The 122,596-nt window shown below is 38.5% G+C and overlaps 4 protein-coding genes across 5 annotated transcripts; 1 reads left to right on the forward strand and 3 right to left on the reverse strand.

The window, feature by feature from the left end:
• The first annotated feature begins 9,506 nt into the window (after positions 1 to 9,506).
• On the forward strand, positions 9,507 to 79,761 carry nfatc3a (nuclear factor of activated T cells 3a). Its single transcript, XM_030163447.1, has 10 exons — positions 9,507 to 10,000; positions 31,554 to 32,736; positions 37,238 to 37,400; positions 53,822 to 54,021; positions 54,527 to 54,699; positions 55,110 to 55,250; positions 59,908 to 59,963; positions 60,102 to 60,228; positions 62,411 to 63,508; positions 76,709 to 79,761. The coding sequence occupies exons 1-10, from the start codon at positions 9,910 to 9,912 to the stop codon at positions 76,783 to 76,785; spliced, it is 3,309 nt and encodes a 1,102-aa protein (XP_030019307.1). The 5' UTR covers positions 9,507 to 9,909; the 3' UTR covers positions 76,786 to 79,761.
• Positions 79,762 to 82,393: 2,632 nt separating this feature from the next.
• Positions 82,394 to 110,548, reverse strand: esrp2 (epithelial splicing regulatory protein 2). 2 transcript variants are annotated; one of them, XR_003935079.1, is made up of 17 exons: positions 110,119 to 110,433; positions 109,512 to 109,640; positions 101,670 to 101,783; positions 101,382 to 101,496; positions 100,489 to 100,581; positions 99,757 to 99,811; positions 99,120 to 99,230; positions 98,361 to 98,493; positions 98,009 to 98,051; positions 95,667 to 95,968; positions 94,624 to 94,857; positions 93,962 to 94,160; positions 92,336 to 92,540; positions 90,565 to 90,757; positions 89,261 to 89,305; positions 88,673 to 88,772; positions 82,394 to 83,767 (listed from the first exon to the last, which is right to left on the reverse strand). XR_003935079.1 is itself a non-coding variant. In XM_030130988.1 (17 exons), the coding sequence occupies exons 2-16, from the start codon at positions 110,248 to 110,250 to the stop codon at positions 88,686 to 88,688; spliced, it is 2,145 nt and encodes a 714-aa protein (XP_029986848.1). In that variant the 5' UTR covers positions 110,251 to 110,271; positions 110,440 to 110,548; the 3' UTR covers positions 82,394 to 83,767; positions 88,673 to 88,685. The 2 variants fall into 2 exon arrangements, 1 of the variants encoding a protein (XP_029986848.1); XM_030130988.1 differs by lacking the exon at positions 89,261 to 89,305 and adding an exon at positions 110,440 to 110,548 and having other exon boundaries at positions 110,119 to 110,271.
• A 5,681-nt stretch (positions 110,549 to 116,229) lies between these two features.
• On the reverse strand, positions 116,230 to 117,682 carry LOC115437421 (C3a anaphylatoxin chemotactic receptor). The gene has a single exon (XM_030160647.1). It carries the CDS (start codon positions 117,592 to 117,594, stop codon positions 116,509 to 116,511), a length of 1,086 nt encoding a protein of 361 aa, XP_030016507.1. The 5' UTR covers positions 117,595 to 117,682; the 3' UTR covers positions 116,230 to 116,508.
• A 683-nt stretch (positions 117,683 to 118,365) lies between these two features.
• On the reverse strand, positions 118,366 to 119,605 carry LOC115415529 (leukotriene B4 receptor 1-like). Its single transcript, XM_030129122.1, has one exon. The coding sequence runs from the start codon at positions 119,570 to 119,572 to the stop codon at positions 118,613 to 118,615; it is 960 nt and encodes a 319-aa protein (XP_029984982.1). The 5' UTR covers positions 119,573 to 119,605; the 3' UTR covers positions 118,366 to 118,612.
• Between the last annotated feature and the right edge of the window lie 2,991 nt (positions 119,606 to 122,596).

Below are 122,596 nucleotides of genomic sequence, written 5' to 3' on the forward strand. Positions count from 1 at the left end.
TGTTGTAAATTTTTAGTAAATTTGGTGTAACAAAGACATCAATTTACAGAAAATGTGAATGCCGTGTGGCTAAAGGTGTATTTATATTGAAATTTAAATAGAATTTGCAGTATATAAGGTGAAGAAAATTAAATGTATAATATATAGTATATATAATAATATATCAATCAGATAGGATGTTAACATTTCTTTCTTTCTTTCTTTCTTTCTTTCTTTCTTTCTTTCTTTCTTTCTTTCTTTCTTTCTTTCTTTCTTTCTTTCTTTCTTTCTTTCTTTCTTTCTTTCTTTCTTTCTTTCTCCCCTCCCTCCCTCTCTCTCTTTTTTTCTTTTTTTCTTTCTTTCTTTTCTGTACATGATCATGATAACAGCTTGGTCTATAAAAGACTGTTAATTGACATAGGTGTCTTACATTTTTTGAGTTCATCATGTTGACCTCTCAGTTCCTTTGTCATTGACCTGATTTGTAAAACGGTATAATCTCTCGCTAAGAATGCTGTCCTCAACATGAGCACTTTTTGCTTCAGTCTTTTGGACATGGTACGCTGGCTCTAACTGTAAATCGATCAGCTAATCAGTGGCACGGTGAATCAGCACTGCCTGCAGTACAGTAATGTCAGAGACTGTAATAGATTTGAGCATGTGGGAAAGAGCATTGTCATTGAACCAACAGTGACTGTCAATAACTGTCCACACAACATTTGGTCAGTCCTCTTATGCAAATGCCAGGCCCAAACTAAACTTATCAAATTGAAAATTGTTGTACTGAGAAACATAGATTGTGTGATGACTCTTCCATAGCTTACCCTGTGCCTACCCAATCAACACTTTGTAAGTTACAACAGGCCAAGCAGGTATTTTTTTACATGCATATCCTGGGGCTCTTATGGGAGATAATCCACTATTGTTGCTTTGCCACTGTGAGTATAAGCTTGTAAAAAGGAGACTAATCTCACCAGGCATGCATCCAAAGAGGGTCCAAAGGGGGAAACAAGCTCTGCTGTTTGACCCTTTCTCTATCCAGTGGCTCGCTGGGAATGTTTTGATTCATATATTTTGGGTTGCACATATTATCCTCCCATCTAATTCTTTTCTCTAAAGAGCAGCTGTGTTTATATACCACATAAAAAAAAACCTGCTGTGTGCTGTACTACTGTCACATCCACCATTGATTGTACACCAGTCACCCTTCCATGTGCTAAATGAATCGACTCACTGATTGATTTACTGTAGAACACACACTTTTAGTAATAGAATCTGTCACATGTTGGACAATCCAATATAGTTACTCTCTGAATCACCATTAACTGATGTGGAGAATTAATAACATTAGATTTTTTACAAAAAAAAAAGTCTGCATGAGAGAACAGAGCTGCAATTCAAGTCAGTATATTTGTATTTACATGTCCTTTATTTAATAGCAGTCACTGAAATAAGCCAGTTTCTGCTTTCTTGTCTTATCTCTTGACCTTGGGAACAACAGTTAGGAGCAAAATCATAATAAATACAACTTTTGGTTGATGGCATTTTCATACTCTGAACAAAAGAGGGCAGCATAAATCAAGATTTCAGGTAGACAGTGTTTCTTGCGCTGTCTTCCAAGTTTGCGATAAGTAGTTTGGCTTCAATACAAGGATAACATACAGTCTTAATTATTCTGAAAACGGCATTGCACACAGACATTTTTGTTTATTCCACATTATTTACTTTAATTATCGTTTGAGTAAAGTATGAGTAAAACACAAAAACTACATTTAAGCTTCACATTTTACACGTTAAAAAAATCATCCATCATTCATTATTATTATTATTATTATTGTTATTATTATTATTATTATTATTATTATTATTATTATTATTATTATTATTATTATCTTTGCAGCAGTTACTCCATTATCAGCTGATAGGGTTATATGCAATGTGATGTTTGTTGACATTTATTGACTATCATACATGTTGCTAAGGTGCTGCATTGCATTTCTGCAGTGTGTGCAAACCCCGATCCTTGAAAGACTAATGCGCCTTAAACAGGACCAGTGTGGGGGCAGATGTTCTGCTTTTTCGTTTTTTTATACTTTCATGACTTTCTTTACAAGAACATAATATCACAAACCACATCTTCAGCCTCCCACACAATTTGTTTTCTTTATCTTCTCCCTTCAAAGGTCATCTGCAAAGATAAGAGACACAGGTAACCTGAATTAGAGTCGGGTGGGTCTGGAGACACAGCTGCTGCACAGGAGAAAGTTCAGTCAAGTCATATTATATATTATCACTTAAGAAATAAATACATAGAAATATCTCTCTGTGAATATACAGTTACTTAAAGGATGGTGTGGATTAACAACAAACAAATTTTTATAATTGCTGAAACTCAATTTTATCAGCTAACACTGTCAAATTTATGTCTCTTTTTAGGATTTTCATGTTTGTTAGTACTTTCTTTACTTTCAGATTCAGGTAAAAGACAGAGTGTTGTACAGTACTAAGAAACAGCTAAGGGAGTAAATCCTGTCTTTTTTTCCTTGTAGCTAAATCTTTTGCCTTCATGTAAGGATTAAAATAGTATGCTCTTTAAATATATCACAGTGTAATAGTCTCTATTTCCATGTGTGTTCTGAACTTATTTTAAAAGGCATCAAATCATACTGATACAATATTGCTTTGTGCTAAAACAATCAATTAACCCTTTGCAAGTTGTAAAAACCACACACATTTTTTTTTTTACACCTATTTTAATATTAAATATTTTTCTTAATTTGGAAAAATGCAGTAATTGTAGTCGATACATCTGTACATTTTAATTATGATTCATTAATCTGTATAGGGTTACAATAACAAAAAAAAAAGAGTGACTTTGACTGATATCAACCCCTGTGTCAACTATAATAAGACTAATACATAATATCTTGAGAACAGTTGTAACACTTGCTGAGCTGAGCAATTAGGAAAATAATAAAAGATGGTTTTAAAGTCTAAAAACTATAAACCTTGTACTTTTGCTTGGAAATAAAGACCACAGGAAATGTGATATTGATGCTTTCAGATGCATTTGTGAGCTGAGCGCCTGTCTGTACGCCCACATGCATCGAGCATAGGTATAGGTTGTGTGTCTGTGTCAGAAAAACAGGAGGGTGTTGCAAGCAGTTTGTTATCAAAATGTGTTGTTTCTGTTGGTTACAAGTTCTGGAAATATTTCTGTTTTGTGTTCTGTTCAGACTGAATATAAAAAAAATTAAAAAAAACAGATATGCAATTTGAATCTGTATATGGTAAACACATATGCATATAAAAGGTTTATAACTCTGCTTATCTTTGTAACAAAAACCTCTGGTGAAACATTACAAACTTGACAGAGACAGATATTCTGGATCAGTTGTAAAAACTATGTGTGTGTGCAGATACATGAGCTCACTATAGTCAAATAATCAATGAATACTGCGCTGTTCAGAAAGGATTCATGTTACTCAAACAGAAAAATAACTCTGTCAGTTTAGATAATCCTACATTAAAGCTCTAGAGTTCATCAGCCTCTACTTACCCAATAAAGATTAAGAAGAGATTGATGGTTTGGACGCAGAAGCAGAGGTTAAAGGGAGTGGAACGGCTCATATAGACCTACCCACAGATTTACTATTACTTTATTCTTGCCGCACTTGTGTCTTACCCAGTAAAACAAAAAATGGAAAAGTGATTCAAATGAAAAGCAGTATCTCTATTTACAAGCTTCCTTCACAGCAGAAATATACAATAAATGAGCTAATATGGACTTTTGAAAAGTAAGTAGGCTGTGGAGAGTACAAGGATATGACAAATGACTGAGTCACACTTAACTTTGTCCAGATATGTAGAAAGCCCCACACAAAAAATAATAAATCACGATCCACACTGACTCAAAAATACCTCTTGTATAACCATTGAATCTGGACTAAAAGTAGAAACAGTGCAGATATTCAAACCGTGAAAACGTTGCACTATTATGAACCTATGAACCAGGAGTTATGATATCAGATGTTGAAATTAATGGCCCACTGTGCTGATAAGCTTGAAGGATGAAAAGGTAGAAAGTGCATCATGTTATTATAGGTACGTCCCAGTTCTGTTTTGGAAAGGAGTGAAACACAGAGCCACAGGGCTGAGGGCCAGACCAATCAGATGTGATCTAAAGACTGAAGGTGAATGGAGGATCCATTAAATAGAGCAAAGTGGATGTAAAGACAGAGTAACTACAAAGTCAGAATGTTTACAGAATCTTTTATTTTGCGTCTGTCCTACTTTCCAATAGGATTTTTATTATTCATTTGATCTTTGAGGTGCTTTTTTTGGCTAGATTTTGTGCCAAAGGTAAAAAAAAAAAAAAAAAAAAACCTAAACAAAATACTGTGCCTCACAGCCTTAAACACAGTTAAGAGAGTAAATCTACTCAATATGGTTACTTCCTTGAATAATATGTGGAAATGTTTACTTCTGTGTCTGTCTGGGAATTATTTTCATTTTCATCATACTGTATGTATTATTACCCCGCCCCCCGAAGGGGAGGCAAGGAATATTGTTTTTGATTTGGTTTATTTCTTTGTTTCTTTGTTTGTTAACACTCTAGCTGTAAAACTATTGGTTGAATTCATACCAAATTGGGTTTATAGATTGCCAGTGACCCAGAATAGATGTGTTTACATTTTCGGAAAAGTAGGTAAAGTTCACATTTTTTATGAATTTTTAAAAACATTTTTTCTTTCATTTATTTATAATGGGCGAAATTTCAAATCTCCATAAAAATATCAATTTTGTTTCAATTTACTTCAAACTTGGCACATAAAGATACAATTGATATGCTGACATCACCACACGCATAGACATGATGACATCAGCTGGATCGATGCCAAAAATAAGTTATAATATGTGCGAGGGGCGGGGTTTGTTGTGCCTGACACCACTTGTTTGTTTCTTTGTTTGTTAACACTTTAGCAGCAAAACCATTGGTTCAATTTGTACCAAACTGGGTTTATAGATTGTCAATGACCCAGAATAGATGTGTTTACATTTTGGGAAAGGTAGGTCACAGTTCAAATTTTTTTAATGATTTTTAAAAAATCTTCCTATTTACTTATAATGCAAAATACATGCAGGGGGCGGGGTTTGTTGTGCCTGGCACCACTTGTATTTATTCTGAATTGTCTTAAAATATTTTCCATTCATAGTCTAGTGACTTTTAATCTAGTTACTTTGCACTTTTTTCACCCTCATGTTCATGATTGTAGGTTTTGTTAAATATTGGGGGTCACACATTTAGTTAGAGTCTGGAACTCCTCTTCCTCTGTGTGGATAAAGTGTTGAACACTAATTCAGCAATGTCCTTATCGATGTTAAAACACCAAATAACAACTCAGAATATCATCCAGTACAACAGGATTTCAGACACTCTGTATTATTTTCAAACATTTATCTTTCTTTAGCTCAGGTTTTGTTATTTATCCCTCTCATCCCACACATATATGGCCTTATTTACTCTTTTTGCCTATTTTATAACTCTTTTTTTCGAGTACTGACGTAGACTGAAGACCTACAACACATTTTGCTCATAGCTGATTCAAACACAGCTACAATGATTAATTACTGATCAATCAGTTAATCAATGATTAACATTGTCTGCATCCATCTTATTAAATGTGAATATTTTCTGATTCCTTTCCTCTTCTGTGAGAGTAAATTGAATATCTGTGGACAAAACAAGATGTCTGTGGGATATCTTTGGATTTGAGGGAGAATTTTAACTATTTCCTGTAAGTTTTATAAACCGAACAACAGAATAATATATTCAACAGATTAATCGGTACTGAAAATAATTATAAGTAGTTAGATCTACATAAAAATATTCATAAAATGTAATAACATCGAGATGTGTTTCTAAACAGATATAGATACAGATTAACTTTATTGATGCAAAGGGGAAAATTGCTATTTTAATTAGCTCGTTAAAAAGTAAGGAAACCGAACAAAATACAGAATTAATGAACAAGTAATCAATAGGCCATATATTATTACATTGAGATGTTGTATGAAGGATCTTTTATACCTCACATGGATACCTCATGAATCCTGTTTTTAAAGAGCCACCAGTGAAAATAGGAAATATACGGTACATATATAATTTCAGTTCTCTAATTTAAACAGAAGATTTTTTTTTATAATGTTTGGGCTTTAGTTGATTTAGTTGCAAAAGACACAGCAAGACAAAATGGTGTAAGAATGACATAAAGGATTACAGTACAGGAGCCTGAAAATGAGGTGACACCATATCTGTTGGGTTTTTATGGGGGGGGGGGGTGACTCTGCCTACATGATTCTATATTAACATGTTTCCTAAAGGATTTGTGTATATGGAGGCTCACTGATAACATGTTTGCATACAGAACTGTGCTATAGTCTCAGGCAGCCTTTAGCTTTGTTGATTCTGCAGTGTTATGATGGGTGTATGTCTTTATTTTTAACAAGGAATACACATGAAATATGTACACCCCATACAGGCTCTACATTATTCAGATTTTTTTTCTAGTTTTGTTTGTTTATTTACATATTTGCAGTATATTCCAGTAGTATACACATTGCTACAAAGACGGAGAAATGCATATGTGTTGTCATGCCTTTCAGAAAAAACAACAATATTGTTCAAGCTTTATGGGATCATCTGGATAGAAAATGGGACAAAAGACCATGAAAGCATCTGAAACAGTCTGAAGGCCTTTATGTTTTGTTAGAAATAGCAACATCTATTGCACAGTTCTGTATGTAAACATGTTATCGCTGATCCTCTAAGGACACTAAACCTATAGGAAACATGTTAATCTACATGTACAGTCCTGTAAACAGTTAGCCTCCACTCATTAAAACAGTGTTTTTCAACCCTGGGGTCGGGACCCCACGTGGGGTCGCCTGAAATTTCTAGTAATTGATAAAAAAACAAAACAAAAAAAACTTACTAATAAAAAAATATATGGTAACTTGGCAGAGACAATCCCAATACATAAAAGACAAGACAAACTCTGAAGCTGAAACTGAAGCGCTGTGGTTCTGTTTATCTTTCAAATGTTCATTGTGGTCAGTTTCAGATGCTGCAGCTCTTTCATAATTCATACTTTGAGTTATTGTTTGTTCAGTATTAATTGTCAGCCTTGTAAATCCAAGCTGGACTGACTGTACATATCTTGACCAAGGAAAATAAAATTCTACCTTTGTGCAGTAATCTACACCTGGCTTTTCTGCCTCCATCCATAATCATATATATTATATAGCCTAAATGTTGTCTAAAATTAACATTTATATGCAACATAGTATGGCAAATTATCACATGATCAAAAACAAATAAGTTTTAGCAAAAAAAAAAAAAAAAAGTCTCTATTTTGAATGTCTGGGGTCACCAGAAATTAGCGATGTTAAAATGGGGTCACGAGCCAAAAAAGGTTGGGAACCACTGCATTAAAACATGAAATAAACAGTGGGAATCATTCTCTTTTCCAGTGGGTCCCAAATGTTTTCAGTCCCGATAGTCAGATATGGTCTCTCCTCATTAACTGTCAAAGATCTTTATTTTCACTGACTCACTGTCAAAATACTGTCTAAAAGTTTATTTTCATGTAATCTTTTGTCATTCGCACATCATTTTGTCTTGTGTCTTTTACGACTAAATCCCAAACATTTACAAACTCTTCTGTTTTAATTAGGACACTGAATTCACATATGTATTTGCCATTTTTACTGGTGGCCCTTTAAAACCAGGTCTGTGATTGATTTTGGGTCCTTAATTTTAGATGCAGGACTGAGAAATACAGAAGATCATTCATCCCAGCTACCATCAGACTCTATAGCACCTCAGTCTGTTAGACATAAAGACACACGTCCACTAAAATCCTACAAAAACAATAAAGAAAAAGATTGCCTGAGATTATTGCACAGGACTGTATCTACCATAATCATAAATACGTTTTATTCTAGTGTTCATAATGATGGACCATATATGGCAGAGGTGTCACACATATGGCCTGCAGGTCCAAACTGACCCATCAAAGCATCCAATCAAGCCTGTGGCATGAATTTGCAAAGTACAAAAATTACACTGAGGATATTAACGGTGACATACAGCCCAGTTTGATCTCAAATGGTAAAATAACAGCATAATGATCTATAAATAATGACAACTCCAAAGGTGTCTTCTTGTTTTAGTGTGAAAAAAGTAAAATTACACAATAAAAACAAATACATTTATAAAGTGTTTCACAACTTTCTCAAAAAATATGAATAACCTGAAAAAAGATTGAATAACCTGAAATGTCTCAAGAAAATAAAGTGCAAATTTTTTAGATATACAGTGGAAAAAAGTTTACGAGCACCTTTAAAATGTCACACAATCTCAAATATTATCATGAAATATTTGCGGAAAAATCTTTTTATATATTTCAAAAGGCGTTGCTGTATCAGGCAGACAGAAACCAATGCAAATTATTTTTTTTGTTCATTGTTAACAAGACAAAATAACAAAACTAAGTCTTGACAGTTTCAACACATTACATTATCTCAATGAAACATCCAGTTTTCACCTCAGTGGATCAGTGCATGTGCAGTAGGGAGTATATGGCTTTGGAGAATGGAGCAAAACTTGGCAGAGTTCAGAGTGATTCTTAAAGCAATATAACACAAATGCATGGGGTGTTCGAAAACTTTTTTCCCTCACTGTAATATGCCTCTTATTAACTGTTTTGTACCTTTGCAGATCTATTGCGCTCTGTAAATTTTAACACACATACGTATATAAAGAACTGCGGCATCATATTTTAATTGTACTTATTTATCTTGAGAATTTTTTTTGTTGTTGTTGTCGTTATTCAGATTATTTAGTGCAAAAACGTTATATTTTACTTTTTTGAACCAAAAGGCAGAGAAAAAATTTGGAGATTTCATTATTTATATATTCTTATGCTGTTAAGTTTGACACCCTTGACTGCTGATATCTTTAGTGTAATTTTTGATCTTTGCAAACTGCCACTTTCCTAAATTAAGTACATTTTTTTTGTCAAAATTTTTTTTTTTTTTTTTTTTTTTTTTTTTTTTTTGAATTATCAAATACTCCATTTCTGGTAAAGTTTTTGTGTTTATCCTAAAATCTGAAGGAAAAAAAAAAAGATTTAGACAGTTATTTTAGGGGGCCAGTTTGGACCCTTGGACTGGCCAGCTTTGGCCTGCGGACCATATGTTTGACATCCCTGCTATAAACGGTCAATCAGGATATTAAGATTACTGGATAACACCTATTTATGATTATTATTTATTTCATATTATATCTATTTTACTAGTCAAATTAGGGTGTATGTGACCCTTAAACTAAAATGACTTTGACACCTCTGCTTTATGGATTGTACAATGTGTGTGTATGCGCGTGTGTGTGTGTGGGTCCCGTGTTGTGTTGTGTCTGCTGACGTCACCCCTGGAACTGCCTTGTCACGCGGGGTTAGTAAAAGTTGGGATCGGATCTCCGGAGAGGGAGACAGAGGAACAGGCAGAAGCCGGGAGAGGATACTGACACAGAGGGACAACACAGCGGCTATTTTTACGGCCACTCCACCGCTTTATCCAGTAAACACCACCCGCCGGCGTCCACAGTGGAGCCAGAGACACAGAGGAAGAGGACACGCAGCCACGCAGCCGACTTTCTCTGAAGTTACACTCCGAAATTAGCGTCTTATTTTGGGTTTGTCAGACCGGGGGGACCATGGCCGAGAAGCTGATGTGTGAGACGAACTAAAAGTTGCCAGAGTTCGGTGTCGCGGCTGTCGTTAAATGTTGTGACATTTTGAGGAGAGCGTAAACTGCTCCAGCGGTCGACGGTCGAGTGGCGGGGTAAAACCCGAGCTGTCAAACCCGATGACTACTGCAAACTGCGCCGGGAATGAGGAGCTGGACTTCAGACTGATTTTCGGAGAGGACGGGCAGCAGCAGCCGTTAGGCCCCGCAGGTCAGTGCGTGTCCCTCCGCAGACGCCGCGGTTCGGACTCTATTATCCCTGTAGTAAACTTACAGCGTGTGAAGTTCCACACCGAGCTAATGTTACCACAGTGTCGACCCCGGCAGCGTTCGACCGGGAGTCTCTATAAAGTCTGTTAAAGAGGAAGCGACCCCTACAAAAGTGCTTTTTCGGAGAGAAATGGGAATATAAAAACATTAGGCGTCATTTGTGCCGTGGTCGGAGAGACAGTGACCATCACACCAGCTGTCATTAGCTTGACATGCTAGCAGGTTAGCACTACTACTGTCACCGTGGGCTGATTTATCTGCGAAAAACTTGGACGTGTTTATTTCCACAAGTATGTTATCAACTGTTAGTTATGTTAGTAGTGTAACAGTGAAGGAACAGATAGGAACCACGTTTGTGCCAAATTAATTGTCTAAACTCTGCTTTAAGTTAAAACTTGTAGTAGTAGTAATAATAATAATAATAATAATAATAATAATAATAATAATGATATCAATAAGAAACGCTCTTAATAAAACCGACACCGTTAACTGTCTATAAACACGTGGTTTTTCTGTGATTATTAATTGTTGTAACCATATAATGAATTGTGCGAATTCAACTTAATTCAGAAATTTGTTTTAATATTACTTATTAAAAGAAATTATGCACACTTGCCATTTAAGTTTACTTATTTTTACTGCTATATACAGTGAAAGCATGACAAGAGAAAATAAATAGCACCATCTTCTCCTTATTACCTGTACATTAAATAGTCACCTTTTTAAAACAATAGCAATAATCTCAGTTAAGTAAGGTTTATTTAGTGTGTTATTAGTTAAATAGGAAGCAGGTGCTCTGGGATATAAAAACTACACTGATCCTTCTTTACCACTAAAACATAATGTATAATTTCTGCGTAATGTGTCAGATTTGCTAAAAAGCAGTAGGGGACATTTGTCATTGACAGATGCATCTGTGTGTTTTCTTAGAGTAACCTACTTCAAAAACTTGGCAAATTATTGTCAATATACTTAACCTACTATATTCCCTCCACACTCACCCTCAGGATATGTTTTTTGTTATGTGATTGTTACGTCCAAGGCAAATAAATATATAATCAATAAGGGGTGTAAAGCACATATTAACATAACCCCATGTGTATTAGGCAATATATCAGTATACACAACTCATTGTGGATACTTTCACAAATATCAGTGATGGAGAAACAAGCCGATGCAGAATAGATATATGATGTTGTCCAACGGGTTTAAGCATGTTTTACATTGCTTGTTATTACTTTTTCCTTAATTCGTAACTCCAAGTAATGTTTCCAGTTGTAGGACTATAAAAGAGAACGATTTGCATTTGTAAATGCTACTGTTTCACCATAGATTCTCTTTTTTTGTCACAGTTGCGTTTATACAATTATTCAGCAGATTGCTGCAGACTTTAATTTGCTTGTAGGCATACAAGATTTATGTTACCAGCATCAGACTGATCAAAACTATCCCCTATGTCTAACAAGTATTGACGCATAGATGTTTAATTTTTTCTACATGTGTTAACTGTGATCTCATTTCACTATTTTTTGTCTATTTACATTGCACAAGACACCACACGAAGGATATTTAATATAACTGAGGATTTTGTAGATTGATGTATTGCTACATGAGGTAAAGGGAAGATTTCAAGGATGCACTGGCTGTAAAAGAACAAAGATATTCGCAAATATTACGCCAAAGTAAACACTGTGAGCCTGTCAGGGTGCATGTAGTGTTTACTAATAAATCAGGATATTGACTGATAAAGCACTGATTGGCAGTAGCTGGCATCTGCATCAAGCATTGTAGATAAAGAATAGCATGTCGAATTTCCAGTAGTGTTGCATGATTAATCTAATCACAAACGCAATGTCAGCTTGTGCGATTATATAACCACAAAAGGCTACGATTTAATTAAATAAAAAATGTGCGTGTGTGAATGTGATTACTTATTTGCTGATTGTGTGCAGTCTGGTCATTATCTGTGCTCATAATAAAGAGATGACCGATCAATCTGTGTTTGGCAACGGAGTATGCAGTGTGTGGTCACATGACTGTCCAATGAGTAGACCAGGTGAACACAGACGCCAACAAAAAGGCAGATGCTGAACTGGTGGAGGCAAAAATCACAACCTCTGTTTCATGGCAATAGTTTGCATAGACTAAGCCTCAGTGACAGTGAGCAGATAGAGGTACTTTGTTAAACATACAGTTGTAAAGGCACTATAGTACATGGAACATAACTTTTATTTATTTGTATTTTTTGAGAATTTGTCAACCAAGCATGTAGCCTCACAGTATCATTTGCTTCTAATAATGTATTAAAGATGCAAATGGCAGTGTTTTTACCATTAAGTCAAGCAACTCTAATTGAAAATGTGAAAGTCTCCTACAGTGACTGGAAAAGTTTTGTCATGTTATAGAAAGTCACAGTTCTTCCTTAGTTGCTGCTGTGTTCTTGTGCTTGGTCGTTAACTTGGCTAATATTTAGAAATGTGTGTGTTTAACATCATTTGGATTGCATACAGTGTATTTGACAGTGTGTTGAAAAAGAGTTATGAGCTAAATTTGAGCTCAGAAATATAAACTTGTGACATTTGTTGTGACCCATTCATCCATACTAAATTCAGCATTCGTCTTTGGGCCTAAACCATTGGTCCCAGTGAATGTGCAGCTTGTATCCTTTTCATGAATCTTTGGCAGCATAATGTCTCCATGAAGGTTTGGCTTGTGCAATCTTAAATCAATTTTTCCTTAGATTAAAAAGAAGTTTGATTTTGAGATGGGAGGAGGGGAAAAACTGCAGTTGGAATAAGTTTAGGAATAAAAGCACCACTGTGCTGTGGTTTTAATCTTGTCTGGACTGTATGACTTGGCCCAAAAGGGGGTGCCTGTCCAAATTAATAACTGGAGTGTAATACTGGATCACGCAGCCAGAGTAACAGGGAGTTGCACACTCTTGAGCTGGTCTCTTTCTCCAAGGCACAAGTCAGGACTTGTTTCATAACAACCTGGAGAACCTCTACTGTGGATATGTGACAGGTACTCCACAGAGCATAATAATGTTGAACTGTGCTGTGATTGTTATCCATTCATTATCCCAGTAGCCAGTTGTTCAAAGTTTTAATTGAAGCAAGAAGCAAGGGTTGCATCTCCCTAAAGAAAATGAAAGAACAGTGCTACATTATGTGATTTTCACAGATGCAACAAAAGTTACAGTATATTACTCAGCTGTCTTTCAGAGTTGCATTAGTCGTAGTGATTGAAAATCAGTTGAATGCCGTGCCGCTGTATAACATCCTGTCCTTTTTGTGTCTTTGCATGGGCGTCTTTCTCATCTTTTTTTTCCTGACTGTCGAAGTATTTTCTTGCAGCTCAAGAAGCAAACATTTCTTTGAGGTGATATTCCACTCTTCTGTTCAGAGACATTAGACCATCTTACTGTATGGGTTTTCCCCTGATTATACACCGTGCTGAGCAAGAGCAAGTCCTCCTTTCAGTTAGTTTAACATAAGATCAGGTCTGTCATATTCACTGGAAAAACTTATATGAAGGACACTAGCTTTCAAAATTGATGAGACAACAGCATTACGCAGTGTGCATCTTAAATGATGTTAAAATATTGCCACATTGTTCAACTTATGTCATTATGTTTGTTTTTCATGAATTATTGCCAAATTGCACTCAAAGGTTACGATCTATCTGTATTTATACATTAAGTAAGGCAAAGTTTTTTCAGCCCCTGTTCTTTATCCACAAAAGGTTACTGACCAAGTAAGCTGTCCAATGTTTAGTGTAACAACAAGTTGCACCTAGGGCTGAGCAATGCAACCAAAAATGTTTTCATGGTAAAAATGCTCATAGTTATAATAATGTAGATAATTATCGTGATAAATTTCAAATTCAAATTTTTGGTCCCGGGTGAAAGTTAAAGAAATTAGATGGTTATTTGTGGTTATAAACTGTTTCAATGTGGTCAGAACGTGACGAACACTTGCTGAACCGTGCAACGTTTCAGAAATCTACAAAGACTAATCAAACAAATGACCATTTAATCATAATTTTTTTGCAACATCAAAACAACAAAATATACCCCAGACAAAATCCAGCCATAGATGCAGATTTTTTTTTTTTTTTTTTTACAATTTCTGTCATTTTCTCTGACCATTTTTTTCTGATCCAGCCTCTGTACCAAAAGTGTGTAAACATACCTCTCCATTTACAAGATATTTTTATTCGTGTGTTTTATTTATTTTTATTTTTATTTTTTTTTTACCAGTTTTTGCTTTCTGCTTTGTTTTTTTAGGGCACTTATTTCTTCTTGAAGTCTTCATACACCAGAAGCATTGCAATCATTGTGCTATTCAAATATATCAAAACATTAACTGAAAATGGTAGAGAACAATAGCACACCACCATTGCCCCATTGGTTGTTGTTTTTATTTATTTAGTAGCTGTTGGCAATCAGAGGGCAACTGTAGACCTAAACACACAGGGAAAACCATTTGTTAATAGTTACAGTATTATGGTAATGCACCTGTTTTGACTAACACATTGTGGCTATTGGGCCCAGACCTTTTCATGTTATATCCTCCAAGCTACCAGTTACTTAGAAACAAAGTCTGTGCTAAGATGCTGGTGTGCAACATGTGTAATAGTTTCACTTGTTACAGAAGGTGGCCGCGGACTTACTTTTATCTTTTATATCAATTGGGTAAGCCTGGTTTTTCAGACTAATTATAGAACACATTTCCCCTTCATTGTTTGCACCTAGTTTTATGTAGACTTGCACCGATTAATTGGCCATGCTCGGAAATTGGCTGATTTTTTTTATGTGATCGGCCATGACCTGTGACTGGCCGGTCAGTCTAAAACGGACCGATTTTGAGCGCAGGTCAAATTCCTGCTGCGCTGCATAGCCAGACCCAGGGCCGGTTCCAGATAGTCTTGTATGAAGTGGCAATCAGGAATGTGAAGGGGGCACATGTCGCTGTGACCGGAGGGGGGTTACATGGGGCGGGTGTGTTCCGTGCCGTACGCACCTCACACTGAGTATGCACACACCGTATGACCGTACAAAGTGAAAGTGAAATGTAAGACGCTTTACTAATTCCCCTAAGTCTTCTGCTGTTGTGCACCTCATTTTCCTTTTCCCTACCTTCAGAAACTTTCATTTGAGGGGACAGGATGTTCGTTTAAGGGGGCATTGCCCACTCTTGCCCCCCCCTAGAACCGGGCCAGACCTACAATAATTATTGTACTTGTACAATAATTTTACCCTCTGTACGACGTATGATCAGTAATTCCAAAAATCCCATAATGTATGATAATTTGACCCCTTTTGTCACACAACTAAATTAATTAATTACCAAACACAAATAGGATACGGATCCTTTGCATAGTGCTGCACCTTTTTTTATTCATCTTGTCATGTGCCTCTCTACTTGTGAGGCAGGACCTAGATTCAGCCCAAAGCATGTAGAAGATGGGAATTTATAAATGGTGTTCTGGTCCAGGTTCTGTTAGATTATTTAAAAGTAAAACTGGGGTGCAGCGTGTAATATGTACGGTCTATGATAATGTGTTACTAAAGGAGATGGTCTTAGCCATGTCAGAATATAAATTGGGTGTGTGTGATAGTTTTCCTTCAAATATGATAATTTTCAGCTGCTGGTATGATACAGGACTCACTAAAAACCAGGCGTTTTTAATCAATGCACCTGTGTTCATACAGAAAACCTGGCACCTTTTTGCACACTTTTCTTCTATTTTTAAAACAAATGTTCTAATGGGAAAGTTGCATTGCAATGTTGTGTGTTGTGTTTGGAAAAAATCAGATCGGAATTGGCCAAAATTGGTATTGGCCGTCCAAGCGCCCTACAAATCGGACATTGGGATTGGCCCAAAAAATTGGAATTGGTGCAAGTCTAGTTTCATGCGGGAACATTACATTATCTGTCTTACGTTTCATCTTCTCCCTTAAAGTAGCAATTGTGCGGGGGTCTGTGCTGTGAAGTAGTTGTGCTAGTGGTAGGTGAGTTAGGGTTATACAGGTCACGAGCAATGGCCTCACTGCGCATTGGGCAATATGGGGTAGGGGGGCAGAAGTGGCCTTTATGGGTGGTGGAGTTGTAGATCCATAGCTGAAGTGTCTGGCTTGGTGCCCAGACGTGCCATGTGGGATTCAGATGGGAGAGTGGAATGAAAGGAGAGGGGGGCAAACTGCTGTCTAGCTTGTGGTTAGAGGGACACTGAAGTTTTTGTTCCCCTTCTCTACTTTGTACAGACCTTGTTTTTTTTTTTTTTTTGTTTTTTTTTTGTTTACACTTTTATTTGATTTTTCTTTTTTTTCTTTTATCATTAATTTAACAAGGCTCGTACACAAAAATGTACTTTGCTAGATACAGCCAAAAGCTCCTTTTCCTCTGGCGTCCATGGAGAGACTCAGTGCAGTTTTCTTACTTCACACATCGAACGAAGTGTTTGAGGTTTGCTGGTTGCTATCATACCAGCACAAAGTGTAGACCCAACACCAGGACAACTGAGTCCTGTTTTCCTCTGTCACTGTTTTCTCAGGATGTAAAAGAGACCACCAGTGACATCAGAGAGACTGATCTAAGCTAATGAAATCTCCAGATGCCTGCAGTCACCACAACCACTTTGTAACTAGTCAGCTTTATTAATGTGCAGTGACATTTGTTCTACCTGTGGGATTGTCACAACGATTAAAGGCAAACCTTGTTTGATAATGTAATTACTGAAAGAACTGCAAGAAGTAGGTAGAGAAAGCTGTTTTGCCCTTGTCGTTGTTGTTGTCATTGCTCCGCTGTCCTGAACCAAGAGCAAGATCCTCTCAGTCCTTGTCGTGGGAAAGACTGAAAGACTGAAATTACATCGCTCTCATGGTGGACTATTTTGAGCTCCCAAAGAGAGTGGCAGAGGGCAGACGGCAGGTTCTAGTGACTCGTTCGTACTTAGTGCAGGAGAACCCCTCTCGTCTCAGCACGTCTGCAGCAGCCCTCAGCCACTTTTAACTGCTCAAGCACTTTGCGTTCTTAACGAGGAGAGGAGTGGAAGAATGCTGTGCACCACATCGCCAGGTGAGTGTGTCAGCACTCCCAGACTGTAGCCAGGTGTGTTTTGTATGAATGTGCATGTGTGTTTGTCTAGACTTTTGGGTCGAGGGGTGGGAGCTGACACTCACACAAACAGCTGCCATTAGAGTACAAACTGTCCTAATGTCTGTAAGAAATGATATTAAACATTTCCTAAAATGAAAACCCAACACGAGTTATAGTGTAACATTTAGTGAGACATCTCCAAGGTTAATGTGTATCTAATGTTATATTTTGCAGATACTGTTTCCTATTTTGTGTGCTGGCTTTTGACTCATTTGGGAACTGTCCAGTAAGCATTGGTGTTTATTTTTCAAATAGAGTCTATTTTTGATACTAGACATGTAAATAGTTATTTTTTTGTAACAACTTCTACTACATATAACAGCAAAAAAAAGAAAAGGAAAAATAAGACCAGATTTCTGTCTTATGGAAGAAAAGTGACTGTGAAGTATCTGAAGACAGCAATACTTTGTAAATAGTTGAGTTTCACATAAAAGGCTGTTTGTTTGGGGGGAAAAAGTGACATCACAGACCAACAGGTTGCCAAGCTGAAAAGACAGTGAGGTCAGAGGTCAGACAGTCATGCATGAGGTCCACATGTGGGGCTAGATCACCATGTGGGTGCCCCCTAACCCTTCTGAACTTAAGGGGTCCCAGCCTCCAGTGTGATGAATGAGACGTTTGTTTCCCGGGGCGAGGCATGAGTAACTATGTGTGGCATCTGTCTAGTTTAAATTTAGTGTAACTAAAGCTACCGCTGGCTGCGCTGTATCAACATGTCAGAGGCTGCATTACACCAGAGAGAAAGCTGTTCAACTCCTGCATCTAGTTTCATTTTTTCTTTCTGTCTTTGGTTGGTCCCCTTTGAGGTGCAGCTTGCTACACATGGGATTAAGCTGGCATCAGTCCCATTTTATTTTAGGCTACCCGACAAAGCCTTATTTCAGTCGGGCAAACGCTAGCTATTGGCACCTCCATCTCATGAACTTTTTCTGGTTCTACTCCTGTTTTGTGTCTGGTGTGACATATTTAAATATGACCTACATGTTCAGTGTTGTATTGTTGATTTTGGAGATGAAGCAGATGTGGTCTTCACAGTGAGATTCAAGAAGATGTTGGACTTGAGAAAAAAAAAAGGCTAGACTCCATTTTTGGCTTTTAAACTTGTGATGTACTACAGTGAGGAGTGTTGAATAATTCCCTAATCTGTGGTGGTGCAAAGCAATTTTCCACCACAGCCTTCATAGTCCATGTGGTCTGCATTTCAGTTGGGGCCCATATACTTGAGTGGACACTACTACATAGGTCACAGTTAAAATGTGGACCATGTGGACTCTTCACAGTTGTTTAGTAAGGGCATTACAATGCACCATGGATGTAGGTTGACCGCTGCCCATTACCTGTGTCATCATCATTTAGAATTACACATCAGATAAACAATAATACTAAAGCAAATTAAATTAAAGTAAATGTATTCAGTCAATTAGGTACATTACATAAAGAAAGTCTGTTGTCTATGTTATTCACAGAAAGCGATGGGATGTAGAAAGGGTGAAAACATGTGACTGTTAACAGGTATGAACTTGTAGAGCTGTAAATTGACTTTACAGGAAAGGCTTTGGAGATTCAGGAGTTGTCCTTTTTCAGTCATATACCACTTCCACTTTTTTCTTTTTTTGGAGGGAGAGCTGTCTTCCTGTTCTCTAATTATTTCCGGCTGTATTTATTTTCCTGTTGTTGGTCAGTGTTGGTCTGATTATGACCATGATAGAGTGCACTATAAGGCTCTCCTCCACACAAGGCAGATGGAGTTTTTATTTGAGGACGCTGCATTTCTCATTACCACTTTACTATATCCTTAACATTCACTACCATTATTGCTCAAATTCAACAGAACATGTGAAGTGGTGGTAAAGGATGTGTGTTAAGATGGGCCTTGAGTGGACTGATGTGTTTCTTTCTGGGCTGATGCTTATTGCTGAGATCACAGACCTATTTGAAACCAGCGATTATTGCAGAGCAATGTTTAAAACTTTGTTGAAATGTAGACCATCAGAACAAGTAAGGAAAGTAAAATGCAATAATATTTCAACAGTATGCATCCTCTTGAGACCGAGCAATGCAGGAGTTTTACAGCTTTAATTAAAAAAACAAAAAAAACAAAACAACCTGCCCACTGCAAAGGGCTATCCAAAAAAAAGTATCTGTTTTATTATGCTATTTCCAAACAAGGCAATTATTTAGTGTAAAAAAAACTTTTACTTTCCTTCCTGGGTCTCAGGAGGATATTCTACAGAAGCAAGTAAATAAATATCTTGTCATTTGTGTTGATAGGCTGTTAGTCGCAACTTGTGGTGACTACAGGCTACATCTTATTGGATATTGCATTAGAAAATAATATCAATAAGTGTAAAAAATCTGATAAGTAGTCAAAGCAATAACTGATCCTTCATGGAGAGTTAAAATTTGTGCTGCATTTTTCTTTTTTCTATTTCTAGTTTTTATTTCCTGAAACTTCCTTTTGCTTGTTGTGAGGATGTGACTGTGAATTTAATAGTTCTGTCTAGCTTATGTAGATTAGATTGTATTCCTTTCATGTTTATCTTTATGTCTCTATATGCTCTATATGTCTTTCTGTTTTCCTGCCTGTCCCTGTCCTTTGCTGTCTCTCTGCCACTCTCTCTACCTGGCTGGCTTTTTCGAGCACATGCACAGTCAGCCCTGACAGATTGTTTAAATGTCACCCCCGCTAGCGGTATGCTTCTGATGTTATCTGCTCTGGGTTATTGCAGGCCATCAGGCTGCTTGTGTTCACCTTGCAGGCCAAAAATTTCTTCTACACCGCTCTGACACATTCCCCTTTCTCTAAAAACTCAGTTGACAAGTTTTGTGTTTATGCTAGAAAAGTTGGGGACTTTGCCAGTTGCTCAATTTCAGGATGTAATAGCAAAAATTAAATTATAAGTGAGAACATAAACAGCTCTAGTTTGGTTTTGCTTGTACCTGCCAAGTATGTGTGATATTTTCTGTCATGATATTGGGTCTGTTCCTTCTGAGACTCAGTTCTCCATCTCTTAGTAGTGCATTTTTGGTCTTTTGCGTTTTTTTATCAATACCTGTCCTGCATAGGCCTACATATTGTGCAGTTCATTAGTGCATTTTATTTTGACAACATGCAGCTGTAATTCCTGATAAATGTAATGTGACAGACTAAACACTGGGAGTTCCTTTTTTGCTTTTTTCTAAATAGCACTATTCCCGTTGTTTTTTGGGGGGTAGAAAAGGAAAAGAAAAGAACTGCAACGAAGGAATGTGACAGTGGTAATTGAATCGGTGACATTCGTTTGATGGCCTTAATCTCTCAATTACCGGGCCACCACAGTAGTAGTAGTGTTAACACCACTACTTTTATTAGCCTGTGACCTGAAATCCTGGTTTCCTGTTGGATCTTTACATGTTCGTCTTGAGCTAAATATGGCTCTGTCCATACAAAGATGGTTTTGGTCGTATCCGCAGAATTTCTGTATGGGATAGGCCTTTCGTCCACACGAAACCAGTGTTTTCAGTCACTGAAACTGCAACTTTTTGAAACTGGGTCCCAGAGTGCATAAAATTGAAAATGCCAGTCTTCATCTGTACGACCAAACCGCAATTTTTCTAAAAAAATGATTTCATATCCCCACCTCTGTATCCTTTCACCCTGGAAGCAAGATGCCATTTCATAATAACAACAACAACAACAACGACAACAACAACAACAACGGTGGATTACAGAGTAGTGTCCATGCTACAACAGCTATTGAGCTTATTAGAAACATTGAATCAAAAATCTTGGGCTACTCTTTCATTACAGTGAGCAAAAAAAACAGCCATAGCTAACAATATTCACTACATGCTCTTGGACCTACTACAGAGAAGGGCAACCAGAAGGGACCAGACCCTGTAGGACCAAGCTAACCTTATACGCATGCTCCACATGTTCTTCTCTGTTTTTTGCGAGAGCATTACAACACCACATACAGGCCTGGCATTTGTACTACATTGTTGTCAGTTGTTTTCAGTGGTTTCATGTGGACGCAGATATTTCCTGAACACTTTTTTGAAAATGACAAAGAAAAAGATTGGATAGGAAAAGATGGGGTTTTGTGTGGACATGGCTATGTGATCATTGTTTGGTCTTCACAGTCGATGTCTTGTTTTGTTCTCAAATGTCAATTTCTCAGCTATTTCCTCATTTATTTTCTTTTTTTTTCACTTCAGTTGAATTGAATAATGTTTGTTGCTGTATTTAATAACTACAAGTCAACGTCCTGCAGTATTTTTACAGGACTCCTTTTGTGTACCTTAAAGACAGTTAGTGTTGTGTTTGAAAAGGAACCTTGCATTGGTGTGTATTTAGTTCAGGTGGTTATTTTGTACTCTATGTTTATCCCATAATGTTATCTCGGCATGAGATTGTTAATTAGGAGCTTAATTTAGCTGCCGGCATATGTTAACATTGGCTTAGGCTGCCATGCTTAAGCCTCTGTTGGCTGGTGTGTATGCCGTGACGATACAGGAAGGCCTTTTGATGTAACCCTAACATAACATTACAGGATAAGACAATAACAAGACTCTGCAGGTGGCAGATTAGAATCAGCACTATACCTCTGTTTATTTGATCATTTGATTTGATCATCATTTTAGACCGCTCTACCCCACACTTCAATCTCTTTTATTGTACATTTGATTTCTGTCATCTTCACTGATGTTCAGATGTACACATACCCAACCACCGACACACAGGGATCACCAGCAGGTTTGGCAGCAACCCAGTGAGCAGGCTTTAGAGCCACAGGTGTAGGCTAACCCTTACAATACGTATGAGCGTGTGCGTCACTGGCTCTGTGTTTAGAAATGTAGGCAGCCAGCCAGCCACGGAGTTCTTGGAAAACCCAGGGGAAAGGATTTTATGTCTTTTTAGATCTCTGGTAGGAATCAGTACAAATATTAACATCAACCCAAATATAAAGAAAAGTTTGTTAAAGTTTGTTCAAACTTATTGAGACACCTTCATCTGTATATCTTTGCCAAATTAAAAGCAGTAGGTAAATAGTTCATTAATATTTGTGAATAATTGTAATAATAGTAGTTTTTTAGGTACACAACCAATTTCTGTCTACCAAAGAGCCAGTCCCACTGAAATACTACTGAAATTCTTGTCTGCTATCCCTCCTTCCACGGTAGAATTAGGGGTAAAACAAAAGGAAATAGAGTAAACATAAGTATAAAAAGAGACTAAGTGAATTAACTGTGACTGGGAAAAAGACTATGGACCGTAAAGTGTTATATAAGTCACATGTTAAATCACAATATTCAGTACCATATATACTGTGCACATACAGTAGGCACTTAGAATGAAAGTGCCCTGTGTGTATATTGTTGAACATGTAGGCTGTGTTCTAACTTAATTGTGGTGATTATAATACAAAGAATTGCAGCATAGAGATTATGTAAAAAAAAAGATGCAAAAAAGGTGGTACAGAAACAGACGGGGATACAGACTATACTTAAAAAAATATGATGTAAGGTCAGACAGATCAGGAAGCATTTGCACCATTTGAGCAAATTCTGTATTTCTTATTTCCAACTTCTACCAATATCGATTGTCTTTAAAATGCCTTATCAGTGCCACTTATCATGTTGTTGTTTTCAGCTCCTCTGCAATTTTTATGATTCAGATGGATTACATTTAAAGCAGCGCATGACTTTCATCACAAATTTTTCTTCAAATTTGTAAAACCCGAGTGATAGCCTCATAATCACTAATCCATTAGTCTTTCTGTGTTGTTGTCTTTAATATGGGGTGTGTGATCATGAAAAACAATACTTAGACATCAGTTTCATGGCACTTTCGGAATATGTCAATGTGTAGGCTTATCATACATGTACTGTAAGAAGCAAGTGAGCGGTGAGGGCCCAGCCATACCCTGTATGCTTGCAAGGCATGTATGATGAGCCTACACAATGACATAATCTGAAAATGCCATGAAACTGATGTCTAAGTATTGTTTTTCACGATCACACACCCCATATTATAAGACGACAATTGTCTAACAGTGATTCCTTCCATTTCTTCGGACCCAGTAGCGGACACGTTTTCATTGCTTGTTGTCTCCATGTTTGTTGCTACTGCGGCTGCGTGGAATTCCCATTCCCACAATGCACTTCATGACAAAATATCCAAAAAGGCCTGAATGACATATTGGTTTGGTGTGTAAACAAACAGACCTCTTGTGATGGAGTCATCTTTGAAGTTGTTCACTGAGAGGGAAGTGATTTAGGTGCATAAGCATGGAAAGACTAAAGGATTACTGATAATTAGGCTATCACTGGGGTTTTACAAATTTGAAGACAAATTTGTGATGAAAGTCATGCGCTGCTTTAGCACTATGTTAGGTACTTACCACTCAAATCTCACCTCAGAAGCAGCATCAACGGTGAGTAGGAGTAAGTGTTGGTGTGTTGAATGAACAAATGCAACTTTTAAGTACGCCACATGAGAAGTATACAGGAAGAACATTCGCATTATTTCTGTTTATTTTATTTACCATGTAGCCTGTGAATTTTTGTATCTTCATAACTTTGTGCTTGAACAATCATAGAGATAGTGAGTGGTTCACAATAAATGGAGTGTGACACATTGTGACCTTAATGACAGCCTGTAGGTTTCTATGACAAAGAAAACTGCAAGATGATTTAAAAAATTCAGAAACACTAATTATACAGTTGGTGTCTATTGTCATTTAGAATTTATGTCAAATACCAAGTAATTTCCACAGACATCAATTTGCTTGAATTAACCTCTTTAACATTTGGATAAAAAAATGAAAAAATCAATGAGTAGGCACAATAATTTCCATCTATAAGTGCTAATTTGTCATTAATCTGAGGTATATTCTTTTTATCCCCAGGAGGCTTATAATACAGGGTGTGTTGGCACAGTTTTTGCTGTGGTCTGTTGGTCAGCAGCGCTTGAGGAGAGTTGAAAGAGGAGACTGGGCTGAACACAAAGCTTTCTGTACAGGGGATGTAAGCAGAGCCTGTTCTAATCAACCTGCTTGCCCACCACAAAGGGAACCCTGGCTTAGGTTACTCTCTAGCTTCAGCACCACATGGTGTTGGGACTAGTGGGTAACCTAAGCCAGTAATATTTGCTGGGAGCGTGTATACACACACACGCACACACACAATAGTATACTCATCTGCACCCCTATAATACGTGCAAAAAGATACAGGAAGGCACGGAGGCACAACCACAGGCATACAGGAACACACATTCATACACCACCCACACTATTTGGCCATGCACGAGCACATACAGTATACATACAAAGACAGAGACACAACAAGAACGTGGGTGCACCAGCAGGAACCTGCAGCAGCAATGAGCTTGTCATCCTCTCAGTGAGAGACAAATCCTTCCTTGCCTTTGTAGTAACTGGGCTTTCTCAGAATGTGGGCCTGTGTGTCACTGCCGGTCACAGGACCCTGACACACTTCAGGAGCAGTGAGAGTAGGAGGAGGGATGAACAAACAAAGTCTCTGCGGCTTATCCCCCTTGTGAGAATCCCCAGGCAGTGTGACTGACGGTCAGCCAGAGGCCCGCTGAGCTTTGTGTCAAGGAGCCAAAGTGGATGCCACCATCACCAATGGGTCAGGCTGTTCCCCGTGGTTACCGTGAGAACACAATGGTCTTTGTGGTGTGTCACAAACATCCACCAATCTGCGCTTCACTGAAACATCCCAGTGAGGCGGAGCTATTATTAGCTTAGGTACAGCAAAGCCTCTTAGAGATCTTTATTTAAACGGATTGGCTGTCTGATGTATGGACACTTGAGGAGTGTCTGACGCACTGGGCTTTCAGGAACGGTGCAGGGGTTTTGCAATGAAGGCCATTGATAAAACAACAGTAACAATGTCTTGTGTTGTTTCATCCCATCTGATCTCTGTCTCCTCCTTTGGTCTCACCTCACCTCATTTCCTCTCCTCTTGTTTCCTCTCATTTCCTCTCCTCTCCTCTTGTCTCCTTCTTCTCATTTCCTCTGTCTTTGTGTCTTCTTGTGTTCCCTTGTGTCCAGTCCTCTCATGTCATGTCCACTGATGTGGTTTCTTCCTGTCCTCTCTTTGTTTTTTCTGTCCTCCTGTCTTCTCTCCTTTATGTTCTCTTTTCTCGTGTCCTCTGGTCTCCTCATCCTCTCTTTGGGTCCCCTTTGGTTTCTTCATCATCTCATCTGGTCCTCTCCTCTCCTCTCCTCTCCTCTCCTCTCCTCTCCTCTCCTCTCCTCTCCTCTCCTCTCCTCTCCTCTCCTCTCCTCTCCTCTCCTCTCCTCTCCTCTCCTCTCCTCTCCTCTCCTCTCCTCTCCTCTCCTCTCCTCTCCTCTCCTCATGTCCTTGTGTCCTTTTGTATCCTCTCATGTGCTTACTTCTTCTCTCTTCTCCTCCTGTCCTAAGTTGACTGGGGCTTGGCTCTGACATGGGGGTTTCCCATCTCCCACCTCTTTTAGCACGCTGGAGGGTTTTAGGTAGCAGGCTAATCTTATCCCAGGTCAGTGAGAGGGCGGTGGGCCAGGTAAAATGGTTGCCCCTGCATGACCCTTACAGTGGGGCAAAAAAGTATTTAGTCAGCTACTGATTTTGCAAGTTCTCCTACTTACAAAGATGAGAGAGGTCTGTAATTTTCATCAGAGGTACACTTCAACTATGAGAGACAAAATGAGAAAAAAATCCAGGAAATCACATTGTAGGATTTTTAAAGAATTTATTTGTAAATTTTGGTGGAAAATAAGTATTTGGTCAATAACAAAAGTTCAACTCAATACTTTGTAACATAACCTTTGTTGGCAATGACAGAGGTCAAACATTTCCTGTAAGTCTTCACCAGGTTTGCACACACTGTAGCTGGTATTTTGGCCCATTCCTCCATGCAGATTTCCTCTAGAGCAGTGATGTTTTGGGGCTGTTGCTGGGCAACACGGACTTTCAACTCCCTCCACAAATTTTCTATGGGGTTGAGGTCTGGAGACTGGCTAGGCCACTCCAAGACCTTGAAATGCTTATTACGGAGCCACTCCTTTGTTGCCCGAGCGGTGTGTTTGGGATCATTGTCATGCTGGAAGACCCAGCCACGTTCCATCTTCAATGCTCTTACTGATGGAAGGAGGTTTGGCTTAAAATCTCACGATACATGGCCCCGTTCATTCTTCCCTTAACACGGATCAGTTGTCCTGTCCCCTTTGCAGAAAAACAGCCCCAAAGCATGAGGTTTCCACCCCCATGCTTCACAGTAGGTATGGTGTTCTTGGGATGCAACTCAGCATTCTTCTTCCTCCAAACACGACGAGTTGAGTTTTTACCAAAAAGTTCTATTTTGGTTTCATCTGACCTCATGATATTCTCCCAATCCTCTTCTGGATCATCCATATGCTCACTGGCAAACTTCAGACGGGCCTGGACATATACTGGTTTAAGCGGGGGGACACGCCTGGCGTTGCAGGATTTGAGTCCCTCTCGGCGTAGTGTGTTACTGATGGTAGCCTTTGTTACTTTGGTCCCAGCTCTCTGCAGGTCATTCATCAGGTCCCTCCGTGTAGTTCTGGAATTTTTGCTCACTGTTCTCATGATCATTTTGACCCCATGGGATGAGATCTTGCGTGGGGCCCCAGATCGAGGGAGATTATCAGTGGTCTTGTATGTCTTCCATTTTCTTACAATTGCTCCCACAGTTGATTTATTCACACCAACCTGCTTGCCTGTTGTAGATTCACTCTTCCCAGCCTGGTGCAGGTCTACAATTTTCTTCCTGGTGTCCTTTGAGAGCTCTTTGGTCTTGGTCATGGTTGAGTTTGGAGTCTGAGCGTTTGAGGCTGTGGACAGGTGTCTTTTATACAGATAACCAGTTCAAACAGGTGCCATTAATACAGGTAACGCGTGGAGGACAGAAGAGCTTCTTAAAGAAGAAGTTACAGGTCTGAGCCAGAAATCTTGCTTGTTTGTGGGTGACCAAATACTTATTTTCCACCATAATTTACAAATAAATTATTAAAAAATTCTACAATGTGATTTCCTGGATTTTTTTTCTCATTTTGTCTCTCATAGTTGAATTGTACCTCTGATGAAAATTACAGACCTCTCTCATCTTTCTAAGTAGGAGAACTTATGAAATCAGTGGCTGACTAAATACTTTTTTGCCCCACTGTATCTTTGCAATGCAGCCATTTACCTGTAAGAGATGGGTTTTATGAGACGAACATACAAAAATAAATATTTTAGTAAATAATTTGAAGTTTGTTAAAGTAACATCATTCTACTGATTGCTTCTGAAATACAGTACAGCATAGGGATTTTTAATCTGTTATCCGAGTAGGCCAAGAAACAGAGTGAGAGACCTGTAAAGGTTTACTGCTCCTATTACTACCACCAGGTCAACACAGATCATATTGTACTACACAATATGTTGTATGTGTGTACTTGAAGGTAAAATATAATGACGTATAGAGCCATAAAACATAATATTCCCATTCAATCACTTATGACCTGCTAGAAGTGTGTGGTTGTGTACTTACTTGCAGAAACAATTCCCTCTGCCATATTTTGCTGTGTTTGACATGTTTCTGGGTGTGGACCTTTGCCCAGTGGGTGTGTACCTCCAGTAACAGTGAAGCACAGGGTGCGCATGCGAACTCTATAAAACCCAGTAACTTGTGTTACATTGATGTCTCCTCTCATTGTTTTGCAGCCAAAACAATCTCTAGTAAATACACAAAGAGTTACGTGGATCTCTCAGCAACAGCAGACAGGATGAAGTATGTGCTTTGTTTGCATTTATTCAGAACCTTCCCTTATTGTTGTGTGAAGATGTGGGTATATTTCTTTATGTTTTAGAACGAAAATGATGTGCAACTCTCAGAAAATACTTAGGAAATACTGTTTCTGATCTATGGTATGTCCCTTTCCAACACCTCTCCCTCACCTCATTCTCTCTGTAGCTTTCTTGACAGATCTCTTACTTGTTTGTTGACCAGAGAGGAGGGTAAGGTTTGAATGCTGTGTTTACAGATGACATCTGAGAAATGTTACATATTTAACCTTTACCAAAGGCCAGGCCTCAAAAGTGAAGCCAATGTAGAAGGATCTTAAGTGTAATATATCTGACAGACATTAGACACTGGCTTCAAAGGCTCTCTTTGGCTCTCATAGACTTACATTGAAATTTTTCTAAAATATGAAGTCTTGTTTTTTTGCCAGGAATCATTCTGGTCTTATTCATTTCATATGCACCCTTTAGGCTAATTATTGTTCTGGTGGTCTATCTTAAAATTGTTTTTCCATTAAAAAGATTTCATGACTAATACAAAGCTTTGACTGACAGCCTCAGGCTTGAGAGTTAGACTTTTGGTACCGCTTTATATTGAAAAACATCATATTTTTTCATAGCTGTAGTTGTGAAGGATAAATTATGTTATCAAGACCATCAAATTATTTTGTTTGATGAATTGTTTGTTCAGTAATCCATCATTCATGGTGCTAAACCCATCTCTGCCCGCTTTGTCCAAATATGATGACTTCTGACTCCCAAGTCAACATGGTGATTACCAAAATGCTTATTTTTTGCTTCAGAATGAGAGTTAAAGACGCAGTGCGTGGTGTCACTGTGTCTACATCTCTCATATGATCTATGGTCTGTGTTTGTGATGACTGCATCTTAGGAAATGAATGAGCGGCCTGCCTGTTTCTAGTGATTGCTGCTTCTTAGAAAATGTCTGACAGTCATCCATCAGGTGGTTTGCTGGGGCATAAAACTGCAGTGTTTATGTTTTTAATCTCTATAAAATGAATGCTAAATTATCTAATTGTGGATACAGTGATCTTACATTGGGAATTGTAGTAGGTATACTAGGTCAGACTTATGTTTCTACAAACTCTCTTTCCCAATTCAGCAAACAGTAAAAAAAAGAAAATAAAGACATTGCTCTTTCAAAGCTGATTATGGAAGTAATAAGTGAGCAATCTTACGTTGTTCTCATGTCTTTTGAGAAGTATACATCCAAATTAAACATGAGAGTTAACTTCAGTCTTTATTTAATAACAGCTAAAACAGAACAGATTCTTTAGAGGTAAATAGAGCTGCAGATTTGACCCATTTGCATGTGATTAACTCTGTAGTCCCCCTTCACTCACTCAGTGAATTGGATTGTCCCGACCCGAGAGAAGTATATGTAAAGTTTGTGTTTTCAACTTCATGTTTAATGGGGCAAGAAGTACCAACACAAGAAAGAAACTGTCACACTTGTTATCTGTGAGCATTGTGTGGTTGTATAGTACAATATAGTGACGCCTTTGCAAATCTTGTGCTTTCCTCCATTAAGATGACTGTGTTTGAGCCGTCTGATCTTGCATTCTCTCCCCTTTCGCTCTTTTCTCTTCCCTTCCATGATGTCTCGCTGTTGTAATTTAGCACGGCAATATAATATGGTGCTCTTTTTTAGTTTTTTGCTCGCCTTTTTCTCTTCCTCTTGACTCTGTCGTCCTTCTCTTGCTCCCTGTCAGTCAGATGCTGTCGTCAGAGGATCCACTGTTGGGTCTTGTGACAGACAGGCAGGGCCAGTGCGAAGCTGAGCAGCTATAAATAAAGAGCTCCCTGCCACCGCCTCTGTCGGTGTTGTTGGTGAGAGGGGTAGAATAGCGCCATATATTCACACTCCCAAATCCCCTTTAATTTTAACTTCTTTCTAACAATATTTTTGTTGCTTTCTTTTTCTTCTTATTCACTCGGAAATGCATAATTAAGAATTGCTCTAGTATGTTGTAATCAATTATTCTGTGCTTGACAGTTTAACAAATATAAATTTGTACCAATACATAAAATATTCAGTAATTTTCGGTAACAAAAACGTCCCTTATTTTTAGGCAAGTTGATATATTTTAGGAAAATGGGGAAGTGTTGTGTAATGATTTCACAATGTTATCCTGTACACGTTATGCTGTGGTTTTAGCTCAGCTAAATGCTGGCCTATACTTTCTGCCTCAGGCTTTTTGCAATTTTCTGAAGAACATAAATACAGTTAATTTATTAGAAGTTTAAATAAAGTTACATGTGAAGATTTTCTTTATATTACACAAACACTGACTATCAAATTAAATGATCTTTTTAATACTTAATATGAGATACAAACTGTGTAGGTAATGTAAAGCACTTTAATATGTTAGTTTCCTACATTTCTGTTGTCTACATTTCTCTTTGAAATGAACTTGTCACATGTGAAACACTGGGAAGGGAGTTACTCTCGATGTGAGCAGCAGAGCATATCCATTGAAAGTTTATCAATAACTTCTAACAGAGTAGTGCCAAAGTGGACAATGGGCTCTTGTCTGTTTATTTGTGTGGGTGTGTGTTTATGTGTGTACATGCTGCCTGTGCCGGATGACCTTTGGTATAAATAGCCTGCCGGCACTAGCTGTGATGACAGCCGACTGCACGCACCGTTGTGTGAATTTGTTTCCTGAGTAGCGTTATTCATCGGTTATCCCTGTTGGAGCAATGCCTGTATGGCTGCCTGTCACCCAGCAACACTCTTAATTTCCTGAAAACTGGTTTCAATCCCCAGCATAAACCCAGGACTTAAGCACACTTGGGTGTATCCATGTCAGTTTTTCCCCCAATTTTTGTAGAGAATCACTTGCTGTCCTTGCAGTGCTATGTGAAGAGGACACAGGAGGATGAGGAATGTATTACCAGTTAGTAAACGTGCTAATACAGTTATCAGTTATATCATTTATCAGTTATTCTCCATAAAGGTCAGTTCAGTTTATTTAGAACACGCAACAAAACAAACAAAATAATCCTACTTCAGTGCTTAGAAAGAAAACACATGTCAAGAAAACATGAAAAATTATACATATACATAAAAACAAAATATGACTTAATTTGCATATTCGAAAAAGAGTCAGAGCAATAGTCAGTTTAGTAGACTATGAGCCCAGTCTATTAATGACTGCTGTAATTGTGACCTGTGATTTATGACCGTGGTGGGGATAATTAAAGGGTGGGGTAGGTGGAGTTGACTGATAAATTTGTTATATTGGTGTTTTGCGTCACCTACAAAAACACAACTTGAAATATACTGTTCCACTCATATGCTTTAGGAGCCATAATACAGCTAAGATCTTTAGAATAATGTTATATTTACACCTGCACAGAGCACTCACCTTCATCAAATACAAAAGGTTTGAGGGCATATTAATCAATGAATATATTTATTTCACTATTTGTGAAGATGAACTGGGTCAAACTGAGGAACAATTAGAAAAAGACAACATCATTACATTTTATTCCTCTGTTTTTGTTTTTTTTAGATCTGGAGCCTGACGACAACACATCATTCTACATCCTAAATGTGGGCCAGCCCCAGTCTATCGTCACCAACCACCAGTCTATTGGCCTGCCTCGTCATGGCATGCAGACCCACTCACAGGTCATCAACACTCCTCCGCGCCTTCAGTCACACAAACAGGGATCTGAGCCCCCCAATTTTGAGGCGCAAGACTCAAAATATGGCACTTCTCCGCTGCTGCCCTCTGCTCCTGTGGAGGCTCCAAAGGCCTTTGAATGCCCCAGTATCCAGATCACTTCTATCTCTCCTAGCTGCCAGCAGGAGATGGATGCCAGTGAGGAGGACCTGAGGGCAAATGGGCCTGATGGGGATTACCATGGTGACAGGCCACTGTCCAGAGACCACCTGTATTTGCCCCTGGACCACTCATACAGGGACTCTTCCCTCAGCCCTAGCCCATGCAGCAGCCTCTCCTCTAGGAGCTGGTTCTCTGACGCCTCCTCCTGTGAATCATTTTCACATGTCTATGATGACGTGGACTCGGAGTTAAATGAAGCGGCTGCCCGCTTCACACTGGGTTCCCCACTCACCTCTCCAGTTTGTGCCTCCCCTCAAACTGGTGGAGGGGTTTTGGAGGAGCAACCCCAATGGCAACACCACCATCCCGCCTTCGTGCACCACTCCCACTCCATCAGCCTGTCACCGCGGCAGTCCCCCTGCCACTCACCACGCACTAGTGTCACTGATGAAAATTGGCTCAGCCCAAGGCCTCCCTCCAGGCCTTCCTCACGCCCCACCTCACCCTGTGGGAAAAGGCGCCACTCTAGCGCTGACATCTGCTACCCAGGCTCAGTGTCTCCACATCGTTCACCCACGCCCACGCCAGGACCTTCACCAAGGGGAAGTGTGACAGAGGACACCTGGGCTGGCAGTCCTTCTGTAGGCATGTCACCCTTCCAGTGCTGCCCATCTGAGGCAGACATCCCATCCAAGACAAGGAAGACCTCACAGGACAGAACAGCTATGCAAACTGGGAAAGGGGACATGGGACTGGATGACCAAGGGAATATGTCTCCTAATCTAGATTCTCCTTCGGATGAAGCCCTGCACAGCCTGAAGAAGGATGGACCTGGTGAACAATTCCTCTCAGTGCCGTCACATTTCCCATGGAATAAACCCAAGCCGGGCCATACTCCTATTTTCAGGTAAATTTGCTGATGATTTGATGATTTTTGGCAGGAAAATGATTATGTTTTAAAAATTGTAATTATTTAATTCTATCAAAAAAAAAATGCTTAATGACAATTAACTGGCTTGTTAAGTCAGAAATATGTGCATATATTTCAGCTGGCAAATGTGTTTTCAGATAATTTCACAACTAGTTGAAACAACTTTCTGCAATCACTTTCTCTTGTCTTCTTCCTGTTTGTATCACTAGGCAATAGTTGTACAGTGTAAGTTTGAAATACATTTCTAAAAGTATTTTATGTAAGAGTCAAAAACATAAGGTGGTGTGAAGATAACTCGCTTTATCTGTTTGTGAATTATTAATATTGTCCGCACTTGTTAACACAGCAAAGCGTCAATCTTAAAAGCAATTAGTGGGTCAAGGATAAACAATACACCTCACTAGCAAATGTTTTTATAGAGTGTTCTGAGCTGTCATAAACACTGAAATACCTTTTTGATCTAGAAGAGAAGTGTAAACATCACAGTGCTATAATCTCATATCACATATGAGTATTAGGCTCGTTGATTGAACTTTATAGATAAATATTCATTAGCTAAGGGACTTTGAGCTTTATATCAGCCATATAAATCTGACATATTTAAACTGTACAGTAATACAATTTTATTAGAGTTTGAAAGTAAACACAGGTGAATGAAAAAGTACACACCACCTCCTCAGAACAGGAAAAACTACACAAATACCCATGTACAAACTCCACATTATGAAGATATTAGAATCAGGAAACCATAATTTGATATTTTAGGAGAACTGTGTGTGTGCAGCAGATGAAGACATGGCCTTGTTTGTATGCAGTGGCCTCTGGCGCTGTAAATTAGCACAGGGCACATATGGCAAGGGGGCCATCACACACAGACAGACATAACAGACATTCTTACTTACAGAGACCAAAACATTTTCCAGACAATAACAGGGTAAGTGTCAACCTTTTGATCTCTACACCCTTGTCTGTGTTAAAGCTGCAGTGCTTGATAGTTTTTTAGCGTAAATAGGCGAGTGGCCTGAGACTACATGAGACTTCTTCATCTAGTGTTTCCCTTTATTTTCAGGCTGTAGAAAATCTACCCAGTGACAGACTCATTTTCAAAGTAGGGGGAGTGAAATATGTGACTGACAGCTGTAATTACCAGTCGCTGATCAGATACCATTAGACACATCATGGATCAGATTATACCACTTTACTATGTGTCATGTGATAGACGGAAGGTGTATATTTTCAAATTCTGTCATTTTAGTGAAGAAAGCAACAAAAATAATATCTGAAATGCCCATGAATTAAGTAATTAATTTATATTTTACACAAAACAATCTGTATATTTTATGTGTTTTATGGAGGTTGACCAAGACTGGAATTTTAATGAGTGACATGATAACACTTGGAGAAAGCAGGAGCAGGAGAAATCTCATAGCTGATAAATTGGTCAATATCATTATTGTTGTCTTTTTTTTGTCAAATTGTTGACTGCTTTAGTAAGTCGTCATTATAGGTAATGGAATGATTTACCAGTGACAATCTACAAGCATGTTCACATGTGACTTGAGTCTCCTGCCTGCTGAACGATGTCATAAGCAAATGTGAGTCGATGGTGTTTTCAACAGATGGCTCAGGTAAAACAGGTTTGAGTTAGAGTGGGTGGGCTAAAAAAAACTGGAGGAGTGTTAAAGCTTTGACCTTTTGACAAAGGGTCTCCTCACAGTTCAGTCCTAGTTTTTTTTTTAACACTGAGTTATTATGATGTTGCTATGAGTTTCTCCCCAAATGTTTATCTAAACAGTAGACCAACATTACTCATGGGCAAATGTGTACAACTACAGCACAGTCAGTAAGCAGAGTAAATTCATCTACAAGTAATTATTCTATCAAGTAAACACTCCATCCATAGAATGAATGTAGGATGTTGTTACTGTATAGTTGGGCTAGATTTTTACGTAAATTTTATTTGGAACTGTGACTTCAATAACCATGAAAAAAATGTTGCAACATTGTGAGACACACAGTGAGGACTGCTTAAAGTATTTTGAGAGATTTAAACCAAAAAGCTTACAAATATGTGCTTCTATTACTTCTGTACATTTAAGCTTAAGTTTATTTTATTTAATTTCCATAACTTAAGAAAAAGGCGTGATTTCTCATGACTTCTAAAGGTTCTGCTCCAACTGATGAACAATTGCTTTATGACAGTGAAGACTATAGAGAAGACTAGGCTGTTGGAATGTGACTACATTGAGAGCCCACATGGCTTAGAAATTTGAGAAAGGTTATGCTATGTCAGGCCATAGGCCGGCTAACCTGCTTTGCTTCGTCACAAAGCTCATATTTCCTCTGTCCTTCTCAACTCCTGTTACCGTAGCAGCCATGCAAACCAGCACTTCCTGGGTGATTATGTCATGGCTGCTGGAGCAAAACATTAAGGTTAGGATGCCACTATCACACTGTGTTAAAGAGTTAAGATAGAGCTGCTGCCTAATGAATGCGGTTTTAGAACAGACAACGCAGTACATTGTCATTATTTCATTATTATATCATTATTATAGATTGTTTTTGAACAGTAGAAGGATAAAAATTAGAAAAAATAAAAACAAGCAAAGGCTACAATGATTTAAAGGTATCATAATTATCCCTGGTACATGTAGTTAACATTGCAATCTGTAGAAAGTAGCAAAAACATTCCTTTTTTATTATCTCCACCAAGCGAGAAGGTTATATTTTCATCTGTCCACAAAAATTACTCCACAGTTTTTCATGAAACTTTTACAGATGGTAAGTACATGAGCCAAGGATATATACATTAAAATTTAGAGCAAAACCATTAAACAGGTGGAGCTGAGGATTTTTCTTTACAGGGACCTCGGCTGAGGTATGTGCTCTGAATGCCCTTCAGTTCCAAAATGCGTTATTCCTCGTATTTTCCTTTTTTTGAAGAAAAAAAAATTAATCTATGAAAACCTTACTCACATGTCTTTAATTCAGTCTGCTTAGATTGGTCTGCACGTAGCCAGCACTTGACAGGCATTTGGAACAAGAAGAATTAAAGAAATCAGCCATGCTGGCGAAAACTTTACAAACTTTCCCTTAAAAATTATTTCTAGTGTCAACTATCTGTCACATAGTGTAGACTCAGTAGGTTTGCATGCTAGGAGCCTTCACCATCTTGGAATGAACAAAATAAAAACTTATTCCACCATGTGACATTGTGCACCACATCCTACAGTGGTCCGTGATCATTGTGTAGCGCCATTACAGCATACCTTGAATGTGTATGACAGGGGTTTACATTGTGGTGTATTCTACAAGCCAAGTTAAAAAGTGCTACATATAATACCGATTAGAATAAAAAGTTTCAGTTGCAGAATAAAATACTTTTGGGCTCATAATACTCAGAGTTTTGGGAAGTCTAATTTCCTCCATGACCACTTGCATTACAGTTACAGAATTATAGCTCAATGATGCCAAAAACTATTGAACACTGAAGCTATAATTGAATAACTAATAATCAACCACACTTGTTGAGTTGGGAAAAGGCTAAGCCTTCATACTAATGGTTTTATTCCAGTGTATAAAATATTTTGGGCATAAACTGATCTAATGAACTCAGACTCAGAGATCCTGTTTCTCTGTGGAGAGGGCCATTGAGTGTTTCATTTTCGAGTGCAGCTGTTCAAATATGATTGTGGCCTGCACAGATAAAAAAAAGACATGGAGGAAAAACACACAATGCCAGCCCTGTGGTGCACTACACATGAAATACACACACTCTACACTACATTATACACATACACACCCACAAAAAATGTACTCACCGTCTGACACACACACTCACCTTAACACCTATTCATTTATCCACACAGTAAACGGGTAAAGACTCAGAAAAAAAAGTCCCCCATAGAAAATGATTCAACCTTAAAGTCTTAACATGACCTATTACAAGCATTTTGGTTTAAGAACAGTATTTATATATGTGGGCAGTCCAGTGATTCACTGTCTGGTGGTGCTGATGCGTTGCAGTTTGTACCAGTATTTAAGCCCCTGTTATACTGTCTCAGACCATGAGAGGGGAATGCCACTCTTTTTCAGTTATATGTTGTTGAGCTGCATTCAGACATGTCATTGTCATCAAAAATAAATTACAGAGAGAGGGTTGTCCCACTTGCCCCTTCTTTGTAATGTTAGAGGGATTAGCCTACAGTATCTGCACAGAAAAGGTTGAAAGATGGAAAATATGAAGGTGTAAGTACTCAGACCGGTTTTCTGAGGGGAAACTTAAAGCTGTTAGAGTTGCTAAAATATCAACATCACTGCAAATATTTATGTGGAAAAAAAGATCCTGAGCAGGTTCATGGTCAACATTTAAATGCAACATTTAACCACATTTTATCCAACAAAATTCTTAAAAAGGTTGTAATATTCTGTTCCTCTGTGTGTGTTCATGCTTTGACCTGTGATATTCTCTGCTCAGGACCTCCTCGCTGCCTCCTCTAGATTGGCCACTACCTAACCAGTTTGGCCAATATGATTTGAAGATAGAGGTGCAACCAAAAGCCCATCACCGAGCACACTATGAGACCGAGGGCAGCCGAGGAGCTGTCAAAGCAGCATCAGGAGGCCACCCAATAGTCAAGGTAATATATACGGACATTTTCACACACTTACTGCTGCTCAGCCATCAGCACTGTCATAAACATTCACCATCCTGTAGGTTAAGAACTGTTACTGGATCAGTGGTAAAAACGTTGTCCTGACATGTTGAGCATAAAAATAACCAAAAGCTATTTTGAAGAACATAAACATTGGTATTTTGCTCCATTAAGCAAAATACGAGTACTGATGTCTCCACCATTACTGAGGATTAAATTTCCCATGAGGTCAGGACTGATTTACTGTCTGCGTCAACATGATGCTCACCATGCATTAGTTAAGTCTGACCCTGTGCTGTGAACACTTCCATTCCATTTCCTACAGCATTAACCATATAGCCAGATGTCAACCGTGACCTCCAGTGATGGAGGAAGGAAACAATTTAAATACATTGGGGGTGTAGAGACATTTCTCATCCCTCTTCTATAGTGTCTTAACATAAAACTACAGGTGGTACTGAGACTGCATTGGTGGAATATAGATCCTTCGAGCTTGGACATCAGAGTTTTTGTGAATGAGCCTTACATTTAGGGTTTCATTTTACACATTTCCATCTTGACTGTCAGTCAACCTGTTGAAGCAGGACGATAGGCCGAGAGCTGCCTCTTTAACGTAGTCAGCTAGTCTGTCATATGATAGTACCTGCCAGACATCAGGTTAGCCTAACGAGAGCAAGGGCTCAAGAGGGAGGGAGACAGAGAGAGCAATAGCAGATGATTTCAGTCCCATTAATATTTCAGGCCCTAGTGACAGGCTTCCTTTGTGGGTGTGATTAAGTTAGGGCCCTAGAGCTGGACCATTGTTTTGGAACTCAACAGACTGACAGTTCCGGCAGCTTATTTTGTCAGTCCGACACAGTCGATACATGCAGTCCAATTTGACCAGCATCTTTTTTTAATCTGTAGAACTCAAAACAGATTGTGTCTAACAATCTAAATGGAGATATAAGAGAAAGCCCTTTTATACTGGCTGTTTATGAAGAATACACAGTAAAAATAAAATATTGCAACCTAACAGCTGCAAGTACAGCATTTTCTGAAAACAAGGAAACCATGACTCAAGCCATTTGATACTTTATAAACTGCCTTATACATTCAGTCATGCAGGCTCCCTCCAGGCAAATCATTAACTATTTCAACCTCAGTTAGACCAAGATTCTATCCTGCCATATGTGACGATGCATAATTTAGCTGTCAAATTTTTTTAAACCAAGCATTTGCCGTGATTGCCCTCATTCCTTTTCCCCAAAGGGAACTGTTCGGTCATGGCGGTTTTCTTACAGTAGCTACTGAGTAGAGTGCTTATATCAGGTCAAGAGAAGGCAACTTGAGAATTGATTCCAAGCCCAGGCAAAATCTGGTGTACCTAGTGTTAGAGGACACACAAAGTCTGCTTAGCTTTAGTCGACACACTCAGTTTATTTATCTATTTATTTATTGAGTTGATTATCCAAAGACTGTAATCTAAGAGTGAGCCAGGAACCGCTGATAGTGGTTTAGCTCAAGAAGGCAAAAACAGATAATAAGACTCAAGAGAAATGGGATTAAACAGCCTCTTCATTTACAAATATGTTTGTTCTGTTCTTCATGAATTACCATACAATAATTCTATAAAACAGTTTAGACAGCTGCTTTACATATAGATAATTACAGCTATGAAAGTGGTCAGAATGAATGTTAAATGTGCATCTGGTGATGGGGTGGGTAAAGAGTGATGTGTTGTCACAGACAGTGTATGCAGGGTGAAAGATGTACACAGTCAACAGTTTCTTGTCATGACCAGTGGGCCGTAGAGCTTAGTGTAATGAGGAATAGAGACATGTTGTGTGGGTGAGTGATTTGTAGAAGGGATGGAAGAGCGAGCACGTGAGTTATGGTGAATTCATTGATGAACATTAATATTATATTGTTACATTCTTAAACAACTAACAGAGAAAAGACAAAACATACGTGTTTAATAGTCTTGCTACAAGTATTATATTACTCCGCAGTAATGTAAAATTGTATTTTAGTCTTTGCAAAATCCACTTCAGGGTCTGAGCTGACAATGTAGACACTGACCATCAGTCTAAAACGAACAGCCAGCTTGTACCATGTGTGGATAGATAGCATCAGCACCTGTCCAGCAGGTCTGTGTTTACTAAACATCCACCCCTCTATTGTTGCTCTTCACAAGCTCTTTTTGATGCACAGTGCAAAAAATTACCATACCGAAAGGTCATATCTTTACCCTGTGATGTCATTATTGTATTTACAAAAACATGTGAACTTTGAAAACCAACACACACACACACACACACACACATCGTTCTTTGTTTTATTATTTGAAGTTTGATCAGAAAAAACAATGGAATGCTGGATACGTTTGTTGATAAAATCAACTTATGGTATAAGCAAAAATTATATTAGCTGTGGAGTAGTTTACTTGAATATCGTGTGCTTGTTTTTGTGAGAGTGCAGGGGCATTACCCACTACAATTCCATTTCAGATGCTTAGATCATCAGATTACATCTTGGATAGAAATATGGTTGTCACGGCTGTGCATGCAAACACCTAGAGGGGACTAAAAGGAGGTGTAACAGCTGACACTGGACTGTGACTGAGACTGTGTCTGCAGACTAAGTCAAATGAAAGCCCTAAAAAACACAAAAGTTTCTTATTTGTAGTGTTTGAAAGTTCATTTTGTGCTTTACATTAGCTGTACAATCGACCATTTCTTGGTAAAAAAATGAATAGGACACCTGGCAGAAATTGCTGTGTGTTATTTTTACATAAATTTAGAATGTCACTGAGCATTGGTTGTGTGCACTGAGCAATTGGTTGTGGTCGGACAATGAGACCAATCCTGGATCGTATGCACCTCAAGTGACAGGCATGCAGAGCCACTGGGATTTACTCCAATGTACCTGATGGACCCTTCTGTCCAAGGCTGCTAGAAAGAGGAGATAATATATTATTACAGACTGGTTAATTGTTGCATACACGTAATTGCATTTTTTTTTTTACATTTCAGATGTTAAAAAAACATGTCCCATTGCTGGTATCAAACCATAAATCATTGGTTGTAAGTAGATTAGAGCACTAGAACTTCTTGACAAGCTTACATATTATTATGTTTCCAGGATTTTCTTGGCTCAAAATGAGGTGGGGGCAGTGTCATCCTGATCATGAGGCAACATATGCACGTGTACAAAACCTTCAGCTGACTTAAGATGAAGGTTTACAAGCAACATATTTAAGGACTTCTAATAATTACATGGTTGAAGAAAAAGGCAATTAGGTAAACGTTCTGGTAACCAGTACTGCTTACTATTACTTTGCCGTAAAACTCTTGAGGGTAACAGTAAATAGTAGGCTAACCTTTTAGTTGGATGATCAGCATCCATCACATGTGAGCATTTCACCTTTTGTGATAAAACACAAACCTGAAGACGTTATCTACAGCTGTTCAGTATGGAAACACATTTCAAATGATTAACTAGGCCACCTAGTTATATCCTAAACGTGGTATTGTAATACTTAACACTAATCCTCACAAAAACATAAATACAAACACAACATAATGTAGGAGTTTTACTGAGTTAGCTCATGAAATGCCTTGATGGGAAGTAAATTTAGTCACAGTGCATGTCTACAGCTCTCCAGGATGGAAGAAGGACCTCTGTGACTGGTGACACGGGTGAATCAATACAATAGTGGCTGTTCTAACCTTCAATTACAGCTGGCTAATGAGCTTCCTACAGGGGTTTGAAAGACAGAGAAACTTTACTGGTTTAGTGAGTTGATTAAGATACAGTGTGCCTGGTGTGTGACAGAAATATGTGAAGTTTGATTTTATATGCATGAAAAAGCCTGTGAGCCAATGCAGGATCTCATAAATGACTTAACAAATAAGAAATTTGGAGCGCATGGTCTTAAGCATGAACTGTTTCATTTTTGATGGTCAAACGTCACACTGAACTGTGACTTCACAAAACAGAAAATTAATCACATATTAATAGGATGAGAATGGCACATTTTCATATACATATCTGTAACAGAATCAAATGACGTCGGTTAACACCACCAGAGTGAGAATGTGTGAGTGAATGAATAATGGATCAATAATGTAAAGTGCTTTGGGTGCCTTGAAAAGTGCTATAGAAATCTATTATTATTATTATTTTAATTATTATTATTATTTTTAATATTAGTATTAGTATTATTATTATTATATCCCAAAGGTCACATTCACTTCACCTTTACAGTTTTCTGGAAAAGCACTTTTCTGGCCATTATTTGACACCAGTCTCCTCTATAAAAAATAGTCTGTTTTCTGGTATTATTTGTTTTCTATTCATTTTGGCAAAAATACACTAATAATTTTTTAGTAAATTCTTTCAGTGTCTTTATGGTATACAGTACATAAAGGTGGGCCGACATGGATCTGAATAGCAGCTTGAGTGGCTGGTGGAAGCTAACAACAGCAAGGCAGTTTTCTTGGGTCCCAGATGCACTGTAGGTGTGAAAACAGCTTGTCCCTGTAGACAGAGTAACACAGTATGATTACAGCATGTCTGCTGTAGAATCTGAATATGTAGACGGGGTGTATTTTTTTTTTTTTTTTTACTGGCATTTTAGATACAGAAACAAGTCATTCACTGCTTTGACTGTAACAAACTGAAATGGAGCTTTTTTGATTTAATGTCAAAATCTGGTATAGGTGAGAGCATTAGAAAACAGTGTGGTGGTCATTGGTGTGTGAATAAGGACATTGCTGCAGTAGTTTCTTTTACATGTATCTTTGCATTTTTATCCACACTAAAAGTCAACCCCGTCCGAGATATTATAATTTAATCCAAAATACTGTCTGTCTGCATTTTCTACACCCTGTACAGTACAAACAGTGTCTTGTACCTTTGTGCGCTGTGGGACCTCTGTTTTTCCTTGGTCATTACTCTGGTGGTGTGATGTCACCAGATGATGTCACGAATGCCATCTGGACATGGTGATGACTTCCTTTTGTGGCTGCACTGTTGCCCAGATCAATGTACCACTGAGCTGCTGTGTCGACAGAAAAAGAAGAGATTGAATGAAGAAGGAAATGGGAGACTGGTCTAGCTTGCTTGTGTTATAGACAAAAATGCTCACGCCATGTTGATACCATGCTTTAGTTAAAAAACAGAAGCAGAAGATCTGTGCGTCTTCAAAATCTTGCCAGTGACTTTTCCTGTTGAATGCACCTTTTGAAAATATTTTCAGTTCTAAAGTCTTATGTTCCAGTTTCAGAGCAAATTTACCAATTAGCTTAGACTTCCTGGATTGTCTGCCAGCCTGGGGACACTGCCTTGCCACTGCTGTGGTTTTAAGAAATCACCCTCTGCATCTTGGCCCCATCCTGAAGCAGGGACATGCCAACCTACCAAGGGTGATCATCAGCGAGGATGAGAAAGTCCTCATTGATGGCTTGCAGTTTTGAGAACAGGCAGATTGCTGGCTCACAACAATCCATAATGAAAATATTTATTTAATATGCTGTTCTGGAGTTATGGCTGATTCATACGGCAGCTGTATCTCATTAAAGTGCTTTAGACAGGACTGTAAAAACAGCAAACCAGTTTTTGATAAGGACCCAAGACAATTTACCCTTTATGGGAAACTGAAATATTCTTTCTTTTTTTAAATTCTGTGGATGTTTTAACATCTAGTTACAGCATCAGTGTCAAGAGTGACTTGTACAGGTTACACACTGGTTTTCCTAAGGCCAAAACATTATGGTTTACTTTAATAAGATGATGATTTTCTAACAAGCTGGTGCTTTGTGTGTTCTCTGCCACTTTATTTATTTTGTGACTGTATATATCTAATACATCAACAACCACTGTAATGTGTTGGAAGGTGGACATAAACTTATTGTGTTCATACAGACCACGTTTGTGAATCATTTAAGATTTTCTCTCTGTCTGCCAGAGGCAATTGCTTTGAGACAGCAAGGGAAGCTGAACTTCCCCTAACATTTCAGGAAATGAATGGGCAGAATTGCACTGTTGAACTGAAAATAAAGATGTGAATTACATTTACATTAATATTGCGCAACCATACAGTTAATTTTATGGCTATGTCCTTCTGGTCAGCTGTTTATTGTTTGTTTTCCAATGTGAATTCCCCGATACATTCTCGTATCAGTAGCCTACACTGTTGAATTCTCCATTGACATTGAGCGTCAATGGGTTGTCTATGAGGCAGCACCGAGCTGTTTTTTGCATAAAATCATCCCACCCAAAACCCTCCCACAGACGTTCAGCGTCTCTGGGGGTGAATGGGTCAGTAGATGGGCCAGGATGCTGGACTTTGGACTTTGGGCGTTGGATTGGATGAACTGAAAGAGTAGGTATTGGTCCAAAAGGCTGAACCCGTTTTGACTGACAGCGATGTTGAAACATACCGATATCAGAGCACGTTGGAGCTCAGTCCAATATGATATCAGTGGAAGAGAGGTCGTTTGCCAAAGGTCTGTGACTACATCAACTGAAGAGAGAAAGGATGAAGTCATACACCTGCAAGTGTGTTGCTGTGGTTTTATGGTATAGATGAAGCATAACTGCCTCAATTAAGCATTCTTTTGATTTTTTTAATTGCTTTGCTATAATATGACAAGTTTTATGATGGAGCTGTAAGATGAGCTTCTCCTGTTTTAAAGACCAGCGGCCTCCAGTGCTTTCTGCATAAACATAAACATAATCTGGGGCTGTATTCATAAAGATTTCTAGTACAAAGAGTTGCTCACTGATGAAATTCAAAGAAAATTCTCAGAATGATGGATCCGTCCTAAGAATTTCCCCTTACATTTGAGTGTAGATACTAGTAAAAATAAAACTTATTCACGAACTATCTTGACCTTTAAAAATGCTGATAAGTTGAGAAATATTAGCATGAGGAAAGGGGATTTTTAGAGACCTAAGCGTTTCTTATGGAGAGGAGAAACTAATGGAATGTTAAAAAGGGTGGGGTGTTACATTTACTGAGACTTAAAAGCCTAAAACTCTTGGATGTTAAATACATTTGTTAAATGATATAAAAAACATGAAAATTAAATAAAAACAATTACTGATAGAACACAAATTAAAACAACAAAACATTGCAGGTAAAGTAAGTTTAAAATAGATTTGCACAGTCTGGGACCTTTTAACAGTTTTGTAAATTTGATGTCATACAGTCTTTGTGTTCTTCATTGTACCTGTTTCACATCCTTTAGATCAATTCAAAATTTGTAGAAACTCAAACTAATACTAAAATTAAAGAAAATCTTGATCAAATAATTATAGAAGGTCAACAAAATCCTACATAGGCACTCAGAAATCTTCAGCTCAATTGAAATTCCAACCCAAACTCTGATGCTAAATGGGAAATATGACAAATTTCATCTGTACTCTGGCAAATGGGATACCCAAACTATCCTGCATTTAAAGTATGGTTTATGATATGGTCAAAAGAAATAGTCTTTACACAGAGTATTACCATGCTTTGTCTTCTTGTATTCTGTGACTAGGCCTCTTCATGTCACTGTCCATTCTGCGCCCATTATTATGTTTACATGATCAGGTTTGATCAGCGACAAGGAGCGACTGAACTAAAACCCAACCAAGCCAATATGCATGGCTGATAAACAGTTGCTGTAAGTGCTTAGTATAAATTATTGTTTAAGAGGGGAGTCAAACTCATTACTAAAGGCACAGATTAATGTACTTTTTGCACACACAAATATTTAAAATTGGTTATTTTTCAACAATAAATGAATAAATTGATTGTTTTAGTCTTATATCTTTAACAAGGCTTTCATCTTTAGTTTGGGTAAAGTTCTGATTATATATATGCAGAAAAGGAGAAAATTCTAATGAGTTCATAAAGCATGGCTGTATGTACAGTAGCCAGGCAAACAAATGGTATGAGGCACAACAGCGTTTACAATGAATTGTTTTGACAGACATCATTTGTGACACCCAGTGCTGCAACGGATGCTCTGTATTCTTATGCGCACAATTTATAATGCATTCCAAAATAAGAAATCTGTTCCACAAGCTACAATATTGTAGTTCTGCAATACATTACAATTCTTATGCGTTCACTACCTGACATTTTAAAAAATAATAACTGAACATGTGTATGCCTGGGCCTGTCTGACGGGCTGATCTAGCCATTCCTCTGGGGTTAGCTGCAGACCATAATCGGTACACCTGTTGCTAGGAGACATATAAGTCCAAAGCTTCTCTGGCTGGCTGAGGTATCCTTGTGCGTATTTAACCAGCTTAATTGAGTGCGGCTGCACCCACACAAATATAAGGAGCCCCTCTGGTATTACCTGCTCGGCTGTGGATAGAGGCAAGGAGACATAACACAAAAAGGCTGGCAAATACAGTAAAGAACCACTGATCTAGTTGATACAGAGGACACAAATGACATGAATCTGGTGTCTGGTAACAAAGATTTGAAAGAGAATATGACCGAGACAGCCTTGTATTTCCACTGGCTTGGATGCATTACATGATTTTCATCCTAGTCTCTGACCAACCCCCCTCTTTTTTTCATCTGTGTGTCTTTATTTTGTCAAATTTTCAGCATCAGCCTTTTTTAATATATCACCACCATCATCTAATCATTTCTCTCTACGTCTGTATATTTGGATTTGCTCCACGTTATACTTCTCCCTGTGTTTGCGTTGTGATGAAGCTTCTGCCGTACCTTGACTAGGTCTCTCAGTCTCCTGGTGTTGACACTGTCAGTATGTTGGCTGCCATAATGGGGAGACACACAGACAGCGATGCAGAGCCATGCGGTTTGCACTGTGTGAACTGGCTGGAGCTGGTGTTACTTTTGCCCCAGGGCTGTATTTGATGTAAACATGTTGGAAGCTTGGCTCTCATTTGTTGTAATCAGGCTTAACACCCAGCGAGAAAACAAGTCACTGAGAGGGGAAGAAAGAATTGGAAAGAAGAGGTGTGTGTATGAGAGGGAGAGAGAGGGGGGAGGACAGAATGGGAAATCAGAGGGATTGAGTTTGGACTAGTCTAGCAAGGCCTTATACAGCCTTTATGCGGTATACAGTAAACGCTCTGCTTTGTATGTGTGTGTGTGTGTGTATGTGTGTGTGTGTGTGTGTCTGTGCATGTATTGACCTTGTTTAAACAAACAGTCAACTGGCCCCCTGGCTCTCTCTGCCCTCCCTAGTGTGCTGGGCAAACAGCAAGCCTGTGCGAGCTGCACTGTGTGTATGTGTAGATTGCAGGTTGTGGTGCCACAGTGCCACAGTGGTGAAACCATTGCCAAATAAAATGGCCCCACTTTGTGACCTTGACCACCATTGCTCCTGTTTTAACATCTATTGTACACACTGTTAGCCAGACACACACACTTCTCAAACCTTTCCAAGAACTACAGTTTACACAAAAGTCAGCGTGCATAAAGTCCGCACATTGTAACACACACACACTGACATAAGCTACAGGACTGTAGTTTACACCAGTGTGAGTGTACAGTACGTAGCTGCTTGCTCATACACACACACACACACACACACTTCTGCATACACACAGCGAGTCTCACCATAGCAACAGCGGAGCAACACAGGGAAACAACTTGGCAGAGTCAGGCGCTCGCTGTGAGAAAGTGTCAAGTTACGGCAGAGGGCTGTAGGTGAGGGGGGTAGAGACAGAGAGGAAAGGGTGACAAAGGGAAATGAAGTAGAAAAACATAAAAGAACTTTCCTGACTGGTTAAAAGAGAGACAAATAAAAAAGATAAAGAAACTCGCTACTAGATAAAACAGATACGATGACAGGAGTAAAAGGAGATACAGTAAGTGCTGATGAGTAGATATACACAAGGTTTTCTCATACAGCTGCATCTAAACTCATGGAACTCAAGTTATGTTTTACTGCTGAGTCGTTGTCTGTTTACATGTTGGAATGTTTGTAGTATATGTTAAATGCAATTAAAAATTGTCCATAAAAATAGAAACTGAATGGAAATTTGGAGCATGAACCAGTCCTTAACAAAAATGTCTCATTTAAAGGAACCTAAGGGACACTTCAGCCTAAAAGACCACCTTCTTTAGTTTCCTTTGAGTATATTATATTTTATGGACTGAAAAGAATGCATTTATAGTAAAGATTTAGAGATTTGAGGCCCTTAAGTAGTTAAGTAGAACCCTGTGCATGGTCATGTTCCTGGTGTCAAACCATGCTCTGGGGATGCTGGCAGGTGTGGTGTTTGAGTGGACCATTAAGCATTACGTGTCAAATTGTAACATAGGTATCCCAGGCTAAACTCAGGAAGAAAAGATACCTCAGATACAGCTCAGCATGTAACAATACCTTAGGATGGGGCTGATCTTAAGTTAATTGATACTTAATTGGTTGGGGATTGCGGCAGCCCTACTTTTTATTAGCTTACCGGCCGACAGGCCGTAAGCTATTGTTGTCATGCGGCGTCCGGTGTCGTCGTCTGTCGTCCGTTACAAAATTTTCAGTCGTCTTCTTCTCCGAAACTACAATTCCGATTGACTTCAAACTTTGTACACAGCTTCTTTATGATGATGTCAACAAAGTTAGTGAAATTATTTGGATCCGGATCTGATTCTGGATTTGGTGCGACTTTGAAAAATTTCCCCATTATAAGAGATAGGAAGTGGATCGATGCAATAACTTAGTAAATATAAATGATATCAAGTTGAAATTTCTACAGTACAGTCCTGATGGGGAGATGACCAAAACATAATGGCCACACGCTGATCAGGATCTTCTTCTGGATCCGGGAACTTACGCAAAATTTAACATGGGCTCTTATGGGGAAAATATTTCAATAGTCTTCTTCTCCCAAACTACAGTTCTGATTGACTTCAAACTTGGTATACAGCTTCTTTATGATGATGTCAACACCAGGTATTGCAATTATTTCAATCCGGATCTGATTCTGGATTTGGTGCGACTTTGAAAAATTTTCCCATTATAACAGATAGGAAGTGGATTGATACAATAAATCAGTAAGTATCAACGATATCAAGTTGGAATTTGAATTTTTACAGATCTGAATGGAATATGACCAAAACATGGGCTATTTCTATAATATAATAAATACACATAACTGGGTGATAATACATGGCATCTGGATACATTTCCCAAAGCTTTTAATTTGGCCAGTAAGCTACAGGGCCATTGGTCCTATTTTTTATTTTCTTGTCCAGCATAGAAACTGTTTGACACTAGGTTTTAACCTCATTTAATTCTATTTGGCCTTAAATTAGACAGTTGTGGTTAAATACCTTGGTAATTGAGTTTAATATTTCAATTTTTTGTGGATAGCTTCAGCAGATGGGGTACAGGGTTTTCATAGGGCTCAATGAAGATGAGGAAGAGCTTACCTATGTGCATTCATGTCAGAAGACTCTGTGCTGATTAACAGTGTACATCAGCCTGTTAGTAACTCACGTAGGACGCAGGGACCTGACCTCGTTGTCCCTGGTAAAAATTCTTTTTAATGATAATAAGATAAGAATAAGCGTATAGCCTTGTCTTTTTGTCAAAAGGCTACACAGTCTAGATGGAAGCCTCTCATGGTCTGGATGTGGACAAGAGTCCACCAGTTGGTGACCACTGCTGTAGACCATATACACTGTTGCCTGTGTGTATTCAAGGATGGGAGATGTTTTTTCCCTCAGCTTGCTAGCCTTATTACTGGATCAGTGGAACAGATGAAGGCCAAAAATAAGTGGGGACTTTATTTAGTGGGAGCTAAGTATGTAACCGTATCCAGCGGTTTTATTTTAGGGGAGAGAGTTCATCCTAAACCCGATCCACAGTCAGAAGCAGCAGTTACAGGCTTCAACGAGTAAAGACCTGAACCCATGTGACTGGGTTTAATGTCAGTGTGGTTTAATAAAAGAACTGATCTCTATCAGGCCACAGTTTGTTGCTTACTGACCAGCTGAGGCTAGGGCACTCTGTACAGGCAGAAAGGTGAGGAGTTAGAAGTGCAAAGACCACCATTCTGTGGTATTTCACACTCAAGCATAGATTTAGGGGGTGGTGGAGTGGTGACTCAGGAATGTGAAACAAGTCAAGTGTGTGTGTGTGTTGTGTGCATTTCACTGCCGAGAAGCTGCCTCCGTTAGGACCGGACTACAGCACTACCCATGTGTACTTGTTTACATGTCCCACTGTTTCCCATTTTCTGTTTTAAAGGTGTAAATGGGCCTCCTGAGCCCATCTGAGGAGATCACAGTGTACTTCAGTGAAATAAAAATAGTTTAACATGCTATATATAACCATGAATATAATGCTTTTTGATAAAAAAAAACTAGAACAACTTCCATCCTGCTGTTACATTTACAGAGCTGTTATGAAAGTAATTATCATTTTTGAACCAGTGGCTTACGTGCTTAGTTTTTATTGGCTTTTTTACAGTTAACGTGTGAGGATTTGCTTCTCTTGTTTGTACTGTGTAATTTATCAATGTAATTGAATTGTAGAGTTAAACAGATTATAATTGGCTTTTTACAGTTGTAAATTTATGCAGCAGAGTGTTAGTGTTTACTAGATGTGTTGATTCACTGCGAGAGCTGAAGCAAGCCCTTTCTTTCTGATCAGGTTTTCCGAGCTGATTATTTGATTTGGAAAGAACTCATGGCCAGCTAAGTGTGTGTTTGTCAACACACCGCCTCAGTGCCCAGCCCATCATATTCATGCCTGGAGAAATAGAGAAGACATGAGAGGAAGTGTGGGTGAAGAGAGGAAAAAAGCAAACCTCAGATGTCATATTTGCACTGGCAAGCTTAGATCCTTACTCAGCTTTAACTCAGACTTTTGATTTCTTATTAATACTTTGTTCTTTTCATATATTCCATACTTTTCAGAAGCTCCACCTAAAAACAATGTCTGTCCTCTCTAAGACATACATTCCTCCAGACACTGTTAACTCATTTTATGCTGTCTGGAACACACATGGTGCTGCGAATAAACATGCTCTGATTTATGGACACTCTCTCTCTCTGTCTCTCTCTCTCACATACACACACACACACACACACACACGCATACATACAATGTGCACAGCAGATATGCACACAGACACATGCTCACACGTGCGAGCTCTGTCTGTCTGTGCTTACTTCTGCAGTCTGCAGACATGATCATAAAACAAGCAGCACAGCCCACCACATTGGTGATTCCTGTGACTCCATGTTTCTTTGAATCTAGAATAATGGTGTCATTTATAGCCATGAATCCATTCGGACCGGGATGCATAATTACCTGTTAGCTTGTTACTAGGCATGATTTATACTTTCATGTGGCTCCTAAGATCTAATGCGGTTTTCAAAGATGAACCTATTACTGTTTATTATAGGGGCCTCATGCTGTTTCTTGGTGCAACTTCCTTCCGAATACATTTCATGTGCTACGTACAGGAGTTCTGAGCACAGGGTTGGTGGATTCCACTTTAGCAGTGGGAATGGTGAGGAATCGTGTGGAGCCATCAGTGCAAGTTCAGGTGTTTCATGTTCATGTTGATGTCAGACTTCTATGCAAGTACAACTCAAACACATACTGTTGAATACTGATGTATGTAATGATTTTCTTTGAGATGCTTCCATCACAGAGGACTTGAACCACACTGGGATGAGGATGTGGTGGAGAAACATCAACGTACCCTGGGGGCAGGGAGGTGTCCCTTCAGAACAAAGACAAAGGGCTAGTAACTGCATAAAAATCAAAAAAGAATTGAGCCTCTGGTACCTGGATTTGGTATGGAAAATATGACTTTTAAGTAACTGCAGACATATTGAGACATACTGATCCGTTGAAGCACGAAAATGCATTAATGGTTCAACTATTTAGTAATACTAATAAAAAACTAATATTCATCTCAACAGATGAAGTATGTATAGTCAATATCTCACTAGCCAATATCACTGTTGTATAGTATCTCATTTAATATAAGTTCCTTGATTAATCTAAAAATGGAAAAAAAAAAGTCTAAATCCATATACAGTGTATAATGTTGTCATTGTTCACAGACAGGGTTTATTTGGCATCTCTAGATATAGGTAGGTTGGTAGTAAGTAAGATGTTAGGTCATTGCCAGACTGGAGCTGCACTTCTCAACCTAGACTGATGTTTAGCCTTTGGACCTTCAACTCTTCATTATCTTCATATTAGCCAAATTGGAATTCAGAAAGTCTCCAGACTGAAACACAGCACTGCAGAGGTATTTATCCTTTCTAAATGATAATAAATAGCCAGCTGGAATCAGCCATATTTCCATACTACTAAAAGTCAAACGGTTGTTATTATTTTGAATGAAAGATATCTTTCTTTAACATTTCTTAAGGAACCAGTCTTCAGTAAGTGCAGTTTAGAATGGTTTCACTCAGCACAGTGAAGCATTATGGGGATTTAAAGTGCCTGCCTCTGGAGTCTTGTTCTCTCCCATAAACTTGTTGTAAACACAACATATTCCAGTTTTTCCACTGCCTGCTTCAACCTAGCTGCCCCTTATACCTTGACTTTCACCACAGGAAACTGTCTCGGAAGTGATGACAGAGGCCGAGATGTAAAAATGAGCGCAGGCTGTAAATAAATCTAAAGGAAGCTGTTGTCATTCTTCCACCACTGAATCCTGTACACCTTTCTAATAGTAATTGTACTGCAAACCAACAGTGGTTTTTGGTAACTGGCTATGAGGAAAGTCAATATTGTGGACCCAGGCACACATTTGTTTGCTAGTGCTCTTTCACTGTTTTTCTCAGGTACATATGTTTCCAGGACCAGATTACCACCAATTTAAGCCTTTTCGTTTTAGCTAGTTTTGGAACTGCACATGACAAATCCCAAGCTACACCCACTTTTCCCCTCCTTCCACCTACCACACTTTTGTACCAAACATTGACAGTGTTGTGTGACACAAACCTACAGGGAGGAAAGGGTCAGCAGCCAGCTGTGGTGAGGTTGAGGCTTGGCAGTTCATGTGGTGAAACAGCAATGAAAGGCCTTGTTCTTTTCAGGTAACCTCAATGGGCTGCCCTCCATCCGAGCTGGAGGTGTAGGCTACGACAGCAGCACGGCGGGAGTGTGTATATACGGGAAGGGGGGGGTTAGTTACCATCTTGCCGTCACAGAGTCTGCCAAGCACAACATTAAAACAGTAGTGGGATTGTGTGGCCTGTGTGTTTGTTCTGTCTCTCCAAGGAGGAAAGGTCCTGCTCTCCTTTCCATCTTCCTGTTGTCTCTACCCGACACGCAACAATTTTCTTCAACATCTCACCTGTCTTAGTGGAAATATGCTGCCAGCACTCAAGCACTTATGGAGAAGGGCAGCTGTTGCTACATAGTGCCCCAGTGCCAGATAGGCTGGCATGCTCAAACCCCTGGATTTGAAAAGGCTGATGACATTTTTACTGGCCTTTTTTTTCTCCTTATAACCACAGTGAAGTCATAAAAAGACTTTATATGCCCTTCTTTTGCATTGAAGTGAATCCTGCTTTTGTATTATCTTACTGGTAGGGCTGCAACTTATTTGATTGTTATTGCTGAATTTGGATTATAAAAATTTCGGAAAGTGTTTGTGATTTGTTTCTCAGAGTCCAATACGATTTTTTCAAATGTCCATAGATGTTCATTTTTTATTGTTACAGAAGATCAAAGAAACCAGAAAATGTCCAACCTAGAGAAGAATTTTAAGATAAAAAAACAAAACAAAACTATATATGAATATGATTAAATATAATAATTAAATAACTTACTTCAATAATTATTTGGTTATTGAAATAGATTGTGGTTTATTTACTCTTTGACAATAAATTAATTATTTCAGCTCTCAGCTCTTCAACTTTATTTTATTATTATCCATTATTTGCTTATTGGAAAGCAGACTTAAGCCATTGTGTCTGCATGGACATCTTCATTATCTGTCAAAGTTACATCATCTAAATGAACAATATTGTGGAAATATTGTGTATAAAATATTGTGCATTCACTGTTTTTGTTGATTGACATTGTTCTATATGCCGTAAACCGTTGTTTGGTTTAATTTTTGGAACAACTGGCCTGTTTTCAAGGTTTTGGTTAAGTCATTGAAGTTAATGGTGTCCTGCGCAGAATCCTGTTGAAAGGCAGATGAGGGGCAAGAGGAAAAAATTATAAGACTATTACTTGAAAGCATCAGTGTCAACCTGGTTGGAGGCCAAAGCACCAGATGAATCTCCAGTGGCCTTGCCAGAAATATCACAACACACTCAACATGACATTTAGATTCCCTCCAAAAAAGGTGGCTTTCTGAAGGCAGCAGAAATGAAGAGAGTATTCCTTTGTTCGCACCACTCATTTGGACCATAAGAACTCACATCTGCTTTTCTATCTCTCTCTGTCTTGTGTCAGCTCATTGGCTACACTGAGAAGCCCGTCAACCTGCAGATGTTCATTGGAACAGCAGATGACCGTTACTTGAGGCCACACGCCTTCTACCAGGTGCACCGGATAACCGGGAAAACCGTAGCCACAGCCAGCCAAGAAGTTATCATCTCCAGCACAAAAGTTCTCGAAATTCCTCTCTTGCCCGAAAACAACATGTCAGCCAGGTAGGTGTCCGGATCACTTTGGGGATACATTTCAGTTATGAGCTTACCACCATGAAGGAAACCCCGTCCAGTGAAAAAATAACCACGTTTATGATCATACAGCGTTGTAATGTCTGGCAAATGGGTTTTTATAGAACTGTTAAATGTAAACCTACAGGAGAGAAGGAAAATGTGATGGTTTCCCATGGAGCAGAGAAACAAACTTTTATTTGAATATTTATGATTCTGCATAATCCAAATGATTATATTTATATAGTGTCTGGTTTCATTTACCTTGGAATTCATGGGAAGGGATTTAGTCAGGATTTTCTCCTTTACAGTTGTAATAAATCATATTCACAGGCGTTTTTAGATGTGATTCAACACTTAATTTGCTTCTCTTTGGCAGTTCCCTACTGGGCCTGTGGTTAGTTTTTATCACGTTTTCACTACTTAAATATGTCTTAGATCATTGCCATCTCAGTGGTGTTGTGTGGGGGCCAACTATTTTCTCTCAACCTTGCAGTATCGACTGTGCTGGCATCCTGAAGCTGCGGAACTCAGACATTGAACTGCGGAAGGGGGAGACGGATATAGGAAGAAAGAACACACGGGTCCGCGTGGTGTTCAGAGTGCACATCCCTCAACCCAATGGGAAGGTGCTGTCGCTGCAGGCCGCCTCCATTCCTGTGGAGTGTTGTGAGTGTCAGCCTCTCACACACACATGCGCTGACTCTCCAATCTAAACATTCATTCACAAAATCACACATGTAAAGGAAAAACACACAAGAACAACCATGTGTAGACAAACATTTCCACACACAGCTTTTTTACCAAGCTAACAGCAGCCTTGGAGATTCAGGATGTTGACTTAGTCTATTGTTTGTACTCATTGAAAGTCACTTTAGATAAGAAGATTTGATAAAGTTAAAAATGTGAACACACACTCTTTTACTCCTAGTAGTTCTTAGTCAACCTCAGTTTTGTAAATTTACAGAACTCTTAAATGGTGCATGCTTTCTACATTAAAAGATACAGCAGTATAAGTGAAAACAGCTCAGCAGATAATCGTCTTCTCTTCTCCTTCACCCCCGCTGTGTCTCTCCCAGCCCAGCGTTCGGCTCAGGAGCTGCCCCAAGTGGAGAAATCCAGCCTGACCAGCTGTCTGGTCAGTGGGGGAGAAGAGATGATCATCACTGGCTCCAACTTCTTCCCAGAGTCCAAGGTCATCTTCCTGGAGAAAGGCCCTGGTAAGAATAATGTACTGTATGTACTTCAGCTAAGTCTCAAACCACCACTTCAGGAGTGACATGTGCCAGTAATGTGTGCAAGAAATTACATTTTATGGTTGTTCTACACACTTACAAACTCCCAGGAGAAAAATGCTCCATATGACATTTATCAAGAGACAGTCCGCAGCAGTACCACAAAAGTGGAACGTGTAGTGAAGTTGTAGTGAATTGATATTGGCTTTAGGCCACACAGTATGTGCCAGTGGTCTGCTTTCTTTTTCAATCAGTGGGATGTTGTGGTTTGTAATAAAGCATACAAGCTGATTGAGAGACATGATATGCTTGTTAATGTCTAGATATGTATTGTTTGTGGTCTGCATGGAAGATTTAATGAAATAGCTGTACATCTGCTGTTTGCCCTCACTTGGTCCTTTCAGACTACCAATCTTTCAAATAAAATACTTGTGTGTTAAAGAGGTCTCAAAACACAGATGAGGAAACTATGGAGAGAAGTCAGTAGCATGATACATACATGGATACCAGTTAACCAGGGTTCATATGTAGACCAAGTATGGAACATTTTCCTAAAAAATAAAAAGTATATTGACACTTATGATAATAATCCCTTTAATGTCACTCCTGACCCTCTGTCATTTCATAAATTTCGCTCTTCTGGACATTTACCAACATTGACCTGTGAGTGTACACCTTCAGCCAGTCACCAACAGTATCACATCATATGTGATAGAGCAAAAAACAAAGCAGTGCTGTTTCATTCTGCTCTTCTTTCTTACTGCAGTACTCATACTGTTCAGTTCTGTCTGTGAGACAAACTCTGGGCAAAGAACATAAATAGACAAATCTGTCACCTCTGCTGTGAGTTGGACACAGAACAGATGAGGAGGAAGGATGCGCATACTAGACTGAACACTTTCTATAGAGTTGTTCGATGGTGTGAGCAGTTGTGTGATTTTAGAGCAAAACCACTGTTAAAAATATCATATGTAACATTTTACTTTTTATTTCACGGCCTTTCTCTCAATAAGCACTTTTTGTCCCCTTTAATCTATCTATTGCTTGGTTTGACCACCACTTTTTGTGCCTTTTTCACTGAGTGGAGAGGAGGCGTGATTTTTAAACAGTTTTATAAACACAAGTGAGAGATGAAACATATTTTACATTTAATGACAAGTAAGATGAAACTAAGAATTGGTAAAAAAAAAAAAAAAAAAGTGAACTGAACTAAAAATGAATACAATGGTTTTCAAAAATATGAAACAAAATAAATACGACAATGAACAGTCAACACTTAAAATCAGCTTTGTTTATATTTTCCCCTAATGTTAATGGTTCATAATTACAAGTGCAAGAATTAGAGGTATTACGTGTCATGCATTTATTTATCTTATATTTTTAAGGTTTACGCATTACATCTGAAAAAATTACTAAATTTAAAACTAATCTGAAACTAGTTCAATCCTCAAAATAAATTAAAGGTCAAGCTACTGATGCAGGTGCAAATGTATTTACACCTAAACTGAATTTAAACACCAAACTAAAAGACTAAATAAAAATAACAAGTGATGAACTAAAATGAAAACTCTAAAATGCACTATCATCAAAAGTTCAAAAGACATTAAAACTATACATTTCTTGCAGTTACATAGTAATGGATAACATGGGGATTGTGAAAAGTAAAAGTCTCTCTATCAGTATGTGTGTCTTCATTAGTTTCCTAAATGTATTTAACAAATGCCTAGGTTGAAGAGATTACTTCTTAAACTTTGCATGCTGTTTGCCCTGTTTCTTTTAAGCCACCCTCCTTTCTCAGCCTTATCTCTATTGAAAACCACTCTTTAATCACAACACATGTAATGGCTGTTCTCTGGGATGGAAACTTTAAATGGTTAACATTCGTTAAGCTAGTCGCTGCCTGCCCGAGGAAGCTTTGTGATGTAGAGCAACAGAATCAAGTTCACACATGGCAATGAGTTTAGTGGTGTTGTTTTTGTATGCGAGAGCCATTCTCTTAAGATTGTCTAGAAAAAAAAGGCCTGGAGGAATGTCTTGAGCTCTTTGAGGTGTACCAGGTGAAGCATGGCATAGAAAAGTAGCATGGCTCATGTTAAAGGCTTTATTTTAGACAGCAGCAAGAGAGAGGTGCACTTGGGGTATGCACAAAGGCAGCGGACTGTGGAAGGGGACAGAAAGAACTGAAAGGGGAGGGGAGGATGATGTTGATTTGGTTTGTGTAAATGATCCCCCTCATCATCCCTAATCCATCTACTTTAGAGCAGAAAGGCACTGATTGGAGTAAGTACAGGAAAGGAAGAAAAGGAGGAACAAGAGGCAGTGACAGATATTTTTCCACCATCTTTCATAATTGAATGACAACAGTAGATTTAGAAAGAATAGACGTCTCTATTGTTGTTGATACGATGATGTGCAATTTGACAGAAGACGAATGATGATTAGTTAGTTTAGCTGTATTAGCCTTGGTATGCACGTTTAGGCTGATCACTAGGTTTTGTTATATCTATGTATACAGAGATAACAAAACCTAAGATTACCTTAAAAATCTTTTGGTATATACATCTTGAATCCATGTGGCTGGTAAGTAATGTGCTGATAATCTCCATAATAAACAGTATCATGAGGAAATACTCAACAAATCATGCAAATCTCCTTTTTTTTTTTTTTTTTTTTTTTTTTACAAATGGCCTTTTTGCAGAGAAGAGAGTGCAGACTTGTTCATTTCTGTTACTTTTCCACTTGTTTTTATCTTTTCCCGCCTTCACCATTTCTCATTTGGGAAAAAGAAGGAAAGGAAACTATTCTTCTTAACTGATTAGCTTTGCCTTTGTTATAATACATTATTTTAACTATAGTTGAGGGAAATAGAATGGCTTACAGAAAGGGAGATGAATAGTGGATGTCTGAAGAATTACTGGCACAATATTTATATGTAAACTAGTTCAATTATAATTTTGTTCAAGCAAGGAGTGTGTATGTATAGATCCATCACTTAAAATAGATTAGTATTTCACAGCTACGCTTCATCAAACGTTAAAGTTAGAAATAAGCCCATAATTGGTATAAGTATTTCAACTTTACAAGGATCAATGTTTATATAAAGGAGTGGACTTTAAAGGCTACAACACTGACTGCCTTGAATAGTGACTAACACAGTGTGTGTACTCTGCAGCCACCGTGTTGTTTCTGTTGTAAAAGCCAAACAACTGAAAGCTTTTAGAAGGATGTAGGAGCCCAACGTTACAACATAAACAGTAATCACCCTCTTTATTTTGGTTCAATCTTCTGGCACAATGGCAGCACATATTTCTCCCTCTGACTGGGGTGCGTTGGGTGTCTGTCTGATTCAATTCATTGTCTTTGGATGGTATGAGGTTCCTGTTGGTGCTTGTTGTCTGAAAGAGCATGTGGGGCCCTTGCTCCTGCCTGTTGAATGTCAACAAGCTGCACTGTAACAATGCACCGCTGTCATCTGGAAAGACATGCAAGGTCATTTACTCATTGGAAAAAAAATACTCCCTGTCATCCACAAGTTAAGCTCTTCCTTCACTAATACGGAGAATCTCGATAATGACTGTTAATGTACCAGTGGATTTACTACAATGAAAACTTTGGTTACCCTTATATTAGTGAAATCAGAACGCCGTCTTCAGGCTGGTTTTCTGTGGATTTTAATAGAAAACCGTATAGCTTCAAGCTTAAAGTTGAGTTTGTAGTTTGTGTTGACTCTATGTTGTCTAGTTTGTTCTGCAGACATGTTGCAGATGGCTGACAGTGGTATTTGGGGGAATCCTCTGGGTTTTGAGGAAGAAGCCATGCAGGTGCAGAGTATACAGAGTGACATGCACCATGTGATCACCATGAAACAGCCGACAGAAAATTAATTTGCCTCAGCTGAGCTGTTCAATGTAGCTGTCAAATGACTTTTTATTCTCCCCCATCCTGCTGCGACGAATGTGATTTCTTCCAACCACACTGCAAGGCTGTCGGTGTTTTCACCCCAACCACTTCCCTTGAAGCAGCTGCCCCTAAGATGTCTGGCCAAATAATTAGATCCCTCATAGGAAAAATGGAAAGGATGCTTTCTAGCCAGAAACCTGGCAATGTGTAAAGGCATTTTAAAATAAATACAATTATTCCACAGCTCTCTCCATAATTTTAACCAGACAAGACAAACAGCAGGATATTTGGACATTTGATTACTATTTAATAGCTGTTAAGATTTTCTCCATGGCCCTTCTGGGCCTTTAACATGACATCATTTAATGTCTGTTGGTTGTCCAGGACAAATTGAAATTGTGTGCCTTCTGAACGCTCTTGTGGTTCTTAAGCCCTTTCTCTTCGAGAAAGTACTGGTCACTGGCATCATTTTAGGAAACTAGGGAGAACTACTCCAGATGGGAAAAGTTATGTTAAAAAATATCTCACTAAACTTCAAAGGGACCTACTTAACAAAACTGTACTGATTATATGTGTCCATGTGTGTTCTCAAATGATTCTTTCTAAAATATTATTTAATGTTAATAAAACGGTACATCACATGTGATTGGGGGCTTGCATGCTTAATTTAATTTAATAGTAACAGTTTTACTCTATTGAGATAAATTTAATCCATGTTTTGTATCCTCAACATTTCTTCTAGATGGACGTCCGCAATGGGAAGTGGAGGCAAAAATAATCCGGGAAAAAACTCAAGGAGTAAGTAGTTGATTTACTTGTTCTGCATCTCCACAACATTTGCATATAACTACAGTTTTTATGCTTAGTTATAAATATTTGCATTTTATATTTGCATTTTATTAATGTCAATGAATATTTGTAATATTGTCCTTGCAGTCATGCATTGTGGTGGAGGTCCCTCCGTACCACAGTAAGACTGTGAGCTCAGCTGTACAGGTTCAGTTTTATGTCTGCAATGGAAAACGGAAAAGGAGCCAATCGCAACGCTTCACTTATCTTTCAGGTAAGACAAGAGGATCTTAGCACTTTACCTCTAGATTTAAATATGGTTTTCAGATGTTTTCAATAGCAATTTACAGCAGCTTAGTTTCACAGATTATCAGGTTCATTGAGTTAATGCACAGGGCAGTGTTGCAGCTTTTCTTTGTGTTCTTTTATGTGCCTGGCTTCCAGCTGGAGTTAATATCCCAAGGTAATGATGAGATGTTTGACTGACAGCAGAGGCAGATGTAATGTGCACTGTTGTGTGCACATTACATCTTGCACGCTTCTCCACTGGGGCTTCACTAACCCCATTTCTCTCTTTCTCTCTCCAAAGAAAGCATTGCTGTGGTTTAGAGAGGGCTCTTCCACTAACAAAAACATTAACACCTGCCAACTGTTTATTTTGTAAAGCCTCTTCATACTCCCGAGCCGACCTTTTTTATTCTTACACGTACTGTATTTGCATGGATTTTTATTACGCAAATCTTTTGCTTTCCAGGAAAGTTTGACTAAGCATAGACATGAGTTGCGGTTTGTTATAATTATTTTATCGCCACGGAAACTCAGTGCTTAGGATATTTGTAACTTTCCTTGACGTTTTTCGTTTAAGTCAAATTCATGCCGTGTTATTCAATATTGTTATTGTTTTTTCTCCCACTTGACACCAGTCAAACTGAAAACATCGTTGGCGTAAGATATTGACATGTGAGCATTTTGTGCAACATATCCAAACCCTGGGTTTTACCGCAACAGTGTGTATGTTAGTGTGTGTGTTCAAGTTTAAGCGGTCCTGGCCCTCCACCCACCCAGCCTTTCTGTTTGCAAGCACACCCACTCAACACAGGCAGTTCCTGTTTTCTGCACTGACAGATTAGGCCAGCCAATCCGAGCAGCCTAAAGTAACCTTACCCCATCAGTCAAGCTGGGTTGCTGATACCACTAATGTCACCACGAATACTGCCTGATTTTTTTTGTGGCAAAAAAAAAAATGCTTGCCTGTCATATTTTGGTTTTCATGTTTCATGGACTAGGCTGCAGAAAACTTGGCCCAATTAGATGACTCTAAGAAAAATATGAAGAAAATGATGTTTGTAGGCAAACTATAGCTACTTTTGTCATGCTGGCATCAAATGCAAATATTTATACAAATATACTCAAAGTGGTACATTAATTTTATGCTACATTGTGAGGTTGTGTTAGTGTTAAAGCTTCAAATAGGGGTAATTCTGTTTAAATGACTCTACCTGCAATAGTTGGTTGTACATATCAAGTACCTTTGATTTGTACAACCATGTGTGAATCCCTTTCAGGCTCTGGTTTGGCCTTTCTGTGCTCCTTACTTCTCATTCATTCATTATGGGGTGATGAAAGGGCATGATCAGTGAACTGGTTTGTTCTGTTAGTCTGATCTGGGCTTGGGGGTGTTCAGCTCTTCCTACACAGCATTTCACATGATGGGACCCAGGCTGACAACATATGTTCTCCCTCTGATTCAGAGTTGGATAAAAATAAAACTTACTGTCACAAGGCACCAGATTGGGAAATAGGTTACTGATCAGCATAGCAGTGCTGTGTGCTGTCACTTTAAAGGGAATGGCCCCATTTACTATCAAAATGTCACTCTGGTTCTGGGAAGCTTTTTCATCTGGATAGAGACCCATTTTACCAGCTATACATTTCAGATACAAAATTCACTGCTTTGAAATACTTATGACCTTGTTTTTCAGGTTTTACAGAAGCATTTCTTCATAAACACTATTGTAATTATTTTTCTTTTACATATGTATGCATACATAAGTATACGTACATACATACATATGTATACAAAGACATAGTAAGAACATTAACAGATATATTTAAAAAATAAACACAATCTCAAAACAGCCCTTTCCCAGTCACTGAGGACAAGCTAGCAAAACTGTTCTCAAACGTATTTTAACTCTAAATTCATAGTTATTTCAATTAGTGGGGGCTGAGAATGTGGATATTCGTATATACAGCATTTTTTTTAATGTTGGTTGATGTCACAAGACTATTATACCTGGAGCAAAAATAGTACTGTCAATGCTGCAGCACAGTGACTTGACAGTTTTACAGGTTACATGTCCTCCCTTGTCCTTTGGGCAGTATTTGACTGGCATAACTGACAATGTGGTTTCTTCTGTTCTATTTTTCCTCTTTCTCCACCTCTCTCTCCTCAGTCATGGTGAAGCAGGAACACAGAGATGAGCTGGACCTTCCTGCAGTGCCCCCTCTGTCCATGCCCCTGGCACATGCTGCCAGTCTGGTGCGCACCCAGCTGCCTTCTCCTGAGCAGGGCCACCCATCGGACAACCTTCTGTCCAGCTCCCCTCATGCCCTGGCTGCAGGCTCCGGACCTGGCCTGCTACCCCTGCAGGCCCCGTGCCCCTCCTTGGGCTCCCCGTCCTTCCAGCACCTGCCTCACCTCCAGGGTCGCAGTTTGCACCACCCCCCTGCAGACTGCCACATGACGTTCCACCCGAGCTCTGCTGCTGCTCCTCTTCCTGCTCCTTCCCGGCCCTCCTACCAGCCTCTGCAGCACAGTCACAGTCACGCTCACAGCCTGCCCTTTAATGGCCAGTCCAGCCTTCCACCTCAAGGCTACGAGAGGCTGCCCTTTCAGCAGAGTCCCAATGCAGTGTCACACCCAGTGGGCATGGGAATGGTGTATCCTTCTTCTTCTTGCTCTTCTCCATCAGCTCCGTCCCCCTCGACCCCCAATCCCATCGCCGGGTCTCCCCAGAGCCAGCAGCCTCTGCTTACCCCCTCATCCCCACATCTTCATGCGCTTGGTGGCTACCACTGCTCCCCAAATCCCACCCAGGTGCCCTCTCCCACTGGTCATCCCCTTGTAGGTCAGCACTCCTCCCCACTGCAGAGGGCCATTGGCTACCACCCAGTAGGTCAAAGGTCAGCTTCCTGCCCCACACCGTCCAGTGCCCCTCCTCCAAGAATGATCCCCTCTCCACACTCAGGGCCTTCTTCCCCTCAGCTCCACTCTTTGCCCTACCAGTCTCCCACCTCCTCATCCCCCACTTCAGGTGGAAGTCCCCTGGGCCCCCTGCAGCAGCAGCAGCATTCAGGACAGCCTTCTCCACAGGCAACAAGCCCGGTCATGGCCAGCTTGTCCCCAGCAGCAGCAGGACCTTTGGTTCACCCTCTAAGCCCTCAGGGTCCGTTCCCCTCAGAGGGGGAAAGACTCAACATCAAACAGGAGCCCGAGGACAGAGAGCCCACCTTCCGCTCCATCGGCCTGCAGGACATCACGCTGGATGATGGTGAGAGGTTTATTAACCTATTTTTCTGCCAAAACAAAATTATTCTTCTCTTATTCTTCCAAGGTTCTGTGTCCCTCTGATGTCTTTAACATGTTTGAAAGTCACCCAGAACACTGAGAGCAATCACAATTATCAGATCAGAACTACTGGACATGTGTTACTGCAATGAACAGACATCTATGAAAAAAGTATCTTATTTAGGGCTGAACAGGTTCTGAAAATGTTAATGAAATAGCAAAATAGGCAAGTGCAATATCTGTATCATGGGAGCTGAAATTTTTGATAATATGTCACACATACAGTACTATTACAAAGGACTCTTTGGAGGGCTACACATCACAATCATTGCCTTTTTTCCTTTTTTTGCATATTGCTCAGCCCTAATCTTTTTCCAATTTCAAGTCAGAAGCAACCAGCGGCAATTGAACAAAAAAGGAAAGGCCTTGGTCCAGATATGAGTCCAAGCTTTCCAAAACTAACAATACTACCCTGATAAAAAGACACTTAATGGACACCCTCCCTTATACAGTGTTTTCTCTTCTCAGTTTTATTCTTTGTGTATGTCTTTCAAGCTATGTGCCTGTATATTTATCCTCTCTCTGTTAATTTGCTCCAACTCTGTTTCATGTTTTATCTCAGTCCAGTCTCTCTGCTCCTATTATCACATTTTTCTTTTTCACCTTGTCCTTTTACACAAGTTATGTAGAGCACACCCATCTGTGATCAGTCTAATTTTCAGTCTAAAACAAAGGTCCACTGAGGGATTAAATTTAGCCTACAGTATATTGCGTGCAAGATAGTTTTGTAACTGATGATGTAAAATAATACATAACAGCAGTTGTTGTGTTTTTATGGTCCTGAAACCTTGATGTCTGATTACACTGATAGCGTTTCATCTGTCACTGAAGTGTGCAGCTTCATTACTGAGGGGTCCTGTGACTCTGTATTGGGTAACATAGACACAATAGGACTGATAACTATAGTATCATATTAAAGGGGTTAATTGTAAACTGCTAAGCTTCTTTATCTTTGGCAGCAGTCCTGAGATTATTTACACTTTTGTCCTGTTTTTTTTTTTTTGGCTTCTTGTGACGGGGGTGAGGGAGAGTGTTGCATCATTTTATGCTACTGGTGTAACAGAGTCATATACTGTAGCTGGAACACACAGAGTGCCGTTGTGTGCTGCTTTAGTAATTACATCCTGTGTGTGTTTGTATGTACGGTAGTGTATGTGTGTTAACAAGTCTAATTAGGATGCTCAGGAGAACTTGTTGACGTAACAGTTGACTAACTACATGGGTTTAACAGTTTGGTTTTCTATCATCTATGAAGCCTTTCTGTTAAAAATGTGATCATGCTGTTTTAAATCCTCTGGTTCTGTATCTATTCAATGACTTGACTGGTTTTGTAAATTGCAGTCCCATATTCAAATGCGAGTCCAAATGGTTTGGGGTTAATGAATAGCTTGGCGAGGCTATGTCAGGGAGGTGTGATATTGTGTGTTAGCAAGGGTCAGGCTAATTAACATGGGGACATGGTCAATAAGTCATGTGTGAAAGAGCGACAACCACAAAGCTTCATCAATGGCGTATTCTTATGCATGCACACGCACAGACACTAACACAAAAAATGCTACCTGAGGGGGAAAAAAACTTTTTACAGGTTCACACATACATATGTAATATTCACTGAGATTTTTACTAAAAGCTGAAACTCAAGTGTACTCTACACTTTTCTCTCTCTTTGCTCTTTCACACAACACAAACATACACATTCACATACCCATTCTCAAAGTAGCTAGCTGCACTTCCAGTCTCAAAAAAAAAAAAAAACAAAAACCTGTGAGAAAAGTTTTTGAGTGACACAGTTCAGCCGGGAATGTGAGCTCTCCCTTTGAGCCGGTAGCTAAAAATAGGTTTCTATGCCAGCCCAGCTCTGTAGGCCATGTTTTGAAGTAGCAAGTGTGGAGACTTACCCAGCTCAGAGTTTTAGGAGGTCACAGCACACTATTAAGTAGACCACTTTTACCCTAGTTTAACAGACAGCTCAGAATGGACGCAAAACAACCCAAGAGATATAGAGATACATTATTTTTTGTGTAAGACATGTATATATACATCATCGTGCAAGTCACCATTAACTTTGTGACATACATAGGCATTTCTAAATATCTGTATGAAGATCTATACAACCAGAATATACAGGAAATATGCAACCAAAATTAAACAGTAGATATTGAATTAATTAAAAATACAAATGTTATAGATGTTGTGCTATGGTAAACATGCTCTGAACATTCAAAAAGATAATTAAATTAACATGGCTACTTGCTTGGTGTAATATACCACAAGATTTTTAAAGAATATTTCCAGACAGTCAACACAACAAAGTTCACGATGTAGTAAATGTAAAAAGAGATCACACACATTACTAACGTTTGATTGTAGAAGCTAATTAGCTCTGATTTGTGTTGGTGTTTTTAATACTGTGCACACATTTCCTACATGTTTCTGTTGTATCTTAATAAAGAAACTGAGAAGTTTATTCACTAAAACCCGACAAAGGTCTAAGGTGATCTAAGATTTTTGCACAGTGCTGTAAATGTTCTAGTAAAGTTATCAATTATAATACATACATTTTAACATTAATCCAGAATTTTCTTATACAGTAATGATGATTAACTATTTTTAGTCAGTATTTCTAACCTCTGAGGACTACTATAATGTTAATTTAATGTGGTTAATGTATGGACACGTCACCTTTTTTGAAATGCATATATGTGGCATCTGACAGTCAAATTAATTCATCCTTCCATAAACTCATGACCAGTCTTAGGTTTCAACACTGATTTTATTTTCCTGTTTATGCTCAGTGATTATTTTGAATATGCGACTTGTTCAACCTACATGAAATGAACCTCTGCCGTAATAACGCAGAGCTGTGTCGGCGTCATAGGAGAGACTGCGAATGTGTGTAGAAAACTGCTCTGGTTAGCAAGCAGATGGCCCTTGTGACGCACACCAGAGCATGCTTGAGATGTGTGTCAGGTGTGTGTGTATGTGTGTGTGTGTGTGTGTGTTAGATGGCATGTTGTGTTTGTGTGGATCTGTTTGATGTTATTGAAGTGTGAGTGTGTATGTGTGTGCGTCTATACAAAGCAGAAGACACAGGAGGTGAGAAGACAGACTGACAGACAGATGGACAGACAAGTTCAGGATCCAATCCCACTGCAGGGTCACTCAGCCGAGACATTCAATCTGAAATGTACTTGGCATCTGAGATTAAAGCGAAGTGTGCATTAAGGATTTTTTTTTTTTTCATCACACTGCGCTGTATATGTAAAATGTGATATTATTATTTCATATATATTGATTGACTACAGGAAGCTGTGCAGATGAATGATAATGTCATATAAGATATACATGGGCTGCTTTGAAATCCACTCAAGTGCAGTGACGATTTGTTTAACCAGTTTGGTTTGGACCGAAAAAAAGAAGGATAAGGGGGCTGAATTTTTACCGTCCCATTGAAACCAAGTGAAAAACATGGCAAGTTTAGCATGTGGTGTTAACATAGAGATGGTAACAAAGGCAATGAACTGGAAAAGCAAAGATGGAACTTTTCAACAAAGCAACATGAGATGTAAGTCAAGTGTTGCCAAAATGTGGAGGTTTGTGTATTTCTATTGCTTTGATGTTCCAAACAGCACGGCGCTGAGCTAGGTGCTGCCTTCATGAAATATTGTAATCAAGGACTGTTTACTCATGGTCAATGATCTGGCCTTGCTTTGTGAAAACCGCAGCGTTTCATTGTCTCATCAGAAAGTAAATACAGGTTGTGATGAGTTTTTGTTGGTCACAGTTCTTATAATATTATTCTTTTTTTTTTCCTGTTCAGTTCACAACTTTCAACCAGTTTTGCCTTCCTCCTGTCAACCTGTGTGTTTGGCTACTCCGTAAACACAGTAGTGGTTTGATGAATGGGCTCCCTATGAGGATGATTACAGCCATCATGGTGACAGAATCTGAAGCTCTTCTGCTGCCGACCCGTGCATTTAACTAATTAATCAACATGTGACGATCCCTGTGTTTACAGAGCATAGGCGGGAAAGGATAGCTGGTGTGTGTGTGTGCGTGTATGCATTTAGTGTAGAGTGCGCGGTGTGTTCACTACAAAAGCTGATCTTTTGTTTGGCCTGCCCTGCCCAAATGCACAGCTGCCTCTATGGCTTTGAGTGTTAATAATAGGCAGAGGCCTGCTGCCTGCACTCCAGCACTCACACAGAGCAGCACATATTATCCTGTAGATGTAATCAAATATACAAGACACTACAAGACAGCATCCGTGCAGTGAGTGCATCTTTCAAATGTTTTATTGTGCTGTTTTTATACTTCAACGTGACTACTTGCTGAGTGGAAACAATCACCAACAGCTGTTTTTTTTTTTTTTTATTATAGTAACAGTGTAATAGTTCCACGTTCACTTTCTCAATTTGGATGGTTATTTCATGGACTGCATCGCTTTTCTTGCTGTAAATTAGCAAACAGAATTTTAATCTTGTTTGTTACATTTTCTAAATTCAGAGCCATGAGGCAATGTTTTTGGCTTTGAATGCTGGCATGTAAAACAAAACATATGGAATATTAGAATCAGAATTGCCTTATTTACTAAAAGTATAGAAAATTTTCATTTGGTGACACAGTGCATTAAAAACCAGAAATATTGCTGAATAATATAAGAATGCTGAAGTGATTAAAATGGGAGCTTCACATAGTAATACTTAAATACACATTGTATTATAGAATTATACATACAATATTTAGTGTGTGTGTTAGTATAAAGAGCTGCTGAGAATCAACATGCACCATCTCCTTGGCCACAATCTGACATACTGCCCAGTGAAAATATTGTCCCTCAAACCTCTATGCAACAAGCAGAAAGGATGAGAATAAATGAGTAAAACGAGTGAGTGGTGAAGAGTCCAACAAATAGCAATCCAAAAAAGATTTGGATATGATTCACAGGAGTTGGCTTCCCAAAGCTGAGAGGAAACACTGCTAAATATTGGATTTACCTTTGACAGGTGCCAAGAGAATACGACTCCAGTTGTATCCCAAATGAAATTAAACATAAAATTAGACTTGGAAATGACTGTTATTTTTTGGCTACCTGAGCGAATTAACTTGATTTTTCAAAGCCTGAAAAATTGATGTGAACTTGGTTGACTTTCTTGTGCTGTCGAAGTACACTTGCTTTGATACAAGATGAACTTAAAGATCAATTTCCATCATGAAATAATTATATGGCATCAAGAAATGCACAAATCTTCCTTTTTCCCCCTATTCTTTTTTACTATTTCATATCTGATATTTTTATATGCACTGTGTACACGAGCTGGAAGAAATGTCAACATATCTGGAGGAATTTTAATTGTGAGTATTTATATGGAATAATCCTAAATAAATGGTCCATTTTTGTTTGTGTTGGCATGAGTGTGTATAAGGGACCATCTTAGTCAGAGGCTTCAAGCTGCCATTAACCAACCATAACAGAGTAATAACACAGAACTCCTGATTTGATGGGATGAAAAAAAACAACAGTGGAAGGAAAGTATGTTTCCATCGAATGCTGCAGCTCGTTAAAAACAATGGCAAACATTCGCTGGTCTTTTCCCCTGAAACAAATGGAAAGGGACTTTCTGTGTCATCTTTCCATACAATTAAGGTCTTAGAGAGTGTAATGCAGAGGTCTTGGCAGAGGCTAAAATCCTACTGTGGAGACTGTGCCAGCGCTGCCTTTTCTTTTAGACAGGAAAAGCCTCGACATCCCTCGACAGGGACAGTAGCTACTTATTGACTCTTAGTTCAAGTTACTCAATCTACACATTTCAAGTTACATCTCTGTTCGTGCGCTTGCCAAGTCTCGGACTCTGAAAGTGCTGTGTGTTCTTTAGGTTTTGCGTGTGTTGTTTCATGGCTGGTGTTGTTGCTCTTCCTAGTGTCAGTGTTGATTTTGAGTCTGTCAGCCAAGCATCGAGTGCCGCTGTTTGACTGGAAAATGAATACGACTCACCACATTTCTCAGGGTGCACAAGCGAGGACTTGACAACAGCATGGGGAAATAGTCAACTCCCCCTTGTAAATGTCAATCAGCTGAAATGTGTATGTGTGTAGACAGTTACTTGTATGTTTTCCTCATAGAACTCAAAGCATTAACAACAATCTGATGGATATTTTAATAAGAAGCTGCTGACCTGCTTTCAGTGTAACTGCAGCTGTGAATTGGAGTTAATACCAGAAACTCCTCAGCTCCATTACAGTATATATCTGCCATTGTATCGGGCTTTTCCCATTTCCCCAGGTAGCCATTGGGCTCCAGCGATTTCTGTCCTAAAGCCTGGTCCTGGTGGTTGGAGTCAAAACTCTGGGTCTAGGATCAAAGGGAGAGGCTTGCGAATCACTTACCGTCAGATCAAATGGGAAATCCACCGATGATTCACAGAGATGAGTGACTTTGAGAAACTGACTTCTCCAGTGTACCCTCACCCACTCATCCACTCACTCAGTCACTCCTAAAGTGAATTGAAAATAAAACAGAAAAGGAACACAGCACAGATAAGGGCACAGAAAGCTTCACTTTGCAGGTCTAGAGGACTTTCAGCGCAGTGTCATTAACTGACCATCTATTTCCAATATGTCTGAGCGTGCAGTGGATTTTTACTCGGTGAGCTCTTTACGTTTGCTCTCATACCCGAGGCCTCGTGAAGACGTGTGCATGTCATTACAGGGCCCTGCAAGTGGAAACTGTGCGCTTTGATATTCCCTTTTGCAGGCAAACCAAGTCTCGCCTCTTTCTGTTCCCCTTTGCACAAATGTTTTCCATTGTGGCATGTTGTCTTCATTTGCTGGACTGAAGAATCAGTCAATCTTCTCGTTATTTGCTTAAGCTGCTCTGCCAGAGTAAAGTTTTTATGCCTGGTTCAGGGAACTTTTTTGTATGTGTCATACATGGTTATGATAATTACCCATTTTCCATTTCGACAGTAGACATGTTTATCATACTCAGTATCCATCTGCCCATTTCACTTCTGTTTTGCATTATGGAAATCTTTTCAATATAGCTCCTTTGACATGCACTTCAGAAAGGAAGACATGAGATTACCCAATCATAGTCGCTGACAGAACTGTTAGTTGTGAAACTCTCAGAAAAACAAAAAGAAAAAATCTTTTACCATGATCATCGGCATGTGCAGATTGTGTGGTAAATTTTGAAACTTTTAAATTTTGTGTGTTTCAGTGACAGATTGTGAGGGTTTGTGTCCTAGGTGGGATCCCCTGGCTTCTTCTCGAGGCTTACTAACATTTCCTGCTAAACCAAAGTACACTAAACTAGAAACCACGGTGAATGTAACAAGTGCACTTACTTGCAGATTTTCTTTTCTGTGTTTTTACATACGGCTGCATGGAAATGATACTATGAAAATATTTGTTGTAGAGCAAAAATACAAATATCAAGAAAAAAGTCAGCCCTGTAAGTCACAGTATCTATTTTCCCCAGCAGATCCACCACCACTACCTTTATAGATAGTAGTTCTAAACATACACACAGTGTGGCTAAATGTAGTAATTCAGAGTAACTCACTGTCACTGTTTAGCTTTCAGTCACATCACATTTAGTGATGTATATTTCCGTTATATTGTTTCATAATAAGGTAACAAGTAAAGTTTAATGTTAGGTTGATAATATTGAAAGGGAACCAAATGAAACATACATTTGATCATAGCTTTGGTGCAACATTCTGATGTTTTTTGGTTTATGCATCATCTGCTGTATTTTTCTACTTTTTTATGCAAAGATGTACTAATAATAGTCACTTTTTCATTGAAAAGCATAATATTTTCGTGTGGATGAATTCCCAAACTCCCTACAGATGTACCTAAATCTTCCACAAACATCATGTAAAAACATTGGAATCCAGCAGCACCTAAGTACTCTAAAAACCTGAGGAAAACACTGGAAATACTCAAGTTGGCTAAATAAAGAACACAGGCCTAGCCGTTTTAATCAGGAAATACTGCGTACTGTGGGTTTTAGAGGGTTTTGATACAGAGTTAGATGACTTCATCACAGGGGAGTCGCTCTCTCTGACTCTGCTACAAGCCTGCGACACACTCAGAGTTTCCTAAAGCGACTCTCAGTCACCAGGACACCTGCCCAGATTGCCACTCATTTCGCTCACACCCTAAATCAGTTTCTTGCTGATGTTCTTTTTTTTTTTTTATCCTCAACATCCTCGCTTTACTCTCCACTGACAGCCAGAAGTGCATTCATGCTCACAAATCTGTATTAAAAGTATTACAGAATATATCTGTAATGTAAATAACCTCCAAATTAACACCTAAATCATGCAGCTCGGAACAGGAAAACAGCTGTCTTTATGTTCACAAGTGAATATTACTTACAATGTACTCTCACCCCAAATGTTAAATATATGAAGTATTAAAAACTGTGAGCAGACATAGGACACGATCTGAGTAGTGGTAGTAGTAGTAGACTGATTTTACATGTATATATTCATTAGGGAGCTCCCCTTCCAGTCATCTTCAGAGGATCTCCCTCCGGGTCAGCCGTTTAGAAGCACACTTACTACGGCAGGCAGCGCTGAATCACTGACTTTCTGTTGCATTGTCATGAGCAATACCAGTAAATCTGAGAAAACACTATCAGCAAATGAAACTTGCCATAGGCTGTGGTCGACTCAAACCTGTCTTTCAGTTGTGAAGTATTAATGTGTGGCGCGTCATCTGTAATTGAATGAGTGTTTCTGAAACACAGATTATCTGTTACTCACTGATATGAAAAATTCACCTCCTGTTTTATGTAAAATACCTGCAACGAACACTTCATTATTTTATTATAATTTTTGTTTTTACGTTTGGTTTCGTTTTTTTTTCCTTTTTTGTGAATCCAGGTATAACTAATCACCGACATACATATAAATTAAGGGTTTTAGTTTTCAGATGAGATTTATTTCAGCCTTTATGTATCCAAGCGGAAGGAAAACTGCACTTTTCTGTGAGACTGATCTTGGAAATTGAAATACGTTAAGGTATTTTCCAAACCGCTGCAAGTAAAATCAGATTTCCATCAATACCAACTGTCACGTCGAGAGTGAAGTTAAACAAAAATGTTACTGATAGAATGTGTGGGGAAACCTATTCCCGCACCTTCTTATGAGAAAACACACTGAATCACATTGAGAGGAATTAAAATAACGTTCCACTTTAGGCAATAGTTTTATGCAAATTGCCCTTAATGTTATTTCTGAGTTGATAGGTTAATGTTTGCCTCTGCAACCATCTAATCAGTACAGCGGAAAGTGATATGTTTTTGCAGACGCCCACTTGATGTTGGTCTGTCGCACTTCACGCTATGTTGCTCATATTTCTGTGGTGTTACTGCACATTAACTCCCATGAAACAACACAGCTACACAATTTACCACATGACATTTGAGCTGTATATTTAGCTGATTCTGACAGACCTGTGAACTCGGACTCCATTGAAATGACTGTTAGCTTTTGTCTTGAAATGCACAGTGATCATTTTATCACATTAAGGTGGTTTATATGTTTATTCTGACTGAAAAGTATGTATGTAGTTTAAATATTGAGTGTTTTTTTTCAATAGATGCTCCTTTAACAGCTGTGAGATGTTGTTTATTTTGAGAACTGTTGCGCCACTTGTCTTCTGAAAGGTCACGGCCTTTAAAGGAGATCCATAACTCGCCATTAAAGTTTTAATTTCACCAAGAATGATTGATAAACAGGTATATTACTCTTCAATGTTACACACACAAAGGTAATGTCTGCTTTGATAGTGACAGTGCAGTCGCATAGGTGTGTGGCGGTTCTGTGTGTGTGTATGTGTGTGCGTGTATGAACATGGTTGACATGGGAAAGGAAGAGCCTCCCACGCTAACAGGATGATGTGAGTGATGGTGGCCAGACACAAAAGCAAGCAGCAGAAAACACAAACAAAACAAGCCACGCGCTAAATTAAAAGTGTTCATCTGTTGCCAAAAAGCACTGAAGAAATAAGGTGTCAAGGCGATGACATGAGATCTGAGGGATTGTTAATTTCTTACTGCGATTGTGTTGAATTAGTTGTTGAGTTCTAATAGACCTTTACGGTTCATTTCACTCTGTGTGTCATCAAATTAAAACACCCATTGCTTTTTTTCTCATGAAACAGAGACATGGTTTTGGCTCATCGTTGACTTAGTCACCTCCTGCCTCATTTTTTACAGTAAAGCATTCGTTAACCGTCTGGGGAGGGTGTTTTTTTTTTTTTTTTTTTACAGTGCACTTATAGTTAATGTGAAGAGTAGAGCTGGAGTTTTTGTCTGTCATGTATAGGCAGGTTTGCTCATAAATCTCCCAGTGTCAAACTGGGTCAGAGGTCTCGGCTGCACACTCCCAAACCAGTTCGCCTGGCCCCAGATTTTTACACTTTGTTTCTTACATCTTCAGCTTTAAAACACATACGGCAGCACACATGAAGAAGTCACAGGACAGACGCAGAACATGCTTCTGTGGAAAAAAACATTCACATCATATTTTCCATAAATTCCAAACAAATGAAGGTCTTTCCTCTGTCATGCCATCTCTCTGTGTCCTCATGTCTTCTTTGCCTCATCAAAGTACTTGAAGTTGATTTACTTCACGGCTGCAGCTTTTACAAGCTCCCTGCTGTGTTTCTTGTGGTCCCAGTGTGAATACTGAATGGAGGCAGCAGATGTAAAAGAATCACGCAGGCCGCCTGAAAATAGGCAGCAGCGAGGAGAAAGAGCTATCTGTTATTTATATAAAAAATCAGCCTCTGACTGAGTTTGGGGAGTAATTAACCTCACTGTGCCTGAGTGCCTCTCCAGCCTCGACTACATGTTTTGAACAATGGATTGGTTTTTACGCAGCCCTTTTGCCATGCTTAGAAACCATGCTCAGAGGCCTGTACCCAACCACCATCACAGATGTAATGAAGTAAAGGACAGCCCTGCTCGTTGGCCGGGGGTTGGGGTTTGTGTTTATAGGAGTCAAATGTGCTGTGGTAACTGGTAAAATTTCTTGGACTGAAACAAAGGTCACAACTGGCACCGTCAGTGAATGGAATAGTTTCTCTCATTTGTTCTGTCAGGGCTGATTATGCCTCACGTCACAGCCTTGACTTTGTGACCTTTGGGTTTGCCAGTCTTTTCGAGTTTTTCCACCTCAAGCTCGTGGCAGGTTTAATTTAGAGGGTTGAGATTTGAGAGCGGCTCGGCAAGGAACAAGACTGCCCTCTGCTGGCAGTAAATAGATCATATCCCCTCTGTAGTTCCTGACACTGTTTGGTGTTTTTGATCAGTGACATTTATTAACCCTTTTACTCCTGAGACATTGCTTTTTGACACCTGGTTGAACTTTAAAAAGCAGTTACAGTCAAAACTTGGAAATGCACAGTAAAACTAAAAATAAAGGAAAATCACAACAACACTGCAAACAACAGTAAAAACAGGACAATGGACAATGGTGTAAAAAAAACAAAAAACAAAAAAAAAAACAAAGAAGACCAAACCATTTATTTTTATAATGAGTCGCCCTCACTCACTGCATTTTGTCCCCCCGTTCCATTCCACAGATGGTGGGGGGTGCACTGAGCATGTTCAGATGTCTATGGAAAAACCAACGTCTATCAGCATGTTTTGAAAATTTTATTATTGAGCAAACGGTTGAATTTTTATTTTAATATTTAAAATAAATCATACTTTCTGAACACTCACCACAGACACGTCAGGGGTTAAAGGTGGAAAACATACAAGAAAGGTAAATTGTCAGTTTTGGATCTATAACACAGCTTGAAAATGAAAACCAGCTATTTAAGAAAAAAAGCATTCATTATTTATTTATTTATTCATTTATTTGCCAGGGACAATGCAGTGAAACGTACTGGATATATTCAACATCTGATGTTCTGCACAAAGAGTTTATAACATTTAGTTATGAGTGCATCTCCTGTCCCTGGTTGGACTTTTCCACAGAAAAATACATTTACAGAATACACAGACGTGATAAAAGCCTTTTCACATTGACCACACATACTCACACACATTCACACACTCAAAGAAAAATAAGAAAAAAGATAAAAACAGTCCGACCTCACCAAACACTACATTTTAGATGTGGGTACATTCTTGTTTTGTTTTCAGCCCATTCTGAACCTTTGCTGTCAATGTTTTGACGTCTGTCATCAGTTTTGTTTAACTTGGCATTGTATTCCAGATATGACTGCCCTTTATGGAGAAAACTGACTTTGTATTAAACTTTATAGTCATCCTGGATTTTTCAGTGACAGAAATGGAAAACAGAGTGTCACCGATACTGATACTTTGCAAAAAAACATATGATTTACATTAAAAAGTGATACTGTTTTAACAAAGGGTGTTTAACATTTGTAGAGAGCTATCTAAATGTTCTCCAAAGCTGAGTACTTTTATTTCATCTAGAGGTGATACATAAGAATAATTCTGTAGTGACATATTGTCCCATATATACCAACCTCAAAACAAACTTTTATGGGACAAAAAGCACAAAACTTTCGGAGTCACAGTGGACAGATCCACTTTCCAGGACACAGAAATCCAGTCGCGGAAAAAATTAAGAGACCATCAAAAGCCATCATAAACAATGGTTATGCAATCAAGTACTAACTCCTGTGTGTATCATGTGACTAAAACAGACAGAAAAGAAAACATGGAATGCCTAAAAGCACTGTTTTTGTCAGTACAATGCCTTAGATATTGATGTAAGAGCTGAAGTGATTTTTATTATTATCAAGAAAACCATGGAAAATGGCTAGATATCAGCTCTGAAATTAAACCCTTATGAGCTATTTTTGTTGTTATCATTATATTTGTCCAAACGAATGTACCTTTAGTTTTACCAGGCATTAAAATGAATAAGAAATTGAAGAAAAAACAAGGGTGGTCTAATAATTTCTTCCGCAACTGTATGAACGGTTACTATGTACAGAAAAAGTACATATACACAGTATTATATAAAGGAAACTAATGAAGTATGAAGATAGTAAGTATAATTTAGTTTATTATATCATGGACAATCCCAATTAATTAAGTGTTGCCTCCTTTTGTTTTTCTTTTCAGTCAATGAGATCATCGGCAGAGACATGTCCCAGTCTCCGAGCGCCCATGGTCCCCCATCATCACACAACCAGTCATAGCTCCACCTTTGCCCTGATGCACCGTCCACTCCAGCCCTGAAACCCCTCCTGGCCCTGACCCAGATCCAGGTCCTAGTCCTTGGATCCTGCGGACGATGGGACAGGAGAGCAAGAAGAGACAAGTCTGTGGTCAGAGACAGAATCCAGGTTCCGTAAAGCCACGTGGACCTGTTAGACCACGACGAGGCAAAAGGACGGTCCCGAACACCGAAACGTTTTTCTGATACTGAGAGACACAGAATTCATCATTTCATACAGATTCAGACTGAACAGAAAAGTGAGTGAGTTACATCACAGGAGACAAGAAAAACCTGCTTTCTTTTTTCTTGTTTCTAGTAACTTTAAAGGTGACAAAGTACGACTGTGGTTGTCGTCGTCGCCTTCTCACCAGCACTGACCTTTACGAATGATGACTCATTTAAGGCTGCGTTCAAAAAGCACAGTTCAGAACATTCAAGTCCCCCAGCACAACTTTTACCACCATCAGCCATCACACTGAAGACATTAAAAACAGAAAACAGGTTGTACAACTTAATGCTGTAGAGTTTTATAATTTTTTTTTTCCTATTCATCCTTAATGATGAGAAACAGAAACCAGAAAAAACACACAAAAGAAAAGGTTTGAGTAACGAACAGAACCTTCCAATCAGTTTTTTGCTCATGGCGTAGTGATGAAGACTCTGCCCACTTCTTTTTTTTTTTTTTTTTTTCAAATGATAAACCCATTCAGGTCTGGAGTGCAGGGGCCTGGCAGGGAGGACGACTCCTCTGGTGCTGGTCTGGGATCTGCAACCTGCAACATTCCACAACCTTTAGTAACCCTGCAGCCGTGTAGATATCTGTACATGATTTTCTTCTATCTTTCTTCTTCCTCTTCTGTTTCATCTTTCCCTCTTCTGTGTTTCTTGATCTTCTCCAAGTTGAACAAATGCCTTATTGACTTTTAGCAGCTTTGAATGGTAGCAAAAGCTTTTCTTGTTTTGCACAGCCGGCTTTAAGTTTAGCTCTATTTTTTTTTTTTTTTTTTTTTTTTTTTAATAGGAGGTGACTGTGTGACTTAGGTTGGCAGATACGAGTTCAAGAACCCTGTCGGTTTAAAACCCGAGGGAAAGAGTGGGATTCAGGACCGAGGCAGCCCTCCTGATCAGTTAAAGATTGATTTGAAGATGCGCGTTATTATGGTGTTACAAAAGAGTGTTTTTATTGACCCTCAGAGACAGATCTCTGCCCCTGAAAGATGTTTTTTCAAGCAATAACTCCCTAAATCTCCCAGTGGCCCTTGTGTGCCTTCTATTTCCTGACAGGCACTTTAACTTTATGGTGTAACAACCATGGCAGCATACAATCTGAGAACGTTTTTTAAAGTATTTTCTACATAAAAATGTCTATATATAACATTTATGCACCATCCCCTTTTATAAGTAACAAGGAAATGTCAGTTTTGAGAAGAACATCAGGATGTAACAGGATGTTTGCTTAATGTGGTAACAGCTTCTGTTTGGGATTCAATCAAACACATAATTTTCTGTACAATTGCATCCGTACACAATCCTTTTTTTTCTGCTTTTTTTCCTTTTCTGACAGATATGCAGTGCCCATTAGGCAGCAATAACACAAACTCAAGAAAAAACAAACCCATGTGGTGATACCGAGTGTTTTCAGGCAGGTTTCTTGTCAGATATGATGTGGATTGTGCACAGATACAGACGTGTCACTCTGGTTTGCAGATTTTTGTTGGCTTTTTGCCTTAAGCGTGTCTTTGACAATGATGCTCCTGCATGTGACAGCGGAGGAGTGTTGCTTATGACAGTTTTGTAAGTCAGTTTCCAGGTGAAAATGATTCTGCTATGCATTGAAATTCTGCCTAATGCCTTTTAAAATGAGAAAAAAAAAGACAAAAAAGACCTTGATGCCTATAGAAATAGACTGTAGATGTGTACATGCTTGACTGATTCTGCTTGAGTGATTCTCCTTGGTTTGACCATCAGCCAATCTGCCTTTTCAAGGACACAGTGCAAGCATCTTAATAGGTACAGAGTGTGTGTGAGTGTGTGAAAGGATGGTTGGTATTTGTACCAAATATGCTGTAACGAAGGCAAGAATTTCAGGAGTCCTACTTTCAAAAACAAAAGCACACACATGCATTTAGGCTATGCAAGCTATAATCGCAGCAAATGTGAGATATGACGTAAATATGAGAAATGAGATTATAAAGTAATTGTAATATTATGAACTTCACAGAGCAGGACACAAACATAGACGAATAGTGAACATAATATGTCACTATGTAAACTATTAGGATGCCTTAACTCTTGTTTGAAACCAGTTTGTCAGTGTGTCTGTTCTGGTTCATTCTTTTTTCCATGACAAAGATTAATGGGTTAGCTATGATATTGTTTTTTTTTTGTTTTTGGGGGGGAGGGGGGGGTTCACAGGTTGGATGTTGACAGTTATGTTGGAGAAGGAGGATTTTTAAAAAAAAAATAAAGCTGGTTCTGCAGCTTAGAAAGACGTTAGTCAAGAAATATGACACAAAACCAGCATTTACAGTAAACTCTGGCTGCCGTCCTTCTGTCACAACCAAAGATCGAACAATATGTTCCCATTTTACATGATGGTAAAGCAACAGAGACTGTACAACTCTATTTTTGATACTTTGAAATGGATGTCATTCCTAAAAGGTTAGGGACATGTAGGAGTGTTGACATATATATATATACGCATATATATCTATTTATCTACATAGATATATATATGTATCTATATACCGTATATATAAAATTTGTAAAATAAAAGGGAAATACAGGTTTAGCTGATGTTTACCAAGCCTTGTATTGTCATTTCTTGTATATTTTGTATGTTAAATTTTTTGTAATTTTTAAGACTGCAGTGCTTTTTGAAATTATTCAAAGGGAATACCTTGCATCATACGGTAGGCTATAAAGTAGTGTACATCAATAAAAACATAAAACTCAACCATGGCTTTTTGTCATTTTCTTTCCACCTGTTTGATATTTTCTCTCATCAAAATGCAGCAGATTCAGGAAAACCTGGAATTAATTGTTGCTAATTTCATTCAATAACATGATTACAATGCACAGTTTACAGACACTAAATATACACTGTCCAAGAAACATCACAGTTTTTTTTGTCCATTATTTTTTTTTGTGAGATCTTGTATTGATGACTGAGTAAAGTCTTCTAAATCACATCCCCAAGACCCTCAGTGTGGTTCAGGTCTGGACCCTGGAGACCAGTCCCTGAATCAGTCTTTCATTACTTCAGGCATTTCAGTTCTCCATCGTCAGGATGTATTTACGTCATTTGGAAGAATGAGATGGGAAAAAATCTAACATTTATTTATTTATTTTTGTGGCGCAGTCAAGGCGAGTCAACAATATCATTAAACTGACGTTGCTTTCGACCAATGGAGATAGAGAGAGCCATAGTTTTAGCCATTCAGAGGCAGAAGAAGGTGGGTTGTACTTGCTAATGCGCGAGGGGGCCAGGTGCGAGCGCGAGGATACTGGTCAAAGTTTGAGATGATTCATGATTTTTTTTATTTTTTATTTATTTATTTATTTAAATCTCTTCTATGCCTTATGCTATGAACGTTTTGTACATTAAATTTTAATAATAATAATAATAATAATAATAATAATAATAATAAAAATAAAAATAATAAAATTGGAGATCCTCTTGCAAAACTTTGCGAAATCACGAGAAAGTGACAAAAATGAACACGGGTGAAAATAATGTTGGTCAAATGGAAATTTATTACTAAAAAAAAAAAAAGTCTGAGGGCGGCTTCTTCTGTAAGTTTCTATTTGTATATATTATCTAGTGTAGGTTAAAACCTTTACAACTCTGACACTTACATTTAATCACTCCAGTACAGAAGCACCTTTTTACATGAAAACATTTGGGAAGTGACCAATAGGCTGAAATAAAAAACAAACAAACAAACAAAAAAAAAAAACAGGCTCTTAAATATGTGACATAGTCGGGTAATGTGATTTGGTATAAGAAAAAAAAAGTCAAAGATTTTATTTTTTTTGCTTTAATTTCTGCTGTGAATCTTAGTATTGTCTAATATGTGTCGTTACAAACCGATAGTTGCTCCTCACTGCATCAGTTTGGGTTAAAGAACATGTTCCAGCTGAAACACATGAATCCCTGCAGTGTTGAGGACTCTCATCCATATGCTTTTGTTCAATCAGAAGCGCCCTCTAGTGGCACAATGCACACACAACCATACTAATGAGGTCTAATGTTTTCATAGAAAAACCAAACAGATGAAAGACAGTTTGACATGTGATCATACATGTTCTGTCTCATGTGTCTCCAGCTCAGTAACTCATTATTTCATCCCAAATGGAGGCTGTCAAGTCCTCGAAAATAAATGCTGGGATGCTCTGAAAGTTTGATCAAATCACATGATGTTTCTCAGACATGTCATGTGATCATCATTTTCATGTCTTTGAATGTTGTAATTCCTGTTTGCATTTCAGACTGTTTGTTGACATGAAGGTTAAGAAATGACATGGATTAAGTACCAGTCTAAGCTTCATTACAGGAACAAGCACAAAAAGTGTAAATATAAGAGCTAGATTGTCTCGATAGTTATTGGATTATTTATTTTTTTGTTCACAATGAAGTGTTTTGAACTGTGCACCTCAAGCCCATTTTCAGAGTATTTATTTCCTTAGGCATCAGTTTAAAGTATTAACAAATAGGCAATATTTATTGATCAATTAGTACACAGATTTACAAGTAAGACATTTATATTGGTCATGATAGAGAAAAATAAAGTCATAAGTGCCGGTTGGCTACAGTTTAAGATACAGTATTGGGTCACATCAATTTAATTCTATGTAGTAGATGCATTTGTTTTTCTGTCTTATTTGGCTTTTTTTTTTTTTTTTTTTTTTTTTTTTAACATTTTGTGTTAATCTTTTATCTGTTTATTAACTGGTAAAAATTCCTTGTTTTTTAATAGGTAGGCTAATTGGCACACAAAGCCGATTATTGATTATGTATTAGATGAGACTGGATTTTATGCAGAATTAGTCTGAGCAATCACTTTTACCTCAAAACACCATCTGCACATTAGAATATATTCACTTTCACATTCTATCTAGTGTAAAAAAAAAAAAAAAAAGTCTATATACACTATTGACAATAAAGTTAGAATAAAATATTTTTACCTCATTATGACAATGACTTATTCTTGATAAAGTGTAACTGGGACTCGGTATGTAATTACTGCATCTGGTCAAAGGTGATTATTGATGTGTATAAATACAAAGAGAAACGTGCCTGAAAACAACTATATCAGCTTTATTGGTAGCAGTATATAAATGTGCATAAATCTATGTTTATATGTAAAAACACTTTTACATGTTTGAAAACCTTAACCAACGAGCACTTCTGTCAGGTATTTTCCAATTCATCTTCAAAATATGTAAGATTCGGCACATTTTCTACCTCTAAAGCAGCTAATTTCCACACAAACTACTGACCTGTGACATATTTGACTGGTTCTTATTGGGGATAACATTTACCTTTAAAACTAAACAGACAAAATGAGACAGGCGACATGTTGACATTTATTGTTTACAGGTGTATACATTTTAATATGCTTAAGTTCACACAAGTCTCAAACTTGCAACAAAAGAATGATCTCTGCCACCAGAGCTTGGCCCAGCCTGTTTTGAGGGCTTGCATTGCACTCTGGGTAATGTAGGCAAAGTAAAGAGATGAAAAACTAAGGGAGCTGTCGGCGGGTCTGTCAGACCAAACATAAAGTCGTGCACTTTTACACAGTGATCTGGACCGAAGCAGGAAATAAAGCATGCTACAGACTGATCCTAATAAATAGATACAGTAGCTAAGGTCGATCAGACGGGGTTTATGACAGGCCCCGGGTCGTTCACATCTAATAACAAAATCTCCACTTAAGGAAATGGGATTAATACAAATATAAATTCATCATGTTCATGTTGTTCCTAACCTCTGATTAGAAAGAGGAAAGAAAAAAAAACTCTTTAGTGCTGGAGTTTAAATGCCATATGTGACGTATCGTACGTGCACGCTTTTTACAGAAAAACAAAGTAAATATACACATCAGTTGGTACTCTGACACCTCTGTAATGTTTTGGTTTTAGCCAACAGTCCCTGCAGCTTGACACTAAATCCTGTTACGTACAGTTTGAGAGTTACCCTGTTGTTTCAGTAGTCTGTCAGTCTTTATGGCTTTGTTTTTTTTTTTTTCTTCTTTAGTGGCCCCGTAATCACTGCCGGAGGCCATTGAACCAATAAACATTGCGCATTCACATACGCACGGAACGAAATCCGCAAAAGAATATCAACTAAATAAATCTTGTAGTGGTTAAGACTGAAAGCTCAGAGCTAAAGAGCGCTGGGTTCGTATGCCTTTGCAAGGTAGAAGCAGCCTCAAGCATTTCAGGATGAACGTCTGTACACAGTTTGACAGAATGGGAATATACGTGAACTGCGCTGAGCCGCCGAGGTGGGTTTGTCCAGGGTCCACGTTACAACCCCTGCTCCACCATCAGCGGGTACAGTAGGTGGCATTAAATTTGCCTGCATGACGTCCACATGGCAACGGTGATGTCTGAACTCTGGCGGTGGCCTCAGGAGTGTCAGTACAGTACAGAAAGAAGGGGGATCATGGAAGAGAAAGCGCTCACGTAGCGTCGGGATCAGGTTTTACGGGGGGGGGGGGTGGAAGGGGGCAGCAGCTAGAGAGACGCGAGTGGGGCGAGTGCTCTTCTGTGGAGGTGACGGAGGAGGGAGGTCAGTTACAGAAGGCCAAGTGGACCTGCTGGCCGTAGAAGAGGTGGTTAGAGTGCTCGCCCACAGCCTGCCTCGCCATCTCCTCGCTCGGGAAGGTGATCAAGGCCTCGCCACTGCACTGGCCGCTGAAATTGTACAAGATGAGAACGGCGTCTGGCTGGAGCTGTGGGAAAAAAAAAAAAAAAAAAAAGGACACACGGATAAAGACGCAGTAAAATAAACCCCCACGCCTTTTCCATGCAGATGCACCATGAAACCACCAGAGGGCGCCCAAAGAACTGAGCAGGAACAATAACATACAACAGCAGCAGGAGAAGAAGCTCAGCTCATGTCATCCAACCGGTCCAGTTAGGCAGAGAAAAAGAAAAAAGAAGGAGAAGACAAATGACTGGGCGGAGTTAAGGGAGAAAAAGCAGAGCACACGTTTTTCCCACAGCATCTGAAACCCACAAGGCAGGTTGAGACACGACACACATTAATTGTTAGTTTGCATGCACTCAGCTCTTGCATCAGAATCAATAATGATGCAAAAAGATCATCATTTCTCTGGAAACACACGACAAATTATGGCTCATACACAACATGCAGGTGTGAATGAACGGTCAACGGGCGATCACAGCTGTAAGATCCACGAAGCCACATGTTAGAGGATTAAACAAATACAGATCATTCTGTGAAAGGATGAGTGGGGTTCAGTATTGTGTCTGCTGCCCAGTCCTACGTCTATGTTTGATTCACTGTAGGAGTGCCAAATCCAGATCTGCTCTGATAGTTGTACATTGGCCTGGACCTAAAAACCAACAGTTCTTACTCAACACCACACTTTCTACCGTTCGCTGGTTTTGTGTCATTTCGCAAATACGCAGAGGATGAGTGAGGTCATGGAAATCTATTCAATAATAGGCCCTTTCCCACTGCAGGAACTTTTACAGGAACTTTCTGTATTACCCTGAACTTTCAAAGCTCCTGGTGCGTTTCCACCAAAAGTTACCCGGGTAAATGACTTTCTCCCAGCCCCGAATTTACCCCAAAGAAGTTCCTGGTAGGAGGTAGTACTGTTCAGATTACCAGGAACTTTAAGGGGCGGGGCTGTGTGCTGCAGAAGGCTGAGTGGTGGACTAGACTGGCAGCATTTCCGCATTCTGTTCACTGCCAATATTTAACTCATTTAATTTTCACAAACTTGTGTTTTGATCATTCGGAAAATGGACCAAAAGAGAAGCTACAACAAGTGGACGGACGACGAGGAAATTCAGACAGACTTTGAATCGCTGACACGAAACGAGGGAGTAAAAGCTGTCGGAGCCAAATATAAGACAAGCCTAAAGAAATATGAGGAAAGAAGAAGAAACTTATGTAGGATTAAAAGAAACTAAAGGACCACAACGGTCACAGTGGATCCAACTGTCGAACGAACCAATGGTATGTATATGACACAAATATTCACTGTTCTGTTGGTTCCATGCTGTAACAGTAGTCATCGGCATCAGCTGTTTAGTTAAAGGTGAAGTCCAGTTAACCTAATGCTAATGCTAATGCTAACTGGTCAACAGTCTGACACTAAACCTAAATCAGAGAACTGGATGTATTTGTGTTGTTGCCATGAGCTGAACACTGATTTATTCTGTATGTTTGTGATTTCCACCTGAAATGGACCGGACGGACTCTCCTCTTTTTCTGAATCTGAATCTGTTTGTGTCCTGGTCCATCACCTACTGCTGTTTACAACAGCCCAGGTCAGACATATCACATCATAGTAGTAGGAATCTGTCATGTGTTCTGTTATTCATTTATGCATTTTTATTACTTTTCCAGTAGAAAAGCAAAAAAGGGACCGGGACCATGGAGTTCCAGACCAGTGTCCTGGACCAGCTGGACCACACACTGGTCCAAAAACCTGAACCTTTCACACGTGTTTATTTCCCTTTTAATCTCAAGGCACCTTTGTTTTGTTTCAATTTTTAATTTAAAAAAAAAAAAAATCTTACCTAATACTGTCTGTTCATTTACAAGGCATCAAAATATGAGTAGAGTGTAAGTACTTTTATAGGTAATATGCAGTCAAATTAAATGCAGGCATTTCAGTAAATCTGTCTGACTTTAGGGTTGCACCTGGACTATATCTGTAAAACAATAGAAATGAAACAGAACCATCCATCACACATAAAGTTAGATGTGATTTAGTTTAAGGAATGAGAAGTTGAAAATACATGTTCTACCATTTTTAAATTTAAATTAAGGATATGTAATGATGGTTAACTTCATTTAAAATGTATTCCAGATGGATTAAGTGATTCAACAACCAGTAAAATGTTAAACCCAAACTGTCCACTTACAGTACTATGTCATTTTATTGTGCTAGAGGTTAGTTTGTGAATGTATATGAGCTGGACAACAGGTTCTATTACTGCTCCCTCATACATCATCAACCTGATTTGAATAAATTTCCCTGAAGTTTCAGGTGCGGTGGAAAAACAGTTCCCAGGAATTCTTTTACCTCAAAAAGTTCCTGGTAATAAAGTTCCTGGGCCTTTCGGTGGGAAAGGGCCTAATGGCAAAGTTTACAGTTTGTAAAGTGAATTCAACATTCACTCATATTTAAGGTACTTTGGTAAACAGACACACTGTTCTACATTCATTCTTCAGGTCCATATCTAAATAGTTTCCAACATGCAGCAGGTTTGGCCTAATGCACATTATGCAACATGTAAATTATTTATACGTCAGTTTGTTGGAATCAGCTAAAAATTGATGTTCAGAAGTCACAAGAGCAGCACAGAAACATCAGTAATCCTTGTATTAGAAGCAACAACTATGGTTTAATTCAGCTCTAGATAAGTCTAATATTTCCTGCATTCTGTGTTTATGTTTCAGATCCAGATTCAGCACTCCTACCACACGTATGTGGAGACGCTCTAGTTGTGAGGCAGGTTTGGCCTCTGAACCTTGATGGCCAGATTGGGCATTCCTATTTAGAGGACAGCGACTGGAGCATGCATCAACTGGGATCACGCTTTATGTGTTAAACTGTATCTGAATGTAAAACATGTTTCATATGTTAATGTGACTGAAGGCTGCACTTCTGCAGGTTTTCTGTTGGTATACATTAGTTTTTATTTTTACCTAGAGGTCATTCTGCACCAGCTCAGAATGGAGGTCCCAGTTTATGTCATGGAGGGTCTTTTAGTGAGACTTTTTTTAGTAAGCCAGTTGAAAATGATTAAATTTTGAAATAATACACTTCAAGAAGTCCAGATGTTTCTTGGGTCAAAATGTGGGTTTTTGTAGGACTTAAGAGTTACAGAAATTAAACAGAAAAAAAAAACAAAAACACAATAATTTAGAAAATACAATCCTTCCTTTTGCAGCTCTCTCCTTTCAGTCAAATCAGATTAACCCATAAAGACCCAAACAGCCACCAACGCCCAGAACATTCTACTGATCTAAAATGTTTAATAACTTCTGATCCACTAATCCTATCAATACATGTAAATAATTGGTGTAAAATACAGTTTATCATTTTTTCATGATCATCAGATATGACCCATTTGGACGTACAGAGGCTCCATAGCGGAAAAACTGTCATCTTCTACAACACTGATTCAATCGTAAAACCCATGGAGTTGGATCAATGACAGTGGATGGACACACTGGGTTCATGTTCAGTTGATGATAGATTTTGCTAAAAGAAAAAAAAAAAGTCACATTTTCTTCATTTTTCTCTGTTTTTAATACAATAACCCTCAACTTTGATCTGAGCTTCTATAAACATCTACATGATTAGTGAATTAAATATAGGAAAATACATGATTTACACTGAAAAAATGCAAAATAAAGGACAATGTCATAATAAACTGTGTTAAATCACTTAAGAAATGTTAAATATAGAGGAAAAAAAATGATTTTGGAACTGCCACAAAAGTAGCCCTGGGTCTTTATGGGTTAAATTTACAAATGAACCTGATATCGTTTTCTGCTTCCATGTCGAGACACTGAGCAGAGCAGTGGAATCATGCCCAGGTTGTCTGATACAAAAGGATCAGAGTTACAGCTGTCAGTCACATATTTACCCCCATAACTGTGTGTAAACACCTGAGATCAGATGAAATCACGGAAATCATGGAACTGTTTTCTCAGACGTCTTGAACTACAATAGACACTGAACAGGAATTTAGACTTTTTAGCCTGGTGACGCAACAAACTATCAGACCCTGCAGCTTCCAGTTGTGTTTAACAAGATTCATGGCAGTCATTTTAAAGCAGGACCAAATACATATGTATATTAATATTATACAGAACTACTTTTTGGATGTTTATTTTGAAAAACAAAGTTTCTTCATTCAGGTAAAAAATTACTGACGTTCATTCAAGCTACAGAAGGTGATTTTGTTTTTAGCATCACTGGACAAAACACCATAACATTTTTATTGTAACTTAATACGTCTGAGGGAAAAGGAGACTTCAGCACCTGCTCCTTGGCTGTTTTCAGGTTTGACAGATTTCAGTAAATCACAGGCATTTTGAGGAAGGAGGGGGGATAAGACAGGTAACAGAGGTAACATAGCAGCTCAGGTCTGTGGGATATTTTGGCTTCACTTCTCCACAGAGGCGTGAAAAACAGTGTCTACACTTTGAGATGAGACAGCTGCAGGAGGAGGGTGTGGATTTTATTTCTTCTATTTTCTGCCGACTGAAGCTGAATTTGACTACACCTAACATCTGTTGACAGAAATACATGGTGCATTTTAAGATTTCGTGAACATTCAATACTAATTTCAGCCCAGTTTGGTGAAAAAAACACTTATAATACAACCATATAAATGATGAAATGTAGCCAATTCGTGACAACATTTTTTGGAGTAGAAAATTAGGATGTTGCAAGAAATTCAGAGGTTTCCAATAAGATCCATGACATGAACTTGGAGGTTTAGTGAGAGCTGTTATGGAAAGAATTAGATGTTAGTGTTTACTGAGCAGCTGCTTCATCAGATGTTCATTTCTATAGTATATTTAGCCCAGGAAATGCCCACTCTGCCCACTGTGGTTCTGTTCTGGAGGCTCTTCTTACCTTTGCCGAGTCCCTAAAGACAGAGCCATTCTTTGGGCTGAATCAGACTCCTGGCCTGTTCGCTCATCTGAACCACGCCGCTGTACTCATCAGGGGCGTACTACAGATAGCATATAATGAACGGACAGTCAGAGAGGCCTCCACAATGACAATACACAGTTTTTAAACAAAAGATACACACACACACATATACACACATAATACTACCTCCACGGGCTTCATTTGAGCCTGTGTGAATGAGAACTATGTGGTAAAAGACACCAGTGGCTGGTGTGGGAACTAGTTTCTCACCCAGCACCAGTGTGTGAGTCGCTACAGCAGCCAGAGGAAAAAAAAAACAACAACACACAAACACATGCTCACTCCATCAAGGATATAATTACGATGGTTCAGCCAACAGTCAGGACCAGAGTCAGCTTCTCCCCTTCTCTCCAACACACACATATTTTATAATGTCGGGATTATACCGATACTGTCCAAAATAAGCCATAAAGACCAGACCCAAGCTGTGTACCACAAAAACACACAACCCCCCCTCCACCTCAAAACCCTCCCTGACCCGACTCTCCAAATAATCTAAAGACACACCTGTCAGGGTTCGCACCTGCTTCAGAGGACTCCACCTAATTTGGACTGGCAGCAAAAAAAAATACAGTGGGAAGCACAGGGAAGAAGGGTAGAGGACAAGTGTACACATGTCCCTTATGTGAATTACTACAGCAGAGTGATTTGAGAATAAAAAGCACTGACGGTGATAAATGTTCCTAGCTGCAGGGGAAAGCTAAACAGTTCTGTAGGAAGGATCTTCACCTTGTGGGCTGCAGACTGTGAGAAGAGTTTACAATTAACTATATGCAGCTAGAAACGTTACTTCAATTTTAACGTCACTGTAGGAGGCTGAGAATAATAAAAGAATGAGAACAGCTCTTTCGTTCATAGCCAATGTTGGAGACAAAAATGTTAAAATATAATTAAATATCCATATTAAATCTGTTACAGCTACTAAGAAGTTACATCTGACTACTGTTTTTTTTTTTAAATTGAATAAAACACCAAACGAGGTGGTCATGTATTCAAATAGCTTCTCATTTCTGGAAATTCAACAATATTTCTTCTTTTCAAGTCAGAAAAAGCCTTTAACATTAGTGTACAATGTTGGTTTAAATGTAAATTTTTAGGACTCTGCAGATTTAGAGCCTAGTGTAAAATAAAATGTAATCAGATGTAGTAAATTACATTATTTTGATGTAATCAGAGTACCGAACTTATCTCTGTACACATGGATTGTATGTATTGACTTGGTTAATTCTACAGATGTTTTTAGCACAATAGTCTGGTTTGCTTGGTTTGCTATTGTACGATTAGCCTATTTATTTATTTATTTTTCTCTCTTCTACTTCTTCTTTCATATTTTATTGTTATTCCAGGAAAATGTTATTGTACTTTTAGAATGTAAGCCTCTTTTTATGTATTTGGCTGTAACCGTTCAGCCTGAGCATATTTTCCTATATCTATCATTGTTTAACAGTTTTCTTCCAGTATATTAGTACTTCATAATCCATGGAATGTTTTTTTATGTTGGTCGTTGGTCCAAGACAACAGATGGAAATTAGCTCCTCTGCTAAATCTGGTGCAGGCATCTTGTTTTTTGTAAATAATGCCAATACACACTGTCTTGTAACTAAATAAATAAATACTAAATGCACCATTAAATTTTTTTAATAGGCTGGCAAGGCTATAATAAAAACCACCATATTTGTGGCCATACAATTGTGAACATGTTCCCTAAGTGATGACTTTAAACACATTGATGATAAAGACAAACATAAAATGTTCACTCATCAGCTTCATCCGGACATTTGTGCTCTTATTTAGTTTCCTTGTGCACTGACCTGGTATCCCTGGAAGAAGCTGAGGATGTCCTTGACCCCAGTGTTGAAGGGCAGACCCTGCATCCGGACCAAGGCCCCGGGCTGGGGGAGCACCGAGGAGGCGCCGGCAGGGTGGTGGGGCTGGGCGGCGACCGCTGCAGCTACTGCTCCTGGTGGAGCAAAGTAGCCGACAGTGGAGGGAGAAACTGGGGGGCTGGAAAAGATGGAGAAGAAAAGGGTTAAAGTTAGTGAGAGGAAGGATACAGCTGGATCTAATGGACAGTGATGGAGAACAGAAGAACAAACACAGAGGAATAGATAGATTTTTATTTATGTGTTTGGGTTGTGCAATACAATGATTATGAGACAACTGAAAAATGTCTTCAATTTTTTTTATTATTGTGACAAATTACACTTCATGGCAATATGTTTTGTCATTTGGATGCTACTTTTCTTTCACATGGCATGGACAAATGGAGTTGTATTTACTTGCTATATGTATTTTTACTGTTACAATTAAAACTTGAAAATGTGTAGTGTTTCTATGTTTTATTTTATGTACTAACATTTAGGTTAGTCTTATTAATTTTGTTGTACAGTTAACTATTGCTACATGCTAGGTTTGGATGTTTTCCTTCATTAGCTTTTTATATCAGTAATATATAACATTTTGTTACATCCTGAATTGAAAATTTGCAAAGGTTCTAAATAAAAACAGAAATGTGAAGAGACAGATATTTTAAAGTGCTCATTTTAGAACAACCACTGAATTACCGTACTTTCCGGGCTATAAGCCGCACCTGACTGTAAGCCGCAGGTGTCCACGTTACGACATGAGATATTTACATAGAAAGGTGGTAAACAGAAAGATTATTTAAATATTTACGTACATACCTTAACTACTTTTTTCCAAACAGTGCCTGTAACACGGCAGTAAAACGGCAGTAACACGGCTGGTTAAAAAACCCAGAAAAGTCATTGATCTCTATCTTCATCTTCCTTCTGCGAATTGAAACCACTGCAGTCGTCTTTTTCAGTGTCAGAGTTGAGCAGCCTCAGAAACGCTCCATCACACACCTTCTACGTCTCTCCGCCATTGTTGCTCAATGGCACTTACGTGCAGCAGTTCTATTTCCTTCTTAGAGAGACAGATCTATTGCTTTTAACTTAAAAGCTGCAAAACATGCATTTCTTCGTGTGTTTTCCACGATGAGGGTTTGTGCATGACATGCAAAATGGTTGTTAAAAGTTAAGCTTAAAACTTCTCTTCGCATCACCTCTTCCACCTGTCTGTCTCGCTTTTGCGCTTCCTGCTAGAGCGCCCCCTGGAGGCCGTTAGCCCGTAAAAATCTGTACTCAAGCAGCATCGCTGTATAAGCAGCAGGGTTCAAAGCGTGAGTAAAAAGTAGCGGCTTATAGTCTGGAAAGTGCAGTATGTTATGATTAGAAAACTTATTTTATTTTTTCTCTATTGATCTTGTGCACTCTTTCTTGATTGGTTTTAGCTCAGTTGTTTTTAGTTTATCATAATTTATTTGATTTATTGTCGGACCAGGTGCAATAATTGAGTTCAATAAGTGTGGTTCACTGTCTGTTGTTGTATTTTATGTGTAATTACACTGCATATATTATTCAGCAGTTTTTCAGCACTTTGCCCAAGACAAATTTCCCCTTGAGGATAATAAATTATATTTGATTTCAATTTTCAGAAAGTGTGCTGTATGGTGATGTAGATCGATATCAGGATGAGATTTTGCTGATAATATCAGACGGCCGTCACTGCTGCACTGACCTGGGGTAGTAAGCAGTGTAGTTCATGTTCATGTTCATGTAGAGATGAGGCTGGGGGGGGTAGTAGGCCAGGGTGTGAGCGGGGCTGTGTGCAGTGGTCTGAGGTGGTCTGGGCGCAGCCAGCAGGGGGGGCTGGTAGAGGGCTGCCTCAGACAGGATGGCGGGTGGGGTGGGGAAGGGGGCGTAGGCCGTGGGGGGAGACAAACCTGCAGAAGACAGAAGGTGAACAGTCAAGTCATTTCAGTTCTGGACAGTAAACGTAGGAAATTAATAGATCCTGAGTTTCAACACATCACATCCTGTAGAGACTAGACATATCAACCTACAGGGGACTTCTTATAGACTAATAATGAACCCCCACCCTGACCAACAGTTTGATGTCACAATTAACAATCTCACAGACTGTGGACAAACTCTGAGGTGAACATTTAAGTCACACTAATAAATACCTTAATAAATATACAAATACATTCAACGAAAATCGACAGGAGTGATTTAATTTCACTGGAGAAGCCTGATATTAGCCATCGATCATGACTGGAATCAAGTTCAACAGTCCTATCTGTGCTGTTAAAACAGTCAGACCATTCAATCTGTCTATTTCTAGTACCTATTCAACAATTCAGGTTAGTAGTTTTCCAGTGTGCTCTAATCTGGGGATGTTCTGACACTCGCACCTATAGTTCTATCAGAAAAACAAGTTCTCAAACAAATACATTCTGAAGGTGAATATTTATCCTTTAACAAAAACATAGGTCCATTTCTATGATATGCATTTTATTTACAAAGCTTCCTGTGTCCTTCAGGCTGTTGCACCTAGAGACACGTTCAACAAAGATACATGATGGTACGTATTTACATACAAACAGCCAGTATTGTAGTGAGGCCGCAGAGAGCAGTTCAGCCTCAGCACCAAATATGGGAACATGGACAACCTTTTAAAAGTGTGTCCAGGTTACTTAAGGTAAACTAGGAGGGAAAATAAATGACTTCAAGTCTGATTTTAACATAGATAGTTGAAAAAGAAATCTCCTTAGACTTAGTGTGAAGTTTAAAAATTAACCAATTGGTTGTCAACTATTACATTTCATGTTGATAATTTATTATGTTAATTTCTAAATTATCACTACATTTGAGCATTTATCGGTATCTTTCCTTCTCTGACAAGCCGCTGAAGACATAATGTAGGACACTTATGAAGACCCTTCTTAAAATGAAAAGAATTAATCAAGTCAAGTAAATAACCAACAGATGAAGTGTCAATGAAAGTAATTGGCAATTGCAGCCCTAAAAAAAGTCTAGCTAATAAATAAATAAATGGATGAGTGAAGAAATGAACACAAGAAGAATGAAAAAAACTGAAGGGGCTCTTAGTGGCTGCTGTTTCCAATCTAATCTTCAGAAGCAGAAATAAGTCACAGAGCAAAGTACTCCGTCATATTCAGTCTGATCTAATCTGTTTTCATGGGTGATAAAAACACAGCTGCACCACATGGATAAAACTAGACAAATAGGAGCAAACAAATATATTAAATAAATACCAACTGGAACATACTGAGCAACTTATTAACTGTTACACTGATATTCTATTGACTTTCAGTGCTTGATATTTAATAATTTCACTTACAGGGTAGTTTGCACGGCGGGGGGGAGAGTCCACTCCGGTTCAGGGTTCCTCCCATCAGGACGATGCTCATTTCCTCTGTGGAACACTGGAACACCTCCACGTATCTGTCCTTCATTGTCTTTTTATGACACTTCTGGGCCACCATGAATGCCTTGTCTGGTGATTTCATTTGGATGAAGGCGTCGCCAGAGGGCCGCCCCTGCACAGACAGAAGACCAGATGCAGACAGACGGTTAATACAGGAACAGAGAGCACAACAATATCCCAAGAATGGACAGTTGAGTTTGGAAATGTACACAATTCTGGACATTTTACTTCAATATGCATTCTCTTTTGTTAGTTCAGACAGCCTCACTACTTTAGTACTTAGATGTAGGTTTTATTTATTTTACACAGTTTCAGGATTTACATGAACTTTGTTAATATGTGGTTGCACTGCCCTTAAACGTATGCAACGTGAATCTAACACCTATGGTAGTTCTCCATAAGTTTCACACTGGAAATTCAGCAAAGTCCTCCAGACAAAATCTGTGCAATCATACATTTACAAATAACCCTTACCCCTACCTCACTTGTCTCTCCATCTTCTATTGTGAATTATCATAGATTCTTGACAGGGATCGAAACATGTTTACTATGGTTCTAAAACTTGGAGGTCTGACCTGCTGATTGAGGACCATGTGGACTCCGTGGGGTTTGATGTCCACTGTGTGTTCTCCCATGAACTCCAGAATATCTTCGATCCCAGCTGTGTAGGGTAGCCCACGCAGGCGGACGCAGTCACGAGTGCTGCTGGATGCTGGTAGAAAGGGGGGCGTGGCGAGGACGGGGACAGGCATGATGGGTGAGGGTGGCAGTGTGGAGATCAGAGGGGTGGACATGTACCGGTTCAAGACCTGGAAAACCAGACATGGTCCAACAATGGTGACACAGCTTTTCTCCCACACTCAAAAAAATGTGTATTTCTACTTTGTACAACGCAATACTTTCCATTGTCACCTCACCATCATCTGACTAACGACGTCTGGATGGTTTCAATAACGTTGACATTACTCCTCTACACGGAGTTGACATAAGTTGTTGCAAAATATTTCTAGTTTGGAAGTAGTAGTTCATGTTGATTGGTAATACAATACAGGAGGGACTTCTTAAAATCACAATAAATAGACAAATAATACAAGCAAGTGTACAAGTAAATAGTTACATTGTGTCATAGCCAATAGTACTTATGAAAACATGAATACAGTTTGCAAAGCCTTTCTACATTATACTTATCTTTGTCATGTACAAACTGAACATCAACACATATCTATATGCATTTTACTGCATGCACGAACATCACTTCTGCTTTATTACCTCCGCCAAGGAGGTTATGTTTTTGCCAGGGTTTGTTTGTCTGTCTGTCTGTCTGTCTGTCCGTTAGTGTGCAACATAACTCAAAAAGTTATGGACAGATTTTGATGAAATTTTCAGGGTTTGTTGGAAATGGGATAAGGAAGAAATGATTAAATTTTGGTGGTGATCGGGGATGGGGGGGCCCACAGGGGGGGGGCACTGATCAGCCTTGGCGGAGGTCTGCGCTCTCCGAGTGCTTCTAGTTAGTAAACTGCAACACTCAGTTCACCCCTAAGTGATAATATTTTGTTTATGTTGTCCCTGAGCACATGTCATTTCCATTTCAGCCTGGACAGTGGACACATCTCACCTGTTGCACCTCAGCTGCTGTACTCCGGAACAGTTCGATGTACCGCTTTCCAAGAATCTGCTTGTGTTTCTTCAGGGCGTTTTGGGCGTACTCTTCACAAGAAAAAAGAACGAAAGCATCGCCTGTGGGCCGTCCGTCCGGGTACTTGACAAAGAGCAGGCCCTCGGCTCCGTCTGTAACTGGGCTCTCTGGGCCGAGGAAGGCCAGTACTTCCTGGGGTGTGGCCGTGAACGGTAGCCCCCGCATGCGGATAATCACTTGGTTCTCTTTGGACAGGAACTGGGCCACCTCATTAGATGTACCTGGTATCAGAGGACAGCTATGATTAGACAAGCAACTGTTGAGCGTAATAAGACAATCTCAGTGTTGCCTTTTATTCACAGAGAAGTATTGTTAATAGTAGACAAAAGGAGGAAAGGAAGCTTAGATAATTAAAAAGTGATGCTCATGTATTTGCTCTGCTCTTATTGTGTGTATTACTACACACATAACAACTAATAAACCATTAAAGACATTGGTGACAGACCCTAACCCAGTCACAGCTTTATATACTGTAAATATCACCACATATCCAACCTCTGCCACCCTAGTTTCCCTCATAGTGCAAATGAGAGACTTCTTGGTGCTGGAGGTAAAGGAAGACACAGACTATTAGGCCTAGCCAGCAGAGTTATGTCCACAAGTCCCATACAGATTGGCCAACAAGCCAAATATTTCCAGTGTTTACATCACTTAACTGGTTTACTTTACTATAGTTCAGGTTTTACTACAGGCAGTCTATGCAAAAAGGAAAAACAAAATATCTACTCCTATCTCAAAGAAAATCCTGCCATCTGTAAGTGACCTAATCTAATTCATTTACTATTAACCCAAAACTATAGGAACTTTAGCTCATTTTAAATATATGAATACTAGCACCCTAAATAACTAACAAGTCAATTTAATAAACTAAACTGCATGTCCGGCTAAAGATCAATATTAACTGATAACGTTAATAATGTTGGTAAATTGTGATTGTGGTGGTAAACAAATAATTGTGAATATTAAGTTCATCAGTCCAGCCTTGAACTGACTTGGTGTTTTGAGTGTTTGCAAATAATCTATGAGCCACTAAAAACAAGAAAAAAACCACCACACACGCTAAACAGGAAACCAGCAAAAAAAAAAAAAAAAAAAGATTTTATCTTAACAGAGCTCTGAAAGGAGAAGATGGACAAGTATAACCCTGACTGTATCAGGACACTCTGGGAAAACCAAACTAAATATACAAGTAAACATCCCGGTAGTAGAGCTGCTTTACTAAAAACAACAGTGCTGTTTTAAGTACAAATTCATTTACATGTTTCCTTTCAGTTCTTTTGATAAATGCAGCTGCATTTTGCCTGCTTTAACTCTTCGTTTAAAGTCCAGTGTGCTATCAATCTGTATTGATCTTAACTCATCTGAGTAAAGTCCAGAGTCGGACTGGTAGCCACTGGCAGCTATCAGCTACGACTGACTGTGCTGCTTTGTGTGCTATCTCTGTCCTGTTTCCACTGCCTGATGCTCTACGGTCTAGAGGCCCCGGGCCCTGCCTTTGTCTCTTCACACCCCCTTTGTATCAGCACTGGGCCGGTCCTTTCACCGGCCGTCAGCCTTCTCTCCCTCGGGGGAGCGAGGCCCAGGGCCCGAGTGAACAGGTGAACCGCTGTTAGCCCAGAGCAACATTTCTCTTCAATTGGCCTCTGAGGGTTGGGCTCGAGACAAGGAGGGATGGGGGCGGGGGGCAGCTGCTCACAAAGCGGCTTTCATGAGTCTAAGATAAGCTGAAGAGAGTCACTGAGATGAGGCAAATACACAGGTAACAGTAGAGAGAGCCAGAGCGCAAATGAGATCACTACTTTTACAGTCATTAAAGAGCTCTTTTACAGAGGGGGAGAGTTTGGTTTTCCTTCAAAGATGCAGGAAAGAAATTATTTAGAAAACTGCCACATATAGAAATGAAAAAAATTTTCAGAAACCCTTAAAATTCTACACAATCTCAAATATCATGAAATATTTGCAGAAAAATCTTTGTTTTGTTTCAAAAAGGTGTGACTGTATCAGACAGATACAAACAAACGCATGATTTTTTTGTTTATTGTTAAAAACAGAATCAAATTCTTGAAAGTTTCAATGGAAATTATCTTGCTGAGACATCGAGTTTTTCCAGTGCAAGTGCAGAAGGGAGTATGTGGGTTTGGAGAATGGCACAATGCTTTGCAGAGTTCAGTGAGTGATTCTTCATGAAATCAAAAATGCATGGGGTGTCTGAAAACTTTTTTCACCACTGTACATTACAAAAAATGCCCAACAAATCTGACCTCCAGCAATCTTGAGGAATTCCTCTCCAGTAGCCTTGTAGACCTGAGATGACAAAGGACACCTGCTTTAGCAAAAACCTTGAACCAATAAAAAAACTGTTTTCATGATGACAGCAACTGATTAACAGTAGAAGAGTAGTATAGGCCACCGGTATGAGCTGACTGATACTGAGCTTGAGGGAATTCAAATATTTATTTTTAATTTGTCCCTGTGGTCATTTCACCACCATTCACTTTAATCTTCAAGACTCGTACTGGCTGCCCAGGGATATAAAGATGGCATATTTTAACACAAACTATGAAACTTCACATGTCAGTTGTGAATGAACTAGAGCTAAAAATCAAATTTTACCTCTATGTAGCGGCTGCCCATGTGGTGCTTATGACGCTCCAGAGCCAGATCCCTGTGCTCAGAGTTGATGAAGCGAACTAAGGCCTCTCCGTTTCTCCTGCCCTGAGCATTCAGACACAGGGCAACACCACCCCTAAAACACACACATACACACACACACCCATGTGAATAAACAGCTATCTACATTTAGTCAAAATGGAAAAATACAGCAGTGGAAAAAAATTTTGGACACTTAAAATTTACACTCTCTCAAATATAATCATGAAATATTGGTGGAAAAATGTTTGTTTCAAAGGGTGTGACTGCATCAGACAGACACAAACAAATGCAAGTGATTTTTTTGGTTTATTCTTAACAAGAACAAAAATAAGACAAAATTCTTGACAATTTCAACATGTCATGTCCTAGATGAGTTTCATTATCTTACTGAAACATCCAGTTTTGACCTCGATGGAACAGAGCATGTACAGAAGGGAGTTTGTGGGTTTGGAGAACTGAACAATACTTGACAGAGTTCAATGACTAAAGAGTGATTCTTTATGCAATATATCACAAATGTATGTGGTGTCCAAAAACTTTTTTCCAAATCACTAATGTAGTGTATTTTTTTATACTAAATACAACATATGTTATAAAACAGGAATAAAAGTGGTAAAGATTAACCCTGACTTACAAGCAACCTACATCAATCTTCTGTAAAAGGTTAAATATATCGTCTTAAGTAGCAATCATTGTGAAATGGTTATCACACTGACATACTTGGCGATATTGAGGCCTTTAAAGAAGCGAGCAATGTCTTGGTCTGAAGACTGCCATGGAAGTCCTCGGGCTCTGATCACAGTCTCGCTGTCCACTGGCTCTGTTTTACTACTGCAAACACACCATGGAGGGAAGAGTCGTTTATTAGACATTATTATTAAAACCTTTTCATAGACTTTCATAGACCTTCTACTGCCACTAGAAATAAATGCATTTCCTTCTCCAACACCATCTCTGCTGTTAAATTTGAACAAATTGTCTACAGATAGGAGACAAAGAGGCCACTCACAGTAAGTGCTTAACACAGTAACACACTCCCATGATTAAATGTCAGGGGGTTGTCAAGGTGATGGGCTTTTGGCTGTCTGAGAACAGCAGGATTTGGTGCTCTGCTACTAGATAGCCAGGTAAGCACTTGATGGCAAAGTTGGACAGCTTTAATAACACACTTGTGGTTTCCTTGTTGCTGTAATCAATGCTAGCAGCCCGAGCTCTGAGGTCTGAGTACAGCTGGGGGGTTGGCAGTCTGTGCACAACTGAGTTGGCTCACAGGTGTGATGCTAACACATACAAAGGTGGAGTCAGATGAATAGATTTGTATTAAACACAGAATATTGAAGCTAAAGTTCATACATACCATGTGCCAGAGTCGAACTTGTACTTTATAGTTTCAACGCAGGAGAATTTGTGATCTGAAACAATGAAGGAAAGAAAAATGTGCATCACTGGCTCTTTTCTGAACAGGTTCATCTTGTGTGTTTTTCATTCTCATTACAAAAAAGCCATATATAACTCTTGGCATTAATTAAATTTTAAAGCCTGAGGGGACAGTCAGATATATGTTAGATTTATTTCTGGATTAAAGGTGACTGTGCAAAGGGATTTATGCTTGCACAATTTATTTTCCTGCTCTTCTGATATTAACATAACGTGCCCGCACTTGAAAACCCTCTGCCTTCAGTCCACACCAAAGTTTGTGCACCTATGGACGGACAGACAGATGGGCAGATGATGAACTGATGACAATACCCTGCTGCGAGGGCAAAAACCATATGACTAAGTACAAGGAGGATTGTTCTGATTTGTTTACGTATGAATAACAATCCAGACAGCCTTGATAAACCATATAGATTGTTTCCATTCTTTAAAATCAGAGCTGTTTCTTTAGTAAACATCTGGGCTCTTAATATTAAATATAACTGATAACACAAGTCAGGCTGTAGGACAAAAACTGTTTTCAGTATTGAAGTTTCAGCGCTGATAATATATGCTATAACCATTAGGAAGGCAATGCAGATTAGACTGTTAGGAACTGAGCTTCTAATGCAGTGTCAGTTTAGTTTAGGTAGAAGGTCAGTTGGAGACTTACTGTAGGGCTCAGCCAGGATGCGAAGAATCAGCTGAACCATGCTCCTCACCTCCCTCACCCCCGTCCCATCTGACACAGCAGGTAGACCAACATCTGCACCAACAGTTAAAGTCTGTACCACGTGTTCATGTTTCAGGGAACGGCAGCTGACAACATTTAACATTATGAAAGAATAGAGCGGTTTACCAAGAGGATGGAAATCAGCACGTACAATAGACTAGTTAAAAAACACTTTTGAACATCACTGCGTTTGTAGTGATTAGAGGTAGACGGTGCTGATAACTGACATCAGTAGAACCTGATTTTGACAGTGGACAATGGCAAATGTGAGGATAATAAGAGTTCACAAAACAAACATTTATCCCACATTTAGTTTATTCAGTTTTAGATTTACTGATTAACTACTTCGACCTTGATATTGTTCACTTCAACAGTTATACATTATATTATTTCCTATAGGCTCCAATATAGTTTATTCCTGGTAGTGCTAAATGTTCAGAAGGAAGGTAGGGGAGTGATGTACTTTTTACAGCCCTAAACTACCATTATTATACAAAGGTTAAAAATATAATGTGCTGCACACTTGTAATACCCCTCGGCCAAATATAGTGTAAGATTCTGTTGAAAGCTACTGCCCTATAGGTGATCTATTTTCAATAGGCTTCTGCTTCATGTCAAGATGCATCCACTGTATAAATCTGGCGCCGATCTCTCAATGCATTCTTCAGATAATGCGATTACATTGTTGAATGGACAGACAGACAGAAGGATAGACAGACAGATGACAAAACGATTACAATACTCCCCTGGCCAGAGTTGGCCGAGGGGTAACAAAAACACTAACAGTCAACTTCTAGTAGTGATTCAACTTGCACAAAGCAACAAAAGGATACATTCCAGCATGGAGGCAAGTGTGAGCCTTTGCACAGGACCAGCATTGGGGCAGCATTTGTGAAACTCCTTCCTCAAGTCCACAAATGAAAAGAAACTTTCAGGAAGCACAAGATTCTGGTAGGAAAAGTAAAAAAAGAAACAAAGGTTTCAACTATGCGGACTGAAAATCCGATCCACCAGGAAGCACAGGTATAAAACTCAAGGAAAAGAACAGATTTTCCGAGAATACAAGAAAATAAATAAATAAGTTTACATCTGTATGTTTACAGTACGAGTGACAGTATTACCTTTTTGGACGCTTCAGGATGGACAGCCTGTCTGATGATAAGTGGACTGTTGACGCATAGTGTATAAGAGCTTCTGCCAAGACACTTCACTTCTGACGACACAGACTGCTGAAACTGTACATTGAAAGACAAAAGATATTACAAATGAATAACATCCACACATCTAAAAGACAGAGTTTTATCCACAAGGAAGCATTAAACGTGAACATATATGCAGTTAATATCCAAATAATAAGAAAAATAATGCATTGCTGAACCAACCCTTTATGTTTAATACCTCAAACATACATCCTGGTGATTGATAAGCGTTGTGATTAATAAAGGTGACAGATGAGGCTCTAATACATGTGCAAACACTATCTGAACAAAACGAAACAGTGCACTTAAGACCAAGAAAAGTGAAGGTGTTTGACATTTGACTGTGTGCGTTTCTCATTAGGAATGAGGCTCGTCGAACAGGTTTTAGTGTGTGTTTGCCGTGTGAGGGAGGGAGCAGACAAAGCAGAGGAATGATCACACCACTAATCACCTGGATCAGTTCGCCTAGCATGACCAACAGCCACGACCAGACAAGAAAAAAAAAACAACTCATGCAAGTCAAACCTGCCTTACTCCACCACCTGTAAACTCTGATGGTAAAAGCACCAGCAGCTCCCTCATATGCTTTTATTTACAACTGCCACAGCAAAGGCTCCCCGTTGCTTGTGTTGTGTCAACCTGTTGCTTGTCACATTTAACCGTCAACGTCAAACCTGAAGTGTGGCTAATGACATTTGAAGTCAGGACATTTATGAGAATTCTGAATATTTCGCCCCAAATTCCTAAAAGAAAACAATGGTGTCTTGCCAATGAATGTCTCAGGTAATCTTTTATATTGTCTTTCTTTTTGCTAAGGAAAAAAAACAAAAAAAAAAAACAACAACTCTCCGTGCCGGGAGCAAGTGGTAACATTTTTACAACAAGGAATGTCAGGGTTTAGCAGGGAGTCAACTCTGCAGACCAGCAAAGCGAAGCAAGTAAAAACGTAAAAACAAAACTGGCAGGACTTGTAATGCTTTCACACAGGGCAATAAATCATTACCAATAAGAAGCAGCCCAGGTGTGACTTAAGCCATTTTAGTGGGAAAGTGATTGTTAAAGGGTACTTGAAGGGTGAGAGGTCATCATTTCTAAGCAATGTTCCGCAAATTTCTTTTAGTGGCAAACGTAACTGAATGGAAGACCACCGAACCCCAGTGACTAATAACAGATGGCCACTGGCTATATATGACAGATCAGCAGACAGGGAAGGAGTATTAGAGCTACGGGTCTGGGCTTGTTCACAGAGAAATGCAGGACTATTTAGCAAAATCAGGTAGCTGCTGACAAAAGAACAAATGCTTCAGGCATAGATTAAGGGAGTTTTTGCAATGGTTAGTAAATGCTTTGACTGTCAGAGTAAAAAACAAACATGGATGAGAGATGCCCTTCAGTTTCTGTGGTGAAAACATGCTTATTAGTGAATTAGTGGCAGTTGTGTCGTATTAGTCACAGTACAATAGTTCTGTTGTCACATCTTAAACACTGTATTTGATGAAAAATCCTGGTGCAGGATTTCAAGTACAGAGGAGAAAGAGGTAGGGCGTGCCACAACCTTCTATAACGTTTGCTTTTCTGTCAATGATCCGGCTTTAGTAATTGGACAAGGTGGAGCTGCATACACAGCTATGAGCAAACATTAGCCCTGTTATCACCAACGACATGAATTTGACAAGTATAATGTATCAGGAAATTCATTAGTAGGACTTTAGCATGACACACTTCTGAGTTTTTTTTTTTTTTTAAATTTACTGATGTGACAATAAAAGCATAAGGGAAAGGGAAATATAGAATATGAAAAAAATCCCCCCCCAATCCTCTGCTATATAATAAAGCAAATGAATGATACAATGTACAAAAGATACCAACTTCATTGTTATTCAGAAAGCAGATAGTGGATAGATTTAATGTGAAATGTGACATTGTACAGAAATACCTATAACTGTCCATTTGATATTTTCAAAACATTATCAAACATGAGATGATCCTTATCATGGAATGCACCTCTGCAAGCAAATTGGCAGAAGTAACCAGGTAAAGGAAGCCACATCATGATTTCATGAGTCATTCCACCACAACAGATTTTGTATCTCAATTGCCCTGCACCCTTTATATGAACAATTGTTTGTTCAAGGATTAATAGCCTAATTTCCTCATCTCTAATTATGATCAAACAATATCTATTGAATCTTTTGTCTGTCAATATTGTAAAAGCATTTGTAAAGTATGTGAAGCGTATTTGAGTTGTTTTTAAATACTTTGACAGAGTATTCAAATACTGTCTCAATTTTAAAACCTCAAATATAGACATAACAAGGTAGTGGCATGAAGAAAGATAATTGTTAGACAATCAATATGAGCTCCATTTGAGCTATATCGGCCTGATAGTGGCAGAATAATGGTCAGAGGACCATTTTTTCCCCACAAAACTCCATCTAATGAATGAAAATGACACCATATGAACTCTGGATGGTAGTGAGAAAATGGACATTTGTAAGATGATCAATATGAACCAAATTTTATCTCAATCAGCCAATTATTGCTTGATTTATGTCCAAAAAACTGATTTTCAACTTAAGCGCCCCCATTTGGATGACTTGTAATACTCAGAGAAGCTGAAATCGATAGGGGTTCTTCCACTAGGGGTTCCCTATGTTAGTTATCAAGGGATAAGAAATCCAACCAAATCTGTCCTAGTTATTGCATTCATACGAAGGATATCAGGCGGCGGTTGCATTTGGGGTAAAACCATTATATCCCTGAAACTCTATTTCAGGGATGTAGTTAGCCTACCAAAAGAGTTGTAGATTAATGTAATAATTGACAAATACCTGATTAAACAACTGTCAATCAGCTCTCCAGAACAGTGTACCATATCTTTTCACTAGTTTTATTTGTTAATATTCTAACATTTGTATTTGGAAGCTAATGCTTATGTTAGTTTCTAGTTATTATAAACTGTCTGCATCTCTGTAGCCAAACAGGTTATTTGCACAAGTTAAATCTGTTAGAATCAAAATTTTGTCATGAGATATACTGCCTCTGTTTTCCCTACACCTATATCAACCTTTCTTGAAAAATCTGAGTCTTGACTTTGTGATTTGGTAAGTTTTCTGTTACTTTCTGTGACTCACCAACCCAAGACGCTTACCTCCCATATTATCAACTAATAATACTGTTAAGGCAGATTCTTTTACTTTCAATCCACCCTCTGACATTAATCTCCACAGCAGACTGTTGAGGAGGTGGCCTTTGAACGTGGTCCTATCAGAGTTTGCTCTCCACTGTAGTTGGACTCTTTGTGGGGAAAGGTGGTGGTGACTGAAACAAACTCTGATAAGAACAGCTAGGAGTGTCAGAACAGCCCATGTGGGTAAAAAAAAAAAAAAGCATAAACACAGCCATTACTGCACATCAGCATGCCTTGTAACAAATACCTTACACGCATCAAGATCAGAATTTGTAAGAGAAAACAAAACAAAAAATAATGTGGTTGATGTTGAAAATCCTGAAAAGGTTTTGAAATGTGGCCGTGAAATCCAAGTGTGCAGGTGTACACAGCCTATTTTTCAGAAAATAAAAGGTTGTGCATTTTCTTTACCTAAGCCTTTACTATATTCAGACTTTGTCAATCATCAACCTATTGATTTTCCTTCCTTTGTAAAGATCTAAATGTTTTACTCAAATCAGATCCAATATTCTGTTTGTACGGACTAAAATCATTACACAGATAACATGAGAACACAGTGTTTTAATTTCATGACAGCAATAAGAATCTGTGTGAGTCTTCACATCATATGTTAACTCCACACAGGCTATGACATGCTTCAAAATGAAGCCAAGCCAGCACAGTGTGTAAGAGCCTGAGCTAAACCATGAATCAGTCCAATCCCACACTGAGGTGCAGGTGTGACATACACACATCACACACACACACAATTTGCATTAACATGAAGGTCATCTCTTTATGTTTTTAAGTCATTCTACACACAGAGGCTGTTGTTTCTGGTGTCCGCGCTTCAGCTTCCTCATTTCTAAAATTCTGTTGTGTTAACTCGTGACCTGGTTGTTGGACATATTTTCTGCCAATCAGTAAAGGCAGCACCATGGATGTTTCATTAGCACAGAGAACAAGTTGAACCCATTTTAACAAAAATTAATCAAAATGTTTGATAGTGAAATTATTTTATATCCCCTCTGTTCTGAACAGAAACAGAACACAGGCTGTTAGGGAGACAGACTCAACAAATAGCTACTAACAACGTAGCCTAAAGACTGGAATTAACCCACTTTGTCTCGGTTTATTATAATAGTCTAATTCAGAGCTACTTTAACATAATAAGCACATTAATAATCAGGAAAAAAACAGGATAAGAGAAAATCATCCTGAAACTATGATTATTCACAAATTACTCATTGTGTGATCACATGTCACTTTGGATGTGTTTTCATTGCCTAGTTTCCCACTGACTCACAGGAAATGCACTGAGGCATCTTTTGACAACACCTCTGAATTAAAGGGTTTACCTCCTTTCTGTACCTACCTGGTCCACTTTCATAGACTTACTCAGAAATAGCTGAATTTTTGTTTCAAGGAAGGATCCATCTTATGATGCCATATATTGATATTCTCCAACTATCTAAACCTCCAGATGCTGCTATAGCAGCAGCTGAACTCACCTCCATTTGCCCTCACCTTGCACCAGCAATATTTCCTAAAAATCACATCAAAGCTCTTAAGCAATTTCATCAACTTATATATCATTCATGCATATAATACTTAAATAGTGCCTTTAATACATATCCAGCTCCATATAATGACCAAACATGACCTTTGACCTGAACTCATTTGAATATCATATTGGAAAATACAACAAATCAAATCAGCAATCTAAAATAACATTCTTGCCCACCTTGTAGATTCTATTGCTTGAAATATGTTAAACACACTACATTTATACAGAAAATATATCAAGCTTTACAATCTACAAAGGAGGGCAAGATGTTAAATTTTAGGGCAAACTAAGGTTTAAAAATTATACATTTCATGCAGAAATGAATGTAACAGCCCAACTAATCACCTAAACGTGTCTTATTTAGAAATGTTTGTTATTTTGATCATCAGTATTTGTTGTTTTAATGGAACTCCTTTCCAGTTCAGTAAATCATGTCACTAGTAATACAAAAGAGTTCCATACTTAGTATAACAGACATTATCCATTAGTCATTTTAGAAATGCTTGATATTGAGAGTCATGCATCACCGAACATGGTCCAAAATTATTTTCTAGATATAATTTGCATTTGACTGAGCCAGACACACCTATTTTTAAAATAAATCCAAGTTGGCAAAACAGATAGGATACCAGAACATGTCCTTACATATCCACTACCATAATGTGGTTCAGACTGCATTAAAGACTAGCTCCAAGCTGCCCTGTTAGTTTGTCCTGCCCTTCCCTCTTAAATAAATCTTTCACCTACGAAAATGAATTGATGTCCTTGGGAGCTCCAGCCACACGAGACAACAAGACCACCAACCACAGACGGTCACTTATTTATCTAATCACTGAATAGGTTGGAATAGGTCCTTAAAACCACCAAAGTTCAACAGAATACTTCAATAGATCTGGAAGAAAATGGCCAATTTCCTTTGTCTGTGGATGCTCAAGGATTAAACTCAGAATGATCAATAGCAAGAGAAACTAATGGCAAGAGAAGGAATGAAAAGAACGGACTGATTACTTGGGTTAATATTTGAAGGTTCAGCACACAAACTTGCCTACAGTGAAGCACAGGCCTGTACGAGGTACAAATGACTTTAGCATTTAGACCAAACACCCACAGTATTAGCAGTCTTACAGTTCCTATTCTAACTTAACCTTAGCAGCATCATTCTTATCAACCAGCAGAGCGAATGTAAAAAGAAAAACAATTTTTAATGTTACTACCCTAACTATCCTGCTGGTACATGCATAACATTTAGACCTCAGCAAAGCAGCACTCAAAACTGAACAATGTGGTCCTGCATCGTAATGAGAGGTTTTTAAAGTGAAATACTGGAGGGGCAGGAAAGATGAGCGTTGAGCAAACAAACACCTGCAAGGGTGGTGGAAAAACATGTTTGGCAACATATGTATTTGTGTCAGAACACACCTAGTGATGTGGAGGAACTAAAGAACAGATTCATGTCTTGATCATAAAGATGCAGCCTACTGCTGCCAGGGCTCGACCGATAACGATAATGGTTTTTAGATGACAAGGACACCAACAGCCAACGTACAACGATAGTACAACGAAAACCTTAGAGTCAGTATTTACAGTAACACATTTTCCAGCACAAAACTGTGGTAAATGCCTTTGAACATTTCAACAAAGTAGAGTTATATCTAAATTTTTCCAATATTATCTTAAAAAAGAAAAAGTGTAGATACAGTGTGAACTCTAAGGTTTACGGGGTGGCAGCTATAGGGGATTTTGATGTTTTTTGTTTTTTTTTAAAAAGCAACACATGCTATTAGTTGATTGTTATCACTAATGTTGACTTAATAAAATAAAACCTGCAAGCATTGGTTGACCAGTGGTGGATTTTTAATGCTAATGCAAAATTGATAACTTAGGCTAGATCAGGAAAAGCCAATAGATGATTTACTTTGATGAAGTTTCTTGCACTGTTGGTTAAATCAGTTAAGTCATTTATTTCAGAAAATAGATAACAGAACATAAAGGTTAATGAAATTAATAATTAAATAAATGAATCAAAGTCAAAACAATTACTCAGTAAATCTGATCCTGAATATCAGATGAACAAGTAAAAAAAAAAAAAAAAAGGTGATTATTGAAAAACTAAGTCTTGTTTCTAACAAATTCTGCAATTGAAGGCTGATATTATTAATCTCCCACTATTGGAGCAAAGTTCTGCTGATAATGATAAAAACAGCTAGTCGTAAAAAAGTGAGTTCCCAGCAGCACTTTCTAGACAGTTAAATGAAACTTGAAATACATAAAGTTTTAAGTAAAAAATAATAATGGAGAAATGTGTACCGAAATTTGTGCAAACCCAGAACTGTAGGAGAGGCTATAGACAGAAAGTGACAGCTAAAAGTAGTATAAATTATATTATTCTTTAACCAGATTACAAGCAAACACCTAGATCCGATACAGATATTGACAGAAATGCATAAAGAAGTGATCGGCCATGCTCATAATCAGTCGACCCCAAACAGCTGCGATGGATGAAGCTGAGACCTTAAAACATCCCAGTCTGTCTGTCCTCCAGCCTTAAAGAGAGGTGCGGTCCCAGGTAAACATTCCGCCTTCCAGATGTCTACAACATGCATCAGGCCGAGACAAGACTAGACCTGCGACTCCTCCTTATCTGCAGACGCCTCGGGCTCTGCCCATCCTAATTCTTAAGCTTCTCAAAACTGTCAGAGAAGTTTAACTGTCAAGCCAAAGCAATGTCATATCTCAAAACTGGTGGAAGACCTTTTTTTTTTTTTTTTTAAAAGGTCAACAGGGAAATCTGACACTCCTCACGTTAACTTTCAGCTTTATATGAAGGCAGGCTTGTCATGTCAGATCTGACTTTGGGCAATATGTGTAGTTTAATTATCTTCTGAATGTTGACATTTTGTTTCCAGTGGCAAAGAGAAGAGAATTTATGACTGATGCAGAGTTAGGAGAGGCTTTAACTGAACATAGGCAGCTTTAGTTTAAGACACCACAGATGCAGACTTTATAAATTCAGTGACATGAGACTCACCTGTTGCAGAACTTTATCCAGAGGCTCAGCTTTGATGATTTCATCCAGACTCAGGCCTGTTTCCTCTTTACTCTGGTCTGTCAGCTCCAAAGTGTCCGGCTTGACAAGACATCTATGAAGCTTCCCCACCTGCGAAAGGATTTAGCATTTCATGGTGCAGGGTACAGTGTGAAAAAAATCCACTAAGATAAAAAAAAAAAAAAAAAGTTAACACAGCCCCCACATTCAGGAAATGGACTGTTAAAGTCAAACAAACAATTGACAATGTAGTTGCACAAAGCACTTAATTGTCAATAAAGCGTTGTTTATATGGAGAAGCTGACATGGCAAACCAAAAAGGTGTGTTTTCTTTTCAAATAGGTGAAGTCACATCTTTCAAAAGACGAAAAAAAGGTTGTAAATTTCGGTGGCACACCTGGAGAAGGTGAGCTAACGAGGCGATTGGACAGAGGTTAGCTAGCTATGCAGAAATGCTACAAACGTTTTCGGAAAACACACCATGTTGATTTAAATGTCATATAATGCTCCACTACAGGGTAGACAATATGCCACAAACACTACGGGTACATAAGAAACCGTACAACGAACGGGTCAGACAGGTCCGTACCTTTTTCTCATGTAGGTCCACAATTTGCCACACCAAGAGAATTATTTCCCTCTCATCCGAACCCAGTTTACCCCCATTTGCACCAGCTGTTGCCCCAAAGAACACCACCAGAGTATCACTGTGCGAAGCCATCAGGGACCACAAGGGTAAAAACTACAATTAAAGCAAAGATTAAAATAAAAATAACACGAGGGTTCACCTTTTTCCAAGTGATAAGAAGAGCGAACAAAAGATCTGGAAACTCAATTGAAGTAAACGGAGAGAGAAAGAGGAGATTATTTTCAGAGGAGGAACGGAAGAGTTTGCGGTTTGAGACTCTACCTGTTGCGGTACTTGACTGTGTTCTATCCAGAGATACTGGTTTAACTGGTAAAGAAGGGTGGAAATCCGCGTTTCTTTCACACGCACTCCATAACAAGCCCTGGAGTTTTTTTTTTTTTTCCTCTTCTATTTTTTTCGGAGTTACCTGTGTGGTTGGGCCTCCGCGAGCTGAAGTCCCAGAGGGGTCGCTGATTGGCTAGTTTGCAAAGGTGAGGGCGGGATCCTTAGGTGTGTTCTGTAATTTGATTGGTCATTTCTATTAAATCAGGAAGTAGTCTGGACTGCAATATCTCCATGAGGCATAGTTGGAGTTATTTCACAATCAAGTGGCAAATGAATGGTGTGGGTAAACGAAAATCACCATCTAAACCACCTGCAGACATGAGGCAAGCTTTAAATATATTAACAAGGATGAAAAAAGATCTGACAAAAGTCACACTAGGTTATAGCCCAAAAACAATACAAAACAATGTAGATCTTATTAAAAAATGGATAATCGTTGTAAATTCATTGCATCTGACAATGAAATATAGGCATCTACTAAGGGAGATTATGAATAAAGCTAATATTCACAGAACAGTGGTTGTTTTTAACTCATATGTCTTATATATAGATATGTTCCTGAGACCTAGGAGAGTAAAAGATTTGTTTTTTTACATAAAATAATTGTCATGATTGGAAATAACATGGTGCAACACTTTTTTTTTCCAGATACATCATTTATTTATTTATTTATTTATTTTATTTATTTACTCATTTATAGAATGTCCTACATTCTAGAATGTCCTACAGAGGACACATGCATTGATGGATCTCAGGAGTTTAGAATTTAGAGATAGCATTTCTTTTTTTCTTATTTTACTTTTTGTACTTAAAAAAAAAAAAAAAAACCCAAAACACTCTTATATTTGTAATTTACTGGAGAGATAACTAATTCCTCATACGAGTTTATGTATTTGATGAATAAAGATGATTCTGATTATGATATTACAGAACATTAAGACTTTATTTATGTTTTCTATTGTAGCTTTGTTGTAAAAGTAGTATACTATAAGTTTTTCTCTAAATGAACATTAAGACTGCATTGATATATTTGTTTGGATTTTGAGGTATATCTGTTTTATTTTTGTCGTACATCATGTATTAGATAGATAGATAGATAGATAGATAGATAGATAGATAGATAGATAGATAGATAGATAGATAGATAGATAGATAGATAGATAGATAGATAGATAGATAGATAGATAGATAGATACTTTATTGATCCTTTGCAGGAAATTGTTTATTACAACAACAGCAGTACAAACAGTTCAAGAAAAAAACACACTAACCCATCACAACAAACAACCCACATACAACCAACAATGGAACGCAGAAGTGTTTAAAAACAGAATAAAAGATATCTATCTATCTATCTATCTATCTATCTATCTATCTATCTATCTATCTATCTATCTATCTATCTATCTATCTATCTATCTATCTATCTATCTATCTATCTATCTATCTATCTATCTATCTATCTATCTATCTATCGTTTGTATGTATATTATTGTTTGTATTGTATATGTAATATTGTTAGTGTATACATACATATATATTTATTTGTTTGTTTGTACATATGTTGTATTGTTAAATATGAAAAAAATTAAAATTGAAATAACAATTAAAAATGGACATTTACTGTATATTTCACATGAAAGAAATCATTTAAAGACAGTTGATTCATATTGTTTAGCTGCAGGTAGCATTTTGTTTATTTCTTACATGCTACAATACACAAAATACAGTGCAGTATCAGACTCACTGGACAATGTTATTCCTATATGGTTATATTTTCATGTTGTAGCAGTTCTATCCCTGGAAAAGCATACTCGTACTTAAGAAGAACATGTCTAGAGTTTCAGTACCTTCACAGGTCCTTACTGGCCTGGTGCAGTTTCACTAGTCTCTCTGGCAGAGTTCCCAGAATGCCATGTTTTGTTGTTCCTGACACTCCCATCTCTGCTCACTATGGCCCAGAAGACTATGGTGAATGCAAGACTTTTTGTCTCTCCACCTACTTTTACTTCATTTAAATCTCCAAATCTCAAAGTAATCTCTGTGTCTACTCCCATCAGAACCAGTCTTAGTACATAATGATCTTGTACAAAAACAAACACCGATCCTCGTGTCAAGATTAGTGCTCCATGTTTTTTCAACATATGGTTTGTGTGTTCATACATGTTTTCTGTTTGTCAGGAGTGTTGTACCATTGAAGTGAATTATTTTTTCAAGGGATTGGTTGAAAGAAATCTATCACTGTGGTCTTGTGTCTGTCATGATATTTTATTATCTGATTTGAGGTCTTCCAAAGAAACAGCAACAAAAACAATATGTGTCCACCTATTCCTCTTTCAGGTCATGTCTGTGCTGTATTTTTAACTCTGGGTTTCTTTGAAATAGAAAACAGTAATCAATAAGACCATGTTCTCTTTAATTTTTATAGGATGAAGATCTTGATGGTTTTTTTTATGGTATACAATTAGTGTCTATTTATACATGTATTTCTTGTTCTTTCACAGTCATAAGTTAAAATCTGGTATCCTTCCTGCTCCACTTCCTGGATTTGCAAAAACATTTGGAGTTGCTTAAATACTGGTAGAAATGACTCAAACAGTCGATTTTCAGTGAATCAAGTTTTGACAGTAAAAGTAATGACGAATCATAAACTTTAAACATCATAGAATGTTACACGATAAAGCCTATTTTTTCAGCATCACAATACAGCATTAATTTACTAAAATTATAAATGTATCTTTTACTTCAATTAATAAAATAGAACATAATACAGTCTTGTGGTTTGTGTTAAAGAGCATCTGTGTCTCCTGAAAATAGTCGTGTTTTCTGGATCCACAGTATCCTCCTTTGACCCAGGAAAGTACAAGTTTTGGATTTTTTTTTTTTACATTAAATACTTACTTTGATTGGAAACAGCATGTTGCAACACTTTTTCAGACACGATTTTATTTATTCATTTATTTTTAATGTTCTTTGCAGTGGACAACATTCTTTCTTTCTTTTTTTTCAAGTAAAGTTGTAAAACTCTTGTTCCCTACAGAGGACAAAAATGCAATCCCAGCTCTCCGGAGGTAAAAGTGGATGTGACTTGTAATCATTGAATGAGAATATGGTCAAACATTGGGTAAAGATGTCACCACCAATATTGTTTCATGTGCACACCACTTCCTCATTCTCTACATGAGAAAAACTCGTACATGTCTCAAAATCATCTTCGGTTAAGTGAATATTTCATCACACCCTTTGCTGTCTGTAATTTTCCATCATTGCACTAACTAGTAGTCCAAAAAGTCACAAATGACAAACTTTTGCATTGTATCAGTTTGTAAAATTTCTGATCTGTAATGTGTGACCACAAAATAAAAAAATAAAGAATACACCTAAAAAAAAAAAAGTTCTTTGAATGGTACCACATTGTAATATTGTTATAAATCAATGGGTCAAACACTGTACTGACACTGCCATCTCCTGGTACTCACTGCTGGAAAAAGTATTCAGATCCAGATACTAATACCAAACTGCAAATATATTCTACAAGGAAAGATTTACAACTCAAAACTTCACTTAAAAGCATGAAAATATTATCAGCAAAAGTGACGTATGAAAAGTGTGCAAAATGTCCCCTGCCAGTGTTTTAAGACATAACCTGTTTTGAACTTGTTGCCAGGGAAAAAACTGGTACAGACAACCTTTTTAAATACTTTGGACTACGGAAGCATTATTTATATACATGCTGCTTCCTCAATACTCCATTGCCTCGACATTGGGATCAAGCAATTTATGCTTCATCATCAACTCAGCATTCAGGACTCATCCTTGTGTTCTCTACTCTCTGGTCTCCTGGCCCCCATTGACTCTCAGGAGAAAACACCATTGGATGATACAGTTGTGGAAAAAATTATTAGACCATCAAAAGTCATTAAAACCAATGGTTATGCAATCAAGTACTAACTCCTGTGTGTATCATGTGACTAAAACAGACAGAAAAGAAAACATGGAATGCCTAAAAGCACTGTTTTTGTCAGTACAATGCCATAGCTATTGATGTAAGAACTGAAGTGATTTTGGTTATTATCAAAAACAAACAAACATGGAAAATGGCTAGATATCAGCTCTGAAATTAAACTCTTATGAGCTATTTTTGTTGTTAACCTTATATTTGTTCAAACAAATGCACCTTTAGTTGTACTAGGCATGAAAATGAACAAGAAATTGAAGAAAACAAGGCTCGTCTAATAATTTTTTTTGCAGCTGTATTTATTTATACTCCCCTCCCGTCATATCTGTACAGCCTCTTGTCAGCAGTTCTTGCCTTTCCACACAGATGCTGTAGAATGTCAACAGGATACATACAGAACTTGGCAGAACAACTTTCTCCTGTAATGCTCCCTCATCCTAGAAAAAACAACAAGAACTCAATACAGCGTCCTGGACTTATAGTGTTGTTTGTGTTGTTATGCCCAATTGCTTTTTTTTTTTTTTAGAATTTTTACGGCATCAGTTCAGTCTCTTTGCCAGGTCTTCCTTGCTAAAGAGCTCCAATTTCAAGGGACTTCCTGGTAAATTAAAGCTTAAATAAATCATTGTGATATGATATATATTGTTTGTGGATTAGTGTTACTGCGTTAGTGATGTGTATGTCTTAGTTTCCTGGTGTATAAATTTAAGGCTGAGCTGATTTGAACTACTTTACGTACTGTTGGGTAGTTAAGTCTTCAGTAATCTATTATCCTCTATGAGATCATCATGTGTTACTGTCCTGTGAGAAACACTTACTTGTAAGAAGACAACTTTCCTGAGCTCAGAAAAACAGCCCTATTGTGCAGCTTTGAAATCATACATTTTCAGACACATTCAAAAGCCTTTTTAGAGTTAATTGAAGTCAAGAAGTTGAGTTTATCACAAATATTAAGGATGAACACATTAGATGATGTATGACTTTTGAGAGGAGATGAAAAACTGTAATATGAAAAGCAATTAAAGCTGCAAAATAGATGTCTGATGGATGCAGCTGAAGTATATTTGTGTTTCAGAAGTGATGGAGTAGAAATACAAAGCTTCACAAATGGAAATACTTAAGTACTAGTACCTCAAATGTTTACTTTTACTTTTACTCACCTAACCATTGCAATTGAGTAAAACTACTACTGCTGTTGTCAGCTTTATGTTGTCATGGCAACAGTGTATGCGAGGATGTCTGACCTTTAAAAATATCAGAAAAGAAGCTGACAATGACTGTCTGTATCTCAAATGTGCTAGTTTGTGCTTCACATGAGTGACACACTTTAAGACATGATTCCGCTTTTCGGTGCTTACGGAAGGGGAACATGCAGTGTTTATGTTGCAATCATTTAATTGAGAGGAAGTTCCAAGCATGACTGTTGTCTAGAGGAATACCAAGACAACGCTTTGTTGACTTGTTTTAATGGGTGAAGAGGTCTGGTAAAGATGTCTGGGAATTATGACATTTTTTTTTTATACAAGATGAAAGATTAATATACTGATTTACTGCATGCCACATGAACACATCTCTGCAGGATCTGATCTCACTTCTCTGGAAAACCAAAGGAACAGACTGAAAACCTGATGTAATCATGTTCCACACTTTAAACACTTAAAAAAAAAATCCACTGTGCAAATGAATCTAATTTGCCTTGTTTAACAAAATATTAAAATAAACCTTCTGTTTGAAATAAAATCACACATGAAAAATGTCTTATGTGTTTTGAAAAATTATTTATTGTATTGTATATGAACAACGTATGGTATACAGAAAATGTGAGTGGAAAATGATCACATCACAATCACATTTATAAATATGTGTATAGTGTAGTCACTATTTAAAACATGTGAACAGTTTCAGAAAGCATGTTAACCACTTAATTTACACAGTGTCCCACAAGTAACATCTGATATACACGTAATGAGCTTAATTTCGGCAGAAACGGTAACTATGTGCACACACATGTACAGAAACATGAAGAATAGAAACTAAGAGTTTCAATATCATGAATCATTATTTTCACACATTTTCACTAATGTGTCCATCTGGTCTTTTGAGTCCGTCACACACTGTGAAGTACTGGTCTGATTGCTTTGTCTCTTGGACACAAATGACACCTCTCTGTTGCCCTCACCTGGAGAGGTGCTGGAAATATGGCGGAGGAGCTTCTGGATTCCGGTATCACGCAGGGAAGTCCTGAAGGAGCGAGCTGCGAACATGTAAAGAATGGGGTTGACAGTGCTGCTGATGAAGACCATGGCCCCAGCAATGAAGGTCATGGTGCTCCTGACATTCTCTAGATTCTCCGCCTCAGCATAGGAAGAGTTTTCAATGGCCAGAATAATGAGTGAGAGGATATTTCCAATGTGATGAGGGGTCCAACAGAGAGCAAATACAACCACTACACTGGCAATCAGAACTGTGGACTTGCGCTTTGACTTGAAGGTCATCTGAGCAATCCGACTGCACAGGCAGCTATAACATACAATCAGGATGGAGAGAGGCAATATGTAGCCCACCACTGTCTCTAGCAGCACACACACCACCTCCTGAGTAACTGAGCTGTACTGGCGGTAAAGGCAGTGTTCCTCACCTGAATCCTCTCCAACCACCTGGGTTGGGATGACAGGTGAGCTGAATAAGAATGCCAAAATCCACAGGACCAGCAGGACTTTATTTAGAGCTTTCTGTCTCTTCCAGCCAGCTGAGGTGAAGGGGTAACGCACAGCCATGAAGCGCTCCACACTCATCAGAGTGATGAGAAACACGCTGCTGTACATACACGTATAGATCATGAGAACCATTGCCTTGCAGGTGAGTTCTCCAAACACCCAGGAGTGGACGAAAGAGTAGATCCATAGAGGCAGTGTGATGAGGACCAGGAGGTCAGCAAAGGCCAGGTGCAGGATGAGCACCACAGTGTGAGAGCGCTGTTTGACATGTCTGAGAATAGTCCAGATCACCATCAGGTTGCCCGGAGTCCCTATCAAAAATGACAGACCCAAGATCACACACGCCACTGCAATCCCACCTTCGAACTCCTCAGGAGCCATTTCCTCTGAAGAAGACCTCTCATCTGAACAGTTCATACTGCAAGTGTATGTGCTGACTGTGGTGTCTGCATGAAAAGAAAAACAAAGTGCTGCTCTAGCTAGGCTTCACTTCCCTTTAAGAACACAGAGAAGAGGAACAGAATTTCCTCATCGGGTTATTTATGTTATTGAAAGGTGATTCATTCATGAGTATATAGATAAGAGGTTCAGTAGAATGCAATCACCGCATGGACCAGCATGAAGCTTGGCAAACTTTGGCATAAAAAAGCTTCCAACTTCTGGTGGTGTTTTCTTTTCAATAAAGCGATGTTCAGATTCAGATTCAGATTAAGATTCAGAATACCTTATGTTGCTCTTAGTAAGTATACTAACAAATACCAAGGAAGAAATCAGCAAAGGTATATATATATATATATATATATATATATATATATATATATATATATATATATATATATATATATATATATATATATTTATATATATATATATATGTGTGTGTGTATATATATATATATATATATATAAATATTAAAAACATTACATTTTTCATCAAAATGATATGTAAAAGTAACAGACATGAAAACCAGTTACCCTTTCTAAGGATATGCAGATTGGGAAGTGTTGTATGTTACTATCATTTATAAAAAAAGCTTAAAGCTATACAAAAGCTTTTTGAGTCAAATCTGAGAATGTGACGAAATGGATATAGAAGAGGCACGTACACTTTTTTTTTCAGCGCAACGGTATTTTTTTTTTTTATTGCAACAAACCACATTATAACATTATAACATTTTCACAATTTAAAGAAAAATGCAAAGTCAGAAAACATAAAGGTCAAAATTACCAGCCTACATTTGTTTACAAATATATAAAATGAAGGAGTATGGTATGTGATTTGCAAATATTACAAATGTACAAGTATTAACTTTCAATATACACACTTTTTATGCTCGTTCATTTAATAGATTTAAGAAATTACGATTGCTTCCAATGCAATTCTCTACTGCCAGAATTTGTGATTAAAAAAAAAAAAGTTTCATACAGTCAAACATCAGCTCAACCTGGGTATTTGCTGCCCTCTGGCGGTCTGCTGTTGCTCTACCAGTCTGTTGGTCTGAGTTGCCATTTCCTTAAATAGTCGCACCAGTTTTGAGTCCTCAGAACTCCCTTGTAAATTCCTCCCAAAGAACATGTATGCAACTGGGTTTACTGAACTGCTAAGGAGAAGAAGAGCACCAGAACTTAGGACAACACTCTTGGGCACACACCCATATGTTGTACCTTCCTGTAAGATGCAGTTCAGAGTGGCAATGCTAATGATATGATGAGGCAACCAGCACAAGGTAAAAGTTATTGTCACACACAGAATAAGAACCATTGATTTCTGTTTTGAGTTATAGTTAATTTTTCTGAGCTGGGCAGCCACTCGACAGTAACAGAAACCCAGAATGAGAAGAGGAACTATAAAGCCAAAAAAGATCTCCAAACAGGAGAAGACGATCATGTTAGTTGAAGAGTTGTATCCCCAGGAAAAACAGTCAGTTTCATCAATTAGTAAAGCAGGTGCTGCAAGAAGAACAGCAAGTATCCACAGAAGTGTAAGACACCTGCTCATAATCCTGGTGTTCAAGCGCATCATCACAAGTGGATGACAGATGGCTAGAAAATGCCCCACGCTCATAAGGGTGATGAGGAAGATGCTGCTGAACATGCAACAACTCACAGTGTACACCAGAGTCTTACAGGCAATATGTCCCAGTTGCCAGGAAGTTGCAATGGAGTAGATCCATAGAGGCAGCGTGATGATGGCCAACAGGTCAGCAAAGGCCAAGTGCAGGATGAGCACCACATTGTGGAGGCACTGTTTGACATGTCTGAGAATAGTCCAGATCACCATCAGGTTCCCTGGAGCCCCTATCAGGAAAGAGAGGCCCAAAATCACACAAACTGCCACACTACCAGCATTAAAGTCCTCAGAAGCCTCTGAAGCGGACGTCTGTGTGGAATTCATGTTGAAAGTGTATGTGTTCAGAGCCGTGTCAGTGTGGAGAAAAAAAGACAGTAAGTTAAGTAAGTCCTCGTGTCCTTTTATGGATGAGTTGAACAGGAACAGGATTTGTCACAAAGCTATGTCATAATCAGAGGTGGGATTTTACGCATGTGGAAAAGCTCTTGTAGACCAGATCAGATAAGAATAATTGATTGCCATGTATGATACTTGCAAGTTAAGTAAATTTTCTTTCCCAAAAGGTTTTTTATCCAAACAGTGGTTAAACCTCAACCATTATTCTTCTTAGACATTTTCCCCCTTTCATAGGGTCTTCTTTTTTTTCTCAATGAGCTCTGAACTGTATTTAAGTTAGTGAGACTGTAGCTATATCTTTCTAATAATTAGTGATGCCATTAGATCACTTCCTGTACTTTCTTAAATGCATTATACTGTATGTCTTTTCCTTAATGAGGCAGCATCAGGGCCTGGCCAAGCGAAAGTGCACATCAGGGTCAATTTCTTTTTTCTCTAAAACAATATATTTGATTACTCAGCATGAAAGATGTATATCTCTAGTTTCTAAAACTGTGTTTATTTAATTTGAACCTGAATTACAATTGAATATATGAGAAAAAATATGAGAATACAGTGTAAATTAAGAACAGTAAAGGTTGTAAATGAATGTATACAGCATAAATTCAGAATGTAAATAGCAATGTGTAAATAAATATATTCAAAATATTTGCCTATGTCTAATCTCATATTTCATAATAATCAAATAATATAATGGTTTTGAAGGTTATTCATTGTTTAAAAAAAACAGCAGAAATTGTGTATTAAATATAATGATGAATATGTCGCCAAAGACTGATAATTTTATCAGTATCTTAAGAAAATCTTTAATTATTATTATGGTGCATCACACTGAACAAACACCTCACTCCATTACTTTTTTGGATTCTCACTCCATGAATTGATATCTTTTAAAACTAAAACAAAAATGATATACCATACCATACCAACTTTATTTATAAAGCACTTTAAGAACTTTACAGCTGGCCAAAGTGCCGTACACCAAACATAAAACAAGGGATTAAATAAGTAAATAAAACTAGTGAAAACACAGGGTGTTAAGTGGGCTAAGAACAACACAATACAAACATCATAAAAACAAAGACAAGTTAAAATCTGTTAAAAACAGCATAAAACTAGAAGCACTCGGAGAGCGCAGACCTCTGCCAAGGCTGATCAGTGGCCCCCCCCGTGGGCCCCCCCACGCCAAGGAGGTTATGTTTTTGCCAGGGTTTGTTTGTTTCTCTGTCTGTCTGTTTGTCTGTCCGTTAGTGTGCAACATAACTCAAAAAGTTATGGACAGCTTTTGATGAAATTTTGTGGTCTGCGACCCCCCCGTGGGCCCCCCACCCCCGATCACCACCAAAATTTAATCATTTCTTCCTTATCCCATTTCCAACAAACCCTGAAAATTTCATCAAAATCTGTCCATAACTTTTTGAGTTATGTTGCACAGTAACGGACAGACAAACAGACAAACAAACAAACAAACCCTGGCAAAAACATAACCTCCTTGGCGGAGGTAAAAAACAGACATGTCACTCACTGATTAAAAGCTAATGAGAAAAAGTGCGTTTTTAAATGTGATTTAAAGACAGGTAGAGACTGAGCCTGTCTAACAACTAAGGGCAACTGGTTCCACAACTTCAATATCAGTTTCATTTTTGGATATAATGTACTCTCACATATTAAGAAAAGTGTGGTATGCTAAATATTTGCACTTTCCTTGAAGAACAGCACTTTTTAGCATTTTTTCCAAACCTTGAATAACTGCTGTATATTTTCCACACTCTGTTACTTTGTCAATGATGATAAATTCATGTTTTTTATTAAATATTTGGTTATTATTCATTAATGGCATGTTAGAGTACTTGTTTAGACCTACAGTTTGAGCTATTATGGTTGCTGCTAAATTAATTTTTAAAAACAGATATGGGATGATTAGTAATGCTGTACAGTGCTTTCTCAAGCCCTCCTGCAGCAGACAGTGACCTCCTTGAAATGACCTGTATTTAGAAAATAATATATCTCAAATTAAAGAGCAGTTGCTGTACTACACTAGATGACTTGAAAGAAGCGATAATATATGTAAAATTATCATATTAAGAATTTAATTAAGGAGTTGTGGCGTCTTTTATGATGACGCTTCCATGATGTTTAAACGGTCATTGCATTTTTATTTGCAATAACGTCATCGTTTGTAACTTTGGACTCTGTAACCATCCTCTACGGCTTTAATGACAACCATCTCAGTGGTTAATTATTACCATTCTTTTACCTGATACTAAGTAGTTATGAAATACCATATGTTGCTATATAACCTATCTATGTCTTCCAGTGAACTTACTCCAGCCTGCTTTTACTGTCAAACAAATGTTGATAATTTGTTTGACATATCAGTTTTATCATAAGTATAAGCTATAGTGCCATAACTTTGACCCTGCAACATACTTTCCAGTACTCAGTATAGCTCCAAGCTCTGCCACACACTGTGATCTCATTTTATGATACAGATTTTAACATCTAGATATGATTCACTCAAGTAGTCTGGTGTAGAATTTAGAAATACATAACTTACCTTCATATGGTCAATAACTTCACACAGCTACAGTGGGTGTTTGCCGACTGGTAGCTGGTACCAAACTACACTGTACCAAAGGCACCTTGATGTGACACTTTTCTTTATTTCAACAAAGTGATTTGATAAATGACAGAAACTGAACAGAACACGCAAAAGCATACTTTAAAACAGCACTGAATGCACAGAAATAGACAGATTTTAAACCTAGTATTAAAAGATAAATGCACTTAAAGGGTATTTCACAATGATTTTAAAAAGCCTGGTAGAAACAACATGAAGTGGTATGTGTGTGTATTTATATAGAGGTACATGATAATCCAGGTCAGACTATAATTCAATGTTATAATGTGACAATGACATTCACACATACTTAAACATTTTGAGACTGTAGA

This window comes from Sphaeramia orbicularis, chromosome 3 (genome assembly GCF_902148855.1).
Source record: "Sphaeramia orbicularis chromosome 3, fSphaOr1.1, whole genome shotgun sequence".
NCBI lineage: Eukaryota > Metazoa > Chordata > Actinopteri > Kurtiformes > Apogonidae > Sphaeramia > Sphaeramia orbicularis.

Coding starts and splice junctions, on each gene's coding strand:
- LOC115415529 (XM_030129122.1), bottom strand. CDS start 119,572: ATGAATTCCACACAGACGTCCGCTTCAGAGGCTTCTGAGGACTTTAAT.
- esrp2 (XM_030130988.1), bottom strand. CDS start 110,250: ATGGCTTCGCACAGTGATACTCTGGTGGTGTTCTTTGGGGCAACAGCT. Junction 101,497..101,669: donor ATCCTGAAGCGTCCAAAAAG/GTAATACTGTCA, acceptor TTTTCCTACCAG/AATCTTGTGCTTCCTGAAAG. Junction 98,494..99,119: donor AAAGGCCTCAATATCGCCAA/GTATGTCAGTGT, acceptor TGTGTGTTTTAG/GGGTGGTGTTGCCCTGTGTC.
- LOC115437421 (XM_030160647.1), bottom strand. CDS start 117,594: ATGAACTGTTCAGATGAGAGGTCTTCTTCAGAGGAAATGGCTCCTGAG.
- nfatc3a (XM_030163447.1), top strand. CDS start 9,910: ATGACTACTGCAAACTGCGCCGGGAATGAGGAGCTGGACTTCAGACTG. Junction 32,737..37,237: donor GGCCATACTCCTATTTTCAG/GTAAATTTGCTG, acceptor TTCTCTGCTCAG/GACCTCCTCGCTGCCTCCTC. Junction 55,251..59,907: donor CTTCCTGGAGAAAGGCCCTG/GTAAGAATAATG, acceptor CATTTCTTCTAG/ATGGACGTCCGCAATGGGAA.